Source organism: Eptatretus burgeri, chromosome 6 (genome assembly GCF_056783735.1).
Source record: "Eptatretus burgeri isolate ZD-2024b chromosome 6, Ebu_testis_v1, whole genome shotgun sequence".
In the NCBI taxonomy this organism is placed as follows: Eukaryota; Metazoa; Chordata; class Myxini; order Myxiniformes; family Myxinidae; genus Eptatretus; species Eptatretus burgeri.
The window spans coordinates 92646862-92791040 of NC_140966.1; the positions used below are offsets into that span (position 1 = coordinate 92646862).

General features: G+C 42.3%; 1 protein-coding gene across 8 annotated transcripts; it reads right to left on the reverse strand.

The window, feature by feature from the left end:
• Positions 1-10840: 10840 nt before the first annotated feature.
• LOC147025342 (sushi domain-containing protein 1-like) lies at positions 10841-116047 on the reverse strand. Of its 8 annotated transcripts, none has more exons than XR_015059465.1 (22): positions 115899-116047; positions 89378-89548; positions 80025-80183; positions 74653-74811; positions 72845-73003; positions 71068-71226; positions 67980-68138; positions 65528-65686; positions 62930-63088; positions 61957-62115; positions 60938-61096; positions 55364-55522; positions 51022-51180; positions 37979-38076; positions 37573-37768; positions 30123-30210; positions 29583-29747; positions 21527-21611; positions 19379-19418; positions 14425-14529; positions 12483-12579; positions 12076-12116 (listed from the first exon to the last, which is right to left on the reverse strand). XR_015059465.1 is itself a non-coding variant. In XM_085886228.1 (21 exons), the coding sequence occupies exons 1-21, from the start codon at positions 115948-115950 to the stop codon at positions 12059-12061; spliced, it is 2799 nt and encodes a 932-aa protein (XP_085742354.1). In that variant the 5' UTR covers positions 115951-116047; the 3' UTR covers positions 10841-12058. The 8 variants fall into 8 exon arrangements, 6 of the variants coding, with proteins under 6 accessions (XP_085742354.1, XP_085742356.1, XP_085742355.1 ...); XR_015059464.1 differs by having other exon boundaries at positions 14425-16412; XM_085886228.1 differs by lacking the exon at positions 14425-14529 and having other exon boundaries at positions 10841-12116.
• Between the last annotated feature and the right edge of the window lie 28132 nt (positions 116048-144179).

Genomic DNA, 144179 nt, shown 5'->3' on the forward strand with positions numbered 1-144179 from the left:
CAGGGATAAAGGCTTTCAAATGGTGTGTTGATTATTTAACAAACAACATATACAAACACATACGTATGTGCATAGGAGGGACCGGAATACAAGACTTGTTCCAGATCTCTCAAATACATGATATAGTTAAGTCCATTATATAGAATCCAGTGAGACGCAATATTTTTTATGTTCAAATGCTGGCGCCATTTTGTCTGGTCTTGATATTCCCAGGTGGAGCTCATCTTCAACCTTCGTGCAGCCACCAGCTTGATTGGTTGCAGAATTGTAGCATATATTTCAAACCCATATGTGTAGATTCTCTCCCGGCACAGAATGATAGAATGATGTGAAACGCAACTCTTTTGGGTATTTTGATAGATTGCTATAGTATGAAGGTTAAAAGTCAGTCTGCTTCTCACAAACTGGGGAAATATACTATCTTGAAGCAATTAGAGCTTCGTGAATACATCTGGACATTTCCTTAGACCCACATTCCAGTTGTACTGAAATCATATTCCCTATCCAGCTTGATGGTGCCTTACACCTATCATTTGATAAAATCCTTTAGCAAGTAAATATATTTAAATAATAGGCACTTCTTTGCATACTGAAGTCAAGCTTGATTGAAAGGTCAGCCTGCTTATTATCTCTATTATAATACCAAGCTTGCACACTAAAAACTCGGCTCGCCATCACACGATCCCTATGAAATTGCTGTGGCACTTAGCGGACATGCCGACAATGTTTGGGAAGTCGTGGTGTTCCAAAGTACCATTTGCATTTTGCACAATGCATATTTTTGTCATTCCCCGTGTACGGTCTGTCGTCTGCTACCAGCTATGTTGTACTGCTATCCCGTGCATGTGCACGGGTATAGCTAGTATCTTTTACTCGGCAGGTCAAAAACATCTTTCAATACAAAGGATAGATATGATTATATATTCAAAAGTAGATACATGTTCAAACACATAAAATCATACCATATTTAAGTACATTTTCTATTACAATATATTTATTTTAATATCAATCTCTAAAAAACAATATTTCATTATTGGTTTTATCACCCTCAAACCCATTATGCTAATTTCAGGGAAATTGTATCAACAGCATGAACATCCCTTCACCCAGCCTCTACCCTTTCTAAACCCCTGCTGCTCTTCTCTGATATCCATCTCCACACTCTTCCTTGTCTTCTCATCCAGAATCCTCTCCAGCGCGTTCACGACATGACTTAACAGCATAATGCCCCTGTACTTCCCGGATCTTGAACATCGCCCTTCCCCTTCCGTGTCGACACAATTAATCCTCTCTTTTCTTCATCCTCTTCAATTCTGTTTCTTTGCCTCTTCTTCGCCGCCCTTGGAAGGATGACAGGCTGAGTCAACCACCTGCTGTTAATTCAGTGGCAAACGTGGCTCAAACTCAGGACGCTCAGATCCTAAGCCACCACTCTAACCGCTAAGCAAGCACCAAGCTAGTGTTTCTGTCGAGGAGAAGGAAGATAGTGCTACTGTGGAGGATAAGGAAAACAGTGTTACTGCGGAGGAGAAGGAAGAAAGTGTTACTGCAGAGGAGAAGAAAGAAAGTGTTACTGCAGAGGAGAAGAAAGAAAGTGTTGCTGTAGAGGAGACAGAAGAACTGTGTTGCTGTAGAGGAGACAGAAGACTGTGTTGCTGTAGAGGAGACAGAATACTGTGTTGCTGTAGCGGAGACAGAAGACAGTGTTGCTGTAGAGGAGACAGAATACTGTGTTGCTGTAGCGGAGACAGAAGACAGTGTTGCTGTAGAGGAGACAGAAGACTGTGTTGCTGTAGAGGAGACAGAAGAATGTGTCGCTGTAGCGGAGACAGAAGACAGTGTTGCTGTGGAGGAGACAGAAGACAGTGTTGCTGTAGAGGAGACAGAAGACAGTGTTGCTGTAGAGGAGACAGAAGACAGTGTTGCTTAAGCGGAGACAGAAGACAGTGTTGCTGTAGAGGAGACAGAAGACTGTGTTGCTGTAGAGGAGACAGAAGACAGTGTTGCTGTAGAGGAGACAGAAGACTGTGTTGCTGTAGAGGAGACAGAAGACAGTGTTGCTGTAGCGGAGACAGAAGACAGTGTTGCTGTAGAGGAGACAGAAGACTGTGTTGCTGTAGAGGAGACAGAAGACTGTGTTGCTGTAGAGGAGACAGAAGACTGTGTTGCTGTAGCGGAGACAGAAGACAGTGTTGCTGTAGCGGAGACAGAAGACAGTGTTGCTGTAGCGGAGACAGAAGACAGTGTTGCTGTTGAGGAGACAGAAGACAGTGTTGTTGTTGAGGAGACAGAAGACAGTGTTGCTGTAGAGGAGAAGGAAGACAGTGTTACTGTGGAGGATAAGGAAGACAGTGTTACTGCGGAGGAGAAGGAAGAAAGTGTTACTGCTGAGGAGAAGAAAGAAAGTGTTGCTGTAGAGGAGACAGAATACTGTGTTGCTGTTGCGGAGACAGAAGACAGTGTTGCTGTAGAGGAGACAGAAGACTGTGTTGCTGTCGCGGAGACAGAAGACAGTGTTGCTGTTGAGGAGACAGAAGACAGTGTTGCTGTTGAGGAGACAGAAGACAGTGTTGCTGTTGAGAAGACAGAAGACAGTGTTGCTGTTGAGGAGACAGAAGACAGTGTTGCTGTTGAGGAGACAGAAGACAGTGTTGCTGTTGAGAAGACAGAAGACAGTGTTGCTGTTGAGAAGACAGAACACAGTGTTGCTGTAGCGGAGACAGAAGACAGTGTTGCTGTAGAGGAGACAGAAGACTGTGTTGCTGTCGCGGAGACAGAAGACAGTGTTGCTGTTGAGGAGACAGAAGACAGTGTTGCTGTTGAGGAGACAGAAGACAGTGTTGCTGTTGAGGAGACAGAAGACAGTGTTGCTGTTGAGGAGACAGAAGACAGTGTTGCTGTTGAGAAGACAGAAGACAGTGTTGCTGTTGAGGAGACAGAAGACAGTGTTGCTGTTCAGGAGACAGAAGACAGTGTTGCTGTTGAGGAGACAGAAGACAGTGTTGCTGTTGAGGAGACAGAAGACAGTGTGGCTGTTGAGGAGACAGAAGATAGTATTGCTGTAAAGAAAGAAGAAAGTGTTGCTGTAGGGGAGAAAGAAAAAAGTGTTGTTGTGGAGAAAGAAGAAAGTGTTGCGGAGAAAGAAGAAAGTGTTGTTGAACAGCTGCTGACAAAAAAGGATAAGCTCTTCCTCAAAAAACAAAGGAAGAAGCAAAGACAAGCAACACACAAAATTGCTGGATTTGAAAGAAACCCCACAGTGTTGGCAGGGTACATCAACAGCAACAGATGTCTCACTGTGATGAAGTGCTGCAGCAGCAACAACAGCCACAGAATGGTGTTTAGGGATTCCACCAGGAACAAAAGCCTTGCCGTGATGACTGATGGCAGCAACATCAACAACCGAAACATAAACAGCAACAGCAACATCAACAACAGAAACAGCAGCAACATCAACAACAGAAACGGCAGCATCAATAACAGATACAACAGCAACATCAACAACAGAAACACCAGCAACATCAACAACAGAAACAGTAGCAACATCAACAGAAACAACAGCAACATCAACAACAGAAACAACAGCAACATCAACAACAGAAACAGCAGCAACATTAACATCAGACACGACAGCAACATCAACAACAGAAACGGCAGCAACATCAACAACAAAAAAGCAGCAACATCAACAGAAACAGCAGCAACATCAACGACAGAAACAGCACGTTGTTCAGTGGTTCCAGGAGGAACAGAGGCCTCACTGTGAGCACGGATTGCAACAGCAGCAGCAGCAGCAGCAGCAGAAGCAGCACGACGGTGTTGAGGGGCCATACCATCTGTCGGGAATTCAACAGGTAAACACTCTTCATTACTTTGGAGAAGTTGGGGTGAACATACTGGGTACAAACACAACCAACCCCAAGATGGAGACGTCAAGTTGAAAGGCATTTTGGCACTTCAGCTTTTCTGGACATTGCTGCTCATGTGTCTTTCAATGAAAAATATCCTGAATGATGGAGATAATTCAATTCTAATTTTGATGGGAAAGGTAACTCATTGGCATAGTCATATTACCCTGGAAGATAAAAAAACAAGAACTTTTAACTCCCTTCGATTGGATTATATCACCAAATTCACCTTTTCATCAATTACCTGTTCCATTACTGCATTTCCTTCTGTATTCATTCCTGAACGAGTTATCATTTAATCTTTCATTTTTCTATTGCTTTTTTCAAAGGTCCCTCAGAAGCGGTGCGGATTCACTCCTCCACCACCTCACACGAAGCCATCACATCCATCAGAGCGTGTTTCAAAGATTCTTGCCTTACATCACAAACTATTCCTAACTTTGTTAAACTACAAGTTATTCACTTGCATCGTGTGCCTTTTTCTGTGCGTCAGAAGTGTTGAGAACAGGTGAATATTTTGCTGCACTCTGAGCCAGACAAGCACCAAACAAATCTTCCAATTGGTGGAAGTCTGGCATGACTTAAAGCATCCACACAGAAGTCATTGTGTACACCTGGATGATCATTAAAATAAATTGTTTAAAAAACCAAATGTTTACAATCCCACTTTCAATCAGCTTGGGGTGACTCGAGTTGCCTTCCAAGAAGCATTTCATCATGGATCAGGGAGAGGGGAGAAGGAGGGAGATATCGATACAGATATAAAAAGAAGTATAGCCATTCCAGGATTGTGGTGAAAGGCATGATGATGATTGAGATGATGAGGCCAGTGCTATTGAGTGTTTATGACTTCCTTTTGACGATATGTGCGCACAGAGGAAGAAGTCATCATTATAGCCACTGGAGAAGAGGATGAGATGTTTGGCAGTGAATCCCTCATCACTCCCAAGTGCTCCAGTAATGCAAGATGAAGAATGAGACTCATACAAATGGCTGATCCAAGATGTTTCAAATAAAAACCAGTCTCCAGAACTACAGGTAATGTTAACACTCCAAGGACTTTATTTAATAATTGACACACTTTTTGAGTCCAAGTTTTTCAATCTGGCACTTCCTTGCTTAAAAATATCACGACAAAAACTTAATAATACTCAGTGAAGAGACTAATAATTCAATTGATATACGTCAGGCAGGTGAGGTTGAAATAAGAGCGAGAGATGAACCTTCAGAGTTTAGGCTTTATTCCATTTGATTGGAGCCGCTTCTGTGGACACACCAGGAAATACAGGTTCAGCTAGGAGTACATAAGCAGAAACGTATACATGTGCAGTTAACCATTGCAGACTAATCCGCGTAAGCACGGAGTTCGATATAATCTCCATTCTCACCAGTCAATGAGCACCTTCAGTTAACGAGCATCAAGTGGACAGCCGATGTCAATAGCAATGCCCCGGGGACAATCACTCGTGCCGCAGAGAGACCTCCCCTTATACGCGAGACGCACAACATGTGATCCCGCGTCATGTCCCTTGATTCACGTTAATTCACCACATTCTCCTCACCTTTAAAATGTAACTAGGGGCCCATCTTACACACCATGATTGCTTTAGCACTATCGGAGTATACATTTCAAGCAACGCGGACTAATTGATCTACAGAAGCATACATGCCAAGCAGTGATTATTTTGAGTTGTAGGAGCATGGAAATGAGCATCGATATATGATATAATGGGCATATAGGAGCATGAGCAGCGAGAATGCCGATAATCCCCTTTACAGATTGAGTCGTCGAGGGGCCTTATTTGTCGCCCTCCCCGGGAGTAAACGGCAGTTTCACTTGAGGGAGACTCCCGATCCTCTTGGTGAGCCTCGACTTGTGCCGGGGATGACTCCTGGATCGCTCTCGGGGGGAACACGGCAGCCCCGTGGGCTGGCGGAGTTCCTGGGGGGGAAATGTCAGAAGGAGGAGAGCCAGGAGGTGGTGTACCGGCGGGAGGAGTACCGGCGGGAGCCAGATGGCGAACCGACACAGTGGTCTCCCTGCCATCCGGGAGCCTGACATGAGCATACTCTGGATTAGTGTCAATGAGTTCGACCCCTCCACCAGCGGTTCATACTTGCTTTGTCGTACCGGGCGTTTCATGAACACTGTACCGGGGTGGGTCAGCCAGTTGGGCACCGTTTGACTGTCAACATAACGTCGTTGGTGAGTAAACATACGTTCGTGAGGAGTGGCATTTGTGGACGTGCAGAGCAAAGAGCGTATGGAATTCATTGCGTCAGGAAGAGCAACCTCCCATCGCTCGGGGCCCAGTCCTCTCGATTTCAGCGCCAGAGTTATGGCTTTCCAAATAACTCCATTATACCTTTCCACCTGCCCGTTTCCCTGTGGGTTGTAACCCGTCGTTCGACTAGTTGCTATGCCGTGCTCTAATAGGAATTGTTTTAGCCCGGCCGACATGAAACACGGCCCTCTGTCTGAATGTATGTACGAAGGTCTCCCAAACATAGCGAAGACGTCAGACAGACATTTTACGACAGTGCCCGAGGTCATATCCGAGCACGGAAACGCGAAAGGGAACCTTGAATATTCATCAACAACGGTGAATATGTATCTGTTGTCTGTCTCGGTGGGCAGGGGCCCTTTGAAGTCGATGTTTAGTCTCTCGAAGGGGGAAGTAGCCTTGATCAGTCTGCCAGATGCCGCGCCAAAGAATCTGGGTTTTAGTTCAGCACAAACAGGGCATGAAGCATTCATTTGTTTAATATCTTCAACAGAATAGGGAAGATTTTGTCTGCGTACGAAATGTGCCATCCTGGTTACCCCTGGGTGGCAGAGAGACACATGGAGGTCTTGCAAAGCCTGACTGATTGTTGCCGAACTGTAGACCCGGGAGAAGGTATCTGCAGCAGGGTTTTCCTTCCCGGGCCGGTAAACAATGTCGTACCTGTAGCAGGCTAGGTCTATCCGCCATCTCATAATTTTTTCATTCTTAATTTTCCCGTTATTTTTCCCATCAAACATGAAAGCCACGGATCGTTGGTCCGTAACGAGCGTGAAGTGGTTTCCCAGTAAATAATGTCTCCATTTACGCAGCGCTTCGACGATGGCGTACGCCTCCTTCTCTATTGCCGAGTGTCTCTGCTCGCTTCTAGAGAGAGTTCTCGAGAAGAAAGCGACCGGCCGCCCAGACTGATTAAGTGTTGCAGCTATGGCGTGATTTGAAGCGTCGGTCTCCACCACGAAGGGCACCGAGCTGTCGATCGATAAAACCACGGACTTACTGATATCATCCTTGAGATCGTGGAAAGCTTTCACGACAGCGGCATCTGGTGGAAAGTTTTTGCAATGCACTAGGGGATGTATTTTCTCGGAGTATTGCGAAATCCATCTTGCATAGTAAGCGAACATCCCGATCACCCGGCGCATTGTCTGCAAGTCCTGAGGTGGTGGAAGCTCACGGAGCGGGCGCAATCGCTCAGGATCAGGCTTAATTGTGCCGTCAGCTATCGTGTAGCCGAGAAGGTCAATTGACCTTGCCGAGAATACGCATTTCTCGTAGTTGAGAGTCAGATTATATTTTCCAGCAATGCTCAAGAATCTGTCCAGATTCCTATCATGTTCCCTCTGATCCCTACCGCACACTGTGACATTATCCACGTAAACAAAAGTGTCTTCGAGGTTTTCATCTGAGATGATGTCGTCCATAACCCGTTGGAAGCAAGCTACTCCATTCGTGACACCGAATGGTATCCTTCTGAACTGGTAGAGGCGCCGCCCTGCCTGGAATGCAGTGTACGGTTTGTCTTCCTCTCGGATGGGAATTTGATGATAGGCGCTTCGCAAGTCGATGGTACTGAATACCTTATAATTGGCCACGCGTTCGACCATCTCATCTATGCGCGGCAGGGGGTAGGCGTCGAGTTGGGTGAAGCGATTGACCGTTTGGGAATAATCGACAACCATCCGTCTCTTATGGTTCTGACTGCTGGTTACTAACACCTGTGCGCGCCATGGCGAATCGCTCGGTTCTATAATTCCCTCCTCCAGTAATCGCTTGGTTTCTGAAGTGATGAAATTCATGTCAGCAGTGGTATATCGCCGCGATTTGATCGCTATCGGTTTGCAGACCGGCGACAAGTTAGCGAACAGCTGGGGGGACGTCACCTCCGCAGTGGTCAGCGCATTTAAAATTAGACGAGGCTTGCTTCCTCCAAAGGGTATTTCGATGCTCGTGTGCTGCTTGAGGACATTATGACCCAGAATTACGTCTGCGCACAAATCACGAAGCACCAGCACCTTTACATCCCGATGCGTGTACCCTTTTACGTCCAATTCAACATTGCAGTACCCTCGTACGCGGGATTGTAGTGAGGTGGCGGCCATGCATACCGTATTGTCAGTCGGGTGGATTACCCATTTCCTGCCCTTCACTAGCGAGCTGTTGACGAAACTTTCAGAGCTTCCGGTATCAATCAGTGCCTCAGCCATATGCCCGTTAATTCGCACGTTGATGATAGCCTTGGATAGATTCCCCGGGGAGGCTGCAGTCAATTTATTTTGCGAGTAGAGAGCCGCAGAAGTGGGTTTATTCCTCCTTAGAGTAGATTTACATACCCTGGCATAATGCCCTTTCTTGTCGCAATTCATGCATGTGGCATCTCTGGCTGGACATTTTTGACGAGGATGCCTTTTGTACCCACAAAAGAAGCATTTACCGACCGGAGCAGTTGCTGAGGAGTTTGACGAGGTCTGGGTATCCGGCTCCTCGGGTGTTTCTCCATCCCTCATGTCTGGCTGTGTCTGTGCCAGTGGGGTTCCTTGGGTTCCCATCGTAGCAGCGTTCATGAGCAGCATCGGTGTCCCAAATGACTCAGATTGCTGCTGAGCCGTATCCATCGCTCGAGCCTGATCGACTACCTTGTCAAGAGTGGGTTGCGCTTTCTCTAGTAAGCGTTGCCGTATGTGGGCTGATCTGAGTCCTTGGATGAATGCCTCCCGTGTCGCTTCCTTTCGGTGTTCCTCGGCGCTTACGGCCCGGAAGCTGCAGTCTTTTCCCAGCTGATTCAGAGCTTGCAGGAACTGATCGATTGTCTCCCCGGCTGCTTGCTTGCGTGTGTTGAGAAGATGTCGTATGTATACCTCGTTCTTGGGCTTCACGTAGAGCGCCTGCAGTACGTCAATCGCTGCTTCGTAAGTGTCACACCCCGAGAAGAGCCTGTACACGCCGGGCGAGACATGATTCACGAGAGCGGCAAATTTGTCAGCTCCCTCCGCGATGATGGTCAGATAGTGTGAGAAGGAGCAGAACCAATGTGACCATTTCATTTCTGCGTCAGTCGTGTTTGGGTCTGCGTCGAACCTCTCTGGTTTGTAGATCTTGTCCATCTTTGGTTGAGAGAGCCGAGAAAATCAAATGGAATAAATTGAAATAAGAGCGAGAGATGAACCTTCAGAGTTTAGGCTTTATTCCATTTGATTGGAGCCGCTTCTGTGGACACACCAGGAAATACAGGTTCAGCTAGGAGTACATAAGCAGAAACGTATACATGTGCAGTTAACCATTGCAGACTAATCCGCGTAAGCACGGAGTTCGATATAATCTCCATTCTCACCAGTCAATGAGCACCTTCAGTTAACGAGCATCAAGTGGACAGCCGATGTCAATAGCAATGCCCCGGGGACAATCACTCGTGCCGCAGAGAGACCTCCCCTTATACGCGAGACGCACAACATGTGATCCCGCGTCATGTCCCTTGATTCACGTTAATTCACCACAGAGGTCTCTCACTGATCTGTTCAATCAATTCCAATCATGTCTGTCACACATGAAGGGAACTGGAGCCATTGACCCTCAGTGTTCGCTGCATCTCTTATGTATGACTTCGTTATTGTACAAACACATTGACACTCCAACATTATTTTTCACTTTTTCTTCCTTCCCTTGAGCTGCTGCCATCATCTGGATCAACTTCGAATATTCTTCCAAACATATCTGACCTTCGCTCTGACCGTAATCTTCTCCACCTCATCAACTCAAAGATTTCTTCAATCATGAATCCCATTCGATTTTTCCAACATATTTCACTTCTACCAGATTCCCAAAATAACCTGCAGATTCCACCAGAAGGACTTCAATCAAGTTATACTTCAAATACTGCATGCAAGGAGCTTTACTGGTGAACTTATTTGAAATTCCTGTGCCTGAAGGCAGCAGAAACTCCCCAGCACCAAGAAGCAAAAAGAGAAGCAAATACAGCAGCAAAGATTTCAATCTGCCCCCCTATAATTGTGATCTCTCAGTCATTGTGTTGCACTTCAGTCGGTTGTCCATACAATCTCGTTCAGGAGGACACAGTTCAAGCTTATGTAACCTTTGTCGCTCCTGTGTGAAGTGGGTCCATCGCCGTAAAATACAATACACACAGGAAATGGTGCTTTGTGTTTGAGGCACGTTGGTGATGGTCATGTTCAACCCTCGACCAGTCAAAGATCCCCGGGAGGTTAAATATCACAGCAAAGTCAACTTTGGTATTCTTTGCTCCTATCTTATTAAAACGACAGGTTTTATTTGCTCTCTCCCACCTGAATCTCTGTCTTTCCTTCCCTCCCCTCATCCCCCTCCCCCTCCCTTCCCCCTCCTCCCTTCCCTCTCTCCCTCCTCCCCTATCTCTCTCACCCCCCACCCCCACTCCCTCTAGTATACCCATCAGTGAAGCGAAAGGTGATATTTGCTAGTAACCAATAAAGCATACATTCTCTTGACGCATGTACAATTCATCTTTTGAATGCAACAGCTGCCAAACTAACACAGGAGCTGACCATGGCTTTAACCTACCCTACACAGAGTCTTATTGGTTATACCATACTGTTTCCTGCTAACAAATGTAATTGTGCTGCAATAACAACAACAATAATAAGAAAGACAGAGTCATAACAAAATCGCTGACTTTAATTCATAATTAAACTCCCTTAAAAGGTGAATCGCATTATCACCTTGGTTGAGTTAGGGTGGTGTCATTATTCAAACCAATGATTTTGTTTGTTCTTCCCATTTGCTACATAGTATCAGTGCCCTGCAGGGCTGACGGGATGCCCTGGAGGGATGCACACTTTTATCTAAGCTGCTTTGCCTGGGTTTGAATCCCAACCGAGCGATAAATTGTCATCCCGGTGTGTCCCAGGCAGGGTCATTCATAAGTGTGTGTGTGTGTGTGTGTGTGTGTGTGTGTGTGTGTGTGTGTGTGTGTGTGTGTGTGTGTGTGTGTGTGTGTGTGTGTGTGTGTGTGTGTGTGTGTGTGTGTGTGTGTGTGTGTGTGTGTGTGTGTGTGTGTGTGTGTGTGTGTGTGATCCTTCAGATGGATGTTAAACAGGTGTCCTGTTCACAAGTATTTGTTGGTGGATGCTAAAGATCCCACTGTGTCCTTCGCACAGTGTATGCAAGTGTCGCTGACACCACAGCCAAATTACAAATTCCTGCCTTAACCAGCAGAGGGCACTGCATCAGCAGCACAGCCATGCCCTCAGCCAATGATGTTACTGCAGCCTTCACATAAAAAAGAAGTGCCCTGGAATACATTGATATACAGCTTCATATCTTATACACTGCAAAATGAATCATGGTGTGTACACTTAATCCTGCTATGCAATACCGCAGATCATTTCTGTTTTGTGCTCCCAACCTTCAACATCATCCAACCATATTTAATCACCCCAGAGTCATCATTATTACAATCTGCGATTTATGGACTTGCAAAGCAGGTTTTCGATGTAGCAGTGTGAAAAGGCTTTTGAAATCGAGGGCGTTAGGACATGATTCATGCCATAAAAGAGGTGCACAAGTTTTCTGTCTTGGTCGGAGGTCTAAACCTGTTGGGGTTATGTAACTGTTGGGATCATTATTCAAAGCTAACCAAAATCTAAACTTGGCCAAAAGTGGGTGGGAGGAGAGGTGGAGTGGGGGGTGGGGGGATCCGAGATCCATTGACTGTGTATATACAAGTTGTAAAATTTATTTACAAAAACAGTTCATGGTAAAATGAACGAGAACAGCAAGAAGAGGCAAATGACGTTGACAAAATGGTCCTTTTCATGGAGCCAGTTGCAAGTTCATTCACTGATAACCACTGAACAGCCTGCTAAAGATTTTTCACATAAGATAGGTCAGTTCCACTTCCTCTTCCTGTTTCTTTTGCCTTTTATACATCCTGTGCGCACACAAATACAACACGATTAGAACGTTGCCGCCACCTTTACACTCCATGTATGAATCATCTCTTGTCTTGCTATTGCTGATAAGTTACAGAAATGTAAGCAACGTTGGATGCATTAGTTTGCATGGACTTAAAAAGAAAAAGAAAAAAAGTGATGCAATAATGTCATCGTGCTATCCCTTTTGAAAAGTTGAACACCTGAATTTCAGGCCCTAATTTTCCAAATCGATCTGCGCAGGCCAAACCGAATTAGATCATTCGTGTGTACAAGCGCTTGGTTAGTGCAAATGCCGTGAGCATGCAGTTGTACCAATGCTCCGCCATGGGATTGCATGTTGTGTTGTCTCGGTTTTCTCTTACTTGATTGCCGTGTAGTAACCCAGTAGCAGACTCAGGCCCCCAACGAACAGAGCAATAGGTATACATTGCAGGATGAACAGGATTTCAAAGTTATAACCTGTAGCACAATGGCAGTCATCCAAAGGAACATGAGTAAATGAGCATCATAACTTTCATCACCAATCAACAAATTACAATCTGTATCTACAATTGATTTGAACTACTTCTGAGCTGCATGCTTATGGCATGATTGCAAGCAACCCAGGCAAAAATAGCATTCCTTTCCTGTAGTAATTCTCTGCAGACTACTGTAGTATATGATAGTACAACTCTCATATACTACAGTTCTAACTGTAGAATTTTTGCCTGGGAGACTGTGATTGTAAACTATCTTCAAATGTTCATACAACACCAAATTACAGATATGAGAATTGTCTACCATGTGTTTGATTCATATACTGGTAACTATGAGGATAATTAATAGATGGTACACAACCCGATTCTCATTCGGGTTGTGTACTATACTCGGATAACAGTCTCAATACTCTGTCTTGGAGCAACACATCCCACAAGGAGGTGGTAACAGCGTTTCAAAGATGATTGATAATAATCTACCAACAGAAAAAAAGACACCTCCAACAGGTCAAATTCATCTAGCCAATGGTGTAGGACTGTGTCCAATGGGGATTGGCCGAGTGCTCGTCACACTCTATATCTTTCTATATATATATACATAATGTCTTACATAGCAAATCCAAAGACACAGAGGGAAATTGGGGCATGCAAATGTATACACAATGATAAGAAATCAAGAGCTAAAACAAATCCACAATAGGCACCACAGAACACACTTTTACAAGCAAGATAAGAATGCAGGTGTGGACTTCGCTTTGTCCATGCATGGTGTAGATACAGGATTCAATGCAGTCTGCTTTGGAAGCCATGAGCAGGATGATGAGAGCTCGTAATGAAGTGAGTCCAAAGATAAGGACAGCCAGAGGTGAGACCAGCTCGGCATGCGGAGTAACAGTGATGAGGAGCACCCAACATGAAGAGAGCCAGTGATGAAGTGAACCGGTCTCAAAGAGCACCAGCGACGATCAGCCCCTCAACCAGCCCTCGTGACCCTTGGTGCCCTTTCCACACAAGTCCTGTTCTGCCCTCTGTCCTCTCTTCTCCAGGCCGTTCTTCTTCACCCGCTTTTGTCTTCTCTACACTCCAGGGGCTCTGATGGGTCCGTTTTCTGTGCTCTCCTCTGTCCTTCTTGCTTATCTGCATGCAGAGTATTTCCTGTCTTTCCTTCTTGCCTCCCTGTATGTGGATTTCTCCTTGCTCTGGGGTTGCTTCTCATCCTCATAGTCTTAGGTGGAGTCCTCTCCGGGCCAGCACCAATAAAAACAAATCCATTGCCACACTGCGCTGCTTTTGCTGGCACACACTGGCCAGAGAGGTCGTGATGGATTTTGCACACGTACACGTTTTTCATGATGGGAAGTCCTCACCTGGCCCCCGCCCACAAACACGAGGTGTTTACGTGTACAATATAACCCTGACTATAAGTTACATAAGCTGCTTCTTCAGCATCATGTGTGACAAAACGACTTCCTCTGACAGATCCCAGTTACATTGCAATCTAAGCGACTTAAAACACAGAACCATGTTACAGTTACTGCCATCTAGCTATGTGGATTCCTTCTCCCCTTTCATGTAACAATGTGTGTGTGTGTGTGTGTGTGTGTGTGTGTGTGTGTGTGTGTGTGTGTGTGTGTGTGTGTGTGTGTGTGTGTGTGTGTGTGTGTGTGTGTGTCTGAAAAAGCACCACCTTGGTGGTAGCCAGTATTACAAATCCTGTTCCTTTGTCGTGTGATTATGGAGTGTGATATGTTGTGGTCAATACAATTTCTTTCAAAAATGACAAAATTACAAAGTACATTTCCAAGAATGTCCGCAACACATTGCCTACCCAAGGAGGGTCGAGAAGGGTACTCCTGCCCGGAGGGCAAAGTCCATTGAACAGATGGGATACCCGTTTAACGTCCAGCTGGCCATCTCCGGAGGGTGGGAGTGCCTGCTCATTATAACATTTACAAACCAATTTCAATGCTTTCATTTATATTTGGATTTCTGGAATTTGCACTCAGAATTTTCACTTATCATTGCTCTCAAAATTTGTACATGCTTCCAAAAACACTCAATTCAAGGGTTAACAAGGACTAATGATAGCACCACAATATCCTAACAATGTAGTAAAATATAAACATTCATGTGGCTCATTCCCAGATAAAATAATCCTTTGGAGTCAAGAACAATAAAACAACAATACAGGGAATAAATCATCATCACATTGACAAAGGTAGTTTCTGTTGACTTAGTGGCTCGGGTGGCTGGCATAGGATCCGAGGGTCCTGACTTCAAGCCCCGTTGGCTGCTGAATCAACACTAGGTGGGGTTAACTCAGCCTGTCATCATTCCAAGGTTGGCAAAATGAATACCAGTGTACTGCGAAAGGAGCACAACTTCAGTGGTGCAGCTTCACTTTCATGAAATGATAGCTATCTGGCAACCAAGCTGCCACATGCAAGAACAGAAGAGACTGGTGAAGCTTGACCTGAGCTGCATATTTCAGTAAACCACAGGATGAAGGCTTCCCTAATCACGATTCATTATTTTATATGCCCTGCAATTCCAATCCATTAAATGATTCAACTTGATCACTATCTCATGTAGTCTTCCTTTGCTTCTTCCAGAACCTTATCCAGGTTGCTGGTTTGTAATTTTTGTCCATTGGTCATCTGTTTTTCAAAGTGTGGATAGCCCAGTTCCATTTCAGTTTTATGATGGTGAACAGTATTTCATCGAAATTGTGAGATTCAGACTCAGATTAATCAGACAAATTGAATCCCAGGATAAATAAATAAAAACAATAATCGTAAATACGCCTTTTTCTGCAAAGCCCATCCATATCATTAGCTTTTTACATGTGATCGCAAGAAAGGGAATTTTATCACAGACCCATTGCAGACAGGTCAGCACCTCTCCCGCCTCGACTCCGGTCCCATTGCTCTCAAATACTCTGACCCTCCGAGCAACACTTCCAGGAAACGTGAGTTTTTTCCATTAATCTCCTTCTGGTTAAAATCCCAAAATCCTGGATTTCTACTGATAAATGTGCTCTTTTGTTCCTCTTTGCTCCCGTTTGTGGAACCACTTTCTGGATACGGTTTAATTCTACCCTTCCCTCCAGGGTTTCAAGCAGGGGCAGAGGGTGCCACCAACTCATGGCATCCCCCATTCCGACCTGCAATCGCTGCTCCCCCTCCCCAACCAATTAACACTGCCTCACCTAACCCAACCTTCTTCCATGTTAGCGCGTTTCCTCCATAACTATCTCTCCTCTATTCTTGTTAGTTAATTCCCATGTTTCATGTGTTCACCTGTGGTCCAACTAACACAGTATCAGTGTGTTGCCTTTTTAACCACGTCATCCCGCTTTTTCATGAGCCTAGATCTTGTATATAAAAAAGCTTTAGATGTCACTCCCCGAAAGTCTCTTCTTTAGAGGTTTGACCTTGTGTGGCTGAATATTCAGTGATGACATGTAAGAGGAAATTGAAACCGGTGGTATCTGCCCAGAATAATATAATAGCAGTTCCACTGTCCTAATGTCTCTTGACATCGTGTAAATCTTGTTTTTTTTTTAATATCATTTGCCCACATGGAAAAATTCATCAACAAAGACAGAATGCATCATTTGTTTACTCATTTAAGCTTTTGTAAATCACAATTTAAGAGTATACATGCCAACTCCAAGCTGGCTCTTTTCTTTAACATACAACTGCCTTGGTAGCATGTACTGTAAAGATGCTGACGAGGAGCCCGGAGAAATTTCTGTCACACATGTCAGCACTCATTCCAGCAGAAGAGTCATAGACAATGTTAAAATTGGCAAACCTAAAAGGAAAGAGCAACCATCAACATTGTACACCTGGCAGCATCGTGCCAAGGTCGTGTACTTACCTTTGAAAAGTTTATCTCCGACCCGACTGTAAACTCTCGTATTGGTGCTTCAAAGGCAGGGCATCGTGTATCGTCATTCAGGTTGACGTTAAGGTGGTTGTTTGTCTGCTAGCATAAGCTGGTGGATGTTAAGGATCCCATGGTGTCTTTCACAAAAACTCAGTGCATCCTGAAAAAAATCTGAAACTCCTACCAACATTCATCGAATGTCAAGCCGAGACAGCTTACATGGCAATCAAAGACTTGGGCCAAAAAACCTTCCAAGGGAAATGTCGCAACAAGGTGGGAATCATTTCAGCCATTATGAAGTAGTAGAGGAACCATCAACAGGGAGGGACAAAAACACAAACAAATCCAAGTGAAAATCCCCTTCCATGAGACACGATTTAAAAAAAAAAAAGTTATGAACCTTCTAAAAAGCCTGGTGTTGACTTAACGGCAAGGGCAGCTGGCTTTGGATCCTAGTGTCCTGAGTTTGAGCCCCAATGGCTGCTGAATTAACACCAGCAGTGGTTGACTTGGCCCGTCATCCTTCCGACGTCGGCAAAATGAGTACCATCATACTGGTATAGGGGCACAGCATCAACGGCATAGTTGCACCCCAACAAGATTATAGCTACCCACCAGCCAAGCTGCCATACACAATAATTAGTTAAAACTGCCAATCTGCTACACAGTTAAGTCGAGAACTTCATTTTGTACCAGAATGTCACCCAGTAGATACCAACCTTTAATACCAGTCAGTGAGTCAGCGAGTGAGTTAGTGGTTAGAAAGAGTTATATATATTTGATAAAGCCTGAGTTTTAATCTCGCCCCACTACATACTGTCATCCATTGATGCGATGCAGCAATCTGTGCACAGTCTATCAGAGTGACCTCTCTGCCAGTACTGGTTGATGTTGGACATTAAGAGCAGAGTCGAGTTCTATCTGGAATGCCAAACATCACACATTGATATCCAAATCACCTTCAGTTGAACGTCAGGCAATGTTTATTATTATTATTATTATTTGCAATGACGGATGTTATTATTTCTTCTTGTTGTTTAAATACAAAGTCAAGGCTCGTGGAAGAGCAAGAAAATAGATCAGGATGCAAGAAAACAAAAGGAACAGTAGAGATAGGGAAAAGGGGAAACGCACAAACAGTGGGGTTGAGGAACAAGTCCTAAAATCCTGTTCTGCAGCTCTTGCACATCCTCTTTCTGCTCTTTTTGCCCTAACACTTACCCTTGGTAATCTTCCATCTGCTTGTAAATCGGTTAACATCATTGTATTATTACTCTGTGCCAAAACTATATGGATGAGTTGGGTGGATGACAAGAACAAGCTGATTCGATTTTGGTTCAGGTTTAGATCAAGATCCAGCCTCTTTAGTGGGGTACAAAACGTAAACTATTCAGCCTGCTAGATGTATGTGCTCTACCGAGTGCCCTTCTTCTTGTTTCTACAATAAATAGGTGATGGGGTTAAAAACACATGCCTTTCAAAAAGAGTAACTAATTGTGTGCCGGTATTGTGGCTCAATTCTAATTTAGTGTTCTTCTTATTTTTTATTATGCAGCACATAGCTGTAGGTAGCATAATTTGTTTGGGGTGCAGCTGTGTCACTGATGCAATTCCCCCTGTAGATTTGGACAGGCATTTAGAATTTGTTCAGTATGCAGGCGACAGCTGTTTGCGCCTACTCTTCGCAAAGAACACTGTTGGATCTTTAACATCCACCAACTAATGCCAGCAGACAAGATGTTGAGTTTAATCTCCATCCGAGGGACAGCACACACTATGATGAACTGCCCTGCCTGTAAAACACCTGGATGACAGTTTATTGGCGGGACAAGATTTAAACCCAGGCGAGACACCTGAGAGATGAGTGTGTATACCTTTAGGCTATCCCACCAGCCTTTCTTGTTCGACAACAGTCCATGATTGAGGACCAAGTTATCCAGGTAAACTTTTAGCTAAAATCACATTCACAACCAGTCGTAGGTTGACTGTGATGCCCCCAAAGGGTTACAGAGCAACATCAAGAAAGCAATGTCCCTCAAAGTGACAAAATCAAACATATTCAATCACACAGAGTATTAACATCCTTCTCTCTTCCATTAGGCTTCCCCTGAAAATGTAGACCTCTTTAGTGTGTTCAGCACTTCTTTAGACTTTTACATAAAATATAGGAGGTGGTATCAAATATAAATACACACATATAGATATATATACACACACAAACATACATATATATATATATATTTATATATATATATATATATATATATATATTTATAAATATATATATATATATATATATATATATATAAATATATATATATATATATATATATATATATATATATATATATATAAATACATATAAATATATATATATATATATATATATATATATATATATATATATATATATATATATATATATATATATATATGTTTGTGTGTGTATATATATCTATATGTGTGTATTTATATTTGATACCACCTCCTATATTATATATATATATATACACATTTGATATGATCATTTGTTTAAGTCGAGAGTTCAAAGAACGCCTTACCCCATGCAGTGTTTAAGTATATAATTCTAATGAAATATAACAATGACTTTAAAGGTCGGATTAACAAAAAATCCTGGAAGTTTAGCACCCACCGTTAATGCCGTCTTATAGATCACCTTGTAGTTTGTAGAACATGTCCAAATTGTGCAAGAAGGTGATTTGTATTCCACTATATCGTTAAAATTCCACTATATATATATATATATATATATATATATATATATATATATATATATATATATATATATCCCTGATAGTTTTATTCTGCTTTGGTGGGATTACATCAATATTAAATTGATATATTATGTACCTTTTATTAAATGTACTTACGTTTTAAAATGGCATTGGGGGAGCAGGAATATTTTGTGTCCTGTGAAAGAGAACATAAGTTCTTAGTGTTTCACAATATAAAAACTGTGTAAATAACAAACGCACAAATCCTTCCCTGTTAATACCAAATTGTGCAAGTGACACATTCAACACACATTATCATTGCTAATATGATTCAATGTTTTGGTTTTTAATAAAGATTAGGTGCATAAATGAGTGAATAAAGCTGCGGAAGGAAGTGGAGGAATGGAGGGGAGGGGAGGGGAGGGTTAAAGTGGTCAAAACATTTTATATGATCATGTGTTTAAGTCGAGAGTTCAAAGAACGCCTTACCCCATGCAGTGTTTCAGTATATAATTCTAATGAAATATAACAATGACTTTATAGGTCGGATTAACAAAAAATCCTGGAAGTTTAGCACCACCGTTAATGCCATCTTATAGATCACCTTGTAGTTTGTAGAACATGTCCAAATTGTGCAAGAAGGTGATTTGTATTCCACTATATCGTTAAAATGAAATAAAATAAAGATTGGGTCATATACATAATATCATATACATAATACATATGATAAAATAAAGGTCATATCCAAGATTAATTCCTGAAGTTTACCACCGTTGAAGTATTGTATTTTTACACCACCTTATCTAACACGTTACATTTGTTATTCGTGCCTGTTGTTTGTGTCCTTTGCGACATCCTTAAAAACAGCGAAATTCCTGTTTGGAATTATTTTCAAGTTTGTTTCATTGCCATACACGCAGACAGAGTAAAAAAATTATTTCACTCCTCTCTGCGCATGTGCAATCGGGACAAATTCAGAGCCAAAGTACTGATAAACAACAGATTCGTTTTCCGACTCCGATTCCGATTTGTGTTCAAAATTTAACACGCAATTCAAATTAAGCTGTTCCTCCATCATTAACTGATATTTCTGGATGGATGGACAGAAAGACAAACAAACAGAAGTGAACAAATTGCTTAACCACACTTTTCGCTTCACGTGCGTGGGGTAACAAGAAGGAGCATTTAACGTTGCATCGCCTTGTTCGGATGTATAAATTAAAGCAGATGTGAGAATGGATGATCAATACCAAATGAGATTCTGCATGTGGACACGGACACACAAACACACACACACACACACACACACACACACACACACACACACACACACACACACACACACACACACACACACACACACACACACACACACACACACACACACACTTTGAGATATGGTAGATCTCTGTTGCATCTCTTGAAACCCATCCACGAATGGAGACAACAGCCAACAACAGCAACTTGCATGGACACACACATACGCATGCATTCATTCACACTCATACATACATGTACATACGAAGGTGGATACTTTGAGACCTGGGAGTAGTGCTCCGTTCCACCTTCTGAAACCCACATGTGGACATAACCACGACACAAGCACACCAATCGTCTCTCCCATCGCTTTGTGAAAGGACAAGGATAAGGATAACAAGATTTCCGCAAGGCCTTTAAGACTGCAGCAACCCAGAAGTTTATCAGAACACACAGGGCCAACTGATCAGCAACTTTCTGAAGTGCATCCTTTTGTCTTTGTTTAATTCTTACTTCAAAAGTGTTTTTTATTTATCCAATTCAGAAAGAATGCCAATAACGTTTCCATTGTACAGTTTACTTTACAGTTTACTGCTCTTTCTCGGATTTCCTATCATATGCTGCCTCTTCTGGAGTTATTAAGCTTCGTCACAGAAATCTTTGGACAGAAAGTCAGGAGGGAGAAATTTTTGGAAATGGGCTAAAGCACCAGCAAGATGAGTGCTAGCAGATGAAATAGGCAACTGAGTGTCACCACGAAGACGATGCTCGATGACCAAAATTCCTAGCTGCTCTGTGAAGCACCAGAATAAAAGTTTTTAATTGCATCCAATTCCAATGAGACTCAAATCCAGATTAGACAACTCAAGCGAGAATCATGCAATAGCTGAAAGAATAAGTTCATGAATGAGTAAATGAATGCGTAAATGAATGAATAATGAAATTAACATAAAAGAGGCTTTTTTTGCCAAAGAGGCAAAATAATTGATTGTCAAAATATTCAGAACAAGTTTTTAGTGTTTTATTTCAGCAATGCAAGGCACTTACATTGTTCCAAATGCTGACAACACGGAGCACCACACAATGATCACCATAACGGGAAATAGCATTATAGTAACCCCCATAGGACTTCCTAAAAAAAAAAGAATGACGTATTGGAAACTGATTACCATGACAAAGGGTAAATAATTAACATATAGCACAGAGTAACTGATTGGCATGGCACAGAGCAAGACATTAGCATAGCATGATAGCACAGTGTAAAGCAATATCAAAAACTATCAGGCACAGACTTAGTAAGTTTTAACAAAGGCCACACTTTGGCTGTCATTTAAAAAAAAATGAATGATTTTGTTAAATGGTGTATAATATATGTTTTATACACTGACATGTTTTGTAAAGTTACTTGGATGTGCATGTGCAGTGTACCACCCAGTGTGGAATAAAATGTGTAGCTCCTACTTGGATGTTTGTCTTGCCTCTCACCCCTTGATCCCACCGATATGTCATATACACGATTAAACTTGTATACATATTATGATGTGCCATTAAATTAATTGCCTATTATTTCAGAGTTCATAATGTTTGATAAGGCTATCCACTAGTTGTAAATACAGAGCAAACTAAAAAGCATCTCAAAATGCACAGCCCATCCACGTCCACTTTAATCAAACTAAACTTGACAAAAAGACCAGCTAAAAAAATGTAAAACTTCTTAACTAGTGCTCTCATTATTCTCATTATAAATGTTTGTTGAAAATTTGATGACAATAGCTCCACTCTCAGGAGAGCCAGAAAACAACACCTGTCCAATCTCCAGACTGAACTTTCAAACTTGTCTCCCTCCTCCATTAAAACCTGGTGGTGTCTTGTTAAGCCTCAACCTATAGGATGGAGAAGTTTGTGGCAATGCTCGATTCTGATTCTGCCTGCAGGAAAGAGTGAGGCTTTTTACTGTTGTAAGCCAGGTTTGTTTTCAACAATTAGTGCCCCCAATATTTCATGGTACCTCAGAGTTTCTTAGTAATACTTAGGAGTACTAAACCACGTTGTTATTGTTCGTCTTTCGGCTGCTCCCGTGAGGGGTCGCCATAGCAGATCATCCGTTATGATCCGCATACTGATTTGGCATAGGTTTTACGCCGGATGCCCTTCCTGACACAACCCTGGTCACCTCTTATGACACAGGGATAAGGATTGGGTTTCGCCATGATTCCGGGCTGCCCTACACCCTCTCATAGTGCGGCCCAGCGCAGAGCTCCCGTCCTAAAGCGATCCTCCAACCCAAGCCTCCGAGTTGCCGGATTACAGGCGCATGCCACTATGCCCGGTAGCAGCACTAAACCACCATTTACGATATTTTGTTTTTTCCTCTTTTTTTTTCTACCAATGCCCGAGCTGAATGTCGGAGCTGGTTGGGACTTTCAGAATGAAATTTTACACCAAAAAATTGGAATACAAAGTATGTGGGGTTAACATAATTTTTTTAACCTTGACGGAATTTTTAAGGTCATGACTTAATTATAGACATTTTAAAATTTTTCACCAAAGCTCGATTGATGATTGTCCAATAGGAACGAAATTGCCCTCTCTAGATAGCCCAGAATAAAGCGCATTTACTCATAATTTACATTATACCCTTCAGAGTTAAAGCCCAAAGTCTTAGACCACTTGGAGTACTAAATCACCATTTTGATTTGTTTTCTTTCTTCCTTTTTTTTCTGCCAATGTCCAAGCTGTATCTTAGAGTTGGCTGGGACTTTCAGAATGAAATTTTGCAACAATAATGGGAATAAAACGTTCACAGAGTTGGCATAATTTATTTTGACCTTGACCTAATTTTAAGGACATGATAGAATAAATAGAAACGTTTACATTTTTACCAGAATGCGACTAATTTTTGTCCAATAGGAATACAAATGCCCTCACTTGATCGAGTTGAGTAAAGCACATTTAGACTTAATTTACATCATACCCCTCATGGTTAAAGGTCAAGGTCAAATTGCGATCTGAAAGAAAAAAACACGTTCTTTGTCATAGCTCAATTTTGCAAATGCAGAATTTCAAAGACTGCTTGGTCTTCCAAAATGTATCTGAATCATAATAGTGGACCTCCACTGAACTTGTGCGCCTGCTATTTGTTTTTTGTTCTTGACCGAGTTTTTTTTGGATTGTGATCTAATTAACAAAAACATATTTTCATCATAACAAAATATTTTTCCTCCATTTTCATGATGTTTAGTTTTATGGATATAATGTATGTAGATGGGAACACATTTTCTTAATTTAGACTCCATCTCAAAATGTTGAAGGTCAAGGTCATATGGCGGTCCAAAAAAATATGGCCATCATTGGATCATGGGTGGCGGGGAAGGCTTACCCTTGGTGATCGCTTTGTGATCACAGATATATAGTTAAGTCTGTCTCTGGAGCATTCTCCCCCTCTATCCCTTCCTTCACTTCAAATGGCACCACAGCTGACTCCGTTCGTGAGAGGGCTGAACACCTCAATTAGGTGTTTGTTTCCAAATCTTGTACCCTCAATCCCTCGCTCTCTGTAGTCACACCCAACTGCTCCTGAATTCTGTGTCTTTTGAATCTGAGAAGGAAGAGAAGCTTCGAGCAATGCTCGACTGATTTAAAACTCGACAGGGCAGCAGCAGCTCAGGTGTCCTAAAAACCTCTTGCACATCCGTTGTCTACCTTTTTAACCCTGTCATTTACTCTGGGTCATCTTCCATCTGCTTGGAAATCAGGCAACATCACTGCCTTACATAAAAAAGGTGCAAAAATGGACCCCCTTAACTACAGAACTATCATCATGCATACAATCATCAGCAAGGTCATGGAATCCATAATCACAGTTGACACATACTTCCCTTTCTTCATCGTGTATCATTAGTATTAAAATACTATTATTTAAATAGTATTAGAATACTTCCTTTTCTCCAACGACCTCATCTCCGATCCTCATCTCTTCCATTTGATTATGTTTGTACCATATCCTGAAACTGCGTGGACTGTGCATCCCTGCTGACAGACCTCTGGTAGCTTATGCATGTTGCTGTGTTTGAGCCTGGGGAGTAACTGCTGAAATCTATTCATCCAGATTCTTCCCAATATCTTTGTTCTTTGTTCCTTTAATACTTCTTTCTAATTTGTTCTCAATTCTCTTTATTCATTCTAATTCTTGCTATTTCTTCTCTCTCATCCCCTTTACTGTCTATTTCTCTTTTTCATTTTATATCTCTCAAAGGAGAAGTGAATTATTGCAAAAAAAAATTCTGTAAGGCTCACTTGGCTGCGCCTGGATGGGTTTGAGGGTTGTGGAGGAGCAGCTGAAACCCGAATGCTATCCAGATTCCTCCTGATGGCTCCATCTTTGCTATTTATTTCTTCGGATTCCTTCTTGGTCATCCATTTGATCATCAATTATGACTCAGACACAGTTGCTCTACCTTGGAAATGCTGCTTCTACTCTCCTAACAATGGATGGAGGCCATCAATGTCAAACATGAGATCAGAGGTGTTTCTAAGCCTGGTGTTGGCTTTATGGTTAAGGTGGCTAGCTTAAGATCTGAGGGTCTTGAGTCCAAGCCCCTGTCGTGCTTTTGAAATAACAACAAGTGGGTTAACTCTGTCAACCTTCCGAGGTCGGCAAAATGAGTATCGGGGCCATTACACCAGTGGCACAGCTGTGCCAGTAGAAAATGAAGCAGCCAAGCAGACACAGGCTACAGACGAATAAATAAAGAGCGGTCTCTCTCGATATACATATCTCGAGCTTTCATAAGGTCTAGCATCCTGCCTTGCTCTCCGAATTCTCTGCTTACAGTGTCCAAAGCCAACTCCACTCTTGGGTCCCTGACTTCCTCGACTCTCGCAGCCAATGTGTGGCTCTCAACAGAATCCTTTCATCACCTCTCCCTATCAAGGCTGGAGTGCCCCAAGTGCCCCAAGTGCCCCAATTCCTGGCCCAATCATATTCTTAACCTTCATAAGTTATCTCTCTGACTCTCTGGAAGATTCCTCTTGATATATTTGCTGATAACTTTACCCTCTGCAGATATAAAAGATGAGGGATGTCACTGCAGACCTTGATTTTCCCTCTCTTCTGAAATAGATTTTTTAAATCACAAGATGGTTAAACACTTGGAATATGTCTATCTGTCTGTCTGTCTGTCTCTGTCTCTCTCTCTCTCTCTCTCTCTCTCTCTCAAAGGGTCATCTGGCAAACACTCCCATATATTTTCTTATTAACAATCCTATTGAAGAAGTTCACTCACTCAAACTCTTGAGTCTCAATATCAGTCATGCCCTTTCCTGTATAAACCACTTTTCAAAGTTCACCTCCAAAGCCAGCTGAGGTCTGGGCATCAACCATCATGCAAGGTCGTTCATTAAGGTCGTTCCTTGGCACGTGTGAACTCCTATCCACCTCCAAGGCCTTGATCCACAGCTTAATGGAGAACTGCACTCTCCTTTTGGTTGGCACCCCTGCCTCACACCTTGCTCAGCTTAAGGTAATGGAAACCAAGGCCTTCAAGATCATTGGAATCTCCGACGATGAAGCCGAGTCTATGGGCCTATCACTTTACCATAGCAGACAGGTCAGTGGTCTCTCTGTCTTCCACCAGCTCCTTTCTGGTCTTGCACCCTCTGCTCTTTCTGTGCTTTGTTCACACCAGGTTTCTACAGGTTGCACGTGTTCCACAATCAACCCCTCTCTGCTTCATCTCGCAAAAATCCAGAATCACTGCTCACCTCAACTCATTTGTTCTTCTTTTTTCCCACCCGTCGAAACAACCTCCACATTTTTTTCATTCTTATTAATTCCTCCTGGTATTTGAGAAAGCTGTTCACCACCATCTACCCTCAATAAACCACACACCGCTACCCCCAATTTCCTGTTTTTCCTTCATGAGAGTTTGCTTCTGTACCCATCTTGACCGCCCCCTGCATTCTCCCCTGCCTCTCTAGCATCCTGAGTTTGTCCGCCTCCATTTGTTTTCTCCCTCGGCCCTGCTGTTGGCATTTCCCTCCTATATATCTGCTGTTCCCTTTGTTCTGTCGGGTCCTGATCCATTCAATGTTCTAGCTCTTCCACAAGCCTTAATTTAAAGATGTTTAACAAGGTTGTGGGCTGGACACACACACACACACACACACACACACACACACACACACACACACACACACACACACACACACACACACACACACAATTGCAAAACCTCATCTCCCGCTGTGTGGGTGGATGCATTAAAGTGATGATTTGGGATATCCAGGGAAGTAATGTAACCCTGCCAAAAATAGCAAAAACAAAAAAAGAGCATAGATTGCCAACCCTCGCCAGGACTTGTTTTGTGTCATGTTTGTGTAGTTTTTTTGTGGTGTATTTTGTGTGGTGTTTGTGAACTAGTGTGTTACATAATTAAGAAGAGATATAATTAGAACTACCAGTTTATAACAGTTGGCAGTGATGACCGGGTTCCAACACATCCTGCTTTGATACAACCCCACTTTGGTCGGACACCTGACCCTGACCCATGACGTGAAATATTATTCAATTGAATTTAGAATGGGATTAAAATAAATTAAATTCAAATAAAATGGAAGACCAAATAGGTACAGTCCTGCACTGTAGTAATCAGAAGGAACCCGAACAAGAAAAAAGCACAGATGAAGTCATCAGGAAGAACCTGGATAGGATTCACATTTCAGCTGCCACTCTACCCTCAAAACCATCCAGGCACAGCCAAGTGAGCCTTATTCAAAAAAAATAAACAATAAAAAGCCAAAGAGAACACAGATTCAAAAAAAATAAATAATTCTGGCTGCCACACCATGCATCCGATCAGGTTGAAATTTAAAACATATATTCCACATCAACACCGGATCATAATTGTGAAGCTTCACGTCGATTGATTAAGCATTTCAAGAGAAAGAAATTTTAAAGTTTTTTGCTCAATCCAATATGGCTGCCAGACCATGTGATGTCATGTTTGTGAACCTTTTGTTCCTCATGGATCGGCGTGTTTGTGAAACAAACTATGATGTCATGTTTGTGAACCTTTTGTTCCTCATGGATCGGCGATCATACCTGTAAAGTTTCACCTCGTTAAGTTCAGCCATTTCAGAGAAGAAGATTTTTGAAGGTTTAAAAAAAAAAATTAAAAAAAAACAATATGACTGCCGAATCATGTGACCAATAATGTCATCAAATATTTTTATGTGAACAATTTTATCCTTAGATGACTCTTTAAAATGTTCATGCTGATCGGATGTTGCGTTGTACATGTGCAATTATGACATCATGAAAAAAATCACACTCATTCTCCATGAGGAGTTCTTGCTATGTGCCAAGTTTCAATTTTTTTCCTTTGTGTGATTTTGGAGAGACAGAGGTCCAAAGTTTTTCCGTTCAACTCCGTTGAAGAAGAGTTCCTCAATGACAACGTTCGATGATATGATGTGCTATGTCTCCAATTTATTTGAGGAGATGAAGTTGCCATGGAACAAGCTTGCTAGTGGATGCACCGATGGAGCCCCAGCCATGCTCGGCTCTCATTCTGGCTTCATAATGCAAGTCAAGGAAAGGAATCCTCATGTGGTCGGAACACATTGCATGATCCATTGAGAGGTGCTTGAATTGACAAACACTTCCTATGACAAACACAGGGGTGAGGCGCTCATCACCAGATTGTTTTGACAGTTGTGCGCAGATTTTGACTCAGCACACCACGATTATGCCACACACAATTATGGTGTTTCTCGAATGGAAATATGCTGCTATGGGTGCTGGAGCTGTGGGATGAATTGAAGACATGTATCGAAGCCAAGGTAAAGGAGGACCTCTTGTCTGCCATGAGAAGACTGAGCTTCGAGGCATGCCTGGCTTAGCTGGCGAGGCATTAAACAGTCTTTACATCAAGCTACAGGGCAGGGAGTCCAACATAATCAGTCAAAACGACCATATCAAAGGCATTTGTTGCCAAACTTGGCCTTTGGGGAAGGAAGGTGAACGTGTGAAATGTCTCAGTATTCCACAGACTGAGTGAAATGTTGGATGATGATCAATGAAGAGTGAAAGAGGTCATTGGAGACCATCTGAAGGTCCTCAAAAACGGATTCCAGTGGTACTTCCCAGGGATTAACACAGAGTAATCATTGGCCATCACGCAAGACCCCTTCAAGTGTGACGTGGACGACGTTGCCGAAGACATCCAAGAAGAGTTTTTGGAGCTCATAAACAACTCAACATTGAAAAACAAATTTCCCAACCTGATCCTTCCTGACTTCTGGGCCAAGATGCTCCTGGTATACCCAAAGAAGAGCCACATTGTTCTTTAAGTCCTCATCCCATTTTCATCTAACTACCTTTGTGAGTCAGCATTTTCATCTCTGCTGACAATAAAAACGAAAGCATGAAACAAATTGGAAGTTGAAGCAGATTTGTGATGTGCTTTTAATGTTTTTGTGCCTCGAATGGCAGTGCTCGCTGCACAAGAACGAGTGCAAATTTCTCATTGAATTACCTGCTCCAATGTCCTATCTATCCTGTCTAATTTGATTTGTGATTGATGCTGAATTAAAATTATATTAACCTCCTTTAAGTTTTAAGGCCACTTTAGGTTGAGGCCGTGTAATGGGGAAAGAACTTCCTCTCCAGGTGGGTAAAGGAAGTGGATTGAGAACCCCTGGTCTAAAGTTATTTAGTGGGAGGGGCTTTCTCAAAAGTTATTTGGAGAGATTTAAATGACAGTAAAGGAGAGTAAGGAAAGAAAGGAGGAAGGGTAAGCCAGTAATCTTTTGCTTGGAATGGCATGTCATGCTGGTATATTGAGTGCCCTCTATTTTTCCTGTTAATAAAAATATCAAAATGATTTGGTCCACACTTTATTGATTCCTGGCTGGACATCAATCAATTGAAGAGCTTCAGTGTGACAGGCTGTGGTTTGTTGTGGTTTGCACAAGAACAGACAGGCGAGAGTTGGTTGTGGTTTGCATTCTTTGCTCTGCAGGTCACATTAATGATGACTATGGATTGTTACAAAACCACATGCAAATAAATTGGCATAAAGATAAGGAAGGAAAGATGCACCTATCTCCAATCTGAAAGGGCATCCCGTCCCATGTGTTGTTCGCCTGTAGTTCAGCAATGATGTACGTCCCTGACCCAAGTGCGCTCCAGAAGTTACCCAATGTGGGGTTTGCACAGGGGAATTCAAGGCAGCCTTCCAGTGGAGCCACAATGAACTGGTAAAAACTGCAGGTAGAACAGTTTGCACACAGTGATTGGGAGAACGTCAAATACATGAGGGATGCAAGCAAGAAACATTTTGCTCCCTCCTTTCCCTCAATCGTTATCTATCTCTCTATCTCTCTATCTCTCTATCTCTCTATCTCTCTATCTCTCTATCTCTCTATCTCTCTCTCTCTCTCTCTCTCTCTCTCTCTCTCTCTCTCTCTCTCTCTCTCTCTCTCTCTCTCTCTCTCTCTCTCTCTCTCTCTCTCTCTCTCTCTCTCTCTCTCTCTCTCTCTCTCTCTCTCTCTCTCTCTCTCTCTCTCTCTCTCTCTCTCTCTCTCTCTCAACCACCATCAAAATATTTAACATTTTAATGGATAATGAATATTAATTTACCTCACTGGTCCATTGTTGTCTGAGACAAGCCTTAAAGGAAGTGACATGCCGTCAAGGAAGCCAAATGGAACATTTGGCTTTGGAGGATCTGCACACCAGAAAACAGGACTCTGTTTAAAGGGTTTTTAGGAAAGGCAAACAAGATCGTACATCATGTACTCAAAATTTTGTTTTTACTACGTTTCCTAAACATAAAAGTACAAACATTCTGCAGACAAAACAACAATAGATCATTTATGGGGATTTTGAGCATCACTGTATTTTCATCATCACATTATAGTACCACCAGTAAGTCGACCACAAAGTGTGATGAAGAATCATATATAGACCAAACAAGATGGATGAAATGATCACTTTCCTGAAGGTCATTCGTGAGCCACCTGGGATTTGAAATATCGCAATTGCCATGTGAGTTACTGGATGGTTCAAAGGTTCCCAAGTCCACTTACCTTTGAGTTGTCTATTAAGGGTTCAATGCTGACACAACTTTAAACTGCTGTATTGATGCTTTGCAGGTTGGGATATTTTCCTCTGCCTCTTCTTCTTCTCACTGTTGCCACTGGGATGCTCTGCCCTCATGAGCCTGCCTGCCTGCCTTTCAGAGCAACGGGGCATTAAAAAGGCATGAGGTGTAGATGCTGTGGAGGGGATAAAAGGCCTCAAACACATATGCTGTTCCATCTCTCTTCCTTTGTCTTTTTGGAGGCTTCTTCCCCTCTATGCTGGGTGCCACAGCTGTGGGCTGGACCATGCTGCTTGCACGAGACTTCCTCCTCTTCGAGCTGTTTCGATCCCCACATCAAACAAGACCTTGCCTGGCTCCCATTGTAGGAGAGTGACCATGCTTGAGGTGCCACTTATTTTGTGCTAATTTTTTTGTATTTTCATATTGGTAAGTGAATCGATATATTTATTCATTTCTTCGATATTTATATGGTGTGCCATCCTGATGAAGGCAAATAAGACTGAAAATCTGGATAGGCATCTCCGTTTGGTATTTAACCAATGATGACATTAAATATCTGTCTTTTGACATGAGTGGCGAGGCTGAAGCTTCTGGGGTGGAGGCGCTGCTTTGGTCCGTGCATGTGTGGGACTCTCATCCATTGGAGATCAAGTTGAAGGGATTCATCATGCCCAGCACATTTTGACGGATATATATATATATATATATATATATATATATATATATATATATATATATATATATATATATATATATATATATATATATATATATATTTGTGCACATAAAAGAAACACCCACCCATGTCTCGCACCTGTGAATGTGGACAGAATAGCTAATCAGCTCTTACCTAATCAACGAAACCCAGGTGGTAGGATTACATAACTAAATTAACACCTCCTATGCTCCTCTCTCTCCTTGGGAGCCTCATTGGAGCAATGCTGTCTGCGCTGTCACTAATTATTCACCAAAAAGCGATGAAATTGGTCCAGCAGCTGAGGGAGTGTGTAGCATTGGGATTCTCATGTGTGCACGATTTGTGAATGTCTTTGCAGTTGTGGAGGAACTCTGGGAAGGGTTTGATACAGCATAGTGCTGACTGTGTGTAGGCATTATTGATTGCTTTACGCAGCAGTTTTGGCGAGAAGAGCATGGGAGGTGTTATATATATATATATATATATATATATATATATATATATATATATATATATATATATATATATATATATATATATATATATATATATATTTCTTCGTCTTCTTTTGGCTGCTTTTCGCTACAGCGGATCATCCGTTATAATCCGCATACTGATTTGGCATAGGTTTTATGCCGGATGCCCTTCCTGACGCAACTCTGGTCGTCTCTTACGAAACAAGGATATGGATTGGGTTTCGCCATGATTCCGGGCTGCCCTACACCCTCTCATAGTATGCCCCAGAGCGTCCGTCCTCAAGCGATCCTCCAACCCAAGCCTCCGAGTCGCCGGATTCCAGGTGCACGCCACTACACCCGGATATATATATATATATATATATATATATATATATATATATATATATATATATATATATATATATATACAGAAAGAAAGACCCACCCACATCTCTCACCTGTGAATGGAGGGAATAGCCAATCAGCTCTCACCTAATCGAACTAAACGCAGATGGCTGGGATTATATAAACAATTGACTCCTCACACACTCCTCCAGACAAATAAGCTGCATAAAGCAACCCAGGAAGACCTACACAAGGTAAGTGCGATGCTGTTTCGAGCCCTTCCCAGAGTTCCTCAACAACGATAAAGATGTTCACACATAGTACACACATGAGAATCCCAAGGTATTTCTGTGTGTGTGTGTGTGTGTGTGTGTGTGTGTGTGTGTGTGTGTGTGTGTGTGTGTGTGTGTGTGTGTGTGTGTGTGTGTGTGTGTGTGTGTGTGTGTGTGTGTGTGTGTGTGTGTATATTGTCACGAATTTGGGAATTCGATTGCATACAACATTCAGTTTCCTTTAGTTAGTTATGTCGATAAGTGCTTGTTCCCAAGATAGTTCACCTTCCATCACTTCTGCTTTCTGCCCCCATTCCTTTAGTTAGTTTAGTTAGATTAGCTGGTTGCTTGGCTAGCTATTCTTGGTTTGTGGAGCTCTTTGTTCTCCGTTTGGTTCCCAGCTTGGTGCGACTCATCGGCCTCATCTTGGAGGTGGTTCCTTGGGGAAGCGGCACATCGACGGGAAGGATCGGCACCTCGTCTCACCAGCACGTGTTGAGAAGTGCGGGAGGATTCGCTGGAGCTCGGGAAGGATCGCGGCTCACGGTGATTGGGTCCAGCTCACTCGCGCTGGAGCCCGGGTCCAAACAACTTGAAGACCACACGAGGTGGAGAGGTTCAAGATAGGTCCTGGGTTTCAGCTCACCTGTCCTCCGAGCTGGAGCCCGTTATTAAAGGCCCCAGCCACCATTTATTGGGTGTGTGTGAGTACGTGTGTCCGTGGGCCCGTATCTACTAAGTAGGAAAACTGTTAAGTGATTGTGTATAACGGTTGTAGTTCTCCTGTCATGCGTGTTGGCCTTGTATCATTGCATACGTGTTTTGCCTTGCTTAATTGCATACGTGCATGCCTGTATACGTACTTTATTACAATAAATGTCCTTGTGTGAATGCAAACCTGTTCGTTGTGTCCTTTCCCTCCATTGAACCGCTGTATTGCATTCGGAATAATAGTTGGTTTTTAAATAGCCGATAATAGAATTGGGTCCAACGGGGCCTCTCGATAATACCCTGCTCGGTTATCCCAAAACGATGTGAGCTGCTTAAGCGGCTCGTTTCAAGCGGGCCCCGTTGAGGTGCAGTCTCTCGATAGTCTGCCCGCGCGATTAATTAGGTATATCGACAATTCGGCGATTGACCCTGTAGCGTGCGGGTAGAGTGTTGACTTGGTTGTGGTGTGCTCAAAACACACCCGTAGCGGGATTCCGGCGTTTGATCCGCAAGGCTGCGACTAGATTGTCTGTTCGGTGGGCGAGAGCGGCAGCCATTGGCTAGAAGCGGTCGTCCGCACGCTGGCGGGCGGAAATCTACAACAATATATATATATATATATATATATATATATATATATATATATATATATATATATATATATATATATATATATATATATGTAAACCATGCCTTATGTTACTGACTTCATCTCTTCCCTTTTCCCTTCCCCTGTTAAAATTTGAAGTGACACATGCACATGGAGATTATTCATGATTTGCAGATAAATGCTGATACTAGGAACCAGGGAGTGCTGGGGTTGGATTTGATCATTGTAGTTGGGAGGCAGACGGGGTAGATTAGTTGTTTTTCTTGACTTGACTAAATTAAGTGTTGTAACTATTTTTCACATAAATTTTTGTATTTTTGAAATATAATTTCTGACCGAAGTAGAACTGTACTCTAATTATCAGAAACAAATACAATATTCCTTTTCGCCTAAGTCGTAACTGTTTCTGAAGATGATCTTGCAGTATGGTACTAAATCTTGTATGCATTTACAACACCAACATACACCATTCATTCGGGGTTGAAAACCCAGGTTTAGAGCTGACAGAGATTGAAAACCCAGATTTGAGTTGATCTAGATTCTCCTACAATCCAATTTTAGAGTCGATCTGTGGTCATGAAAGTGCTTCCATTCCCATGCAATGCGAGCTGTCAAAGGATGTATACAGTTCTTTCCCAGCAAGCTTTGTGGCAACACCACAGGATGGACACTGTTGCTTTGCTTCCAACAATCCTAACATTTCATTGGAGCTGTTTGTTTGTACAAATAAAGTCACAAGAGAATGCGAAACTATGGAACAGCAGAGAGGTAGCAAAGGATTAAGAAGATGAGATGTGTTATGCTACAACAGGAGGTTCACATACTTACAAAGGTTTAAAGTGGAACAGAGAGACAAAGACATCACACATGAGTGGTTGAGGGGAAGAAACGAAAGTGGCAGGAAGGGGGATCAATTAAGAGTGGAAGAAAACAGCAATGAGTACACGAGAAACCTTGAGGTGACAATGAGTAGCAAGCATTTATGAATGACTGGAGGGAAAGGCAGGAAACAGATACAGGGATTTTCACAAACAAGTAAAAAGAGGGATGAAGGAATGCAGGTGAGTGTTCAGCTTAGGGTTGTGGAAGGTAACCTGGTGTCGCATTCTGGAAGAATCAATGCAACCTCAGAGGACTGTGGTAGAATGGAGTGATTGGAGGTTATCAGGAGTGAGGCCAGAAGTGAGGTTACTGCAACAGTGAAGTTTATTTGTGTTACTTTCTTCCTGTTATAATGGTATGTGGTTGCAATATAATGAACATCATCCAGTTTTTATAATTATTTTCCTTTCTTTATTGTATAAAACCGTTTGGGGCTTGAAATTACCTTGCAGCATTTATTGTTGTAAAGTTGAAGGATGTAAAAGTGTTCCAGGATTCTTCAGTCTTCAGACTGCTTTTCCTATCCTTTGAATATATTTGTCACTTCAGAGGGTCATTCTTCAAGCACTTTTCCAGATTGGATTCAAACTAGTTAATGGTAGTACTCTTGACAACTTTATTGGGGAGACTTTTCCAAACTGCGATCGATCTCTGGCTGAAGATGTTTTTCCTTATCTCTTACTTGCAGTCGCTCTTGAAGAGTTGTGAGTTTATGGCCTCATGCAATGCTACATGGTAGTATGTTGAATAAATTCTCTGGAATGTTGTCGATTTGCCGTATAATTCTGCTGAAGACCTTCAAAATGTCAGCTCGTTTTCTCCTATACTTTGGGAATGTTTGGTGGACAAGCAGTGGCTATGATGACCATTGCCTTTTAACTTGGGTATTATTTTGTCTCATATCAATCAGACAGTCCTTCATTCCATGATGAAAAATCTAACGAGACATTCAATGACCTGGAATGTTCCTTTAAAATATGACTCACAGCAACTTCATTTTATAGAATCAGAATGAGGCAACACATTTTGCATAAAACTTGTGAAGAGTGTAAAATCTGATCCTAATGAAGAGTTCACCGAATGAAAAACTCCAAGCACTTCTTCTATTATTTTTGATAAATGGTAAAGCTCATCAAATAGCTTGACATTTAAAATTTCTCAGAAACATAAATTTGTGGCTTCACCATAAATGGAAAGATTTTGTTGGGAATTTGGCTAGATATATATATATATATATATATATATATATATATATATATATATATATATATATATATATATATATATATATATATCCCAACTAACAATACTGGTACAGTGACGGCAGGGGGTGCTGCTTATCCGTGCACTTTAGATGGAAACATCTTTAGCCGGGTGTTGTGATAGAAATTAGTTTATGGATATTAAAGGTCCCACAATATCTCTCTCAAAAGAGTAGGACATTATGTGCTTATGTTCAGCTGGCTAGGTTCCTTATCTATCGCCAAAAGGGAGTATAGCAGTACATCATTAAAAAATACATATGGAAGTGATTGTTTCAGGTTGGTATTTTTTAGCGTTCCTATCTGAGCATATAGCTCAGGATATTTGCTGAAGATGCCAAATTGAAATCCCGTACAGTGTTAATTTGTCTGTCTACTAATGTCCTTGTAATTTAACTAAAAGTGCATTGATGTCTCCTAATGCCATTGTCTTGCAAGTGATGCATGTACATACCCCTTCGACAGAACGATGTAAAAATACAGTTTTTAGGTTGATGGTAAAAACGATGTTAGAACAAGGGACAAATATGGTTTAGGGAGGTTGGTGGTAAAAAATTACAACAAGGGCCAAATGTGGTTTCGGCCTACTACTTCTGAGTACAGATAGCACCATTGTATCAACTGAAATCATTGTATTATATAAGATCACAGGTGAGTAGGACTCTGCATTGTCAGAAATAATTCCACAATGGTGGAGATTGTCAAATTACTTGGGAATCAAACGAACACTTTTTCCTGCTACTTGCATGTAATTCAGGACAAATGAAATGATTTTTCATCATTCATGTCAGTCTGACAACGTTTTTATATTAATGGATAAACTATCTTAAAAACTCCTTTCTTTTAATTGTTAGAAAATAATTCAAAGGCGAGCACGTTGGTCTTCACAAAACACAACACAGTGCTTCAAGTGATGGCGATATTAAAATAATCTTTACTATAATTCACGGACCGGTGTTTGTGCGTTTATCACGCTAGTCCTCCGACAGTTCTGGGCAAATTACATCCAGACTTAGTACATATAATCAGCATGACACCATTTAATGTATAGGGGTGTTTTTATCTTTGTGGCGGTTTGGGGGGGGGGAACGAAAATTCTCTATATAAATGTGTGCCGTGTAGCGACGCCTCCAGGTGGGGGAGGGTAAAACAAGTCTCCACCATTTACAGTGCAGTATTGCTGTCCCCACGTTTTCCAGTACAATGGGATGTTTTTAATTATAAACAGAAGGTATGTTTTTGCTTCGTGCACAAAACCCGGGTTTTTATTTTTTGCCTCCACACCACCATTAAAAGGTATGCGTGAGAAGAACATGTTCTATGCTTGGAAGGAAATCACCCATAGGGCAGGTACTCTGTTAGTCACTGTAAAACCATAAACCATGCAAACCAAGTTGGTGCACATCAAATGACCTCATGGCTACCTAATTATGAAAGGTATATGATTATATCATCTTCAGATGAGGAGAGGGGTATTCAAGGTCAAAATTTTAAGTGCCACAGAACCTATTCTTTTTAACCCAATGTGATTTAGTAAATATATGACTACATGGTTATGTATTTATGAAGGTTATATGATTACATCATCATAGCTAAGGTTAGGGCTAAGCTAGGGTGAAGCAAAGGTGAAGTGTCCCAGAACTGTCATTTTCACCCGACATATGACGACGAGTTTACTGCCATATATCCAATCACCTTCTGAACTTCATTATATTTATATACACATGATATGCACAGTTAATTTCACCTGCAATTGGTACTACCATCACGAGTCGTTTTGTGGAGTTTGAGGCAGAGGCATTGGTGACTGAGACATCAATTGTATATTCAGTGCCAGGCAAGAGTGACAGAGGTACATGCACGGTTTGGTTGGAAGACATCAGCTTAATCTCACGATTGTCCACAAAACTTGGGTCATATGGACGTTCTCCTCGTAGATTGACCTATTTGAAAATAGGATTTGGATGACAATGTAAGCAAACCAGAAAGGTAAATCTGCCATTTTTAATAAAATATAAACGAAAGTGAGAATTGGTAGAAGTGATCATTATCTATTTTTTCACATTTCACATTTTTAACAGTAAATGCAGCCTTATTGAATTTTCCAGTGACTAGCGATTATTGTCAAGATAAAAGTAATTTGCTGTTCATACCTGGAACCTGTATATGGTGTCCTGGATGCCTCCCTCCACTTCCCATGTCAACTCTGAGTTTTTATCAATGTTCAGAGCTCGAAACGACACGGGGTCAGCTGCAGAAAGACATTATAAGCTCAGTTTTGTGCATATAACGATTCTGTCTGTAGATACAAACAAACATTGTTGTCATTTACAGTGAAGTTGTAATTATTGTACATTGATATTACAATCACTTATTTTAATGATTGCCAAAAACCATTTTGGACAAACAAAGATTCCTGAAAAGTAGCATGATATTTGGCTTGAAAGCCATTACCTTGTTCATTTTCTTTAAATACCACACAGGACTGATAAAAGATAAATTAACAAAGTTTTGTCGATACCAATCATTAGCTTTTAGTCTCGACAGTTTAATGACCATTTTCCAAAAGAAGGTTATTTCCATTTCTGTGAAATCCGGGCAATCCATGTCAAAAAAAATTAATTAATTAATTAATCGGTCTGAACAGTTTACATTTTGTCACCAACTGATAGGCCAGATCTGCATCCGGACCTGAACCATAATCTAATCAGCTTGGTTTTGTCAACTCATCCATTAAGTTTTGTCAAAATTCATCCACAACTATATATCATTTTTGACGCCAATCTCTTAATGGTGAAGAATTACTTTTTAAAATATATGAAAAAATTGTAGTATCAAGATCCAGATCTTCACTAAAATTGAATGAATTCATCCTTGTTACACATCCAACCTGTCCAACCAGTTTTGTCCGAATCAGTCCATAACTATTTGAGCTATCCTGCTTATAGATAGAGACAGACAGTGTGAAAATATAACCTCCATCCCCGAAAAACCGGAACATTTCAGTGAGAGACGTGTATTCTCATCTCGTGATCAGCATTGTTTATAAAGAATTAATTGTGGCTATAGATCTCAACACTTCTCTTTATCTATCTTCTGTTCTCTAATAATTGGCATTCATTACATTATTCCATGGATCACGTGCTCTTTATAATGATCAAACATGGGGTGGGTGCCTTCCCAGAAGGGATTTTGTGGGAAAAATTTGGAAATAATTCAACACCTGCAGAAACACAAAGTTTCAATGTAGTTTAGAATATATGGCAGTTCAAATTTGACATGGTTACTTGTGTATAAAAAGTCTGTGTAATTATTGATAAATAATCTTTAATAACATTAGTCTTTATAAAAATTATAATGATGATAATAATCAATGCAATCATGGCGTAAGCTGTTAAATGCACATGATGTCTTAATGCACATGCTAAAAATCGATTTTTTTTGATAAAGTGAGTGAATACGGAGGGTGGAGCAGGAATATCTGCCCTTGATATCAATCTGCCTTGGGCTTGATATCGAGTATATTTCCGGTTTCGCAAAAAGTGCTTCCAAACACTTTGGCTGTACTGTATATACCCTGCACGATGATACCTCCCTCTGAGAACTCTCATATCTTTATAAAACCACTATATAGCCTCTTATGCAATATTGCTCCCATGCTTGGGCTGGTGCCCCACCTTGTCATCTTTCTCTCCTTCACAAGATCCAGAAGTGTGCTGTCAATCTTGTAGGGAATGAAGGCATCATCGTTGGAACCTCTTTCCATTCTCTAACTTCGTTAAATCACTTCTGCAGATGTCATCATGGAAGATGTTCTGAAGGTCCACTCATGTTCCCTCTGAGCATACCTTCAGACGTTCCACACATTTTGCGACTTCTTCACACCCTTATAGTATTTCTATCCCTTGGCCAACACCGTTTCATACTCCTCCAGATTATATCCTCATGTTGCTCTACTCTGGAACTCCTTGCCAATATCTTGCTTTTCCCCATTCTACAACCCTCGGCAATTCAAGAGGAATGTTAACAAATTTCGTCAGCGTTATTTTTCAAACTCTCCCAACACGAGTGGCCTTTGGTCTTGTGAAGGGCGAGCTCCATAAAAAAAGGGAATAACATGATATTTTGGTTTTACCTAATTATGAAATCTTCATAGTATTTACAGAAAGGGGAAGTAAGGGGAATGGAGTGGGGGAGGGGGTGGAAAGTGGAGGAGGAGGAATGATAGAGGAAAAAATTGTAAATCAGCTATTTGGCACAGGTTTGGCATGTCTGTCAAAGCAAAAGTTCAGACATGTTTATCTGGATTTTTTTTTTCATAGTCTGAAACACAATTGTATTTAGTACATGCTGCATCAAGCTTTTTGTCCATGTCAACTTCTCTTAAATACTTTTAATTTGCAATCATGATGTTGAGAACTACAATCCTAATCAGGAAAAAGAAAAACAAAACTACATTATCATGAGAACTCAAAGTCAGTCTCAGTCTCAGTCTCAGTCTCAGTCTCAGTCTCAGTCTCAGTCTCAGTCTCAGTCTCAGTCTCAGTCTCAGTCTCTCTCTCTCTCTCTCTCTCTCTCTCTCTCTCTCTCTCTCTCTCTCTCTCTCTCTCTCTCTCTCTCTCTCTCTCTCTCTCTCTCTCTCTCTCTCTCTCTCTCTCTCTCTCTCTCTCTCTCTCTCTCTACTCAAACTTGGATATTATGTCAATTCTCTTGCATGGTTGCTGGGTCAAAAACAAGGAACTTATTCCCTACCTTCTCTTTTTGCCAGCAAACTTATAGTACTTCCTGGTGAGAAAGTAAAAGGCATAATGTACTGACGTCATACTCTTTGAAAGCAATATAAGTATTACTGAATAAAAGCAGGTGGTTGTGTTGCATCAATTGAGAAAAAAGGAGACGTTCCAAGCATGGAGTCGACGTTATGAAAGTTGTCGCAAGATTTAGTGATTTGATTCAGTGTCTTGAAGTGACATGTATCCACTTCTTTCATCATCACCATTATGGAACTGTATGAACAAGGCATGCAGATTGTGCTTCCATCTTGACCACTGAACAACAGATATCTTGGGGGGAAGCAAAGAGGCTTACACAATCTGTTTTCTCAGCTGGTTTGTCTCTTTACTCATTTGAGGAGAGGGGAGCGAGCTGGCTAAAGGCATTATGCCGTGGTAGCACTCGCCACACCTGCCCCTCCCATTGACACCACCACTGTGATGAAAAACAAAGGATTTCAGATTTCAACTAGCAAAGGATAGGGGTGGGTGAAGGACTGTCCAGTTTGGGTGAAGCCTGGAAATAAAAAAAAAAGAGTTATAAAATGCCAAATGAAACTCGTTTCTTTGTATTCTCATTGCAATTAGTTGCTGCGGTGAACATGGCTCTATTTTATCTTTGACAGAGTGAACAGCTGTTTTGGTGAACACCTACTCCATTTGGGATCGTTCCTTTAAATTGGATGTGGCAGTCAGGGTCCCAAGTCAAGTTCAGGCACGAGCTGAACGAGGACCTCTTTGAATGACCTTGGTCCACACCTTGGTCCAACATTCCTGTGGTGGCTATTATCATCGCACAGCTCCACACTGCACCCGGGGTGAGATGCTGGCATGCATGTACCTGCTCCATTCCAGATCCAAAGGTCTCAGTCAACCATCTTATAGGGTGTGCTCCCTGATGCAATATGGGTGTTTATCACCTTCAATGAGACAGATTTCCTCGACTTATTTCAGGAGAATTGTGCAGGGACTTCAACAAAGACTGTGGAAAGGACAAAATGCCAGGAAGGAAATGTTCCCTTTGTGTGTTTTATCTGTTGTCTGTTGTGTTAAATTATTAAGCAGTTCACTCTACAGAGAGAATGAATAAATTAATCAAAGACTCAAAGGATTTAAATGTTGTTCTGTTTTGTAAAATAAAAGTGGTGTACGTAGGTAATAAAAGCTAATAATGTACATAACATTTGAATTAGCGAAGCAGCCATGATGGAAACATTTTTTTAATTCCTGTGTAGTTCAGAATAAATGGACTTATTTTTGAAATGTATAAAATTCCTCTTGTACAGTATATGAAACATATCCATACATTATTTGAGGGGTAGTCCATTGAAAAGAAAAAAAAACTGCTGAGAGTGACCAGGGGGAGGGTAAATCACTTGGCATCTTCCTTGTAGTCTGGCGTGGAAAAAGGTCTTGGATGTGTTTAAGGCTCAAGGAAAAGCTGGAACATAGAACTGATGAGGATGCAACAGAAGACGAGGAACACGAGAAAGAGAAGTGAAACACCAACAGCAGGGCTGAGAAGCAAAATAGAGGGAGGCTTTGACAAAAAAAGAGATGTGGGGAGGAATAAAACGAAGTGGAAATCCAAGTGTTTGAGGAATAACACATGATTGCTGAGGTCAACTAGACTTTGGGTCTAGTATAGCCCAAATGATTCAAAACACAGGACCAAGAGAGAATGAGGGGGTTGAGGAGTATTTGTGGGGAAATTAGGTTTTGAGGAGACAGGAATAAAGGTAAAATAGGAAGTGGGAATGCAGGGTCATATGAGGATTGGGGGAGGGTGGTGGTGATGGCAATGGTTAAAATCCTGCAAACATATAAATTGTCCCTGTGGTAACTAAACTTCACCGGCAAGCACCAACAGATTCACTTACCTTGGCAGTGATAGTCATGTCTCCGCATGTTGTGAACCAGAGGTCAATAGGCTGTCTGGCTCGGCCATGGGGAGTCATGGATTCACAAGGTAATATGGTGTGGCACTGTCGGAACCTATGGAGGAGGACAAAAGTCCGAGCCTATAAGTCCTTGGTGCTTCCACTCTTGCTCTACAGATGTGAGACTTGGACTCTTGACCAGGGATTTGGAATGAAGACTTAGCTCCTTCAGTACCAGATCTCTTCAGAAAATCCTTGGCTATCGCTGGTCAGACTTTGTCTCCAACAAGAAGTTGCTGAGGGAGACTCAAATGAGATTTGTTAACTGTATAGTCCGTGAGCGTCAGCTGTGACTGTATGGAAATGTGGCTCCTTTCCTGACTCTGATTCTGCTTTCCATATTCTCTCAGCAAAGGAGCCTCGTGAGTGGAGGAGGTCAACGGGCCGACTACATGCCTCATGGTTGCAACAGGTTGATTGGCATCACAAGGAGATGGGGATGGGCCAGGTATCTGCCGAGGGGATGGCTTGGCGGAGGCCCCTGGAGTACCGATGGAATGTGGATGCAGTGACGCGCTGTTCCAGCGCATGCTCCCATTCCCAAACTGAATAAAAGATGAGACAGCCAGCTTAACATGCCCTCTCAAGGGTGGCCTGCACTGTTGGCCACTGCACTCGTCTCTATTTTTGTTGGATTGACCAAGGTTAAATCTAGGACCCGACAGCTAGCAGGACCAGCCAAGATATCCGACCACCCTTTCCTCTCCTCATTATAATTTATGTTTTGCAGAAAATTGAAATATCTTCATTTGGCTATTTAAACAAAATGAATCTTTGTTTAAAAAGCGTATATTTATTTTGGTTTGCAGAATAAAATAATGAATCCATATTTTGCACAATCACTTATGAGCAGGTGATCTTTGCACCCACACATTTTAACCCAGCGCTATCAGGTGCAATGCAGGCTCAGACCACAACCATATATTAAAAAATAAAGAACTCTTAAGAGTCAGTCTTTCCGCATGTACTCCACACTTGTGATAATGTGGTTAAAAGCTTCCTTCTTCTCTGGCCATACCCATTCCTCGAAACTCTCTTCACTTCCACCTCCCCCCATCCCTTTCCTACAGCTTTTCTACTACCTAACTCACACAATACAAAAACTTTTTTCTTCTGAAAACAATTGCTATTGTAGATTCGAGACTCATCTATACATTGCATGAGCAAAAAAAGAATGATGGTTTTCCTAATTGCAATTGGAAGGAAGTCTAAGTTTACTAGATCACAGGGAAGTTTACTAGATCTGATGCATCCTTTGTGTTTGGTCATGTTAGCTTCTGATTTGCCTTGACATGCAAGTCCTGTTGTATAGTAGTTGACTTAAGCAATGATTTATCATAAGTGGCAAGCTTATCAGCATGTGCTTGGCTGCTGTTATGAAAGGGACAAGTTTGCTAAAGCCAGAGTGATGATCTAACTCACTATCAGTTGCAGTCGACTGTTTTTTCTGGAGGCCACAGGCCCTGGGAAAACAAGCAGTTCCACAGATGAGTTGACCGCAGTAACCCTGAAACCTTCTGTTCCGAAAAGAATGTCAGAAAGTTCCCTTCAATGGTGCCAAATTCATTGGAAAAGCACTGTGACTAAGATTTCACAATAACTTTATGACTTATTGCACGTTAAATGGTGTTTGGTGGCAAAGTCATAAGACAATTTATTTCAAACATCATATCAATATATAATGGTTTGGAAAGGGAGATTAAACAAGAAAGAGCAATCAGAAATTGCAGATCTAGAGATTGTTTTGTGTGATGTTTGTGTTTGTGTACCAAACAAGCAAAAAGCAAAGATGAAGTCATCACTTCGAACCTGGATATGATTACGCATTTCAGCTACTACTCCTCTACCCTCAAACGCAGCCAGGTGCAGCCAAGTGAGCCTGATTGAAAAAAAATCAAAAAGAATATGCATTCAAAAATTTAATAATTCTGGCTTGCAGACCATGCATCTGATCAGGATGAAATTTAAAACATGTCTCCCCCATCACTATTAGATTGTAACTGTCAAGTTTCACTTTGATCGATGAAGCAGTTCAAGAGAAATAATTTTAAAGATTTTTGTTCAATCCAATATGGCTTCCAAGCCATGTGACCGATGACATTATAAGGTGGGAACGGTTTGTTCTTCATGGATAAATGGTCACACCTGTAAAGATTCTCCTCAATCTGTTCAGCCATTCAGCCATTTCAGAGAAGATTTTTGAAGGTTTTTTTTTTAACATGGCTGCCGAACCACATGAGCGATGATCTCATCAATTTTTTTTCTGTGGACCAATTTATCCCAAGATTACCTCCAAAAAATTTCATACTAGTAAAATGTGTTCTATGTGTGCAATTATGACGTCATAACGAAGGCATCTATGACGTCATAAAAATTACACTTATTCCCCATGAGGAGTACTCACCATGTGCCAAGTTTCAATTTTCCTTTGTGCAGTTTCAGAGATATAGAAGTCCATTTTCCCCCCTTTTTCCAACATAGCTGCCACACAACGTGACCTATGATGTCATAATTATCAATAAAATATTCTCCATGAGTCGTCTCTCGTATGGTGAAAATTTCGGCTCAATCCGACAAGCAATTGCAGATAAAAAGCATACTCACGTTCTGTGCAGACAAACTGACAAACAAGCAGACAAACAAACTCAAATGCAACACCCTCTCCTCTGGAAAGGGTAACTGGAACGCCACTCCATCGAGTGTAAACCTCCGCCAGGCTGAACAGTTCACGTTTAGTGTCCCACTGATGGGCCGGATCTGGATCAGGACCTCAACAAAAATCGAATCGGCTTGTTCTTGTCACCTACCCAACTCATCCAATCAGTTTTGTCATAATTTGTCCACAACTTTTTTAAATACCGTGGTATTTATCGTTTTTGACTGATCTCAATCTCAATGGTGAAGAATCACTTCAAAAATTCTTGTATCTGGATCTGAATCTTCACCAAAATATAATCCATTCGTCATTGTCACACCCCCAAACTGTTCATCAAGTTTCGTCCAAATTAGTCAATAACTTTTTGAGATATCTTGCTCACAGACAAACAAACAAACAGGGGTGAAAACAGAAACTCCGACTGCTTTTGGGGGCAGAGGTAAAAAGGGCTGCATATTATCGAGGCAATTATCAAACTTCCACGATAAAAGGATCTTTCTTGATGAAAATGTATTTTTGTGGTTAAATGCAAGAAGGTAAAGGTACACTTACATTGCCAACCCTTCTAATTACTGGATTTTGCTATTTCAGCCACACCCATTGTTGACAGGTGGATAGAATTAAGCACACAGCCATGCAATTTTCATTGACAACATTGGAAGTAGAATGGGCCGTGACTTTCACGAGCTCAGTGACTTTCAACGTGGCACCATCATAAGATGTCACTTTTCCAATAAGTCACTTCATCAAATTTCTGCCCTGCTAGAGCTGCTCCGATCAACTTTAAGTGCTGTTATTGTGAAGTGGAAATGTCAAGGAGTAACAACAGCTCAGCTGCGAAGTGGTAGGCCACACAAGCTCACAGAATGGGACTGTCGAGTGCTGATGCATGTAACGTGGAAAATCGTCTGTCGTCGATTGCAACACATTACCAAGTTCCAAACTGACCCTGGAAGCAACGTCAGCACAAGCAATGGTCATCGAGAGCTTCATGAAATGGGTTTCCATGGCCAAACAGCCGCACACAAACCTAAGATCACCATGCGCAATGTCAAGCGTCGGCTGGAGTGGTGTAAAGCTCACCGCCATTGGACTCTGGAGCATTGGAAACACATTCTCTTGAGTGATGAATCACGGTTCACCATCTGGCAGTCCGAGAGAAGAATCTGGGTGCGGCGGATGCCAGAAGAATGCTACTTGCCCAGATGCAGAGTGCCAACTGTAAGGTTTGGTGGAGGAGGAAAAATGATCTGGTGCTGTTTTTCATGGTTTGGGCTTGGCCCCTTAATTCCAGTGAAGGGAAATCTTAACGCTACAGCATAGAATGACATTCTAGATCATTCTGTGCTTCTAACTTTGTGACAACAGTTTTGGGAAGGCCCTTTCCTGTTTCAGCGTGACAATGCCCTCATGCACAAAGCGAGGTCCATCCAGAAATGGTTTGTCGAGATCTGTGTGTAAGAACTTAACTGGCCTGCACAGAGCCCTGACCTCAACCCCATCAAACACCTTTGGGATGAATGGGAAAACTAACTGCGAGGCTGAATTAATTGCCCAACATCAGTACCCGACCACACGAATGCTCTTGTGGCTGAATGGAAGCAAATCCCTGCAGCAATGTTCCAAAATCTCGTGGAAAGCCTTCCCAGAAGAGTGGAGGCTGTTATCGCAGCAAAGGGGGGGGGGACCAACTCCATATTAATGCCCATGATTTTGGAATGAGATGTTAGACGAGCAAGTACTCACATACTTTTGGCCATGTAGTGTATATTTGTGCTTAAATCTTCTGTATACTAACAGTGAGATTCCAATACAACTTTCTAATTTCTAAGAATACACTTTTTCTTTTTATCTCTGACATTGCAACAGTTGAACACAGGACTTGACGGAACATTTAAAGTCTTAGAAACACAGGGAGGTTCAGCCACAAAGGGGTTGAATGGCTTCACCTGATTACTACCTGCCCGGTAGCCATTTTTAAACAACAGCTGAAAGAACAGCGCTGTTTGAGCAGATATCTACATAGTCACCTGTTCCAGAAGACACTTTCTTCCGAGTCAAGACTGCTTATCCAATGTGAAATTTTCAGAAGATTACATACGGTAATGTTATTTCACACTGCACATGACATTTTGAGAGGCATTACTTAAACAAGCTGAACTGTTTCAATCTTAGTGATACAAATCAACCAACTTGAGGCAAAGGAGATTATTGAATGTTGAATTCACAAGCAGTACATTGGCCACCTGCTCTGCTGACTGTTTGGATTCCTGATGTATCCTACAATCCAGATGAGAAGGGTTTTGACTCTGGGTGAATAACCTTGTTTCCATCAAACGGCCAACAACAGAAACCTTAAGAACTCAATTCACTTCATCAGTTGAAAGGTCCCAGGAGGTCACTGCTTCAATGAACGACACAACTGAAAGCCAAAAGGAAGGTTTTTAGGATGTAGACCTTCCTCTGACCCAATAAAATATCGAAGAACAATGACAGATCTGGGAAGATTCACGCAGGTTATCAAAGAGATGAGAAACTATGGTTTGGATGTATATTGACTGAATGACATCATATGGCAAGGCTTTGGACAGATGAACTAGATTGGAAATAGACAACTTTACATGCAGGACGAGAAGATGGTTTGCTCAAAGAAGGAAAAAGACAGTTGCAAAAAAAAGGAGTGGAAAGTCGTTGGGGGAATGAATCATAAATGTGATATTCCACTCAAGACACTCTAAATTGACAATAATCCAATGTTATGTGTCAATGAGTGATAACAGTGAAGAAGCCATGGCTAGTTTTTTTGAGAGTCTAGATAAAGCTGTGAATGAAACACCACACCATGATGTACCCTTGTAATGGGAGATTCAAAGGCAACAGCAGGAGAGGACAATACTGAGCATGAACACACCATGGGAAAACATGGAATTGGTCAACAAAATCATAATGGGAGAATGTTCGTGAAATTGTGAAAAACAAATGGACTTTGTAGAGGAGGGACACTATTTCCATACAAGGAGATTCACAAAACAACATGGGTACATCACCGGATGGAAGTATTAAGAACCAGATAGATACACACATACTCTCACATGTAGCCTTGTGGCTGCTGATTGTAGCAATGATAAAGGACGCAGATGCCACTGATGCAGTGCCCTATTTCCAGTACAATTATGCTCATGTCTCCAAACTCAGAAGGAAGACAGGCTGAATCAACCCCACCTGGTGTTAATTCAGCAGTCAAGCCAACCCCACCTGATGTTAATCCAACCCCACCTGGTGTTAATTCAACATCGGCAGGAGCTCAAACTCAAGACCCAAGGATCCCAAGCCAGCCACCCTCGCTGGTAAGCCAACACCAGGTTTACCAGATAGATCATTTCATGATAAGAGGGATGCAAATAAGATCTCAGACAGACGTGAAGGTTGAGGAGTGCTGACATCTTTAACGACCATCATTTGCTGATTGCAGCTTTAAAAATAAAAATGAAAAAGTCAAGGACACCTGCACGAGGGGGGAATATATTAAATCCAGGGACAAGAAGGACTGGATCAATACAGTGTGTAAATACAGAACACCTTTGCAGGTCGATAAGGTGTATAACAAAGCATGTGAGATAAATGAAGTGTATACTGAAACTCCAAAGCCACATTTCCAACCTGGCCTCGAAAGCCAGTCACCAACTGGGTATCTCTCATCGTGCAAAGTCCTTCCTCAGCCCACCTGAGCTCCTGACCACATACAAAGCTTTCGTTCACAGGCTGATTGAGTCCTGCTCTCCCCTCTCGACTGGTGCTCCTGCCTCTCACCTTTCTCGGCTTCACGCTGTAGAAACCAAGGCATTTAGGATCATTGGTATGTCCTGCAATGAGGCTGAGTCTTTGGGCCTCTCACTCTCTCACCGCAGGCAGGTCGGTGGTCTTTCTGTAGTCAACCGTCTCCTCTCCGGTCAGCCCCCCCCATGCTCTGTCTGCTATATGTCCCCCCCCCATATTTCTGCAGGGCGCTCAAGGTCTGCCAGCAACCCCCTTCTGGTAAAACTACCAAAATCACGAATCACTGCTCACCTTCAGTCTTTCATTCCTCTTTTTTCCCGCCTTTGGAATAAACTCCCTCACTCTATTCTTTCCCATTCTTCCCTCTAGGCCTTCAAAACAGCTGTTCACCACCACCTCTTATCATCCCCCATCCAAATCCTCGATCTTTTCTTCCTCCGATAATCCACCCAAGCCCACCTCCTTCAAATTCCCTGCTTTGCTTCCTGAAAGTCCCTGTAATGTACATCTTCTATTCCCCATGTTCCCTGTCCCATCCCTCTCCCTTCCACAGATCTTCTAATGTCTTTGTTCCCCACTGTTTTGTCCCTCCCACTACCGCTCCTCTTGTCTCATGCCCCCCTTGCTGTGCGTTGTGTGTTAGCTCTCACACGAGCCTCGACAAGGTATACAAAAAAAATTGTTTAGAATAGTCCCTTACCTTTCTGTGGGTCAGTGGGACCCAAACTGCATGGGAACGAGTAGATTAAGATTTACCCCCTATTTTTCTTTTGCACATAGAAGGTTGTGAGCAAGGCGCTGGCACCCATTTGATGTAGGAGTGTGCTGAACCCTTCCTTACATTCCTGTTATCATTAATTTCTCCCTCTCTCTTCTTTATCGTTCATTTCCTCTCCCGTTCTCTTTTCTCACACCACTTGTAAGTACACACCCTTTTATTTAATACAAACTGTAGTTTGGCACGATCTCTTCACACATGCAAGTAAGGCAATGAAGACATTAAGTAGAGTTACATAACCTCAAACTCCCCCGCTCTAAGGGAGATCTCTCATCCCACAACATGTCATCCCATCGGTGTTAAGAAGCACCCAAACCAGATTCGGTGTCTCCTTCTGGAAAGTCTGCCTGAATGCTGGGAATGACAACATCGTCTTTCAAATTTCACACGGCCATGAAATAAATCACCAAGCCTGCCATGTTCACTCGAGGTAATCCCACAAAGTTCAAAGTCCACTCACTGACAGGGATTATCGGGGAGGTCGGCTGGAACGCATTGTCAATAATTCCATATCGTTAAGAATTTTTGCACTATGTGCTGAAAGTTATCAACCGTTTGGGCAACTTGATCAGAAAGTTCTCCAAATCTTTCATCCTGCAGAGGCACACCCATTTCTCTCAGGTAATTTTCCAAGTATTTTCAGCTTCTTAAGAAGCTTTGTGAGCCATTTTAGGTGACAATCCTCACCTGGCACTTATGATATACGTTTCCTGCCCCAATTACTGCTGTTGCATGATACACATTCCCTGCCCCAATGATCTCTGTTGCTCATCGTTGCTGCACATGCGAGCTAAGCATTCAGGGGTGGATTACATCATTTTGAAAGTCAAGCATTTGAATGGATCTAAACTACAAATGTCTGCCCTCGTGTTTCAAAAACACAGAATTGCATCATAGAGTGTGACGTACTTTTAGAGAGGATGATAAACTGGCTGTAAAATCTGCTATCAGTTCATTGGAGACAAAATAAGTGCCTTATGACAAAATATGCTGGTGAGAGCTCAATGTGTGCAGTTTGTACGTGGACGAGATAAAGAGGATGCAATTGAGATATTGTATCCTCCTGGCAAGGATACTGTATGATCAAGGTAATTTGTTTTGTATATATCAGGAGGATGTATTGCTGTGAAATTAATTTTCATTGATGAAATCAAGTGAATGCAATCAGATAGCTGTAGATAGTTCACAAGTGCTCCGCTTGATCGAACATTACAAGGTATTAACTCCAAACATGTGATTCAACAATGGTGTTTGACTCTGGGTGCTTACTCACCAATGCAGATGGTCCCTTTCAATAATGGTTGATATGATTCAGAAAGACCAGTGGATAATCGATATCCAGTTTGGCAGGTGCAGCTGAATTTGCCGGGGTTGTTGAAGCAGTTTCCTCCGACACCACACCTTCTTGGATCTTCCCGACACTCATCAATATCTGCTCGTAAAATAGAGTTGATGATAATAAGAAGATGGTAACTCTAGCTGATAATACATTAAATAGGGGCACGTGGTAACACTGACAGATGATATGTTGAAACTGGATTTGGATAAGTTCTTAGAAGCAATGAGCAGAGAGGGCTGCATGGATATCGGCTGGAACCGTGAGTAAGTCCAGATTAGGCAGGTGCAATGGAGTTGTGATATCTGTAAGTTGGAGCTTGCTGATTGTTTTGCATGTTTATTTGGCATGATTTTGTGTTGTGAATAAAAAGATGGACTCAGGAAGAGTGCTGTGTCCCTAGATTGTCATGAATTTGGAAGTTACACCGGCTTGATGAGCCAAGCATCCTCTTTCTTTAGTTGTTATCTCCATTTGCGGATTATAGGAGGTGGAAGAAAGTTCCTCCGAGGACTCAAAATCTTCACTTCCTTTTTGGTAAAGGATCGTTAATCATGAACCAAACTGTGAAACTTCGTTCTCATAGCCTCGTTCCAATGGCTCATTTCAAAGTCTTCAATGAACCTCTGACAGCCTCCACCTGTTGCTCATTTGATTCCCTGGAATGATTTTTAAGTACTCAGTAAGGGTTTTCTTTGTCATTCCCATAGCTCCGACTATCAGTGGTATAATTTCAGCTTTCTTCAATTTCCAACTCCTCCAATCATTTTTCATATCCTGGCATTTGGTTATTTTCCTGATTTTTATAGCAGTTAGTCCAAAGTCATTGGGAACTAAAACCTCGATCAACAATGTCGACTTTTCCTTTTTGTGTTTGAGCACCATTTCCAGACACAATGCTTTGTTTCCAATGTTCTCACCTGATGGGATCATCTTGTCATACATGAGCAAGATATTGTTGGGGGCTGGGGGTCGGGTGAGAAGACCACGAGGTGGGGGAAGCTATCTCGGTTCCCACCAAACTCCCCGGAATGGTAGGCCATCGCACACGGATAATTCCATGACATGGCGAGTCACTTAACTGACCGTGGATGCCAATAATTCAACGGCGTGACCTAGGGTCCTCCCGTCTATGGGTTAATCGGGTTACCTAATTAATCACCTGATTTAATTACCGGGGAACAAGCCCTCGGTACGCCTTGTCCGAACCAGATCCCTCTACCGGACCGGATGCAGCCGAGCGACACTGCCAAGGACGTACCAGCTAAAAGGAACGGGTTGTTGGGAATAAAGTCCCGGCTGAGCTAGGATTCAGACCATGCTGGATCAATGGAATAAACGACAAAAACGAGCAGGGAACATTCCCAATAATAATTTATAACAAGGGGTGAGGAATGGTATGTGGTACGATCAAGATTTATTGTGGTGTGTTGTGCAGAGATAGGAGAGAGAGGTGTGGTGCAGCAAATAAACAAGCAACTTACAAAAGGGGACACAGAGCAGACTTAATATGAAAATACCAATAATAATGATAACAATCTTCTGCAGTCTTACTTAAGCAGACAGGTGCCAGGCCACACACATGCACACACACAGACACAAAAAACCCGATGAAGAGGAAGTTTTGAGCCAGGAAGGGAAAGCAGTTGAGGCTACGTTCTTGGTACCTTTGTGCTTGATAGCACGACGCGCCACCAATTTCGGGGGGGGGGGGTATGCTAGGTAGTGTGGCACCCGACAGCTGTTGTGTCCTCTCTGGATTCAGCAGAGCATGTGGAGACCGTATTCAGGAAGGAGAGGCTTGGGTGGAGAAGGGGCGGAGGGGTAGACGGGACCAGGTAGGCTGGTGGTGTTGACGTCATGTGGGCGGAGATGAGGAGATGGAGTCCAGACAGCAGGAGGCGGGTCGTGCCGAGGGACGAGGGCGAGGCCAGATCGAGCGGGCAAAAGAGAAAAGAGAGAAACAGACAGAGAGAGAGAGACAGAAAGAGAGAGAGAGAGAGAGAGAGAGAGAGAGAGAGAGAGAGAGAGAGAGACAGAAATGTGGAGGGATTGCTCTGACCTTTATAGGACTTGCAGCACAGGGGGAGGGGCCACCACTAATCGAAACGTCATCACCTGAATCGGGCACTCCGATTGGCCCTGACCCCTCACGTGGCCCGCTAACTTTTGCCGAAAACTGCCTCACTTTGTTTCCGGCAAGGCAATCTCAGACAGCGGCAATATTCCGCTCCGACCCCATGACATGACACTAATCACCCATACCAAAATTGGTACGTGAATCGTCCTGCAAAACACCCCGGGCCGTGCCCTGGTGACCGGCCGAGGGTCCCGCATACCCACTCTGGCGTCCGACCAGCGCCGATCAACGTGTGCGCCAACGCGGCCTGCACTTTACATTCCCCCAGCTCGAGTGCAGCTTCGCTGGCCGTAGAGACGAGAAGACGTTCACCATCTGTGGGGAATCCGCTGCTGCCAGTGAGGGCCGAAGGTGCATCGTTATGGATAAATCCATGCATGTTTCACGAGGGCGAACGTGTCTGCCTTCGAGCACATTCCATACAGCGCGTGTGGTTCGGCCATTACGCACATGGCCAGCACTCGTGTTTGCACGACTTCGCTGGTGTGTGCATGGGGCGAGCACCAATATGTGTCGGATATTGAGGTTGAAAAGGAACAAGTAGCTTCTACTCCGCACACTCGTATCCCGACCAACATGGCGTGGAGTCGGCTTTATCGGCCTCCGTACGCGTTTCGTGCATCGTGGGCGTCGTGCTGGCTGTATTTCCTGTGTTGTGAAAAACACCATTCCTGCAGCCTCTTAAGAGGTATTCATTCGCATTCCTTTTTAATGCAACCGGCAATCTTCCCCCAGATAATCGAAAGCTCGAGTCAATAATCCCGCACTGCGAAGTGCACTATATGACTCACTGCACACATTGGGTTTAGGGCTCGCCCGGGAACGAGGGCTCTGTGCTAAAATTTCCTCATAGCGGTGCCACATGCGCTGACCTCAATGAGGGCGCACCTCACAGCGAAGGCGCAGGTGGCTGATTTACCTCAGGAATAATCAGACAAAAAGAAGAGTAGGGATGAAATGAAGAAGAAAATCATTTAAGCAAACCTAGCAATTAGATCATCGCAATGCCCTCCCTTGTTATCCCGTTAAACAAAAGGAAAGGGACTATCTACACATATAATAATGGAATAACTGTCTTGGGACCACTATCTGTTGGATGCATGCGGTTCTGAGATCCGCAACAACATGATCAATCCAGTGCCGGATTAAGCCTCGGCTGGCCCTAAGGCACATTTTGAAATTTTAGAGAATGGCCTGAAAATTTTAAATTAGATCTCGGGCTCATGGAAATGGACCCCAGACAAAAGATGAACTGATTCAAGAACAAAATATTTAATACAAAAGAAGACAAATATTTAATGTGAAAAGAAAATAGTTTATTTAATCCCTCTATACAATTTGCTGGTGTATGAATATATGCATGACAAAACATGTACAGATTTGGCACTTTGCTTTACAGTTGACTAGACCTTAGATTGCAACCTTGCGTGCTTTTACAACTGCAAACTCTTCAATTACTGAACTGAAGTCCAGTTCTCGGAGCAAATCACTTCCAATGCACAAAAGGGCCAATGCACCAAGACGCTGTTGATGCATGGTAGAACGCTTCACATCTTTGATTATCTTTAGCTGCGAAAATGAGCGTTCTCCTGAACAATTGGTGGCCATCAGTGCAAAGTATATTCGGAGAGCCACTTCAGTGTTTGGAAAGGCTGAATTAACACCAGTGGTGTGCAGCAGCACAAACATATGCTGTGCACATCCTGTTGAGGGGGAACTTGAGGGCAGTATGTTTTGGCAGAACTTGAGGGCAGGAACTAAATATTTGTGGCCCGAATTTTTGGCTGGCCCTAAGGCACCCAATTTTCATTTCCCCAACTCCAAAGCACATGCCTTGTCTTCCTAATGGTTAATCCAGTACTGGATCAACCTCATCATTTGCTTGCATTTCCATGTTTAAAGTGAAACAACAAACATGAATAATGTTTCACCGCATTTTATTCAATAGCTTCTTCACCTGGAACTTCATAAAGGAAATGGTTCATGGTTTGATGTGTTAAAAATAAAATTTTAAGGTAAGGGTATTCAATAGCCTGTTTTGGAATATGTGAACAATTCTATTTGTTAGATATTGAAAAAAAATCGAATATTTAATAGTATCTGAATTCTGGGTGAAGTTGAAGTTGTTGGAGGACTTACCAATACATTGGATTGTGTCCTTCATGGTATGAAATGGACCAGGACCCCTGATGTTTGGCTGATAACCAGTGAGACAGGAGCATGAGAATGAACCTGGGCTGTTGATGCATTGGCCTCCATCACCACATATTTTTGGATTCTCTTGGCACTCGTCCACATCTAGTCATAAAATAGCGAAATGAATGATAAGATAATGCAATATATTGGAAGGGAATCACTTTTATGCCCTCAGAAAGCATTAACGGTTCACAGTTTATGAAACGGAGGTGATAGAGAACATTACTTTGCACACCGTTGGACATGAATGACCAACGTTAGGCTTCAAGTTGTTCATTAAAACTACCACATCTGAATGATGCTGTTTGATACACAAGTATGTTGTTTGGTTGATATTTTCCTTACAAGATGATGGTGTGGATGTGTTGCTCAGCTACAAATAATGCAATTGAGAAATTATTTTCTCCTGCAGAAGAATGTTACCTGCACAGGCAAAGCAAAAAGCAAAGTTAAATAACTGGATCATGTCCCCTCTGTCTGTTTGTCTCCAAACATCAGTTTATGATCAAGAAAATACTTCTTTAAAATTAATGTGATATTTTGTACACAAATCAGAAAAAGAACCTGATGTTTCACAAAACTTCGTGTCTAAATTCATCCTGATCTCACATGCGCCGAGAGGAGCAAGATAATATTTTTCTCTGCCTGCCTGGCAGTGAAACAAAATTAAAAATGATTCCTTATAGGAAACTTAGTGTTTTGAAGGATGTTATCCAGGGTACAAACAACATTCACTAAAAACTAATGACATGTGTTAGATTGGGTGGTTTTATAGACACTTTGGCAACGGCGGGATAACGGGGGTAAACTTCTGGAATTAATTTTGTGATCCGACTTTTGCAATCTTTATTTTATACAAGTTGAATTAAATACGTCAACACTGCAGAACACAATCGCCTTCTTGGCACTTACAAACCCTTCTATTATCAGAATTTGGACATGTTAACTAAGGTGGTGTGTCAGACAACTTCAATGGTGCTAAACTTATGGAAAATGTTTTATCGATCTTGAAGTCATTATTTTATTTCAATTGAAATGTAATCCTGAACACTGTATGGGGTAATTTGTTTTATGAACTCTCCAGTTGACATTTTTCATGGTTTTGCTAATCTCAGTTTGATTAACTGCTCTTTGATTCGTTTTCTCAAAGCAACCAAATCTATGCAACCAGATAATTACCGATAGATGACAAGCTCAGTGATACAATTAACACCAGCAAATACCACCCGTCGCTTCGCTGATGGGGATACTGAAGGGGGAGAGAGAAAAGAGGGGGGGAGAGTGAGAGAGGGGTGGGGGAGAGAGAGCAGGAGAGAGGAAGGAGGGGGAGCGAGGAGGGGTGGGGGATCAAGGAGGGTTGGGGAAATGAAAAACAGTGTGAGGTGAGAGGAAAAGAAGGCAGAAGGTGCAGTGGAGCATTAGTTACCACCTGGACTCATACGGAGACAAACACTACCCAGACGCATCCAGAGACAAACACAGCCCAGTTGCATCCAGAAAAAAAACACTGCATGGACGCATCCAGAAAAAAACACTGCCCGAACGCGTCCAGAGACAAACACCGCCCAGACCCGTCCAGAGACAAACACCACCCGGACGCGTCCAGAGACAAACACCGCACGGACGCGTCCAGAGACAAACACCGCACGGACGCGTCCAGAGACAAACACCACCCGGACGCGTCCAGAGACAAACACCGCCCGGACACGTCCAGAGACAAACACCGCCCGGACGCGTCCAGATCTAACACCGCCCGAACGCGTCCAGAGACAAACACCGCCCGGACCTGTCCAGAGACAAACATGGCCCAGACCTGTCCAGAGAAAAACACCACCTGGATGCGTCCAGAGACAAACACCGCCCAGACACGTCCAGCGACAAACACTGGCAGGACGTGTCCGGAGCCAAGCTGGCCGGAGACAAACACTGCTTGGACTCATCTGAAGACAAATTCCCGTCCGGACATAAATACCACCCGGACATGTCTGGAGAAAACCCTGCCCCGACATGACTGGAGGCAAACACCGTTTAGCCACAACCACTGACCAGATATGTCCAGAGACAGAGACAGACAGAGAGTGAGAGAGGTGTGGGAGGAGGTTGCTGCACTGTATTGGGAGTGGGAGGAGCAAGGATGGGACAAAGATAGAGAGAGAGAGTTATGCTTTGTGAACAACATACACATACACCACACACACACACACACACACACACACACACACACACACACACACACACACACACACACACACACACACACACACACACACACACACACACACACACACATACAAACACTTGGCTGATATCGGCAACAATCCAAAAACCATGAGTAGCTTTCACCGAAAAACAACGTTGCATTTATATAGATGTTTCAGGGATATGTTCACAAACATTAATCTTTAAAAAGACCTTTGTGTGACGGGTGGAAAATTAATCTTGATAAACAGCTGCGTGTGACGGGTAGAAAAGAATTTGGCTCGCTAATATAGAAAACACGTTAATATGGCAAACGGCTCTGAAATTGGACGCTATTTCACAACTCACTCAGGGTGATGGAGCACAAACCACTCACTCAGGGTGATGGAGCACAAACCACTCACTCAGGGTGATGGAGAACTAACCGTTTGCTCAGGGTGGCAGAGCACAAATCACTCACTCAGAGTGACGGAGCACAAACCACTCTCTCATAGCAATGGAGCATGAACCACTCGCTCATAGGGATGAAGCATGAACCACTCGTTCAGGGCGATGGAGCACGAACCACTCGCTCAAGGTGATGGAGAACTAACCGCTTGCTCAGGGTGGCAGAGCACAAACCACTCACTCAGAGTGATGGAGCAACAAACCACTCTCCCATAGCAATGGAGCATGAACCACTCGCTCAGGGTGACGGAGCACGAACCACTCGCTGAATGTGATGGAGCACGAACCCCTCGCTTAGGGTGATGGAGCATAAACCACTCGCTCAGGGTGATGGAGCACAAACCACTTGCTCATGGTGATGCAGGACGAAACACTCACTCAGGGTGATGGAGCACAAACCACTTTCTCAGAATGATGTAGTACAAACCACTCGCACAGAGTGTTGGAGCACAAACCACTCACTCATGGTGATGAAGCATGAACAACTCGCTCAGAGTGATGGAGCATGAACCACTCACTCAGTGAATCAGAGCATGAACTACTCGCTCAGGGTGATGGAGTACGAACCACTCGCTCAGGGTGAGAGAGCATGAACCACTTGCTCAGGGTGATGGAGTATGAACCACTCACTCACGGTGATGGAGCATGAACCACTCACTCCGAGTGATGGAGCATGAACCACTCGCTCATTGAAACAGAGCATGAACCACTCATTCAGGGTGATGGAGCAAGAACCACTCACTCAGGGTGAGAGAGCATGAACCACTTGCTCAGGGTGATGGAGCACGAACCACTCGCTCAGGGTGAGAGAGCATGAACCACTTGCTCAGGGTGATGGAGTATGAACCACTCACTTAGGGTGATGGAGCATGAACCACTCGCTCAGTGAAACAGAGCAGGGTGATGGAGTATGAACCACTCACTCAGGGTGATGGAGCATGAACCACTCACTCAGGGTGATGGAGCACGAACCACTCGCTCAGGGTGAGAGAGCATGAACCACTTGCTCAGGGTGATGGAGCACGAACCACTCGCTCAGGGTGAGAGAGCATGAACCACTTGCTCAGGGTGATGGAGTGTGAACCACTCACTGAGGGTGATGGAGCATGAACCACTCGCTCAGTGAAACAGAGCAGGAACCACTCGCTCAGTGAAACAGAGCATGAACCACTCACTCAATGTGATGGAGCATGAACCACTTGCTCGGCGTGGAACTGCATAAAACATTCACTCAGGGTGACAGAGCACAAACCACTTGCTCGGGGTGGCACTGCATGCATCACTCAGTCAGGGTGACTGATCACGAACCACTTACTCTGAATGACATGGCGTTAAAAGCGTTCGCAATGAGTGAACGGTTCATTCAGAAGGATGTAGCGCGGTACAGATATTGACTGTAAGGCATTTGACAAGTGCCTTAAGAACTCATGCAAGCACTCCAATTAAATGGTCGATAAGGAACGGTTGGCCAGACTGTCGCTGCATATCATCTCGGATCCCTTTAACTTTAAAGCCAGTCTTCACCGCGCATGCAGTAGTTAATGAAATAAAATGAATTCGTTCAAATAATGACTTTATCCACAAAAGAGCTGCAACTTAATGCAGAACAACCCTGGAGACATCACAAAATTCAATCCCCGTGAAATAAACATTGCAGAAAATCCGCCATCTTGCCTGCTTGTCTGTACACGCCTTATGTGGTGCATCGGTTCAGGGTCCACGCAAACATTATAACTTTTTTTTTAACGCCCATTTTTCCCCAGATTTGTTTTGATTACCTGTACAGAATCTCGCGAAACCTCCGAAAATATACAAACAGTTCTGTCAGACACTATGGATAGGCAGTCCCTCTGGGGGATGAGGCGTGAGGTCAAGCAGTGAATGCATTAAATCATATATGCTCAAAGAATTTGGTCAATTTTGGCACATTCCAAATCTTTTTTTTTTTCATTCAATATAATTCTCCAAACAGGAGATAAGTTTAATGCTTTGGAAATTTCATATTTTCTTGAGTATCTAAGGGGAAGGAGGGAACATAGCCTTGGTTGCTTACAGTAGTTAGGTATATCGGCTTAGTTATCAGACTCATTATTTCTTTAAATTATCAGATTTCACAACAGATTTCGACACTTCTTTCGCCTAGACGATATCCGATTCTCAAAATCGAAATAATATATCGATGATATACTTTAATTAATTTATGAGAGTATATCGTGAAAAATCATATCATATAATGTATGAAATCATTCCAAGCTCCTAATGTGAAAACTATAGTACTTATAAAAGCGAAGTATACAGCGATTCGTAGCTATGATGAACAGGCATTCGATAATTTGAGTGAGGAAAATGACAAAAAATTTTATCATTAAGAAATCGTTGCAGCCCGTTCAAAGTCAAGGCATGATCGAGCAGACAAAAAACATGGTGCCTTCAGACCCCAGACAGCGAGGTGGCCGAGGATCGCCTGATGATGTATATAGCTAAATAAGGCCATTAATGATCTTCACAAGAGGTGTTTTAATTAACACAAACATCCAATTTTCACTCTTGCAATTCCTTGGAGTTTTCTTAGTATGTGTGTAAAGCTTCAGGCTGCTCGGTTTTATCGTTTTGGAGTTATTGATTACACACACACACACACACACACACACACACACACACACACACACACACACACACACACACACACACACACACACACACACACACACACACACACACACACACACACACACACACACACACACACACACACACACACACACACACACACACACACAGACATTTATTGTTATAGATAATGTGATGATTAAATAACTCCAAACCCCTGAGACAACAAACACGATGGTGTGTTTGGTGCGACATGCTCACCATCGCAGTGGGTCGCATTCAATAAGGGATGAAATGAATCAGGTCGACCAGTGGTTGGCCGATATCCATTTTGACAGGTGCAGCTGAAGGAGCCAGGGTTATTTGAGCAATTTCCTCCAACACTGCACACTCCTGGATCCACTAGACACTCGTCCACATCTGATGGGAGAACAGATACATAAGAAACTAGAAGGCCATTCATTAGAGCACATACCCACACCACACAATGCCTGATCTACAAGAGCATATCAGACCCAATACATTTTTGAAATATCATGCGATATATCGTTTTTGGCCCCATCTCTCAATGGTGAAGAATCACTTTGAAAATTAACAGATGCGGATATGGATTCGAATCTTCACCAAAATTAAACCACTTCTTTCTTGTCACACACCCAACATGTCCACCAGGTTCTGTCCAAATCCGTCCACAACTTTTTGAGACATCATATTATATGTCGTTTTTGGCGCTATTTCTCAATGGTGAAGAAGCACTTTAAAAATTCCAGTAGACGGATCCGGATCTTCACCAAAATCTAATCTGCTCGTCATTGTCACACATCCAGCCAGCTAGCCCACCAAATTTCATCTGGATCCGTCCACAACTTCTTGAGATATCCTGCACACAAATAGATTGACATACAGACAGGGGTGAAAACATAACCTCCTTTACCTTCGGTGGCGGAAGTAACTATGTTGAAGTTGGGTGTGGAAGAGCAAGATAAATTGGTTGGAAAAAGTAGGACAATATGTGCATCTTGTTTTGTTTATCTTCTTCTGTCCTAGTTAAATTTCAGTGTTCTGAATGTATGTGACAGGATGGTGCAGAGGTAATGCAATGATATTTGAACCGTTTCAACTGAGTTTGATCCCCATCTCTCGATAATATAAATTGGTACTTTGCAGGCATAGATCAATTAATACTGATTGGTTCTTAAATTTGTTAGATATTGAAAAAAAAATCAAACATTTAAAAGTTTCTGAATTAAGGGTCAAGTTTAAATTGTTGGAAGACTTACCAATACAGTGGATTATGTCCTTCATGGCATGAAATGGACCAGGACTCCTCATATTTGGCTGATAACCAGTGAGACAGGAGCACGAGAATGAACCTGGGCTGTTGACGCAATGGCCTCTATCACCACATATTTTCGGATTCTCCTGACACTCGTCCACATCTAGTCATCGATTCGGGGAAAGAATGACAATGGAATGCAAAATAAAGTAAGAAAATCACTTTCATGCCTTAATAAGGCTTCTACGGTTCATAGTTTATGAAACGGAGGTGATACAGAACCTCACTTTGCACACTATCGGACGTGAGTGACCAACGTTCGGCTTCAAGTAGTTCATTAAGACTACAACGTTTGAATGATACATTTGCATGCACAAATATGTTGTTTTGTTGACATTTTTTCTCAGCAAGTTGGTGTGGATGCGTTTCTCAGACAAAAATAATGCAATTGAGAATTTAATTTCTCCTGCAGAAGATAGTTATTACCCCACGCGGGTGAAGTGAAAAGTGGAGTTCAGCAACTGTTTAATGTTCATCTGTCAGTCTGCCCACTAACAAATCAATTTATGACGTTAGTAACACTAACACTAACACGCCCACTAACATGTGCAGAGAGGAGCAAGATTTTTTTTTTTTTTACTCTGTCTGCCTGCTTGGCAGTTAAACAAAATTGAAACTCATTCCAAACAGCAAACTTACTGTTTTTAAGAATGCAATAAAGGGCACAAACAACATTCACAAAAAAACGAATGAAACCGGTCCTGTGAACTCTCCAGCTGACATTGTTAATTGTTTTGCTAATTTCAGTTTGATGAATTGCTCTCTGATCCATTTTCTCAAAGCAATCAAATATATGGGATCAGATAATTACAGAAAGGTGACAAGCTTAGTGATATATTTAACATAACGTGATGATGAAATTACTCCAAATCCTTGAGCCAACAAACACGGTGGTTTATTTGGTGCAGCATGCTCACCATCGCAGTGCGTCGCATTCAATAAGGGATGAAATGAATCAGGTCGACCAGTGGTTGGCTGATATCCATTTTGACAGATGCAGCTGAAGGAGCCAGGGTTATTTGAGCAGTTTCCTCCAACACCGCACACTCCTGGATCCACTAGGCACTCATCCACATCTGATTGTAGAGCAGATGCATAAAAAAAAACTATGTTAAAGTTGGGTGTGGTAGAGCAAGATAAAGTGGTTTGAAAAGGTAGGACCATATGTGCGTCCTGTTTATCTTCCTCTGTCCTGGTTAAATTTTCAATATCCTGAATGTATGTGGCATGATGGTGTAGAGGTAGTGCAATTATATTTGGACTGTTATGGCTGTTTTGATCCCCATCTTACGATAATACAGATTGGAAGTTTGCAAGCACGACGTTACATTAAAACGTGCACTTTGAGTTGTGCATCAAGTCTGGGACCTATTTGCTGGTATTTGTGCATAGACTTTTAATATAAAAATATCTTTCAACATAGGAGTTGAGGTATTGACCACACCCCAGAAAAATACGAAATATTCGCCGAAGCTGCAGGTAACAATTGGTCCAATTATTTTACAATGTTCCTTAACACCAGGCGAGACACATTGCTATCTCAGTGTCTGATTGCTGTGTGAACTGCAGCTCCTCCATGATAAAGACAATAATGTTACATGGCGAGTTTCCACATAACATGTGAAACTTGAGATCCATCAAATCAGTGGCTCTTCACTCCATCCTCAATGTTCACTCAATAGGCTCTCCGACTTGTGTTGTCGTAGTGAAATTCAAAAGAACATAAAATGTCATAGTCCCTGTTTTTCTAGTAATTTAGCTTTACCGAGTTAAAGGGCCAGCCCATATATATTACAATTAAATTGGCCACCAGTCTACCAGTAAGCCATTTTTGATCAGATTGCAAAATAAAGTTAGGTACTGTGCTTGTGTGCCATCGTGTACTGTGCTTGTGCCACGTTTGAACAAATTGGACCGTGCATGTCCACGAAATGGCTGGGGACAAATTTAAGTCACAGAATGGCCACTAGGCGGAAATCTTGGATCTGGTGTCGGAAAAAAAAATGGCGTGCTTATGTAAACCATAATTCGTTATCTGGGTGGAAACTTTGAACAACAGCGGTGAATGCATGTCCGAGAAATGGTTGAGGGCGTGTTCAACATTGGGTGTTTTTTACAACGAAAATGGCCACCAGTCCGCCATCTTGGATCTGATTTTGAAAGAAAATGGCACACATATTTATGCCATCATGTGGTGTCTTTCTGTCAAGTAAGAAGAAAATTGGTCCTGGCATGTCTGAGACGTAATTGCGGAAGCACGCATGCATGCACGCCCGCACATACGGAAACTAAAATCGAGACCAAATCCGTAAGCCCCCGTTTCGGATTAAGTCCAATGGGGGCAAAAAATGTTCAGTGTACTGAACAAAAGGACCAATAGTGGTGTATATATACAGATGAAGAAGGTGGCATCATGCCCATTATTCCCAACGTTCATTGAAAACCCACAACAGAGTATTTTAGCTTTCAAGAGAGTATATACACAGAATCAACATGAACAATGGGCTTTCAAAAGGTATACAAAGCAAGACAATTACAAAGTTCCAAGAAATACTTTTTTTGTTTAAAAGAAAAAAAAAACCTAAAAAAATATTTTCCAAGTAATATACACAGCGAAACAGAAAATTAAAATTACATTTCACTTTCTTCACAATTGAATCTCGTTCCAATAATCATGTCATGCTCCTTGTACCTAGGACCTAGCAGAGCAGGTCATAACCAATTGTTTCCAGAAGGCGCATTGCCCCTCAAGCTTAAAGGTATCTCGACCGAGATGTCAAGAGATTTGTGTCAAATCTAGCATTTTACGCCTCTCAGTCAACAATTGCCTGCTTCTTGTGTGAAATATTGGATATTATCTGATCAAGACTCAGTGGCATAATGATGAGAGCATTCACTCTGAATTTGGAGGTCGGTTGGTTCATACCTGGGCTGAGCCATACCAAAGAATAAAATGGTGAGTGCTGCTTCATTGTGAGATGCTCAACATTTAAAATGATTGAGTATGGACAAATAACCTTGGGAAGGCAATGACAAACCACCCAGAATGACCCTTTCCAATAAATTACTTTGGCAGCAACAATTGCTCTGTGGAGAGTATAGAACATCAAAATAAAAATGTATATTTTCTCCACCTATCTTCCATCTAATTGATTCCCAGTTCCTTTCTTAACAAGCAGCAGAGCTTAGAGGTCATGGGATCTCTGCAATGTGTTTGATCCCCATTGGGAAAACATTTGAATTACAAACGTCTGCCCTCCTGATTTATAATTACAGCATTGCATCACAGAGTAGGTCTTCCAGGCAAGGATCCTTTTTGATCTAGATAATTTATTTTGTACATTTCAGGAAAATGTATTGCTCTGAAATTCATTTTCATTGATTAAATCAAAATTATGCAATCAGATAGCTATAGATAGTTCTCAAGGTAAGTGCTCCACATTAGACAACATTACAATGTAAAAACTCCAAACATGTGATTCAACAAAGGTGTTAGACTCTGGGTGCTTGCTCACCAATGCAGATGGTCCCGTTCAGGAATGGGTGAAATGATTCAGAAAGATCAGTGGTTAATCGATATCCACTTTGGCATGTGCAGCTGAAGGAGCCAGGGTTGTTGAAGCAGTTTCCTCCAACACCGCACATTTTTGGATCCTCCCGACACTCATCAATATCTGCTCGTAAAATATAGTTGATGAAAATAAAATGATCGTAAATCTCACAAATAAAAATCGAATGATGGGCTGTGGTAGCAACACTGACAGTTGATAGGTTTAGACTGAATTTGGATAAGTTTTTAGAAGCAATTAGCAGAGAGCGATACATGTATATCGGCTTGAATGGTAAATAACAAGATTAGCAGGTGTTATGGAGTTGTGATATCTGGAAGTTGGAGCTTCCTGGTTGTTTTGCCTGTTTTTTACCCTCTCCGAAGGAGAGAGAGTATTGCATTTGGGTCCATTTGTTTGTTCGTCTCTTTGTTTGTCTGCACAGAACTTTAGTGTTTTACTCCGAAACTGCTTATCGGATGAAGACAAAATTTTCACCATAGCAGCGACGATTCATGTGGAATGTTTTTAATGATGATTTTAACGTCATGTCACATGGTGTGGCAGCCGTGTTGGAAAAACCGAAAAAAATTGGACCTATGTCTCTCCGAAACCACACAAAAGAAAAAATTGAAACTTGGCACATAGTAAATAATCCTCATGGGGAATGGGAGATTTTCTAAAATAATCCTCATGGGGAATGAGAGATTTTTTATGACATCATAATTATATATGAAGAACACTACATCTGATCAGTAAGAAAATTTTTGAGGGTTATCAAAGGATAAAATGATCCACCAAAAAAATTTCATGATGTCATCAGGCTCATGATTCGGCAGACAAATTGTTTGTTGCTTTTAAACCTTCCAAAATCAAGGTGAGCCCAGTGTTGGCTTAGCGGTTAGAGTTGTGGATTGGGATCCTAGGGTCCTGAGTTCAAGCCCCGCTGGCCCATGAATTAACACCAGTGGGTTGATTCAGCCTGTCATCCTTCCGAGGTTGGTGAAATGAGTTCCAGTGTAGCAGCCAAAAGGCTACACATGAAGGGAAGGGGTATTCATGGATTTATTTAAAATCTGGTATTGGTGTGGCACAGGCATGATGGGCCGAATGGCCTTCTCATGCGAATAATTTCCTTGTTAAAAAACAATCTCTAAAATGTCTGAACAGATTGAGATGAAACTTTGCAAGTATGACCGCCTATCCATGTGAAACAAAAGGTTTACACATATGACATCATAGGTCACATGGTTTGGCAGCCATATTGGATTTACCCTAAAATTAATTTAGAAAAATCTTCTTCTCCAGAATGGCTGGACAGATCGAGGGGAAACCTCAAAAAAATGTTCCCCCAGGCATGGGTGTACAACTTTGTTCAGGAATAATTGATTGGTCACACGGTTTGGCAGCCATATTGGGTTTAAGAAAAATATTAAATAATATTTTCTTTAGAACCACTTAATCAACCGACGTGAAGCTTAAGAATTATGCTCTAGTCGTGATGGGGAATACATGTTTTAAATTTCAACTTGATCGAACACATGGTCTGGTAAACAGAATTATTTGATTTTTTTGATCTGGGTTTTTTGTCTTTTTCTATTTTTTTAATAATACGGCTCACTTGGCTGCACCTGGATGGGTTTGAGGGTAGAGGAGTAGCAGCTGTAATGCAAATCTTATCCAGGTTCCTCCTGGTGACTCCATCTTTGCTTTTTGCTTATTCCATTTCCTTCTGATTACTCCAATGCAGGACCTTACCTATTTGGTCTTCCATTTGATTTGAATTGAATTTATTTTAATTCCATTCTAAATTCAATTAAATAATAATAATAAAAATACATCATGGGTCAGGTGTCCGATCAACGCGGGGCTGCATCAAAGTGAGATGTCTTAGTATCTGGTCATCACTGCCAGCAGTTATAAAGTGAAAGTTCCAATTATGTCTCTTATTAATGAGGTAACACACAAATGCCACACAAAATACACCACACAAAACAAGTCCTGACAAGGGTCTGCAATATCTGATTGCTCTTTTTCTTGTTTGGTATGATTTTGTGTAATTAACAAAAAAAAGCGGACTCAGGTAGAGAGGTACGTCCCAGAATTGTCATGAATGTGGAAGTTACACTAGCTTGATGAGGCAAGCATCCCCATCCTTTGTCTGCATTTCTATGTATAAAGTGAAACACAACAAACATGAATAATGTTTCACCGTATTTTATTCAATACCTGCTTCACCTGGAATTTCAGAAAGGAAATGATTCATGGTTTTATGTGTTGAAAATAACATTATCAGGAAAGCGTATTCAATTGCGTGTGCAGGAATATGTGAAATATTCTATTTGTTAGATGTTGAAAAAAATCGAACATTTAAAAGTATCTGAATTATGGGTGAAGTTGAAATTGTTGGAGGACTTACCAATACATGGGATTGTGTCCTTCATGGTATAAAATGGACCAGTACCCCTGATGTTTGGCTGATAACCAGTGAGACAGGAGCATGAGAATGAACCAGGGCTGTTGATGCATTGGCCTCCATCACCACATATTTTTGGATTCTCCTGACACTCGTCCACATCTTGTCATAAAATAGAGGAATGAATGACAATGGAATACAATATAAAGGAAGAAAATCACTCTCTTGCCCTGAGAAGGCTTTTATGGTTCAGACTTGTTTTTTTAAATGGATGTTATACAGAACATCACTTTGCACACCATTGGAAATGAGTGACCAACGTTCGGCTTCCAGTAGTTCATTAAGACTATCATGTCATTATTTCATATTTTTACTTTTGAATGATGCATTTGGATGCACAAATATGTTGTTTTCTTGACGTTTTCCTCAGAAAGTTGATGGTGTGCATGTGTTGCTCAGATAAAAATAATGCAATAGAGAATTTAATTTCTCCTACAGAAGATCATTACCTGTGCAAGAAAAGCAAAATATGGAGTTCAGCAATTGGTTCAGGTCCTTCTGTCTGTCTGTCCACAAACGTTGGTTTATGATCGAGGAGTAGCTTATTTAAATTGAATGTTATATTTTGAACGCATATCAGAAAATGAATCAGAAAATAAACCTGTAGTTTAGCAGTACAGGTATACTCTATTTTAAGAAGGGGTTACGTGCCTATATACCCCTTCGTTATGTGAACCTTCATTACTCTGGAGCTCGTTTTCCAGATTTCCTATGGGAAAATTGCACTTAATTTCCTTAGCCTAATTATTCCGTGCAAAAGCAAAGCCATATACTTAGTATGATGATGGTTCTAGTTTCAAGTGACAATATAATATGATTATTTACCTAATAATAGAGAAAGGAACACAAAAATAAAGTAAATTTAGTTATAACATTTACCAAAACAATCTTGAGTCCAAGTTTCCATTCAAGAAGGTGGTTACAGTAGTCGGTAGTGGTGGAGATGGTTATTTTTTAACCTTTTCATTTCAGAAAAGTTAATTATTTGCAAGTCTTCTGAAAAGTTAATCCCCATTGAAAAGTTAATCGATGGAAAAACATATCACACTTATCATCGCCATGGAAGTGACATTGCCTAATCACCAGACACAGACACTGTCAAGGCTCCTTTGTTGTAGTGAATGTAGACCTTTGTTAAGTGATGAGTAGCCCCAAATGAAACCTTTCATTGTGAAGAATCTTTGCAATCCAAACCTCTGTTAAGCAGGGGATACCTGTAATTTGTCTTTGAATTTGTCCTGATAGCACAGGTGCAGAGACGGAGGAGTGATAATATTTTAGTCTGTCTGCCTGACAGTCAAAAAAAATTGAAAATCATTCCAAACAGGAAACATAGTTTTTAAGAACATTGCAAAGGACACAAACAACAGGCACGAATAAATAAGTAAAAAAGACATAAAATGCCATTGCCCCTCTTGTTTTCGTAATTTTGCTGTTTGGAATGAAAGGGCTAGCCTATATTTATGTCCAACAAAAATGGCCGCCATTCTATCAGTCAGCTGGATTTGATTAGATCACAAAATAAAGCGAGGGGCATGTTTCTGCCACAATGTACTGCGCTTATGCCAAGTTTAAACAAAATTGGCCAATGCATGTCTGAGAAATGGTTGGGCACACATTTAACTAATAAAATGACCACCTGTCGGCCATCTTGGATCGGTTCTAAAAATACAAAGGACGTGCTTATGTGAGCTATTATTCTTTATCTCAGTGCCAAGTTTGAACAACATCAGTAAATGCATGTCCGAGAAATGGTTGAGGACGTGTTCGATATCGGGGATTTTTTTTTCAACTGAAATGGCCGCCAGTCTACCAGTTGACCATCTCTGATCAGATTGGAAAATAAAGTCATCTGCAAGTGTATACGATTGAGTACTGTGCATGTGCCAAGTTTGAACAAAATCGGACCATGCATGTCGGAGAAATGGTTGGGGACACGTTTAAGTAACAAAATGGCTGCCAATCAGCCATCTTGGATCTGAACTTTAAAAAGTCAACATGCATATGTAAGCCATCATTCCTTATCTGTTTGCTAAGTTTCAACAAGATCGGAAAATGAATGTCAGAGAAATGTTTGAGGACGTGTTCGACACCGGTTCTTTAGAACTAAAATGGCTGCCCGTCAGCCATCTTGGATCTGATCTCAAAAAAAAAAGAATTACTTTTGTAAGCCTTCACTCGTCATCTGTATGCCAAGTTTGAACAAGATCGCTAAATACATGTCCGAGAAATGGTTAAGGACGTGTCGACACCGGGGTTTTTTGCATCAAAAATGGCCACCATTCAACCATCTTGAACCTGATGTCGAAAAAAAATGACGGGCATATGTATACCATGATGTGTTGCTTTTCTGTCAAGGATGAATAAAATTTGTCTGTATATGTCTGAGATTATGGTTGCGGATGCATGTACGCACATACAGACACGAAAATCGAGACCAAATCCATAAGCCCCCATTTCAGACTCAGTCCAACGGGGGCTAATAATGCAATGTGTCACATAGGGTAATGCAATAGACACTGCGTCTATGGCGGTAAAACGGTGGAACACTTCTGGAATGAATTTATTTGTATAACTTTGACAACATTTTTCTTTTATTTAAAATGAATTATATACTTCAAAATTGTAGAACACCAATCACCTTTTTGGCACGTTCAAAACCCTTCCATTCATCAGTACTTTGACACATTAACTAAGGTGGTGTATATGACTGCTTCAATCGCGCTAAACCATTGGAAAAAAATTTTAGAAATCTTTAAAATCATTATTTTATTTCAATTGAAGTATATACCTGAACATTGTGTGGGGTAACATATTCTGGGAACTCCTGAGCTGATATTGTTAATTGCTTTATTAATTTCAGTTTGATTAATTGCTCTTTTTTCATTTTCTCAAAGCAACCAAATATATGCAATCAGATAATTACAGATATGTGACAAGCTTAGTGATACATTTCATTAAAAAAAATGATGATTAAATAACGCCAAACCCCTGAGACAACAAACACGGCAGTTTGGAGTCACATCCTCACCATCACAGTGGGTTGCATTCAATATGGGATTAAATGAATCAGGTCGGCCAGTGGTCGGCCAATATCCATTTTGACAGATGCAGCTGAAAGAGCCAGGATTATTTGAGCAGTTTCCTCCAACACCGCACACTCCTGAATCCACTAGGCACTCGTCCACATCTGATTATAGAGCAGTTACATCAGAAACTATGTTAAAGTTGGGTGTGGTAGAGCAAGATAAACTGGTTCACAAAGGTAGGACCATATATGTGTCCTGTTTATCTTCCTCTGTCCTGGTTAAATTTTCCATAACCTGAACGTATGTGGCAGGATGGTGCAGAGGTAGTGAAATGATACTTGAACTGTTTCGTCTGTTTTGATACCCATCTTACAATAATACAAAATGGTACTTTGCAGGCATGGCATTACATCAAAATGTGCACCTTCTTTGAGTTGTACGTTAAGTCTGGGGCCCATTTGCTGACACTTGTGCGAAGACTTTTAATATTCAAAGGTGTTTTTTGACATAGGAGTTGAGCTACTGCCCACACCCCAGAACAAGCTCGAATGAGCTAAGATCCTCGTCCTCTTAATGATGACGTCATAAAAACGAATATGACGCCATTGTGATGTATCAGGTTTGCGATAAATTATCTGTGCTAATGCCCGGCTTGATTCCCGCAAACAAAATTCAAACAGCTTGCCCAGTTTCGGAGATAATGGTATAGGCGATTTCCATTAGCGGCGCTATTATGACGTTAACTTTTTTTTCTAGGAAGAATTTCCAAAATCGAAGATCGTTACTGTCTGCGCAGGATATTTTTACATATATACGCCAAGTTTCAGGAAGTTTCGATGAAAACTGTAGGCTGTGAAACAAAAAAGTCCACAAGAACAACAACATGAGTAAGACTTAGAGATCCACCATGAGGATCTAAAAATGATAAATGTTTGACTAAGCTGAAGGCAGAAATTGTTCCAACTATTTTACAATGTTCCTTGACACCAGGTTACATGCCTTGCTATCTCAGTGTGTGATTGTTGTGTGAACCAAAGCTCCTCTATGATAAACACACGAACACTACGTGGTGCGTTTCCACATAACATGTGAAACTGAGAGCCATTAAAGCAGTGGCTCTTCCCTTCCTCCTCAATTTACACGTAATAGGCTCTCCGACTTGTGTTATAGGAGTGAAATTTAAATGAAGAATGGTAAATCTCGCGAATAAAAATCAAATGGTGGCAGGTGGGAGCAACACTGACAGTTGATCGGTTTAAACTGAATTTGGATAAATTTTTAGAAACAATGAGTGGAGGGGGCTACATGGATACAGGCTTGAATAGTGAGTAACTTAAGATTCGTCAGTGCAATGTAGTTCAGATGACTGTAAGTTGACACTTGGTGATTGCTTTGCCTGTTTATTTGGTGTGATTTTGTGAAGTTAATAAAAAGGTGGACACAGGCAGAGAGGTACGTCCCAGGATTGTCATGAACGTGGAAATTACACGAGCTTGATGAGGCAAGCATCCCCTTTCTTTGTCTGCATTTCCATATTTAAAGTGAAACACAACAATCATAAATAAAGTTTCACCATATAATAGTGAATAACTGCTTCACTGCTAAATTCATAAAGGAAATGATTCATGGTTTTATGTGTTGAAAATAAAATTATCAGAAAATGGTATTCAATCACCTGTGTAGGAATATGTGAACTATTCTATTTGTTAAATGTGGAAAAAATCGAACATTTAAAAGTATCTGAATTATGGATGAAGTTGAAATTGTTGGAGGACTTACCAATACATGGGATTGTGTCCTCCATGGTAGGAAATGTACCAGGACCCGTGATGTTTGACTGATAACCAGTGAGACAGGAGCACGAGAATGAACCTGGGCTGTTGATGCATTGGCCTCCACCGCCACATATTTTTGGATTCATCTGACATTCGTCCACATCTAGTCATAAAATAGAGGAATGAATGACAATGGAATGCAATAAAAAGAAAGAAAATCACTTTCATGCTCTTAGAATACCTTTATGCTTCATTGTGTTTTTTAAGAGGGAGGTGATACAGAACATTACTTTTCACACAATCGGACATGAATGACCAACATTCGGCTTCGAGTAGTGCATGAAGACGACCATCTCTGAATGATGCTGTTGGATACACAAATATGTTGTTTTGTTGCCATTTTTCTCAGCATGTTGATGGTGTGGATGTGTTGTTCAGAAAAAAAGAATGAAATTGAGAATTTAATTCGTCCTACAGAAGATCATTACCTACGCAGGCAAAGCAAAAAGTGGAATGAAGCAATTGGTTCATGTACATCGGTCTGTCCCCAAACGACAGTTAATGATCGAGGAGTAACTTATTTTAATTGAATGTTAGATTTTGAACACGAATCAGAACATGAATCAGAAAACAAACATGTCGTTCAGCAGTACAGGTATCACGCACTTAACAAAGGGGTTACGTTCCTTTATACCCCTTCAGTATGTGAACCTTCATTATGCGGGAGCTTGTTTTCCATTGTTTATTTTGGGAAAATTACACTTTATTTCCTAAACCTAATTTTTCGGTCTAAACCTAATAATAGCAAAGCTATATGCTTGGTATAACGATGGTTTTAGTTGCAAGTAACATTATAATATTATTATTTACCAAAGAATAGAGACAGTAACACAATAAAAATACGACCACTGGACCTGGAGCTTATCTGAGCTCTGGCCTAAGGCCAAAAAAAAAAAAAATGTTGCATTGGCGTAACCCGCCCGACCCTAAAAATTCCGCCGACCCTACGTTTTTTTTTTGTTTTTTTGCTATCGAAAAATTTTGCCGACCCTATTTTATTGCTATTTTTGTTGTTTTGCTATCGTTTTCAAGTATCTTGTTGATTGCGATCGCGATCGCAAAAACCCGGAAGTGTTTCGGACAGAACCCGCCGACAAAAAGGGTGGTACTCGAGCCGGGGGAGATTTTGGGAGGGATTTATTAGGAAAAAATAAAAATAAAAAATAAAAAAGATCCCGACCGACCTACCCTTTTTTCAGTGACCCGTTACGCCAATGCAACATTTTTTTTTTGGCCTAATGTTGTAAACCAAATTTGGTGGCATTCTGACCGATGGGTCTGGAGAAGAAGATTTTTGAAAAAATTTACTAACTCGCCCATTTTGACCTACTTAAATCATGTGACCCAAACGAGCTTCTTAATCCCCGTTACCTGTAAAAAGTGGAACGTTGCTGCCAAATTTCAGCCAGATCAGCCCAGCAGTTTGGCCGGTGAAGCCAAAATAGGAGATAGACAGTGTGTGATGACAATACCTTATCTGGAATTTCAATTCCAGATAAGCTGAAAACACAACATTGCATCACAGAGTATTCCACTCCTGGCAAAGATTCTTTTTGCCCTCGGTAATTTGTTTTGTATATATCAGGAGGATGTATTGCTCTGTTATTCATTTTCATTGATGAAATCAGGTTTATGCAATCAGATAGTTATAGATAGTTCACACATTGAGTGCTCCACTTGATACAACATGACAATGTAATAACTCCAAACATGTGATTCAACAAAGGTGTTGGATTCTGGGAGCTTGCTCACCAATGCAGAAGATCCCATTCAGCAATGGGTTAAATGATTCAGAAAGACCAGTGGTTAATCGATATCCAGATTGGCATGTGCAGATGAAGGAGCCGGGGTTGTTTATGCAGTTTCCTCCAACACCACAGATTCTTGGATCCTCCCGACATTCATCAATATCTGCTCGTAAAACAGAGTTTATGAAAATAAAATGATGATAAATGTCTAATCTATCTGTTTATATATCTATCTATATAATCTCTGCCAGTCGATCGGTCTGTCTGCTCAGGGAGGGGCTTCCCAGTTCACTGAAGGTCTTCAAAATCTCATCACCAGCATTTTGTTTGCTCCTTGTAGCCTCTTTTGTAAGGCTTGTAATTTCTTATGCCCTCACAGCTCTATCTTAACCTTTTGTCAATATCTGATTTCATTTTTCATGGTAACTAAGATGGTTTAAGAATCTATTGCAAATAAACAGAAAAACAAGAAAAAGAGCAATCAGAGAATGCACACCCTTGCCACGACTTGCTTTGTGTGGTGTTTGTGTAGTTTTGTGTGGTATATTTTGTGTGATGTTTGTGTACTGGTCTGTTACAGAATTAATAACAGACATAACTATAACTGCCATTTTATAACAGCTGCGAGTGATGACCGGGTACCAAGACGTCCCGCTTTGATGCAACCCTGCTTTAATCAGACACCTGACCCTGATGCACGACATTTTCAATTATTATTCAATTGAATTTACAATGGAATTAAAATAAATTCAATTCAAATCAAAGGGAAGACCAAATAGGTACAGTACTGCAATGGACTAATTAGAAGGAGGAATGACAAGTAAAAAGCAAAGATGAAGTCATCAGGAGGAACATGGATAGGATTCACATTTCAGCTGCTACTCAGTTACCCTACACCCATCCAGGCACAGTCAAGTGAGCCATGTTCAAAAAATTAAAGAAAAACAAGGAAGAACAACGAACCCAGATCAAAAAATTAAATAATTCTTTCTACCAGACCATGTATTTCATCAAGTTGAAATTTAGAACATGTAGTTTCCATCAATACTAGATCACAATTTTGAAGTTTCACTTCGGTTGATTAAGCAGTTCCAGAGAAGTCATTATTTAATGTTTCTCCTAAATCCAATATGCCTGCCAAACCATGTGACCTATCAATTGTTCCTTCACAAACTTGTACACAAATACCTTGGTGAACATTTCTATGAAGTTTCTCTTCGATCTGTCCAGCCATTCTGGAGAAGATTTTATAGGTTTTATGGTAAATCCAATATGGCTGCCAAACCATGTGACCTATGATGTCATATGTGTGAACCTTTTGTTCCTCATCGATATGTGGTCATACTTTTAAGGTTTCACTTCGATCTGTTCAGACATTTCAGAGAAGATCTTTGAACGTTTTTTATGTTTTTGTTTTAAACAATATGGCTGCTGAATCACGTGACTGATGACGTCATCATTTTGTTTTTTTGTGGACCATTTTATCCCGAGATGACCCTCAAAAATTTTCATACTGATCGGATATCATGTTCTCCAACGAAGGCCCCTATGATATCATAAGAAATCACACTCATTCCCCATGAGGAGTAGTTGCTATGTGTTTCAGTGACAGAGGTCCAAAGTTTTTTCGGTTTTTCCAACATGGCTGTCACACCATGTGACCTATGACATCATAATTGTCATTAAAAGATTTTGCATGAGTAGTCACTCACCTTTGGTGAAAATTTAGTCTCAATCCGATAAGCGGTTGCGGAGAAAAACACGAAAGTTCTGTGTGAACAGACAAACAAGCAAACAAATGGACCCAAATACAATACTCTCTCCATCGTCGAGGGTAAAAATTGGACGAAAATTAGCGTTTTTAGACAAAAATGCATTTTAAGTGTAATTAAGGCCTGTAATATAGAGTTCATTCTGACTTTCTCACAGCCTTATCTTAACTATAATTCTCCATCTGATTTCATGTTTTGTCGTTGTTAAGATGGTTTACATTTTAGTTGCAGCAAAAGGTGAGGAAATCAGCCAAATATTGTTGTTTTCAGAGAAAAATTCATTCTAATAGCCGCTTTGAATGTATCTGGTCAGTCATGATGTGGGGAGGGGGATATATATATATATATATATATATATATATATATATATATATATATATATATATATATATATATATATATATATATATATATATATATATATATATATATATATATATCTCTCTCTCTCTCTCTCTCTCTCTCTCTCTCTCTCTCTCTCTCTCTCTCTCTCTCTCTCTCTCTCTCTCTCTCTCTCTCTCTCTCTCTCTCTCTCTCTCTCTCTCTCTCTCTCTCTCTCTCTCTCTCTCTCTCTCTCTCTCTCTCTCTCTCTCTCTCTCTCTCTCTCTCTCTCTCTCTCTCTCTCTCTCTCTCTCTCTCTCTCTCTCTCTCTCTCTCTCTCTCTCTCTCTCTCTCTCTCTCTCTCTCTCTCTCTCTCTCTCTCTCTCTCTCTCTCTCTCTCTCTCTCTCTCTCTCCTTTTCACTCTGTCATTTGCCCTAGGACCTTGTTCATCTTCCATCTGCTTAGAAAGCAGTCAACATCATGGTATTACATTAAAAAGGTAACAAAACGATCCTCTTAACCACAGATCTATCAGCTTACTTCCAATCATCAGCAAGGTCATGGAATCCCTCATCACAGTTGATATGAAATCCTCCCTTTTGTTCAACAACCTCATCTCAAATTCAGACCAGGTTACATTCCCTTGGACATGTTGCCCTTATTCAACAAAAATGGATGGAGCCCTCAATGCCAGTCATGAGATCAGGGCAGTCTCTCCAGACATATCCCAATCTGTTGATAGTCTAGCATCCCACCTTGCTCTCAAAACTCTCTGCCTATGGCATCCAAGGCCAACTCCACACATGGATTACTGACTTTCTCTCCTCTCATAGCGAACTTGTGGCTCTCAACAGAATCCTTTTATCTTCTTTTCCTTTCAAGGCTGGAGTACCCAAAGGCAGTGTTCTGGTCCCAGTCCTTTTCCTAATCTTCATCAACGACTTCTTTGACTCTACGAAAAATCCCTTTATCTATTTGCTGATGACTCCACCTTCTGCCATGACATCCCTCATCCTTCACACAGTTAGGCTTCAAATTCTTCACTCTTCAGTCCTTGACAAAATCACAAGCTGGTCAAATTGTATCTAGCATGATCTCCCAAAAAGTTGTGGATGGATTATGACAAAATTTGGTGGGTGAGTTGAGTAGGTAACAAAAACAAGCCAATTATGCAGATCCTGCCTATCAGTGGGATACTGGGCCTGGTGGTGGTTTAACGGTTAAGGTGGTTGGCTTAAGATCTGAGGGTTTTGAGTTTGAGCCCCTGTCGGCTATTGAATGTACACTCGGTGGGTTGATTCAGCGTGTCATCCTTTAGAGGTCGGCAAAATGAGTAACAGCACACTGGTAATGGGGCAGCAGCCGCGCATGCAGAAATGGTGCAACCATGAGCCACAGGCTGCATACAAAACAACAACAGTGGTATTGAAAACGTAAACTGTTCAGCTTGGTGGAGATATGCGCTCTATTGAGTCCCACTCTAGTTCAGCTTGTGTGCAGCTTATTCACCCCCCTTGTGTCCTTCTCCCTCTCCCCTTGATCTCACTCTCACTTCTTTTCTGATGTTGGTATTTCCCCCTCTTGGCATTTTTTCTCCCTTCCATTTTGCTCTAGCTCTTCCACAAGCCTCGTTCATGTAAAAACAAGCATGAAGAACTCATGTTACATGTTAGATTGGGTGGGATTATCCACAGTGTGTTGATGGCAGAATAACGTCGGTAAACTTAAGGATTGATTTTTCGATATGACTGTTACAATCTTTATTTTATTTAAATTGAATTACATACTTCAACCCTGCAGAACACAAATCGCCTTCTTGGCGCTTTAAAAACCCTTCCATTGTCAGGATTTGGACACGTTAAATTAGGTGGTGGATATGACTGCTTAAATTTCACTAAACTTCTGGAAAATGTTTTAGCGATCTTTAAATCATTTTTTTAAATTTCAATTGAAGTGTCGACCTCAACACTGCAAGGGGTAACATGTTTGATGAACTCTCTAGTTACCTCCGTCACTGAAGGTGAAGATATGTATGCTTTCACCCCTCTCTGATTGTTTGTCTGTTTGTCTGTTTGTCTGTCTGTCTGTCTGTCTGTTTGTCTGTTTGTCTGTCTGTCTGTTTGTCTGCTTGTCTGTTTGGCTGTTTGTGTGCAGGATATCTCAGAAAGTTGTGGACGGATCTGGATGAAATTTGGTGGAGAAGTTGGGAGTGTGACCACGACGAATTGATTTCGATTTTGGTGAAGATCCAAATCCGGATCTGCATACGAGATTTTTAAATTTTTCTAAGTGATTCTTCACCGTTGAGAGACAGTGCTAAACCATGAGTCACATTCGCTCTACGGCTAGGATACAGCAGCTGTACCCCCCCCCCCTTTGAATTGACAGAAACATGCGGCGGCCGCAGAGTTTCTAAGGTGGCCTCAGGGTGGCCCTATGCCATATGGCTATCTTTTACAGGCCGTAGGGGTCTCCGTGGAATTAAAGTGCAGAGTTATAACTTTTTTCATTTCTAGGTTGGCCGCAGCAATTCAACAAGCCATAGCCATGACGTAGATGTGTTCCACGTCGACCGTACATAGGGCGTATGGTGGGCTGGCGTTATTCGTGTGTTTTCCGTAGGCTCTTATCAATAAAAAATGAATTTTGCCAACTCCCAAAAAATTACAGCGGCCACACTATTTCCACGTTCGCCTTAGGGCCCCCCTGCGGTCGCCTTGCGGGCACCTTGAGGCTACCTTGCGTCTGCCTTGAAAATTCTATGGCCACCGCAGGGACGCCCTAAGGTCAGCGTGCGACATCAAATCAAAGACCGTATGGCACCCCCACGTTTTGCGTCTCCACAATTTCTAAATACCCCGTGCGGCTACCCGAAAAATAAAAACATATGTGACTGCTACATTGTGTGACCCTATAATTGCTAGTGGCCGTAGATTTTTTTAGACCCTACGGCCGCTGAGCCTAATGTGACTGAAGCATGAAAACGAAGTATAGCATGATATTTCAAAAATGTATTGGGCCCGATATTTTCTTGTGCATCAGCATTACATAGTGGAGGTATGTGCTCTACCGAGTGCCCTTCCAGTTGACATTGTTAATGGTTTTGATAATTTAAGTTTGATTGCTATTTGATTCCTTTTCTTCAAGCAACCAAATCTATGCAATCAGATAATTACAGATAAATGACAAGCTTAGTGATACATTTAATATAACGTGATGATTAAATAATTCCAAACCCCTGAGACAACAAACACAGTGGTTTGTTTGGTGCAGCATGCTCACCATCACAGTGGGTCCCATTCAATAAAGGATGAAATGAATCAGGTCGACCAGTGGTCGGCCGATATCCATTTTGGCAGATGCAGCTGAAGGATCCGGGGTTATTTGAGCAGTTTGCTCCAACACCGCACACTCCTGGATCCACTCGGCACTCGTCCACATCTAATGAGAGAGCAAATGGGTAAGAAACAAGAAAAAGAGCAATAAGATATTACAATCCCTCACCAGGACTTCTTTTGAGTGGTGTATTTTTATAAGGTAAATCAGGTATTCAGGTAAATCCAATATGGCTGCCAAACCATGTGACCTATGATGTCATATATGTGACTTTTGTTCCTCATTGATAGGTGGTCATATGTGTAAAGTTTCACCTGAATCTTTTCAGCCATTTCAGAGAAGAAGATTTTTGAAGGTTTAAAGTAAAACAAAAAAACAATATGGCTGCCGAATCACGTGAACGATGACGTCATCCAAAAATTTTGTGGACCATTTTATACCTAGATGACCCTCAAAATTTTTTATACTGATTACATGCAGCATTCTACATCTGCAATTATGATGTCATAATGAAGGCAAGCACCTATGACATCATAAAATACCACACTCATTCCCCATGAGGAGTGCTTGCTGTGTGCCACTTGTACACCCATGGCTTGGGGAACACTTGCGTGAAGTTTCCCCTCGATTTGTCCAGCTGTTCTGGAGAATATTTTTATAGGTTTCAGGGTAAATCCAATATGGCTGCCAAACCATGTGACCAATGACATCATATGTGTAAAGTTTTGCCTTGGTCTGTAAAGCCACTTCAGAGAAGAATATTTTTTGAAGGTTTTTCTTTTAAAAACATTATGGTTGCTGAATCACGTGACCAATGACATTATTAATTTTTTTTTCTGTGGACCATTTCTCCCGAGATGACCCTCAGAAAATTTCATACTGATCAGATGTGGTGTTCTACATAACCAATTATGATGTCATAACGAGGACACCTATGATGTCATAAAAAATCACACTCATTTCCCATGAGGACTTGCTGTGCACCAACAACAAGGAAACAACAAGGAAATCCAACACAGGTGGGGGCCATTCAGCCCATCATGCCTGCACGAACACCACACCAACCCAAGATCCAAGAAAGAAAATGCAAAAAAAAAAAATGTTTTTAATTCATGTAAGAAAAAAAAAAAGTTTTTTTTTTTTTCTTTCTTTTCTGCCCCTCGGAGTGGAGGCATGGCCTTGGTTAAAAACACACATCAACCACACAACCCCCTTAACAAGACCTCCATTAACAGCACTCCCTACACAATCACCCATCAATACTCAAACTACCTAAAAGTCTTATCAACATCCCCATAGCGCCTCTATCTTCTTAACTTCCCGGTACCTATCTAATTCTAATTTAAACTTGTCTACTTTTTTTCTGCTGCCACTAACTTTCCATGGAGACCATTCCATGCATTAACTACTCTCTGAGTGAAAGTCCCCTGCCTTACTACCATCTTAACTCTCCTCTTCTTTACTCTCAGGATATGGCCCCTGGTTCTGTCACTGTCTGCTCTGTTGAATCATTCATCTGCACTTATTTTATCTGTACCTTTCATTATCTTGAACATCTCTATCATATCCCCTCGCAACCGCCTCCGCTCCAGTAAATAAAGCCCTGTCTCCTTCAACCGCTCCTCATAGCTGAGTCTAGCTTGGCCCGGAACCAAGCGAGTAGCACGACGCTGAACCTTCTCTATGGCATCTATGTCCTTCCGGAACTGTGGTGACCAAGCTCTTAGTTTCAAGTTTCCCCTTGTGCGGTTTCAGAGATACAGAGGTCCAAAGTTTCTCCATTTTTCCAATATGGCTGCCACACCACGTGATGCATAACATCATAATTATCACGGAAAACTTCTGCATGAGTATTTGCACCAATGGTGAAAATTTCTTCTCAATCCGACAAGCAGTTGCGGAGAAAAATACTAACGTTCTGTGTAGACAAACAAACAGTCAAGCACACAAACAAACAAACAAATGAAAAATCACTCACAGAGTGACAACTTGGCAAAACAGCACAAAGTAGAATGGCACTCGGCAGAGCGCATACCTCTGCCAGGTGGAACAGTTCACGTTTTGTAACCCACTGAATGGCTGGATCCGAACCAACATCCAATCCGCTTGTTCTTTTCACCAATCCAACTCATCCACCTTATTTTGGCATAACTCGTCCACAACTTTTTGAGATATCGTGATATATTTAGTTTTTGGCCCGATCTATCAATTTTAGAAATTAGGTCTGTGTTTACCTTTTGACCTTAAAATTAATTGTGATTCAATTTCAGCGACCTGACATGAAAATGCTCTTCAAATTTCAAGTCAATCGGATGAAAATTGACAATTTTAGAAAATTCGGTCCAATTTTGCCCAAATTGGGCTTTTGGCCAATGTTTATCTCAAAAATAATAGGTGGTTGAATTAATCGACCTGATATGCAAATAGTCTTCAAAGTTCAAGTCAATCAGATGAAAATTGACAATTTTAGAAAAAAAATAAAACAAATAGGCTAATTTTGGGTTGACCTTTTGGCCTATGTCGACTTTTGACCTAAGATAACCTCCAAAGTAGTATGTGCTTGAATTGACTGACCTGATCTGCAAATCCTGTTCAAATTTCAAGTCAATCGGAAGAAATTTGAGGATTTCATTTTTTTTTTTAGCTCAAATTGGCCTATTGGCCTTTGTCGACCTCTTCAGTCGACCGAATTTTAGGAAATTTCAATGCGGGACTGTCGCAGGGTCGGTGGCAATAATCTCTGAAAAATTCAGGTCGATCGGTTGAGTGGCTTGGGCTGGAGGCGAGCAGACAGACAAACACACAAACACACACATACACACACACACACACACTAACAAAGACAAACAAACAAAGACAAACAAACAAACTGAGGCGATCAACATACTTGTCAAAAAAAGTTCTTTTTTTTGCCAAGTAACAAACAAATGGACACCAATGCAATACCCTCTCCGAATCGTTCGGTGAGGGTGACGATGTTGAAGTTGGATGTGGTAGAGCAAGGATAAACTGGTTGGAAAAGGGAAGACCATATGTGCCTCCTGTTTATCTTCCTCTGTCCTGGTTAAATTTTCAATATCCTGAATGTATGTGGCATGATGATACAGATGTAGCACAATGATATTTGAACTGTTTCACCTCCGTTTGATCTCCATCTTACGACAATACAGATTGATACTTTGCAGGCACGGCGTTACATCAAATTGTGTACCTTCCTTGAGTTGTACGTTAAGTCTGAGACCCATATGCTGGCATTTGTGCGAAGACTTTTAATATACAAAAGTGTCTTTCGACATAGGAGTTGAGGTACTGCCCAGGCCCCAGAAAAATGTTAAATATTGACTAAGCTGTAGGCAACAATTGGTCCAACTATTTTACAATGTTCCTTGACAGCAGTTTACATGCCTTAATCACCGAGTGTGTGATTGCTGGATGAACCGCAGCTCCTCCATGATATATATACCAACGATATGTGGTGTGTTTCCATGTAACATGTGAAACTGATGAGGCTTTCTGAGTCAACAATTGCCTGCTTTTTGTTTGAGATATTGGATCTTTTGTAAACATAGAGTCCATATAATTAATTCCGATTTCATAATTTAACCACCTGAGAGCTTTCCAGAATCACTGCTCACCTCCACTAATTTGTTCCTCATCTGTTCCTCTTTTTTCCCCACCTGTGGAACTAACTTCCACATTCTCTTTAATATCATTCTTCCCTCCAGTTCTTCAAGACAACTATTCACCACCATCTCAGATCATCCCCCACACAAAACCATGATGTTTTCTCCACCCATTAAACCACCCAACCCCCACCCACTAAATTTTGCTTCTGTATCTATCTTGTCCACCCCTTGCATTTTTCTCTACCCCTCATGGTTGCGTGCATTCCTTGTTTGCTCGCCTCCGTCTATTTTCTCCCTCGCCCCTACTGTTCACATTTCCCCCCTCTCTTTCTGCTATTCCTTTTGTCATGTTGCGTTCTGATCCGTTCTGTGTTCTCACTCTTCCATGTGCCTGTACTCTGTGTACAAAAAACAACAAACAAGCAGTAGAGCTCAGAGGTAATGAGTTATCTCCAATCAATATCTGTTCATAAAAATAGTTAATGAAAATCAAGTTATGCATCTCATTGAGAAAGGGATGCAGGGAAATCAAGCCCAATGTCGGATGTAGTGATGAATTGTTTGTATGCTTGAAGGTTGCATTTGTATGTCCATTATGGCTGACAGCAGCTTGATATAAGCAATGCCATTCTTCTAAGTTTTATTGTCAATCCCCTTGCCTATTTTGTCTTCAAATGAAGTATCATGGTTGTTTTTCCAATCTCAGGAGAACAAAGATCATAATGTTTCAAATCTTATGAAATGTGTTCATTTTTACTGGTCTAAAAATGGTCGAGGACGCTTGGCAAACATCCCATATGTTGTGTGTTAAAATCCAGCTGGAAGCAACAGTTTAAACGGCTTGGTTTGCTATCTCCTGGAAAGTAGAAGGTCATCTCAGTGGAATTACCGTGTCACTGTTTGGCTGTCATTGAATACCCAGATGGCTGATTAATACATTCAGGAAGAGGGCAATGTGCTTGCCCCACCTGCTCTCCTCTATATGTAATGCCAGTCCACACATTGCAGTTGATTCTTAATTGCCTTCACCGTTCTGACCTCTAGAATGCTAATAATGAAAAGGCAGCGCTGATCAAAACCTTGCTTACGGCGAAGGAAATCCATTTTTGTAAAAATCACTCTGATAACTTGTGTCATTGTCCTGCATATGTTGCATGTAGAATCTCCTCCATAAGCCTTAGTCAGTGAAGACAAAAAGAATGAAATACACGTCACAAAGAGATCACTTCAACTGAACTCATTTTGGTATTTATTGAAAATACCAGTTTATGTGCAAACAAGGCGCATTACCCCACACACGAAGCGCAATGTGGGGAAAAGCAATTGCTTCACTTTGTCTGTCTGTCTACAGACGTCGGTCTATGATCGAGGAACAACTTAATTTAATTTGAGTGTTATATTTTGAACATGAATCAGGACACGAACCTGTAGTTTATCAGTGATTTCGCTCTGAATTTGTCAATTTTTACAGAATCTTGTCCTGAGTGGCCATGCACACAGAGGAGTCAAGTAATTTTAAAAGTCTGTCTGCCTTTCCTCGAAAAATGTTTGAAAAAAACTCAAGACGCAATGGCATATGTTCGAAATTATGGCAGGCCTGACCTCTTGATTACGTTCACTTGCAATCCATCTGATCCACAGGACTATCCTATCCTGATAGCACTGTGACAAAACAAATGATCCATAGGTCCTGTGGAACACTTGACCTACAATCTGCCTGCATAAAAGATGGAAAATTGTCAAAAAAATTCCCAAGAAAGCTTCGACAAGAGACAGACAGATCAAGATGGATATCCACTCTACTGAAGAAGGAGACCAGATGGTGGCTTCACCACCAAAAAGAAGCAATGTTGCAATGGTGAGGAAATAGTAATTGATAACCAGTGGGTTGTTCTATATTCTCCTCCACAATGCAATATCTTCGAGGCACACATTAATGTTGAATTCTGCAGCTCCATCAAGTCCATCAAGTATGTCTGCTCGCACATCAACAATGGTCATGACATGGTAGTCTTTGCCTTGCACAATGAGGCCAGAAAAAAAGTTTAACAGTATCAAACTGCAAGGTACATTTCCAGCAGTGAGGTAGTTTGGAGAATCTTGAGTTTTCCAATTCATGAGCACTATCCCACAGTGGTACAGCTTGCAGTCCATCTCGAGAATGGACAGAGGGTTTCCTTTACAGATGAAAACATCCACCAGCAAGTACAAGAACCACCAACAACCACACTCACTGCTTTCTTTAAGCTTTGCCAACAAGATGATTTTGCAAGAACCCTGTTGTGCCAAAATATTACACCTGGAAAGCCACCAAAAAGATCTGGAAGAGATGTGTGTGCAAGGTTCACCTGTTGATAGCCATCCTAGAGTCAAATCTGGTGATGCATTTGGCATGGTATATACAGTCCATTCAAACTTCCATGAATGCTTTTTCTCTGCCTACTTCTGCATACAGTCAGAGGACCAACATCACTTGCTGACCTCCGTTCCTTTACTGGCCAAGTCTGTGCTCCAGTCCCATGAAGTGTGCCATCTTTATGGCCTTTTGGAGGACTAGTGCATGCCCGTATGTGTGTTCCCGTATGTGCGTGGCCGTACGTGTGTGGCTGTACGTGCGTGGCCATACGTGCATGGCCGAACATGCAAAAAAAAAAAAAACTTTCAAACCACATGCCAGAAACAACAACCACACTTGCTGACTTGCTGAGTTCCTTCGCTCTCGCGTGCCCGTACGTGCGTGGCCATATGTGCGTGGCCATACGTGCAAAAAAAAAAACTTTCAAACAACTACACAGGCCGTTCCTTCGCTCTCGTAAACGCCGACTGGATTGGGGCATTGTATTTATCTATAAATGCGCATAAGAAATTGAGAAATTATTATAATAGAGTAAGTCATCACTTTCCGGAAGTCCGTACGTTGTAACCCATAATGGGGAATGCGGCTGAGGATCTCTTCCCCAACGGCCACGCCTACGCAGCAATGTGTCCTGTCATTGGTTTGGTAAATAAATGGCCATAACTTGGGAACCACTTGTCTGATTAGTATCAAACCTTGAAAAGGCACATCCACAGGGCCCCAGCAATATACCTGGCAAGTTTCAATTAGATCGGACCAGTGGTTGTTGAGAACAACCATTATTCAAAGAAAGATATAGGGATGGTGTCACATGATCATTTCTTGTGACCATCCCTTAACCTTGTTTGCATACTTTTTTGAGGAAAATCCAGACATCCTTATTACTTTTTGACATTTTTGCTGGATTATGATTTGGATGTAATTGTTTTTCAATTATATTTGCCCTCATTTCAAATTTGTTGATGTTCTTTTTCACCTGGACAATGCCAGGTACCCCCAGCTAGTACTGTATAAAGGTAAGCTTTTCAAAAGAAAAAAAAACGTACAAGTTTCCACGATTTTCTAACTTACTTGTAGTTCTCGCAAGCATTTATAATTTTTGCTACCGTGTTGTTTTATCACCACGACATCACAGAAGCCTCCATTATACAAACAAATGGATTACATTAGTTTTTTGTCGGAAAAAAAAAGGCATCTACACGTACTATTGCAACTACAAAGCCTTGTTTCATTCTAACCAACTTTCATAATCAAATCGAATCAACCAGAAAATAACAAGAAGTTGTGATATCAAAGGATCTTTGTACACCCACGAACTAACCACCAACTTCTTGTGAATTTTTTTTTAGATCCTCCTGGAGGATCTTTAAGTCTTACTCACGTTGTTGTTCTTAATCTTCTTGTTGTGGACTTTTTTTGTTTCACAGCCTACAGTTTTCATCGAAACTTCCTGAAACTTGGCATATATATGTAAAAATATCCTACGCAGACAGAAACCATCTCCGATTTTGAAAATTCCTCCTCGAAAAAAAGTTATGACATCAAAATATCTCCGCTAATGGAAATCGCCTAAAAAATTATCGCAAACTAGGCAAGCTTTTTGAATTCTGTTTGCGGGAATCGAACGGGGCATTGGCAGAGATGAATTACCGCACATATCATACATCACTATGACGTCATATCAATTCTTATGACGTCATTCCTATTTTTTGACATTTTTTGTTTCACAACCCAGAGTTTTCATCGGATCTTCGTGAAACTTGCCATGTATATGCAGAAAGCCCACGCGCAGGTAGTAGCCATTTCCGATTTTGGAAATTCTTCCTAGAAAAAAAGTTGACGTCATAATATCGCCGCTAATGGAAATCGCCGATACCATTATCTCCGAAACTAGACCAGCTGTTTGAATTTTGTTTGCGGAAATCAAGCCGGGCATTAGCACCGGTGTTTCACAGGAGTGATTCAACAATGTTTTCGCCGTCCATCGAATGTACGTTAAGCCGGGTGTCCTGTCTGCTGTCATTAGTTGGTGGACGTTGAAATGTCCTTCGCCAAGAGTAAACGAGTTATCGCTGGCACCCTGAACAAACGATAAATTCCTACCCAAACTAACTACAGCAAAAGCAATGGCAACCCACCTAGTATCATCCTTGCCAAGCAACTGAAGACCTGCTTTCAGGCAGAGCACATAATCAAACAATCTATCAATCTTTTCAAGCTCTTTCCCTTTTATCACTCACAATTGTTATCTTTTCTAAATCACTCCATTTCTCAGTTTCACTTTCCTTCTTCCACTTCTTTCAAATTTCTGCATTCTGTCACAACCTATGTGTTTCTTCTACTCAATATGTTTTAAGGTTAAATCAATCCTATCCGATTGTGTATGCTTCTTCTAACACGTTAGAAGAACGAAGAAATCAGCATTAAGTACGAGAACGGCACTCAGGGAGAGCGCACACCTTCGCCAGGGTGAACACTTTACGTTTTGTTGCCGACTGATCGGCCGGATCTTGATCGATACCTGAAATAAAATCGAACCGGCTTGTTCTTGTCACCAACCCAACTCTTTCACCAAGTTTTGTAATAACCCGTCCATAACTTTTTGAAATATCTTGCTATACACGATATAATTTTTAGCCCTGTCTCTCACTTTTGAAGAATCACTTGGAAAATGAAAAAAAAAATTTAATTCTCATCCGGATGATGATTTTCACCAAAATTTCATCAAATCTTCCTTATCACACTCAGAAGCTCTCCACCAAATTCCGTTTGTTTTTTTTGAAAAATGAACCATCCAACACTTTTTAAAATATCATGCAAGATATAGTTGTTGGCCCTATTTCTCAATTGTGGAAAATTAAATATATATATATATATATATATATATATATATCTTCTTCTTCTTCTTTAGGCTGCTCCCGTTAGGGGTCGCCACAGCGGATCATCCGTATGATCCGCATAGTGATTTGGCACATGTTTTACGCCGGATGCCCTTCCTGACGCAACCCTGGTCGCCTCTTACGACACAGGGAAGATATATATATATATATATATATATATATATATATATATATATATATATATATATATATATATATATATATATAAATATATATATATATATATATATATATATATATATATATATATATATATATATATATTATCATGATTGATGGAATATATATTTAACTCCTGTCCTTATGTTTGGAACATAGTTAAGTATTCTTGAAAAATAAATACAGATTAATCTAGTCGTATTTTAGCAAAAGCTGGAGAATCAATCATGCATGCTAATTGCTAACTCTCAGACTTACCATCACATTTTATGTGTCCAGTACCCACAAATCCTTCCTTGCATGTGCACGTTTTCTCTGATGAACACACAGCATCTGGATGACACGTCTGACAGATGTCATCTGGATCATCAGTGCTGAGTTCCTCATAATCGTCCGCATTGTACTCAAAACTGGCCTGACCATTCATGCCTGAAACAAAAAAGCAAAAGTGAAGCATGAGACAATGAAAGATAAATTTTTGGAGAAACGAGGATCTTCTTCTTCTTTCATTAATGGCCACAATTATTTCCACATTCTTGTGGGGTTGGCTGGGGTTGGAAGTTTTTTTGGCCAAAGTCCTTCACAAAGCAACAAGCCAGGCCTGGCACTGAAAGAAGTAGTTCGGAAAGGAATTTGGAATTAGGCCATGGTGTCAGTGATAGCTTGCCTATTCCTCACAAAGAACACTGTGGGATATTCAACATCCACCAACTAATGCCAACAGACGGGATCTCCGTTTAACATCCATCCAAGGGACAGCACACACACTGATGGATCACCCTGTCTGTGAAACACCGGAATGACAGTTTATAGCTGGGTCAGGATTCAAACCCAGGGTAGATAGCTTAGAGGAGAGTGTGCATACCTCTCGGCAATCCTGCCAACCATTAGGACAACTGAGGATGGGGATGCAAAAATGCTTTCAATGATGTGAGGTCACAAAGGGAAATAAAATATATATTTTCAAAGAATATAATGTCACTTGACTTGTTTACAAAATACAGTACAACTTTGGTAACCCACTGGGTTACACTGTGTTCTATTTCTGTGTTCTATCTGCCAAATTATCAAGTGAGGAAGCAGCAGATGCCATTTGAAAAGTTTTTGGGATGACTGAGCGAAGATAAGACTCAAACTACCAACCTATCAGACTCTGGGGAAGAAAGTCTATCCATAATGCTAATGATAAGTCTTTTTCAAGTTACAAAGAGAGAAGTAAAAATAATTTATAAAATAGATATACATATGGTGGACAAAATGGAAACACCAGGGTACATGGGCCATACAACATAATGTTGCAGGAATTGCTTCTTGGGGTTAATATTGTATAGTTTAGAAATAGTTATTCCATTAGTACATGTATTTACATAAGAGTGAGGAAATTTAATTGTGATGAAGGATTATGCTTTGATATTTGTATAGAAAGCTGTATCCTCCCTCCCGAATGTTTGTGTCTAAAACTGCTTCTCCCTTTTAATGTTCTATCCTTTGTAATTTGTCTTATTTGTGCTTTGTAGAGGAGTCTGGCCAAGCAATGGTAGGGACTTGCTCATTTTGGTGCCAAAGCCCGAGCCTCGAACGTTCGGGAGGAGTTGAGAGGTTAAATGGAGGGACTTCCCAATAATTTAGGGCCAAACCACGAATTGGTGTAGGGCAAACAGGGTGGTGACATCACGAGGCAGGGTACAATGTACTGGGTGCCCATATAAGGCCAACAATGCATGTGATACTCGCCCAGAGGCGAAGTTAGGGGCAAGCATCCCGTGTAATTGCACAGGGCCACGAGATTACAACTTGTGACTTGTGATAAACACAGCACAAAGGGAATGCTCCATCGCAACGAAAGAAACCACTGTGACGTAATGTAATGAATCAATTAAAAAGGTTTTCCCTGATGTTTAACGAGACAGGACAATTACAAAATTAGGGGTGAGGTCAGGTTCGTTAAGAAAGCGAGTGGAATAATAACTACTTTTAATGTATACAAATACAACAATAATCACAATAAAATTTGTTTAATTCCTAATGTTAAAATATATATATATATATATATATATATATATATATATATATATATATATATCGATATTATTTTATATCGACGGAACTATGCCAGCAGCGCTAAAAAGAGAGAAAAGCTCAACAATAGTGTGGGGGTAGGGTAGAAAATCACCCAAAATTAACTTTTTCATTACACAAATGTCAAAACCAGAAAAGGGTCCAAGGCCGAGCACATGTGCTGGGGTGTGTTCCATGACCAAGCAGCCAGCTAGGTCTCGCCAAGTGGGTGAAGCACTCAAGCAAACACTCGAACAAAACAGATGATAAGGAACAGCTGGCTCGGCGAGCGATAGCAAGCTTATTGGTAATGGAACATACCCCATGGACCAGCTTTTTGCATGAGTTTATGTTTATGGCTGGTGTTGAGATAAGGAGGTTACCATTATTCGAATGACATAAAATAATTTGAAATTTATCTAAGGGAGCAGCTGGCGGGGGATCACGTTATTCTTTTTATTACTGCCAATTATTGTATGATTATTATTATTGTTCATGTTATAATTAATATTATTATTTTGCAACACTGTAATGTTGAATATTATTATTAACATGCTATATTATCATTATTCTGAGATATCCTTGGAAAAATGGCACGATAAGGTGGAACGACGCTCAAGCTCCCGTATATACACCTTTCCAATGCAGAATAGGCAATAAAATTAGGCCATGAGCCAGAGCCAGTAACTTTTGGCCACCGGTACCATCCGATGGGAATAATGCTCATCATAATTTTTGGCAGGGAATAGATCTCTCCAGTCAGAAACTTTGTTATAGCATTGCATTGGTGGTAGCCCTTTGTGTGTTATTCGCCGTTTAGTAACCCCATCCCAAAATAAACTTTTCTGAAACCGGCGCAAGATAAAAGAAGACATTCTATTTAAAACTAATGGTTCTCTCTTATTATAGGCTATATCTTCTTGAAAATTGTTAGGCATGAGCTCATGGCATTTGCTTTTCAAAACAGTTGTTAAAACTAGCCAAGAGTTTAGTGTTTGCAATTACAGGCACTGATAATCCAGTGCTGATACATTGCAGAACATTTCCATCTTTGAGTCAGACGATGGAGAAAGTTTAGATGAGCACATTGAAGAACTGGATAATGATTATGATATTTAAGTTCATCTTGAACATTTTATATCACTTACAATCAGTGTATATGATCAGAGATGTCTTCGAAACTATAAAGGACCCATCTTTGGTTCATAAGACAATATGTTTATCAGCAACACATTGGACTGAGGTAATGGCCTCGTTAGTGTGGAATACCACATTTGTGTTTCTGTTCTGTAATTTTATACCCTACAACAGCAGATTGTGTTTCATTTTCACCTTTGACTTATTCATCAGATTGCACATGATGAACCATCTTCCTACCATCTTATTGGTTTATATTGTGTAATACGGGTGTTTGATACCTTCATATGTGCATTATTGAGTATCGAAATCCCTGAAATTCTGTATTTTTTGAGAAATTACAGGGACAAAACATTAATCTTGTTCATGAACATGCTATCATTTACCTTTGTTTGATTCTTGGAAAGTATCCTTCAATAACAACAGGGAAAATATCATGACATTGACCAAACAACATAAATCCGTTCAAATTAGGTATTTTTTTTTCATTTGGGGAGGTGGAGTAACATTGTCTGCTATACTGATCTTAATATACAACATACAAAAAAGAAATTTAGATTTTTGGATTTCTTCATAAATTTGCAAAACACCCATGTAATTATATTGTTCCAGAACTTGTATTTACTTTCCACAGTAAATGATCGACAAATACCTTTCTAAAGGCAGAATGATTTATCACACAGGAAATAGACTGATATATAAATGTCACCAACAACATACCTTTCATCCAAGGTATGTTTCGCACTTTTGGTTGAGAAGCAAATTATCCCAGCAAAAGGTGAGACAAATTTCATTGTTGATGTTTCACTGATAAAACAAGATCGAATGAGCCAAGATCCTCGTCCTCTTAATGATGACGTCATAAAAACGAATATGACGTCATTGTGATGTATCAGGTTTGCGATAAATTATCTGTGCTAATGCCCGGCTTGATTCCCACAAACAAAATTCAAACAGCTTGCCTAGTTTCGGAGATAATGGTATAGGCGATTTCCATTAGCGACGATATTATGACGTCAATTATTTTTTCTAGGAAGAATTTCCAAAATCGGAGATGGTTACTGCCTGCGCGTGGGTTTCTGCATATACATGGCAAGTTTCACGAAGATTCGATGAAAACTCTGGGTTGTGAAACAAAAAATAGGAATGATGTCATAAAAATTGACATGACGTCATAATGATGTATCATATGTGCGGTAATTCATCTCTGCTAATGCCCTGTTCGATTCCCGCAAACAGAAATCAAAAAGCTTGCCTAGTTTGAGATAATTTTTTAGGCGATTTCCATTAGTGGAGATATTTTGACGTCATAAGTTTTTTTCTCCGAGGAATTTTCAAAATCGGAGATCGTTACTGTCTGCGCAGGGTATTTTTACATATATACGCCGTTTCAGGAAATTTCGATGAAAACTGTAGGCTGTGAAACAAACAAGGACAAATGTGTCCAAGAGCCACATCATTCCATCAGTCAATCTCCATCAGTCTAGCTTCCAGGGCATCGAGTGCCTCCAGGGCATCAGGTACCCCCAGGGCATCAGGTGGCCCCAGGGAATCAGGTGCCCTCAGGGCATCCTGTGCCTCCAGGGCATCGAGTGTCTCTCGGGTATCAAGTGTCTCCAGGGTATCAAGTGCCTCCAGGGCATCAGGTGTCTCCAGGGCATCAGGTGTCTCCAGGGCATCAGGTGTCTTTAGGGCGTCAAGTGCGTTTCGGGCATCAGATGCCTCAGGGCATCAGGTACCCTCCATGTAGCCTCCCTGCCTGCTTCACTCCCTATTCTCACCCCCAGAAAGGTTTTGGCTTCACCAGAAGAAGAAGAAGAAGATGAACAAGAAGAAGAAGAACAATGTGGAGCTCTCTTTGAGCCAGCGTTCGCTACGCAACGCGGCTAAAAAGTCCACAAGAACAACAACGTGAGTAAGACTTACAGATCCTCCCTGAGGATCTAAAAAAATGTTGTTAAGTTGAAGTCGGATGTCTTACCTTGTACTGGCCATTTTGCACAAAAGCATATTTAAGGGTAGGCATATAAACAGGGTAACAACACACAAAGAGCTACCACCGATGCCATGCTATCACATACTTTATAACTCTAGGGTTGTATACCTTGGCAAAAATCACTCTCAGAATTATTCTCACTAGATGGTACCGACCAACCCTACTGGCTCGTGGACTAAAATGGGAGTTCCTCTGGATTTTTTTGCAATTGAGCCTAAAGCAACATGGGTTAAACAAGTATGAAAACATAACGGAGTCCTCTTACTCGTGAGATATGATACAATTGAGGGTTCTGAAACGTCATTCATAATACCCTCTCCCACCACCACCGGGAGCGGCAATACACGGAACACATTTGTGTCACACCCCTTTGGAATTCCTGGTGAGGAGGACAAATGAAGTCTCTACAACCTTTGCCTTATGACCCGTCATCCTCTTTGCAAATTTAATTGGTTGAGATTGCATAAGTAACGATCAAATACATTGATGTCAGACAAACGGACGTCAAAATGTGTATACGAGTGTAATGACAAATTGATAGGTTGATAGGGGCTCCACTGGGCCCCAAATGAGTAACGCCACCTTCATACCAGAGGCTAACTACCAAAGTGAAAACAGTTATCTGCACGTCAGTCTGACAAGAAACATGTATGTGCCTGGCAGGTGAAGAGATGGAAGAGTACTTTGCAGCATATTTTAACCAGAAGGACAAATTATATGCTGCTCCAAGGAACTTCTACAAATCAGCACTTGACAACATACTGTTGAAGTTTTCATGGAAAATATAGTTCCTCACACACAAATTTCATCTTGATATTACACAGTAAAGTCAGGCATGAAGTGAAGGTATCTCATACTTTCTTCAATGGTTTCAACGATCATGAGGTTGTCACCAAAAAGAGCTGAACAATATGGAGGAAGAATTTGAAGAATACCAAATTAATCAGATCCCTGAGCCTGTATTCATGTTAAGCACACACACCAATGTTCTGTGGAGTTTGATTAGTGCAATAAAGTATCAACTTAAGATCAAGTGCAAGTTCACAAATCTCTCAGGTTAGAAACTGATTCTTATCACACAGAAACGCATTGATGGAAACCCAAACGTGCAACCTCTATGAGATCATATCAGCGAAGGCTTCTGCCAAAACAATGTAATCGAATGAGCAAAGCAAAGCAAGAGTTTTCATAATTTTCAGAATGCCTAAACTGTCATCATTGTATTTAACAAGTGGATATAATAACAAAACCTAAGTTGTTCAATTTGAAAACATTTTGTGATTCGTGTTTTACAAACTTGATGCCTTGAAGTTTCAGCATTTAACAGTTCCATCCCAAACAGTTATTCTCAAGATCAAGTATTATTATTTCATACAGACAGTGCACGGAGTCATGTAAGTCATGTTATAGGATTAACAACAGTTGCTCTTCTGTAATACCTAGTGTGTACAATGTTCCTAATTGAGCATTTTCAAGGTCTTTAGTTGGCAAATTTTCAAGTGGTTCTCCACCATCGAGTGATAAGTGAAAAACAATATATAGCACGATATCTCAAAAAAATTACAGACGGATTCAAACGAAACTTGGTGGACAGGTTGGGTGCATGACAAAGATGAATTTATGAGATTTTGGTGAAGATCAGAGATCTGGATACAGAGACTCGAATTTTTAACTGGTTCTTCACGATTGAGAGATAGGGCCAAAAACGATACATAGCATGATATCTCAAAAAGTTATTGATGGATTTGGCTGAAAGTTGGTGGATGAGTCAGGTTGGTGACAAAAACAAGCCGATGAGATTTTGGTTAAGGTACGGATGCACATCCGGCCTATCAGTGGGCTATAATATGGAACATGTTCAGACTGGCAGAGGAATGCAAATTCTAGTTATTAAAAGTATTAACATTGTACGCTGAAAGCTTGTGTTACATGGACATTAAGATTATGCTTTCGAGTTTTGTTGTCATTTTGTCTGTCAATGCAATTTTTGATCACCCTCCTTCGGCTTTAAAAATCATACAAATTCAGGAGTGGCTGGGGGCTTCACCCACTGTGCCCCCAACAAAAGTACTAACCCTGGAGCCTGGCCATCCATGCAGGGCTTTTCTGTATTTCGGAAACTCTGACACTATGCTCATCGATCAGTACTGCTTGTCATTGTAAATTTATTTGCCATGGATCCTTTAAGAGTTGCGTTAATATTTACAACATTTCATACCCACAATCTTACGTGGAGAAACATGTATCAACAGTTGAACAAATTCATAAAGAATAGCTGGAAACTGAAAAGACATACCGCTCGCTTGTGCATGTTTACTGAATACAAAATGTTTCTTCATCTCGATGGTGTTTAAATTCTGAAACCATTGCCATTGAACTCAACTTAATAGCACAATTGACTGAGGTAGAAAGAGAATCTTTATCATACTATCAAATTATTTCCAGGGCGATCAGTCTGCTTGAGAAAGTGAAGTGTATCTGCCAACTGGTGAATCTTTCCAGTTTTTCACAAAAAAATTAAAAGTACTTACTATTGGTGGAACAGTATCCCAGGATTAAACTTGCATTGATAAAATAACAGTAAATAGGGTCATGAAAGGAGCAGTCTGTTATCATTTTTTTGCAACCTCTAGCTTTATCTCTGGACCACACTGACCGGCTTGTTTCCCTCCCATGCTACAAATGGGTATGACTGAGTTTAAGCGAAATGAATGATACATGTTGGTGATACATTTATTCCCTTTTATCGTTTGTTAACACTTCGAATTCAAGGAATGCTGTGAGCTTAGTCTTGCCTTCAAAGGAATGCAGATTTGAGCTTAAACTGTTTTTAAGGAGCCTGCTACATGGAGATTGGCCCCAATAAAATCGGAGCAACACGAATGTTCTTGAGGTGCCAAGTGTGCTACATTCTGGAACCTTGTCTTTATCATCATATCAAAGACTAGCTTTCATTGTGCAAATGGCTGTATTTGTATTTAACCCTTTCCTTCACATTGTAACACGAGAAGAGTACTCGACAGAGTGCATACCTCTACTGCCAGACTGATTAGTTTACGTTTTGTATCCCACTGATAGGCCGGATCTGGATTCTCACTTGAAGTAAAATTTAATTGGCTTGTTTCTGTCACCTAACCAACTCATCCACCAAGTTTCATCCAAATCCATCCATAACTTTTTGAGAATCAATTAAAAGAATCACTTTTCTCGGATCTGGATCCACATTTGGATCTTCACCAAAATCGAATCAATTCTTCCTTGCTACATACCCAACTTGCCCACCAAGTTTTGTCCGAATCCGTCAACAACCTTACGAGATATCACGATATATAGCGTTTTAGCCATGTCTCTCACAGGTGAAAAATCACTTTAAAAATGATAATTTTGCGATCTGGATCCAGATCTTTACCAAAATTTAATCAATTTATCCTTGTCACACACCCTACCTATCCACCAAATCTTGATCGAATCCTTCCACAACATTTTGGGATATCCTGCTCACGGACAAACAGGCAGACATGAAAAATCACTCACAGAGCGACACTTGGAAAACAGGACAAAGTAGAACGACTCTTGGTAGAGCTCATACCTCTGTCAGGCTGAATAGTTTATGTTTTGTATCTTAGTGATGGCCAGGAAGTGAACCAAAATCTAATCGGCTTGTTCTTGTCACCTAACCAACTCATCCACCTAGTTTTGTCATAACTCGAGCACAACTTTTTGAGATATCATGATACATAAATATTGTTTTTGGCCCTTTTCTCAAATTTAGAAATTAGGCCTGTGTTGACATTTTGTCCTTAAAAATAAATGCTGGTTGAATTCATTGACCTGATTTGCAAATCCTGTTCAAATCACAAGTCAATCGGATTAAAATTGAGGACTTTAGAAATTCCATCCAAGTTGTTGACTGATGACCTATGTTGACCTTTTAGCCAATGTTCACCTCAAAAATAATTGGTGGTTGCATTCTGTGAGCCTATATGAAAATGTTGCTCAAATTGCAAGTCAATCGGATGAAAATTGACAATTTTACAAATGCTGGCCTATTTTGATGTTTTGGCCTATGTTGACCTCAAAAATAATAGGAGGTTGAATTCAGTGAACTGATAATGCAAATGCTCTTCAAATTTCAAGTTGATCAGATTAATCTTGAGAATTTTAGAAATTTGGCCAATGTTGACCTTTTGGCCTGTGTTGACCAAAAAACATAATAGGTGGTTGAATTCAGCTTAATATATGGGGTACCAGTTGAAATCAGTGAGCTGGTATGCAAATACTGTTTAAATATAAAGTAAATCGAATGAAAATTGACAATTTTAGAAATGTGAAAAAGTTGTTGACCTTTCACCATTTTGACTTTTTGACCTCAAAAATAAATAGGATTCTATCGTACCACCAACTCCACCATTTGGTGGAGTTTCATGAAGATAGTTTTAAAATTGTGACCTGTTGGCAATTAAAGGTGACCAGACAGCCAAACAAACAGAAGCGATGGTGTTGTATGGCAGCTTAGCTGCCGGAGTAGCTATCATTTCTTGAAGTACGACTGTGTCGCTGATGCAGTGCCCCTCTACCAGTACACACACTGGAAATGGTACTCATTTTGCCGACCTCGGAAGGATGACAGGATGAGTAGTCAACCCCTGGTGTAATTAATTCAGCGGCCAACAGGGCTTGAACTCAGGACCCTGGGATCCCAAGCCACCACCCTAACCACGGAGCCAACACCAGGCTTTAACAGAAGCGATCAATATACTTGTCAAAAACCCCCAAAATTGCGAAGTAACAAATAGACAGACAGACAGACAAACAAGGATGAAAAAACCTCCATCCACCTTCAGTGGGGGAGGTAATAATGAAAACTTGTCTTTCTCATTTCTCAATATACTATTACAGGCTGGGGGGTCGGCCGCCAACCGACCGCTCTGAACGGAGCCGGCCCGACCGATCGCCCGGAATATAGATCGTCGCCCGGATAACTCAGAGTGACGGGTCCTTGTACAAGAACCGAAATATGCCAATCGGCAGATCACGTGGGGTAGGGTCGATTGCCAATCTTCAATGTACCAAAATACCCACGTGATCCAACTACCGGGGTATTCCACCCTCGACGGATCTCGTACGGAACAAACCGCCGAGGCGAGCTTGTCCGTGCGCGATTCTGAGCGCTGTAATCGCCGAAAACCGTCGGTCCAAATGTCTCCCTAAAACGACAAACAAACGGCTTTCGAACTGCCAACACAAGAAATGTTCAGTCAATGAGGGAATGGACGCAACGAGCAGATTTACATTCACACAAGGACATTTATTATAATGAAACACGTATGCAATTAAATAAGGCAAAACGCGTATGCAATTATACAAGCAACAAAAGCATGACAAAAGAACTACAACAGTCTACTTATTATGTACAGTCATTTACACTTAACAGCAGTTCCTACTTATTAGACGGACCCACGAACACACGTGCACGTACACACACACACACACACACACACACACACACACACACACACACACACACACACACACATACACACACACACGAAACGGTGGCTGAGGCCTTTAATCACGAACTCCAGCTTGGAGGACAGGTGAGCTGGAACTCAGAGATTGACTCGAACCTTTCCACCTCGTGTGGTCTTCAACTTGTCCGGACCCGGGCTCCAGCGAGAGTGAGCTGGATCCAATCGCCGCGATCCTTCCCGAGCTCCCGCGAATCCTCCCGCGCTTCTCAACACGTGCCGGTGAGATGAAGCGCCGATCGTTCCTGTCGATCGTCGCTTCCCCGAGGATCCAACTCCAAGAAGAGGCTGACGCGTCGCACCAAGCCGGGACCCAAAATGGAGAACGAAAAGCTCCACGAACCAAGAAGAAGAGGAAGAAGAAGAAGACGCCTCCACTCGCAGCTCGAGCTGAACAACTGGCTCAAGTTCCTTCCAAAACAAAGCAGCAGCCGAAGCTCACTGAGCCAGCCGAAGCAAAAAGCTTCCGAAGACCTCAAGCCAAGCAAGCCAAGCAGGACCCGACGGCTGCTGAACGACTGCTCTCTCCGAAGCAAAAAGCTTACTCCTCCCACGGGACTCAGCACACGAACTCTGCACACGGGACTCAGAACGGGACTCTTCAAGAACTCTGCCATGGGACTCCCACGAACTCAGCCCTACCACGGGACTCCCACGAACTCTTTCGGGACTCTTTTAGAACTTTTTTTTTGAACAAAGAAAAGATGTCCTCTTTATCCTTTGCACCCCCTCCCCCACACCCAGCGTGACTCATGCCCTAGTGATCCACCCCTCCGCTCAACCACGGGTGGGAGGGAGTTGTTGACATCACCGCAGGGTTCTTCTTCCTCTTCACAGAAGAGGGGGAGGGATGTCTCCATTGTTTCGTTCCCTAACTATTAAATCGATCCGCAGCGCATCTAATCGATTTCAAAACATTTAAACAATGGAAGGTGAGCTATCTAGGGAACATGCACTTATCGACATAGCTGACCTGTATGTTGTGTGCGATTGAATTCCAAATTCGTAACAATACCTTTAATTGTGAAAACGTTTCCTTCTGTATGTTAATGAGAAAGATGTTACAGTTATTTGGCAGAAAAGTATACAAGTCATTTGCAGATGGTAAAAGGACTCTCTGGTATCTGGGCTACTGCCTTCTTAACACTGAAAGGAAGTTTTGAGGCAGTTCCAGAATATCCCATCCAGGATGTCCTCAGTGTTTGTGGGTTTGTGGGTTTGTCGTGCTACTCCTACAGTTCTGGGCCAATTACATCCAGACTTGCTATGAAGGATCAGCATGACACCAATTAATGTTTAGGGTTGTTTTTATCTTTGCTGGTGGTCTTGAAGAGGGGAGGGGGAGGAACGTAAATTCTCTTTGTAAATGTGTATCGTGTAGCGCCACCTCCAGATGAGGGAGGGTATTACAAGTCTTCACCATTTACTGTGCTTTATTGCTGTCCCCACGTTTTCCAGTGCAGTGAGGTGTTTTTGATTATAAACAGTGGGTATGTTTTTGCTTCATGCATGTAAACCCAGGGGTTTTTTGTGTATACAGAGCTGTCAGTTGCCTATACACCGCCAAAGTAAAAGTATGCATCAGAAGAACATGTTTACATGCTTGGAAAAAGATCGCCCATATGGCGGGTACTCTGCTAGTGCAGTTAATTGAGCAGATAAAAGGTTATCCAACCCATCTTGGATGTACTAAATTCCTCTCCCAGCACTCTTGAAACTCCAGTAGTGCTCTCAAACATGTGTGCCAGATGGTAGTGGTGGACTGAGTAGAAGGAAGGATAAGAGCAGTATGGAGGATGGGGTGGGAAATGGAAAAGGGAAGGGGAAAGGGAATAGCTTGCGAGAGGAGGGGATGGCGAGGATGCATGTAAAAGGCAAGACATCATCTTTCTTATCATATGGAGCACAAGGTGTTCTTTTATCGTGGGGAAGGGCAGACAGGTTAGTGTTGAATTAACACAGCCAAGAGTTAAAGCTCAAAAAGAACCCACATGTTTATGTCATCAAAAACCTGTCAGTCTTTACTCTAAGATGCCTCACTGTGAGATCACGCCACCAGAAGAACATAAGAAGACACAACTTTCCCTGAACAAGTGTGCTTCCTTTTATGATGAAGAAGCAAAAAAAACAAAAACATCTGAATGCTTGGAAGTGCATGAAGGTTAATCAAGGCCCAGCTGGCTCTCACTCAAAAGTTAACTTGGCTGACTTGACAAGTGTTTGCAAATTTTCCTCTGATGTTTAAGAAATGGACAAAATCACATGAGGTCAGCATTGGTAAATCTTTGTGCATCTATAAGTGTGTGTGTGTGTGTGTGTGTGTGTGTGTGTGTGTGTGTGTGTGTGTGTGTGTGTGTGTGTGTGTGTGTGTGTGTGTGTCAGTGTGTCTCCTCCATAACTCCAAAACCATGAAACATAACAGCTTGAAATCTTTGCATGCACACCAAGAAAACTCCAAGGGAGTGCATGGATGCAAACTGGGTGTTTGGATTAATTAAAACACCCCTTTAGAAGATAATTAAAGGGGTGCTCATCACAAAAAACCCCCCAAAATAAGCCTTACCAAAATGGTGGCATGCTATCTTGCTCAGCCCTCTGTCACATTGCTCGATTCTTAAGCCGCCATTTTGTTTGGCCTACTCAAAGATGCCTTACCTTGGAACCACGATGATTTCTCTTATTGTAAATGTAACCGGTTCATCGTGCCTTTTCCTCCATTGATTTAGTATAGTATGCACCTCGTGTTAACCGGGAATTTTGTACCCCAATTGAATTCATACATGGCAAGTTGAAGGCGACAAAAAATGGGTTCGTATGAGTTGAAAGCGGGTTTATTTTCTTAACCTTTTGCATACTGCAGTTGTAGATTTGTGACGAGATTAAAAAAACTTTAACCAATTTTTTTTTGTTTTTATTTTGGTTATTCGTCTAACTTGATACCCAAGTTGTGTTTTTTTTTGCAAATACCACTTGAAATTCACAGCCGTATGAAAAAAATTAAATTAAGCAACGGAACCATACAGCCATAAACAATGCAGCACGCAAAGGGTTAATTAAACATGGTAAAAACGTGATCTAATATGTTGACTAATCAGTCATGATAAGGATGTTCCAAGCAAAACAGCATACATACATATATACATACATACATACATACATACATTACATTTCTCAAACAAAGAACATTTCTTAAAGTTTCATTTACATTTTCCATTTCCAATTGTTTCCTGTGATGCGTGACGTCCCATTTACTGCAAATAGAGTCCCCCCAATAAAGAGCAGTGTTGCCCGGTTTATGAAGACCAAGTGATGATAAATGGTGATGAACACTTTGTGATGATCTTGATAAATCTTAACAATAAAACTTTGAAAAATGTTCGTTCATTCACAAGCAACAAACCGCATCATTGTATCCCATTTCACAGGTTTTTGTACACCACTCCTTCCCAATTCCATATTAAGGGGATGCATGACGTCATCGCCTGGCACCGAAGGAAGGGAGTACTCAGTTTTTACTCTGTTTGTTGGTTCGTGGGCACCAGCAGTGACCACTATTTTCGTTGTGTCTGTGTGTCTGTGTGTCCGTCTGTCTGTCTGTCTGTCTGTTTGGGACTCTCTCCAGAGCATAGCTCCGTGACGTTTGATGCGATATTGATGAAACTTGGACACAAGCTAGATATCATGGTCTAGTTGTGTCTTTTTGTATGAGGGGCATCCCATGCCCCTTGTGGGCGGAGCCAGGCCCACTTGAACTTTTTATTTATCTCGATTTTTTTCTCGCAATTCCATTTCCTTGAAGCTGTGCGTAATGTCCATAAGTACAACATATAACAAAAATCCGATTTGCTTTGGTCAATTTTGATGGAAGAGATATGTTTTTTTACGGTAGGGCTTCCTCAAAAGCTTCCACTAACTCAATTGTACCTATCGTGGCATTGTTCAATAATGCCCGCGAACCATCGTCACCTCCCGGCAGGTTTTTCTTGCTTTTTTGTTTGTGCGGGCGATATCTCAGCCATCCTTTGAGCTAGGAAGCTGAAATTTGAGGACAAAAGTGAAGATGTGCTTTGACAAATACAGTATGTCATTTTTTAGTTTTTTGATAAATCAGTTCATTGATTAATTACTTAATTATTATCGATTTATTTTTTTTTTCCTTATTTATTTTGTTTCTCATGTGGGCAGCACCTCAGGCACCTTTTGAATTTCCCGAACCGAAATTGATACTTGGAAATGACAGCGAACATGTGATTTGGCTATAAAGAGTATTTTTGATTTATTGATTAATCTATTCATCGATTACTTTTTTATTTTTCGATGAATTGCTTAATTTTCAAAAAGTTACAGATTCGGATGAAACAGTGGTGGTTTAGGTATGCTATTAAGCAATTGATTGAGGAATTATTTATTTTAATTATGCAATTAATCAATTAATCAATCAGTTATTGCAGACCGCTCACTCTAAATTGTCTCGATATGCTGCATGACGAGTAAGTATCATTTGTACATATTTGCCTCAGAAGTACATTTGTACACATAAACGAAGTATCATGTGTACATAATTAAATCAGAAGTGCACTGCTCCCTCCAAATTCCGTCTCCATGTGCTGCATGGCGATGTGCACTGGAGGATTTGTTCTTTATTTATTTGGCATGGGGGCGGTGTACTTTGAATGTACCTCAACTTGTTTTATAGCAGTTTGAATTTGGAACGGTAATTTGTGGACACCCTGGATACGAATTAAAACAATCCGAATTGAATCCTACCATTCAAAATACTCGAAAGTACCGATAAATATCATGGCAAGAAGTCGAAGAACGAATTGGAAATCATATAGGCCGACCGATTGATTCGGGGTGATGACAAATGGTAGACAAGAGGAATTGACGATGCGTACAGATGAGGATTGAAGGAATTGGTCGGTTGTGTGAAGCTAATGACGTCACCCAGCCAATCAAGTCAGACTAGAGCGGTACCTTTCATATCGGAAAGGATCGCTCCAGATATTTTACTCTGTGTGAATCCATGTGAGTGGAATGAAAGCTAAACATTGAATTTTTGAAATTGTTCATACTTTCCATCCAATACGCGTTTTAATGACACGAAAATGGGTCCGCAGGTTTAAAGAAAGAAAACGGGTCAAACTTGCAAAATGCGGGTCACTTGTCATGTAAGTAAGTTACTATTGTTAGCCAGCCTACACTCACTGTGTCGCTCGACAGTAATCTGAGTGTGCGCTGAGGGCTCGACACTCCACTTGGTGCAGTCGTTAAAAGGTAATGTAACATGCAAAGTGTTGATAACCATGCCAGAATTGGCACTACTAATCAGCATTCACAGTTGATGAGCAACCCGTCACGCTGCGGATTATCCATGGCTGGTGGCCTCGGGACCGGGTGTTTGTGAGGAAGTTGAGTGCTTCTCCTCATGATGAACCTCAAACTCTGGCTCGTAACAATACACTCCAAATTTTCGATACATCCTATAGTCTTAAACAAGTGATTTTGATCCATATTCCTATATAGTTGTTTCGGGAGATGATATATAGATTTGAGAGTGCTTTCCGACTTCCGATTGTCTAACAACAAAGCATGTTTTTGAATACGTCATTTAATGAAGCCGTGGTGACTTTAGGACAATTGTCCTTGTTTTGCTGTTTGTTTGTTTGTGACCTTACTGCTTTGCGCTCCAAATGTTAATCACAATGAAACGTTATAGGATCAGATTTTTAACCACAATGCACCTCAATCGGGGTTTTAAGCAGTCATGAGGAGGTCATTTGGCCCATTATCACTCATTTACACCCTGTAAACCCCATTATGCTGCCGAGACCCCTTAAACCTTTTACACCCTTTAGACCCCTGCACACCCATTTAGACCCTTTTGTGACATATACACCTTCTTTGACGCTCTCAACACTTTTCAGACCTATAGACTTTTTAAGACCCTTTGGACAATATAAGACCATTTTAACACTTCAAGACCCTTTGGACACTTTACACCCCTTTTGCTCTTTTGCCATAAGAGCCCTTTAGACCTTCAGACCCATTTAGATCCCTTAAGCCCTTTTAAGACCCTTATACCCATTTCAACCCTTTAGACCCTTATAAAACCCTTTATACCACTGAAGACCCAAAAAGAACTTGAGACACCTGAGACCCTTTATGCTGCTGAGATCCTTTCGACCCATCAGACCTTTAGATACTTTTAAGACCCTTAAGCCACTTTAGATCCTTAGAACATTGAAAAAAAATTGCCCTGAAAATTGTTTTTGACGACCTTTTCCATGTACCATTTGTGTCACATCACAAGTTGCAATGACGAAACGAAACTGATGTTGAAAAGTGAAACTGAAACTACTGATCTCTGGATCATTGGATGGGAAACCAAAATGAAATGCTGTGAGAAATACCAAATGGAAATTGCTGAAAGCAAATATATGGGGAGTATGTGGAGAGGGGCAGGTTGGGGACTGAAGAAGCGATGTGTGGAGGGATAGGTGCCTGTAGGTGCTTGGTTGAAATGGAAATAACTTTGGTGATCTTCCATCAGGTGGTAGGCCCAAAACGTGCCTCATCCACTGCGATATGTGCACACTGAATATTTACAATGAATGCCGGGTTCTACAAATACACACTCATGAGGTTCATTTGAGGTGAGACGTCTACAAACCTATCAGTGTTTGGTACGCTGCTCGTACTGTATAGATACAAAAGCGAATGAGACTGTTTGCTTGTGATGCTACTCCTCTGAGCTCCCAAGGTTAAGAATCGCAATGAATCTTTATTGGGATCACATTGTTTTACCATGATGCACCTCACAAGGGGGTTTTAAACAGTCATTTTTGACAATTCATAATGAGCCACTACCTGTCACGGGGAAAGGATAGGAGTCCAGAATGAGGGGGTGGGGTAGGAGGAGGCAGAAGAAGGGGTGGGAGGAGGGCAGGGAGTGGGGAGTGATGAGGGAAGGGAAAGGGTGTGGTGGGACTCTAGAAGGAGGGATGGGAGAAGGAAGAGGAAGGGAAGGGGTGGGGTGGGAGTCTTGAGCGAGGGGAGTGGGGTGGGAGGAGGGAAAGGGAAGGGGTGGGGTGGGAATCCAGAGGGACATGGTGGGTAGGAGAGAGGGGAAGGGGTGAGGTGGATGTTTGTAGGGAGGGGGTGGGGTTGGAGGAGGCAGAAGAAAAATTTACGTGGTGACGTATTTACTGAAGAATGCCCGGGCACCACCAAGGGACGTCAATGGGGGTGGAGGGGCTTTGGGAGGAGGTAAGCATGAGGGAAGGGGAAGGGAAGGGAAGGGAAGGAAGGGCATTTTCTTCCAGTTGTCGAAAAAGCTGCACCAGTGTTCATGTCCTTATTTAATTTCAACACATGATTAGCTCCAGAATCTCTTAACCTGAGATGAATTGCAGAATTGATCGAAGCAGCAGTTCCAACTGCTAAAAAAAATTTAAGCATTCATTTGTCCAATTTGCACATTCTTTGTCACCCCTTCTCCTTGACCTCCAGAGAGTTGTATAGTGGTGGAGGGGGTTTGGGAGGGGGGGTACCATGAGGGGAGGTGAAGGGAAGGCAGCATGAGGGGAAGGGAAGGCAGCATGTAGGAATGGGAAGGCAGCATTAGGGGAAGGGGAGGCAGTCTGAGGGGAAGGGAAGGTGGTCTGAAGGGAAGGAAAGGCAGCATGAGGGGAAGGGAAGGCAGTGCATCAGAGCATTATTAGGGTGATAGAATGCACCCAAACAGTGACGTTTTCTTTTTATCTGCCATGTTCTATATAAAACCAGGCGGACGCTATCTACATGGTAAAGGCCTGCCTGCATGCATGCCCCCCACCCCACCCATATGCATTCCTCCAATCTCCTCACAGTCTATGTTAACCTTGCACATGCATGTGCAAGGTTAACATACTCATCCCTTCACTCGCACACATGCATGGAATTCCCCACACCCACACTGTACGGTCGCACGTCCAATGTGCGATTTGCAAGACGGCCATGTCACCACGTAAATTTTTCTTCTGCCTCCTCCAACCCCACCCCCTCCCTACAAACATCCACCTCACCCCTTCCCCTCTCTCCTACCCACCATGTCCCTCTGGATTCCCACCCCACCCCTTCCCTTTCCCTCCTCCCACCCCACTCCCCTCGCTCAAGACTCCCACCCCACCCTGCAGCGCCACACCCCATGGGCCAGGGTGCAAGTTCAGACCACATTCCCACGAAACCCGTACACCACACACATGTAACCAAGCATGCAGGCATACACAGACCCCACAGAGAGTCATTTGTACCCATTTGTACCATGTCTGTGTGTGCTGCCTCCATAGCTCTTCATTTTCAGCAACTGCGGACTATTAATATATTGAAGCAACCATTAGTAAACTGTATTTATATTAATATTTTGTCATGAAAGCAGATCACACAAAACGGTGTAAAGCAATAAAAAACCCCTCTTCACTTGCAGCAACAAAAAAGTACCTCTTCACTTGCAGAAACTGCCAACTTAATATATTGCAGCATATGAATATATTCATATTAATATTTTGTAATAAAAGCAGATGGCACAAAACAGAAAAAAAGCAAACTGCATACGTAATTGCCGGAAAAAAAGAGGACCCTGTGGACTGTATCACCCTGGCTTTCAAAAAAAAGGTTATAGAGCACGGCGTTGCACTCAATGAAGTTTCACTTTCTGCACATTCCTTATTCTTTTCTTCACAAAATATAATCATCCGAATAGTAGAAAAAAAACAATTCAGCTTAATGCTTTGCTTAAATAAATACAATTAGTGATAAAAATTGCAAGTTTGTTAAAATTTTCAGTTTTCACTCCAGATTTCGACCTTTATTTAGCCCACGAGATCCAATTCTCAAATCCCATATAATATTTCAATTATATACTTTAATTAGTCCGCTAGAGTAGATCACGATTCCAAATCAAGGCTTATGTTTGAATAGGCCAAACCAAAAACCAAATTAAGACCCCAGCAAGCTGACAGAGGGCTGACCAAAGATGATGCCTTGATTAAGGATATAATTAAGTAAGGTCATTAATTATCTTCAAAGGGCATGTTTAAATTGGACTTCTGGTTCCGGTTTTGGAGCGGCGAGAGGTCTCCTTCGGGGCTCCCTGCTGACGTTCTCAAAGTTAAGTTTCCGGTTGTTATTTGTCCCGTTTTAACTGTTTAATTTTCTCACCTACATGTTACTGTGTGTTCCTCGTTCGGTTTTGTTTCAAAAATCGTGCTATTTTGTGAGTATTTTTGTCGACGTTCTCACCTGGTGTTTGAGGCCTAGGCTTCGGCTTGAGGCCTACCGGTTCCACTCGGTGTTCGATCGTTTGTTTTTTGTTTTTTTTTTGTTTGTTTTTTCTCCCCATTACCTTCAATTTCTATCCTCCCCATTACCTTCAATTTTCATACTCCCCACTTTCCAAACATCCCCCATTCTCCCAACTAATCTCCTTCTTATCTCAAAAAAAATAAAAATAAAAATAAAAAATATATATACCCAACAACAACAACAACAACACGCTCACCTTCTCCCGATTCTGCTTCTTCTTCTTCTTACACTTAACTTCCTCCTCGTCTTTTCCTCGATTTTTTTTCTACACTTCCATGACCCAATCTGTTGAACTCTCTCATACATTAATATTAACAACAAAAACGATCTTATAATGCTTCATCTTCCTCTCTCACACATGTGGTACTCTTTACTGTTTCACAATGCACTACTCTTCTGCTATTTTAACAGACTTCTCATTTCGATCTCTCCTTCATTCCTTGCCTAAAAAATCCAACTATTACAGCACTTCTTCTCTCCATTCTCTGAATTCGCCTTCATTGCATCCATCAAGAATTGTGTTAAATCGCATCTCTGACCTAAAACTTTTAAAAACCACAGTTTGCCATGGATGTTCGCTTTCCATCAACCATTCTTTTTTTCCAACTTCAGTGCCAACTCACCCCCCTCACCCCTCACTCTCACTCTCAAAGCAACCATCCCACTCTTCTCCCTCCAAGCCTCCCTCTCACCTCTCTCACAAATCACCCCCTCACCTTTCTCCCACCTTCCATCCCCCTCACTCTTCCTTCTCTAAGTTGCCCCCCTCTCATCCACCAACCTGCCTCCCGCCACTGCCCTCTCGCCTCCATCTCTTCACTACACCTCCTCAAATCCTCAACTGCCTTCTTCCTTGTCTCTTGTCCCCCCTCTCCCCCAGCACCACAGAGCCTTTTCTCCTCCTCATTCGGCCCCCTCCCCTCGCTATTCTGCAATACCCCACACTCTTTCAGCAACCCTCCTTACCTCCCCCCCCTCGTCCCTTGTCCTACCCTCCCCCTCCCCCTCCCCCTCCACCTCCTGCACCCAAATCCTCCTCCCCTACCTCTTCATTAAAAGTGTGGACCTCAAATATCCGGGGCCTTCGCTCAAACCTTTCAGATCTTTCCATACAGGTTGCCCCTGACAAACCAGAAATTATCTGCCTAACAGAAACTTTCCTCTCCCAAGACGTGTCTGACTCCCAAGTATCTCTCCCTGGTTAATCCCTCTTACGGTATGACAGACCTGAACCTCGTCCTGGTGGAGGTGTTGCTCTCTTCATCAAAGACTCTATTCCTCACTCTCCATGCACTGCTCTCACTCCCCCACACCCCCAGGAATACCTCTGGCTTCGGCTTCCCCTCCACTCCCACCTCATGTTTATACGTGTACTGTACCGTCCACCGAACAGTGATGACTCCATCTACACCTCACTATCCGAAAACATGGACCATCTTCTATCTTCTCATCCAAACTCTCTCTTCCTCTTATGTGGTGACTTCAGTTGTCATCACGCCAGTTGGCTAGGTGTGGGTACCTCTCTCACCTGCCATGGCACCTCAGCAAAAGCTTTCTGCGACTCATTGGGACTGACTCAATAGGTCAACTTCCCGACCCGGATCTCAACCAATGGTACTCCATCTCTTCTGGATCTGATTTTGACAAATTTCCCTGACAATATCAGCTGCTCTTCCTTCGCTCGAATTGGTTCTTCTGACCACGTCCTTGTGAAAGTGGACATCTCTCTGGCTGTTATCAGAGAACCAGCTCATCGCCGTCGAGTCTGGCATTTCACTCAAGCCGACTGGCAGGATCTCCAAGCATCCATCAAACTTACAGACTGGTCTCCTATCACTACTTTCTCAAACATCAACTCATCCTGGGAATTCTTTCAAAGAAACTTGCTCTCCCTCATGCACAGATTTATCCACTCTTGTGTTCAGTTGTCCTACCCTTCCTCCCGCCCTTGGTTTACTGAAGCTTGTGGCGAGGCAGTTGTCCTGAAACAACTTGCCTTTGCCTCATGGAAAGCAAACCCAACTGAGGGCAATCTCAGTTCTTTCCACAAAGCTCGGAACAAGTGTGTATCTACCCTCAGGAGAGCCAGAAAACAACATCTTTCTCATCTCAAGTCTGAACTCTCAAACCTCTCTCCCTCCTCAAAATCCTGTGGCGTTTAATGAAATCTGTTTCTGGTGTATGTTCCCCCTCCATCCCCTCCCTTACCTCAAATGGCCGCACTGCTGATTCCACACGTGATAAAGCTGAATGTCTAAACTCGGTGTTTGCAGCTAAATCTTGTGTCCTAAACCCATCACTATCTCTACCCACTTTACCCAGTCGCACCCAACTGTCACTGGACTATGTATCCTTTTCTCCTGACAAAGTGGAGAGCTTGCTTTCAAACCTCGAGTCAGATTCTGCAACCGGTCCAGACGGCATCAGCCCACGTGTCCTCAAAACCTGCTCTTCTGCTCTTGCTCACCCTCTCTCTGTTCTATTCACCCTCTCATTTGCCCAAGGTCATCTGCCATCTGCTTGGAAATCTGCTAACATCACTGCCCTGCATAAAAAAGGTGCAAAAACAGATCCCTGTAACTACAGACCAATCAGCCTTCTCCCAATCATCTGCAAGGTTATGGAATCCATCATCGCTTCAGACATGAAATCTTTCCTCTTCTCCAATGGCTTGATTTCCAATCATCAATTTGGTTTCAGACCAGGTCACTCTACCCTGGATATGCTGCTTCTGCTCTCCCATCAATGGATGGAGGTCCTCAATGCCAGACAGGAAATCCGAGCCGTATCCCTGGACATATCACGTGCTTTTGACACAGTCTGGCACCCTGCACTACTCACCAAACTCTCTTCCCATGGTATTCAAGGCCATCTCCACTCATGGCTCGCAGACTTCCTCTCCTGTCGCAGTCAACGTGTGGCCCTAAATGGAGTTCTTTCATCCCCTCTTCCTGTGCAGGCTGGAGTTCCTCAAGGTAGCGTTCTGGGCCCTGTTCTTTTTCTGGTTTTCATCAATGATCTCTCGGACTCTCTGGAAAATCCTCTATTTCTCTTTGCCGACGACTCGACCCTCTGCCGTACCATCTGTCATCCATCAGACTGGCAAGCAGCAGCTTCTTCGCTCACTGCAGATGTGGATAAAATCACAAACTGGTCCAACACGTGGAACATGTCTTTCAATCCAGACAAATCTCACACTCTCACTATGTCTCTTCGAAAGGACCGTTTAGAAAACCCCCCCATCCACTTTCTCAACAATCCTCTGGAAGAAGTCTTTTCTTTCAAGCTTCTGGGTCTCACTATCTGCCATGACCTTTCCTGGGAAAGTCACATTTCCAACCTCGCCTCAAAAGCCAGTCGCCGACTGGGAATCCTCCGTCGTGCAAAGTCCTTCCTCGGCCCTCCTGAGCTCCTGACCACTTACAAAGCTTTTGTCCGTAGCCTGATGGAGTACTGCTCTCCCCTCTGGGCTGGTGCTCCTGCCTCCCACCTTTCTCGGCTTCACGCTGTCGAAACCAGGGCATTTAGGATCATCGGCATCTCCTGCAATGAAGCTGAGTCTTTGGGCCTCTCACTCAATCACCGCAGGTTGGTCGGTGATCTTTCTCTCTTCTACCGACTCCTCTCCAGCCTTGCCCCCCTGCTCTCTCTGTGATTTGTCCCCACCACATTTCCACAGGGCGCTCAAGGTCCGCCAACAACCCCCTTCTGCTAAAACTACCAAAATCACGAATCGCTGCTCATCTTCACTCTTTCATTCCTCTTTTTTCCCGCCTTTGGAATAAACTTCCTCACTCTATTCTTTCCCATTCTTCCCTCCAGGCTTTCAAAACAGCTGTTCACCACCACCTCTTATCTTCCCCCATCCAAATCCTCGATCTTTTCTACCCCCGATAATCCACCCAAGCCCACTTCCTTCAATTCCCCTGCTTTCCTTCCTGAAAGTCCCTGTAATGTCCATCTTCTCTTCGCCATGTTCCCCGTCCCATCCCCATCCCTCTCCCTTCCACAGTTCACCCAATGTGTCTTTTCCCCACTGTTTTGTCCCTTCCACTCCCGCCCCTCTTGTCTCATGCCTCCTTGCTGTGAGTTGTGTGTTAGCTCTCATACGAGCCTCGACCAAGGTATACAAAAAAAAAAAAAAAAAAACTCCAACACCCAATTTTAACTCATGCACTTCCTTAGAGCGCCCTTAATATGCAGGCAAAGTTTCAGACTACTAAGTTTCATAGTTTTGGTGTTATGGCCATGAGAAGACACACACACACATTGACTGACACTGACATTTCTTCTTCTTCTTCATCTTTCGGCTTGCTCCCGTTAGGGGTCGCCACAGCGGACCAACTGTCTCCATTTTGCTCTATAAATGACACTGACATTTATAAGTACAGAATATAGATGGACAGTTTGGAGGACAGCTCAGTTGGCAGTAAGTAAGAGAGGGCAGATGGCAGGAAATTATATATATATATATATGACGAATTAGTTAAGTTCATTAGAATTTCTGACTGTTAAAAATAATGGTGATGCCTCCTGGTTGTCATTGTTGGGATAGAAGACAATATCTCCATGTGGCAGATGGCACTTGTTGGTTTCAATAACTGTACGTTTAAATAACGTACAGCAATAACTGTTGGGAAAAATTTTCTCTTCGTGTCTCTTATGCTCATCGAGGAACTTGTGCATTTATTACATTCAGAACAATGACACAAGTAGACAATGGGCAAATCAACAGAGTAATATAAGATATTATTTTCCTGGGGTGATGGTATCATAATGGAAGTGCTCAGATGGAAACTCCAAACAGGCCAACCAAAATGTTGATTTACACTAAACAACAATTATTCCTTCAATAAGATCGTGTGCGGCGCAACTACTTTGACAGCATAAATAAAGAATGGGACAAGTTGGCGCTATATTTTTCCCATTCATCCTGTTAACTTTGAATTCAACATAAAGCCTTTGTTTGTGCAGTTCATGAACCAAGTTCATAAATTATCATAATGAATTTCATGAAAGTGAAAATTTTCTCCAAAGCAACATCCTCTGTTAAAAGAAAGATTGCAACATCAAAGATCAGTATTGTAAGCATCAATGATGGGCACATGTTTTAGCGATCAGGAATCAAGACTGTTTTTTTACAGACAACCTATTATACACTTAATAATGCCACAATACTATGTGAGTTACCAGGAAGCAATGCGAGGCATGATGAATCATTTGGATTAATCACACATCATCAGTGACACCATCGTTAACCTTAACATGGATTTACCAATCCTAAGGTACAGCTTGTGCACATTTTTTTATTATTATTATTGAAAGGCAGGCTCAGTGTGAAGCATTATTGTGGTCAGTGGGATAGATTGAAATGAAAATAGCAATAGGAAAGGAGATTTAGAGATAGAAGTCAAGCAGATAGACTTTATATCTCCAATTTGGTCTCCGTCATGACTTTTCCAGCACAATCTGAAACTTGGCCATCGTAAAAGTTTAGATGAGGCACGAGAGCTTTGGCGATCTCAAATGAAAGTATCTATTCTTCAAAGAACATGTGCACCTGAACTCCTTCTTATACCTCAACACCATTCTTACACAGCATAACATAACATTCTTAGAACCCAACACCATTACAAACCACACAGTTTGGACAAGTCTGCTGCTCGTAGACAAGAGGCTGCTACAGCAAGATATGGTATACTCTCTTGCAAAAAAAGTGATCTATTGAACCAGAATTTACGATGTGTATGCTAATCTCAATCTCTCTTATGAATCTGTATTTGGTCTGCTGCTTTGCATCATTACTGAAGTAGAGCTCTGCATTTGATACAGTGCTCATGGGGAGTAGGAGACGACTATGGAACTTAGTTATTTCCAAGACTACTTGAACAGCCCCCAATTAATCACACCTTCTTGTTGGATTTTGGAGGGGGAAGTTTCACCAGCCTTTTATGAACCGGCTGGTTCGGCCTAACATGTGACAGAAACTGATTTGGGCAAGAATTTTGAAATGTGTTCAGAGTGCTGAGGATAACTGGAGCCTACACTTCACGAAAGATACCGTGGTATCTTTAAAGCTCACCGTCTCTTGCTCGCAGACGCAACACCCAGCTTAACTTAAAAGTCTGAAATAAGAAAGAAATTGTGGAGAACTATTTTATCATAAAAACACAATCGGATGGAAGAATAAAGGTGCCGGTTGCGATTAGGACACCGGGGAGACAAATAGACCATCCGAAAAATATGAAATGCATGCAAATCAATTTGGCAAGTAATGCGTTGCCAATAAACTCACATCTCAATGCATTTTGTAAGATGTTTGAACCACTCAATTCACGATATAAAATATTCTTTGATAATATTGGGCATCATACATTTGAAGCAGCAATAATACGTTCATCGTTTGAGCGTATGCCACATTTAAAAAGACATATCGGAGTATCGCATTGGAGGACAGAAGCAACAAAAATCCATCCTAACTTGTACGAAAAAGACCTACAAATCAAACTCAACTTCAATAGGTAAATCTAAAAACAGTGCATGGAACAAAGTAAGTAAAAGCAGCAAAAAATATTATTACTTTTTCACAAATAATTTACACATTTGCTTTCAATTACTGTAATTATTGTGTCATAGTTGTTGCCTGTGTACAGTAATTGAGAATGCATGCAATTGCATTGGTCACGTGTTGGCATATTCCTATACATAATCTCACCTGGTAATAAAAGTGCCAGTAAAGCGACGGACAGGGTCACAGACGTAAACATAATCTTATCAGCACTCTGTGTCTAGTAGTCATGTATCATAGTTCATACTAATCTCACTCTTATTTTTTTCCTTCCCCGTTATGCCTCTCCACCATAGCCCCACCTTGTCATTTCCTCATTCCACCAAGGCCCCACCCACTTCGTTTCTGGTCCTGTTGCATAAGCCATGAGAACAGATGACTATCTTGCTACCTTTTTGAATCAGGTACGCAAACGTAATGCACGAGGTAGATGTGTACTACAGCAAGAGGATCATGACAATTTGCCAAGTAATGGATAATCGGGACTTTAATAACAAGTTGTGGAGTTTATGTGCACCAAGCGGCATGACAAAAGGGCCATCCAAGTTTGGTATTTGTTCTTTGTTGTAGTTTCCCAGCACAACATATGACAATGTGAGGAAGTTGCAATAGTCGAATGGCTCAACATCATCCTGTGACGTATTTGCAATGATTGTTGCTAAATCTGCATACAGTATGCAGAAGAGTCGAAGTAAGATCACCAGGCCTGTTTTGACGTTCATACGGCATTAATTAATTAATTATATAACAATGTGTTCCATTCATATCTCATTTTCTGCCCAATGTATGCCTCACATTAAGCTCCATTTGCTCGACACTTCCACTTGTGCTCCAGCTGCAGGCTTGTAGAAGCAGATGTCACAACATTTGGTTTCACTCTAACATCATATTGTTGAGGAGGGGTTTGCATTTTCTGATCTGAGGATACACCTGTGATACACCTGCGATCCCTACGGCTGCTATGTCTTTGTATATTTTGCTCAGTTATGCAGGTATTCATCTGACAGGACGTTTTTTTAGTATTGAAGTTCGCAGTCGGATTCAATTATACAGTACCTGGCTCCTGGTCGGATCATTTCTAAAGATTGGGTTGAATATTTTTTATAATCTGAAAACACAAGCTCGCAGACAAGACATACCCAATGATGTAACAACTGGCCGGCAAATCAACAGGATGGCAGTTTATAGTCGGGAAGGGAATCCAATCCCCATTAGAGAACTGAAATACAAATATAAGCTCGAATGGCACTCGGTAGAGAACATACCTCCACCAGGCTGAACAGGTTACGTTATGTATCACACTGATAGGCCAGATCTGGAACCAGAACTGAACCAAAATCGAATCAGCTTGTTCTTGTCACTGAACCAGCTCATCCACCAAGTTTGGTCCGAATCCATCCACAACTTTGTGAAATATCGTTTTTGGCCCCATCTCTTCCCCATGGTGAATAATCACATAAAAAAAAATTATAATTCTCGGATCTCGATAAGGATTCGGATCTTCAACAAAATTTTATCAATTCTTCCTCGTCACACACCCAACCTGTCCTTCAAGTTTCGTCCAAATCCGATCTACCATACCTTCGTGAGATATCGCGTTATAGGCGAATTAACTTCAAATGTTGTTGTTCGTCTTTCAGCTGCTCCTGTTAGGGGTCGCCACAGCGGATCATCCGTTATGATCCGCATACTGATTTGGCACAGGTTTTACGGCAGATGCCCTTCCTGACGCAACCCTGCTCGCCTCTTATGACCCAGGGATAAGGATTGGGTTTCACCATAATTTCAGGCTGCTCTACACCCTATCATAGCGCGGCCCGGTGCAGAGCTCCCGTCCACAAGCGATCCTCCAATCCAAGCCTCCGAGTAGCCGGATTACAGGCGCACACCACTACGCCCGGTAGGCGAATTAACTTCAAATAATCGGGAATAACTTCCATGTTTTAAACACACGCCATGTTAAGGTGTACAGGATTCTAATTACAAAACGAGAAAGGCACTCGGTGGAGTGCTTACTTCCGCCGCGCAATACCAAATCCAACAGAAAATATCACGCCCAATAAATATATCATCTTTAGCCCCATCTCTCAATGGTGAAGAATCACTTTAAAATCCTAGTAGTCAGATCCAGATTCGGAACTTCATCAAAATTGGAACAATTCGTTATGATAACACACCTAACCTGTCCACCAAGTTTCATCCGAATCTGTCCACATTTTTTGAGATATCCTGCAAACAGGTCAGGTCAGGTATGGGAGCATGTGCCAGAACAGCGCGTCGCTGCGTCCACTTTCCGCCGGTACTCCAGGGGCCTCCGTCTGGCCATCCCCCAGGCAGATGCCAGGCCCATCCCCATCTCCTTGAGATGATAGTCAACCTGTTGCAACCATGAGGCACGCGGTCGACCCACTGGCCTCCTCCACTCATGAGACTCCCTCGCTGAGAGAATCTGGTGAGCAGGATCAGAGTCAGGAAAACGAGCCACATGTCCATACAGCCGCAACTGACGCTCACGGACTATGCAGGTAACAAATCTCATCCGAGTCTCTCTCAGCAACCGCTCGTTGGACACAAAATCCGACCAGCGATAGCCAAGGATTCTCCGAAGAGACCTGGTACCAAAGGAATTAAGTCTCCGTCTCAGATCCTTGGTCAGAGTCCAAGTCTCGCACCCATAGAGCAAGACTAGAAGTACCAAGGACCTGAAGACTCGGACTTTCATCCTCCCGCACAGGTACCCGCAGCGCCACACCCCATGATCCAGTGAATCCATGACTCCCCAGGCCCGACCCAGACGTCTATTGACCTCTGACTCACAGCCAGCAGAGACATGAATATCACTGCCAAGGTAAGTGAATCTCTCCACGACCTCAACATCCTCACCACAAACAGACACAAACAGGACAGCAGCATCCAATATGTCACCGAAAGCCTGGATCTTAGTTTTGACCCAAGAAACCCGTAATCCCAACGGCTCCGACTCCTCATTCAGCACCTCGAGGGCCCCCAAGAGGATGTCTAAAGTCTCCGCAAAGATGACTGCATCATCTGCAAAGTCAAGGTCCGAGATCTTGACATTCCCAAATGACGCACCGCAACTTGATCTCTCCGACATCCTCCCTAGAATCCAGTCCATACAAGTGCTGAAAAGTGTGGGGGCAAGTACACATCCCTGACGAACTCCAGTAACAACTGGAAATAAGTCAGAGATGGTACCACCACACTTCACAGCACTCTCAGTACCAGAGTAGAGTTCAGACATCAGATCGATCAGTTTTGGTGGCACCCCACGAAGACCAAGAATCCTCCAGAGGACATCCCGATTCACTGAATCGAATGCTTTACAGAGATCAACATAGGCTGCAAGCAGCCCCTGCCGAAACTCTCGTCTGCGTTCGTTGAGGACACGAAGTGCAAGGATACGGTCAATCGTTGACCTCTTTGGTGTAAAGCCTGACTGCTCTGGACACTGGTGCTCAAGCAGATGGTGGCGAACCCTATCGAGAATTATCCGAGCAAAGACCTTGCCCGGCACTGAGAGCAGCGTCACCCCTCTGTAGTTGTTGCAGTCTTGGAGATCAGCCTTCCCTTTCCAGAGAGGGACAACAAGGCCCCTCTTCCAGTCAGTTGGGATGATGCCTGTGTTCCAGGCAGAGCACAAAACTGCATGCAACGACACGAGTGCAGCATTTCCACCAGCCTTGAGAAGTTCCGCATGGATGCCACAGATCCCTGGAGCTTTGCCCCGTTTCAACTGGTTCACCGCAGCCCGTGTTTCAACAAGCGTAGGTGGACCACAGTTGATTCGAGGGTCAGCAACAGGGATTGTAACACCCTTGACGTCCAACTCGACAGTTGGGGGATCAGCCTGGAACAACCGCTCAAAGTAACCTGCCCAGCGGGCCTTCACTTCAGACTCCTCTGTCAAGAGCCTACCACTCTCTGCTCGAACTGTAGTGCTCCGAGGGATGGGCTTGGATGAACGTAGTGCGCGAATTCCCCTGTAAGCGGGACGAGAATCACCTGTCCACAGGTGATGCTCTACCCCCTCACAGATTCCTCGCACATAGGCCTCCTTGTCCACCCTCAGTGCACGTACAGTTTTACGCCTCAGCTCCCTGAACAGCTCAGCTCTGCCATTCAGCCTGGCCCTGCGACTCTGGTCAATGGTATCCAGTGTCCCTTGAGAGACAAAATTCTTCTTTGCCCTGCGGTGAGCTCCAAGACATCCACCGGCAACATCAAGGACGGTGGTCTTGAAGGCGCTCCACAACTCTTCAGGACCCCCCAAAGTTCCCAGACCCCCCAAGTGTCCACTCAGCCTGTTCGCAAACTCCTCAGCTACTCTCTCATCCCTGAGCTTGGCAACATCCAGCCTCGGCTGGGATGGTACCATTCTCCAGGATTTAAGGTGCAGCTTTAGAGTTGCTACAACAAGCCTGTAGTCAGTATTGAGGAACTGAGCACTCCGGTAGACCCTGCAGTTCTGGATCATCCTCCAACGACCGTCAATGAGGACATGGTCAGTCTCCTTTGCCACACCGCCAGCGTTGGAATACCAAGTCCAGCGATGAGCTTGTGGGCGCTGAAACCATGAACCAGCCACCCTAAGTCCATGACTTCTTGCAAAGTCAAGGAACTTAGTGCCATTCTGGTTCATAGTTCCTGACCCATGGGGACCAACACACACCTCATAACCATCCCTATCAGTTCCAGTCGATGCATTGAAATCCCCCAAGACTAGAAGTGTATCTCGTCTGGGGCACTGATCAACCACAGACTCGAGTGTGGCGTAGAATGCATCCTTCACGGTGAGATCACTCGCCTCAGTCGGAGCATAAACAGAGACCAGGGAAATGACACCTAAGGAGTGACGAATCCTTAATCTCATAATACGCTCGTTGACCGGTGTTACCTCAATTATCATTGGGGTCAGCTTATTGGACACAGCTACAGCAACTCCTTGGGTATGGTAACCATCAGAGCGACCAGACCAATAGTAGGTGTAACCACCCACCATTATCTCGCCGCAATCCGGTCTCCGAACCTCAGAGAGAGCTGCAATCCCGATGTCCAAACGCTTGAGCTCAGATGACAACAGAGACAGGTGATCTTCCTCTCTTAGGGATAGGACATTCCAGGCACCCACCCGAAGGGACCGCCTCAGGTTAACCCAAGGAGACCGCCGTCTGGTGGACGACACCTCAGCACCACTCCGACACACTCTCCCGCAATCTGACCCAGGGATGTTACCCCGTGGTTTCCCTCCTATCAAAGATTGGGGGTCCCGAAGGCTTTGCCCCAATCCCGTCATCCGGTGAGCTGCCCTGCGAAGGGGAGCTGCACAGGAGGTACTCCCACGGAGTGGGTTTTCAGATTTTTTTGCGTTTTTGCATTTTGCGGAATGAAGGGTTTTACGGTTGCCGGAGTGCAAATCCTGCCACCAACCTCCTAATAAGAAGTGACCCAACTGCAGGAGGACGTCCGCAGACACAGTTGGGCACGAGATATGGATGGCCGTTGGCTCACAAGGAGCTCCTCCACCCTTTGACAAACAAAGGGAAACTGCAAACAGACAAACAAACAAACAAAAAATTGCTCTTTGAGCAAAGGAATTGCTGGAATAACTTTGACATATCTCCATGATCTCTGAAAAACAAAAACCTGGAAATCAATTTGGTTCTTATAAGTCGATAGTGCTCCTGTTTAATGAGTTATAGCACTTAGTTTGGTCATGATCATAACTTGAAAGTCAATCGGACTTGAAATGGCGTTTTTTATCGCAATTTGAAAGTTTTGACCCGACCACCCCCCCCCCCCCCGACATTCGACCCGCGACCGCTAAGTAGGGTGTTTGTGTGACACTCCAATGAGACATATGGTTGGATGCAGAATTTGAAGATGCACATTTTGGATTTGGTTTGAAGTTGATACGACCATTTTAGCGGACGTTATTGCGAAAATAAGAATTTCGATTTTTCGGTGACCTTGACCTTTGACCTAGATTCACCAAAAACGACAAGTGTCTAAGTTGTACCATGGACGACGTCTGTACCCAGTTTGGTCATGATCGCTGAAATGCTGTGGCTGCCACAGGGTAAACAAACACACAAACAAACAGACAGACAGAAACGCAGAATGACACACACACACACAACCGACCAACATAATTGCCGAAATCCGAAGGATTCCGGCAATTAACAAACAAACAAACATGGGTGAACACGTCACCCCCCTCCACCTTCAATGGTGGAGTTAATAAATAACAAAAACAATGAGAGCATTGTAACAAAACATATTGTTACGGCTGTGGAAATTCTTATTTCACCATTCAGGGCCCGTAGGTGAGATATCTCTAAGTACATGTGTAGTTAGCCCCAAATCCGTTGTCCAGCGGGATTTTATGTGATTCATTCGGGCTGCGACGCTTTGAGATAGCCGTTTTTCTGTTCTATCTTAATTTTGAACCAACCACGTCTCAACCGCCATTACACAACTACCACCACGCCAGCCATCGTCACCAACTACAACCATGCTCCAACCCTCAGACAACAACAACAACAACACCAACAGCCATGACCTTTACCTTCACAACTCGCTCCCGCAAACATCGCATCACCGCCATTCCCAAACGGCACCATAACCATCAAACCACCACCGAAAACCCTCCACCACCCTCACCTCTCTCCTTCTACGGCCATTCCCGCACCACCTGTGAACACTGAGCGTCAGGCTGTCTTGGGCTCGTTCAGCGATACGCACCGAGCCGCGAGCGCAAATAGCGGCCTTTCCGAGGGAGAATTCGGATCAAGAACGCTACACGCCCACTTCCCCTCCATCCAATTAGCAAGCACGGAGCAGCTTGGCCCCGCCTCCAGGCGCGTCTGTGTGAAATCGATATATGCAAATTCTAGGATCAGGGGAGGTTCACGCCCACTTTTCTTCCGTCCAATTGGCGAGCGTGGCTCCGCCCCCGAGGTCATCCTGATCCGGATATTTGCATATTGTTTTCTCCTGCCGGCCTATAAAACGGCAAGCGCAAGGCGAATCGGGGCAGAGCGAGTCGGGTGGCGAAGTGATCGGTGTGGCAGAGAATCGAGTCGGGTGGCGAAGTCATCGGTGTGGCAAAGAGTTGGGTCCGGAGTCGGCTGAGAAGAGTTGCAGGAAGAGGCAAAGGAGCTCGGGTCTGAGGCGAGAAGGACGGCAGTCGGCGACGAGGCCGCGGTGTGGGATCGCTCGTCGTGGGACCCAAGCCAGCCAGCCATCTCCCTCCCCCAGGGCATCAACAATTCCCCCTTTCCCCCAAGCTGAGATAGTACAAAAAGGGGGCCCCATTCCTACCCCACTCCAAACGTCGTGCCAACGAAACCCGCCAAGGAGCACGGAGTCTGGGCACAGCCACGTGGCCACATCTGCGGCTCATCCGCCAACGTGTCACGAAGACGCGGGTAGGACCCCCCGGTCTCGCGGGCCTGGCCGCTCCTTCAGGCCACGCACGCATATTGGCCTACAGGCCCGTCTGCTCCTTGTCTATGAGGGTGGCTTCTTTCCTTTGCTTTTGAGTAAATGTGTGTTGGCGCCGTCTGTAAAGTCGAACTGTATAAGTGTTGCCGTGTGTGCGTAGTCGGTAGTAACTCTGCGTCGTTGTTGCTTTTGTTTTGATTGCTATATGTGCATTTTGACTGTTTGGCTGTATATGTGTGCTTTCCGTGTCTCGCGTAATAAATGTGCTTTGTGTGAACCGTTTTCCCATTTCGCTTCGTCTTTTCTTTATTGACCCTCCATCCTGCTTCACGTAAAGGGTTCGTAGTGGGCTTAATACGCCCGGTAATTAATCGGAACCGTCGATGCCGACGATAACACCGCTCGGTTATCACTGTAGCATGGAACAGACCACTTGAGCGATTCGTGTCCGGAGTCGACCTGCGTCGAGGTACGATCGCCCGGTTTACAAGTTTGGCGAGCAGCCCTATCCTACGCGGATGGCCGATTGGCACGATTGTGGTGAGGTCGAAAGGCCCACCGGTGACTGGCTCCGGGCGATAGTTCCCCGAGGATCACGACTGAATTGTCCATCCGGTGGGCGACAGGGTCGCGATTCGAGTGACGTGGCCGTCCGCACGCCGGCGGGCGCGAATTCGCAACAATATCTTATATTCACCATAATATTGTAACATAATATTAAAACATATCTTACCAAAAAAATACCAATAATATTAACAACAATAATAATAGTAGGATCAGTGGACAAGAATAATAACGAACGTATAATCCCCACCCTGGTCCAATCACATCTGGGCTTGGTGAAAGGCAAGCTAATGCTCAAGCAGTACAGCAGGCGGGTATGCAACAAGTCTGTGAAGACCAATGAAAATTTGGTCCAAGAGACCAAGGGGACCACGAGTCACTTAATAAAAATATCGGGATCCGGAACTTCACCAAAACTAGTGGGCCTGTTGGTCCGATGGACCAAATTTTCATTGGTCTTCACAGCCTTGTTGCATCCATGCCTGCTGTACTGCTTGAGCATCAGCTTGCCTTTCACCAAGCCCAGATGTGCTTGGGGACAGTGTGGGGATTAAATGTTCCTTATTATTATTATTGCCATCTGATGCCACCATTCTTATTACCGGACGAACTGATTACAGTTTGGTGAAGTTCCGGATCCGACTACTAAGATTTTTTTTTAGCGATTGTTCACCATTGAGAGATCAGGCCAAAAACTATATATAGCACAATATCTCAAAATGTTGTGGACGGATTCGGCTAAAACTAGGAAATGTTGTGCGTGTAGCAAGGACGAAATGATTCGATTTTGGTGAAGATCCGAATCTGGATCTGGATATGAGGATTATTTAACTTTTTTAAGTGATTCTTCAGCTTTGAGTGATAGGGTCAAACACCATATGGTAGTGTACAGCTTGATATTTAAAAAATGTATTGGGCCCGATATGTTCTCGTGGATCAGGCATTATGTGGCGGGGGAATGCGCTCTACAGTGTGCCCTTCCAGTTGTTGTTGTAAATATTATTTGTTTTAATTAATTTATGTTTTGTAACAATTTTTTTCATTGTTTTTGTTATTTATTTTGCAAATAGAATGCCATGCGTGGCACAACACTTATTATGCTGCTTTATGTACCTTAATATGCACGAGTTTAAATCAGTAGAGCTCTAATGGATTTTTTTTGTCGTTAATTAGCTGAATCAACTCAAGAGGCATGATGATGATTTTGGTGTATCACATTCCATATCAGAATGCGATAGCCTGGTGTTGGCGCAGTGGTTAGGGCAGTGGCTTGGGACCCAAGAAGTCCTGAGTTCAAGCCCCGTTGGGACACTGAATTTATATATATATATATATATATATATATATATATATATATATATATATATATATATATATATATATATATATATATATATATATATATATATATATATCCAAGTCGAAAACACCAGGGGGTTGACTCAGCCTGCCATCCTTCCGAGGTCGCCGAAATGAGTACCAGTTGTACTGGGCCCGGTGTATGCCCCGGTTAGAATAGGTGTACCATATCCCTGTGTGTCGTAAGAGGCGACCAGGGTTGCGTCAGGAAGGGCATCCGACGTAAAAACCTATGCCAAATCATTATGCGGACAACAAAACGAATTTCCATACCAGATCGGTCGAGGCCCGGGTTACCAACGACCGCCACCGGTACCCGTGGTCAGCAGGGTACCAGTGGAAATTGTGCTACTGCTGGGCGAAGGAGGAGAAGGAGACGGGGAAGGCGAGTCCAGAGGCAGTGGGAGAGGGGGAAGGGTAGAAGTGTGGAGGTGAGAGTTGGAACTCTGAATGTTGGGACGATGACTGGCAAAGGGCGAGAGTTGGCTGATATGATGGAGAGAAGAAAGGTGGACATACTGTGTGTACAAGAGACCAAGTGGATGGGGAGTCAGGCTAGGAGCATTGGAGGTGGTTTCAAACTGTTCTACCATGGTGTGGATGGGAGGATAAATGGTGTCGGGATAATCCTGAAGGAAGATCATGTCAAGAGGGTATTGGAGGTGAGGAGGGTGTCTGACCGAGTGATGAGTGTGAAGTTGGAAATTGAAGGGGTGATGATGAATGTCATCAGTGCATATGCCCCACATATGGGGTGTGAGATGGAGTATAAAGAAGATTTCTGGAGTGAGTTAGATGAAGTTGTGGAGAGTGTATCCAAGGATGAAAGAGTGGTGATTGGAGCAGATTTCAATGGACATGTTGGGGAAGGGAATAAAGAGGATGAGGAGGTGATGGGGAGGTACGGTCTCAACAAGAGAAATGTGGAAGGGCAAATGGTCGTAGAGTTTGCAAAAAGAATGGAAATGGCAGTGGTAAATATGTATTTCAAGAAGAAGGAGGAACACAGGGTGACATACAAGAGTGGAGGAAAGTGCACACAGGTGGATTACATCTTAAGTAGGAGATGCAACCTGAAAGAGATTAGTGACTGTAAGGTTGTGGCAGGGGAGAGTGTAGCTCGACAGCATCGATTGGTGGTCTGTAGGATGACTTTAGAGGTGAGGTTGAGGAAGAGAGTGAGGGCTGAACCAAGGACCAGATGGTGGAAGCTGAAGGAGGAAGACTGTTGCATGAAATTTAGGGAGGAGGTGAGACAGGCGTTGGATGGTGGTAAAGATGGGTGGGATGATTGGGCAACGACAGCAGAAGTTGTGAGGGAGATAGCTAGGAAGGTACTTGGTGTGACATCTGGACAGAGGAAGGAAGATAAGGAGACTTGGTGGTGGAATGAGGAAGTACAGGAAAGTATAAGGAAGAAGGGGTTGGCGAAAAAGAAGTGGGATAGTCAGAGAGATGAAGAAAGTAGGCAGGAGTACAAGGAGTGGCAGCGAAAAGCAAAAAGAGAGGTGGCAAAGGCCAAGGAAAAGGCATATGACGAGCTGTATGAGAAGTTGGATACAAAAGAAGGGGAAAAGGATTTATACCGATTGGCAAGACAGAGGGACCGAGCTGGAAAGGATGTGCTGCAGGTTAGGGTGATAAAGGACGCAAATGGGAATGTGCTGACGAGCGAGGAGAGTGTGTTGAGAAGGTGGATGGAGTACTTTGAGAAGCTGATGAATGAAGAAAATGAGAGAGAGAGAAGGTTGGAAGAGGTGGAGATAGTGAATCTGGAAGTGGGGTGGATCAGTAAGGATGAAGTGAGGAATGCTATGAAGAAGATGAAAAGTGGAAAGGCGGTTGGCCCAGATGGTATACCAGTGGAGGCATGGAAGTGCTTTGGAGAGATGGCAGTGGGGTTGTTAACCAGATTGTTTAATAAAGTCTTGGAAAGTGAGAGGATGCCGGAGGAGTGGTGATTAAGTGTACTGGTTCCGATTTTCAAGAATAAGGGTGATGTGCAGAGCTGTGGAAATTACAGAGGGATAAAGTTGTTAAGCCACACCATGAAGTTGTGGGAAAGAGTAGTGGAAGCTCGGTTGAGAGGAGAGGTGACGATCTGTGAGCAGCAATATGGGTTTATGCCAGGAAAGAGCACCACTGATGCGATGTTTGCTTTGAGAATGTTGATGGAGAAGTATAGGGAAGGCCAGAAGGAGTTACATTGTGTGTTTGTGGATTTAGAGAAAGCTTATGATCGGGTGCCAAGAGAGGAGTTGTGGCATTTTATGAGGAAGTCGGGAGTGGTGGAGAAGTATGTGAGGATCGTGCAGGATATGTATGAGGACAGTGTGACAGCGGTGAGGTGTGCGGTAGGAATGACGGACCGGTTTAAGGTAAAAGTGGGATTGCACCAAGGATCGACTCTGAGCCCTTTCCTGTTTGCAATGGTGATGGACAGGTTGACGGACGAGATCAGACTGGAGTCTCCATGGACTATGATGTTCGCGGATGACATCATGATCTGTAGGGAGAGTAGGGAGCAGGCTGAAGCGAGCCTTGAGAGGTGGAGGTACGCACTGGAGAGAAGGGGAATGATAGTCAGTAGGAGTAAGATGGAGTACATGTGCGTAAATGAGAGGGAGGGTGGTGGTATGGTGCAGTTGCAAGGAGTTGAGGTGGGGAAGGTGGATTGGTTTAAATAATTGGGATCAACTGTCCAAAGTAACGGAGAGTGTGGGAGAGAAGTGAAAAAGAGAGTGCAGGCAGGATGGAGTGGGTGGAGAAGAGTTGCAGGAGTGATTTGTGACAGAAGGGTAGCTGCAAGAGTGAAGGGGAAAGTATATAAGACGGTAGTGAGACCAGCTATGTTGTATGGTTTGGAGTCAGTGGCGCTAACAAAAAGACAGGAAGCGGCGCTGCAGGTGGCAGAGTTAAAGATGCTGCGATTCTCGTTGGGAGTGACGAGGATGGATAGGATTAGAAATGAGTATATTAGAGGGACAGCGCAGGTAGGACGGTTTGGAGACAAAGTAAGAGAGGCGAGATTGAGATGGTTTGGACATGTGCACAGGAGGGAAACGGAGTATATCGGGAGAAGGATGTTGAAGATGGAGCCGCCAGGCAGGAGGAGAAGAGGAAGGCCAAAGAAGAGGTTCATGGATGTGGTGAGGGCGGACATGCGGGTGGTTGGAGTGTCAATGGAAGATGTGGAGGATTGAGCGAAATGGAGACGGTTGGTCCGCTGTGGCGACCCCTAACGGGAGCAAGCCGAAAGAGGAAGAAGAAGAAGACATTCCATATCAGAATGCTCTCGTAGAACCCCACAGCAAAATGTCCCCCCATCCTCCCCCCCCACACACACACACCTCATCCATTTATAATGGAGTCTTAAAGAGTCTGCAGGGTCTTTGGGTCTTTTGGGTGTTCTCAGTCTTCAGGGTCTTCTGGATGTTTTGGGTCTTTTGTGTCCTCTGGGTCTTTTTGGTCTTCGAGATCTTTTGAGTCCTCTGGGACTTTTGGGTAATCTGAATCTTTTGTGTCTTTTGGGTCCTCATGGTTTTTGGGATCATCTGTGTCTTCGGGGTCTTTTGGGTCTTAAGGGTCTTCGAAGGTCAAAGGGGTCTCAGCAGTTTAAAGGATCAAAAGGTACATTCCAATAGAGTGTGATTAATGATTCGACATAAAAAAGTATGACACACACACACACACACCTCATCAATTGAAAGTAAATTGAATCAATTCGTCCTTGTCACACACACACAACCTATCCATAAAATTCCGTCCAAATCCGTCCACAGCTTTTTTAGATATCCTGTTCACAGACAAACAGACAGACAGGGTTGAAAACATAACCCCCACCTTCGATGGTGAAGGTAATAAAATGCTGTCTATTTACTATATAAGAAAATGTGGTGGCATTTAACCCTGTCCCCCTCTTTCTGCTCCATTAATGTTCCCTTCCTTTCTTGATTCCAACTTCCTCCAAAACTTATTTCACTTCCACCACACTCATCAACCCTCCTCCTTCTATCTGTCATCTTTCTACCTCTTCCTTTTTTCAGTTTTGATAAAAAATATATCATTGAAGTTGTTCTTGCATGAGCCTTGATTTGTCAAAGAAAAACAGAAACAGCAGTGTGCAGTATCTGGAAAAAAAATTGGCAACTTTCACGATTAGCAAAGTATTTTCGTTTATCGAGGGTTATTTATTTATTCGTGCACAGGCTGTGTTTGCCTGACTGCATCATGATCTGGGGACACAGGTGGGCCACTGAGGCAGTGCCCCTGTCACCAGTAAGCTGGTACTCATTTGCTAACCTCAGAAGGATGACAAGCTGAGTCAATCCACCTGGTGCTAATTCAACATAACAACAGGGGCTTGAACTCAAGATCCTAAGATCTTAAGCCAGCCACTTTAACCATTAAGCCAACACTATGAAGGCTTTGAATTATAGAGGGTTATTGCAATACACTCAATGTTAATCTAGAACGATTAACAATATATTCTCACCAGTCTGGACAATCAAAGTAATTTCAACACTGAAGCTCTCGCACTTCTCCGCTTTCTTCATGCCATACGAGGGATAAACTAACACTGCTGAAGTTTAAATTGTACCGTCACAAGAAGCTTACAAACCACAACATTAACACATGAAGAGGAAAATCTGCGGCCGCAATGTCTACGTGACCACTCAGTTCGATTCTGGACCAGCAGTTCATTGTGTTGGTGTTGCAGTGGATGGACGTCTTTGCCATAAACAAAATTGAGGCACAACAGATCTGCTCAAATCGATAGGATCTGCAAAGGTAATGTGGTTACATTCATGGCATTCCTCTATATCTTAACCTGCTGATCTTCTCAATCAAAAAACAAGAAGACATCATGCAGAGCACGATACTTGCAAAATCGCATAAAACAAATTTGACCTCAAAAATATTTGGTGGTTGAATTCAGTGACCTGAAATATAAATCCTCTTCAAATTTCAAGTCAATCTGATGAAAATTGAGGATTCTATAAATCTCACCAAATATGTTGACCTTTTGACCTTTTGACCTCAAAAATAATAGGCTTCTTCCTTATGACAAACTCTACCATGTGGTGAAGTTTCGTGAAGGTCAGTTTAAAATTTTGACCTGTCGGTGACAAATAGACAGACAGACAGAATAACAAAATCGACTAACCAATATACTTGAAAAATCTTCGATTTTGCAAGCAATCATTTCGGTGCAAATAAGAGCCGTTTGTCCCATAACTAACGCCTGGCCCTTAATCAAATCCATAACTGAGGATGCTCTGAAGACTGGAGTTCATAGAACACCTTACCCCTAGACTAGAGTTCATAGTTCAGAGACAAAGTCTTGCTGAACAGCAGGTTCGTGTTGGAAGTTGTAGTCTACAGTGCTCAAAATATAACATTCATTTGAAATTACGGATTTCCTCGATCATAGACTGATGTCTGCAGACAACCAGACAGACAGACAAAATGAACGAATTGCTTAACCCTACTTTTTGCTTCGCGTGAGCGGGTTAATGAGCACGAGCGAGTCATACCTTGTCAACTGATATCTTCACCACAAATGGAGGGCTCAGTTTTTTTATGAACGATTCCCCACTCCCTCCATTTCAAATTCATTCTGTAAAAGTTAACACTAAAACACATTTGAAACAATGTTTGAAAACAAGCCTAGTGATTGCAGAAAATCTGGATTTTTTTTTCCTTGTGCCTAACAATGCGTTAAAGCATGGTGCACTCTCTTCTGGGAGATGTGTGGCATAAAGTGTTCAACTGTCAGCTTGTGTTTCCAATGTCGTCCTCTTTGTAGCGGCCAAAGAATCCTGGTTTGTGACCATTGAACTGAGAGTACATTTGCTGTTGAAAGAACCGTCTAAAAGATTCAGACCACTGAGACACATTTTGGTAAACAGCTACACCATTGATCTGCTTGTATAATTTACTGGCAAACAAAGAGCAGTTGAGATTGAGGATTACCTCGTTAAGGTCGAGTAGAGATTTTGTGCTGGGTTACTTGATAGTACAGCAATTTAAAAAGTGTTCCAGTGCCCGAAAACCCTCATGGCAGCATATGGGGATTTTCATGTCCACAGTGGATAAATAGGTTACTGTCAAATGTAAGCTTTAAGTTTTCAAAAATTGTGAGTGCGTGACTTGTATCCATGGTGAAGGAGGGCAGACATTGAATGAGAGGAGACATATTCTTATCGATATAGCTGAATATTAGTTCAGTAGGGAAACCTACAAGTGGAAATGAAACGGCAGCCTGAGATATTGGCCTTTGTATTTTTATATTTACAAGGTCAAGGCTCGTGGAAGAGCAAGAACACTGAATGGATCAGGATGCAATCAAAGAAAATGAACAGTAGGAAGAGAGGGGAAACACCAACAGCAGAGTTGAAGGATAAAATAAATGGAAAGTTGGACAAATAAGGGATGTGGAGAGGAAAGAGGGGGTAGGGGAAGATGGATACAGAAGTAAACTCTCAGTCTCAGGAGGGATAAGCTGGAAACTTGTAAGGAGGTGGACTTGGGGTTTAACGGAGGTAGAAAAGATCATGGTTTTCATGTTGGATGACCTGAGATTGTGTTGAACAGCTTGTGTTGAAGACTTGGAGGGATGAAAGAGATTGAAGAGAATGTGGAAGCTTTTATTCCATGGTGGGGGGAAAAGAGGAATGAATGAATGGAGGTGAGCAGTGGTCCTGGATTTAGGTAGTTTCACCAGAAGGGGGTTAATGGTGCATCAAGCACACCATGCAGAAACCTTTGGAGAGGGGGGTGGGGTGAGGGGGATTATGGAAATAGCAGAGGGTGCAAGACCAGAAAGAAGGCGGTGGAAGACAGAGCCACCACTGACCTGTCTGCGATGGGAAAATGGTAATGACAAGGTTATAAGCCTGGTGGTGAGAGTTCCTATTTTGAAGATAACTATTTTAATGTCTCTTTGACATTGTCTTGGCTCAATAGGGTAAGATCTTTTTTGGCCTTTGAGTGGAAACCAGTGTCAGCAAGTTGCTGAAAGGCTTCCTATTGGTAAAGGTCACACTACTTGAAAAGGCCTCATCTTCGGCTGTTTATGCACTTTTTCGATCATCGTACTATGAAGGAACCAATAATATAATTTATACTCCAGCCCCCCAAACTGGTCCTTACTCTGTTTTGACTCCATAAAGCTATAGGGTTACACCCAAGCAACTAAAAACACAAGGTGACATGTGTGCATTTGGCTGGAGACTATAACAACTCATGACGTTATGGCCAATAAAAAGTATACGACGACAATACAATGAGAATTAGATTTTTTTGAGAGAACAATAACAAGTCTTATCCATATCCTCGTTTAAAAAATAATGGGTTTTTTTTGTGAACCGAACAAGTGTGGTTGTAGTTGTGGCCACACTATCAACTGGTGGACAGGGCACTAAGTTCAGATTAATTTTCAGATAAATTTTTAGACTTGCATTCATGGAAAAAAAAGGGAGCTCGTGTGTGGCATAATGAGTAATAAGTATTTGTGTAATAACTTCTTTGGTAGAAAGCCAACATTTCCACTGATCAGCAACACGTTTGTGTTGATCAAGCATTAACATAATGTGGTAGGTCATTCCAGGAGGAATGTTGAAATGTGATTTGGATGGTTAACAACAGGGCTGAGAAAGAAGGAACATTTTTTTTTAATGGTGGTCGGAGTTGAAATACACTTAAATACGGACCTCCGTGTTCGACTAATAAGGAATCCCGAAGAAGTCAACGGTCTCTCTGTGTGTACTTCAGCTGTTGTGCATAAATGACACTCGGCATGCTTAAATGGCACCCATGACTATAACAGCTCCATCTCACCCAGACAAACTTGCTTCGTGTTGGGCACAAGGGCGTGTTTACATGCACAGGACAAACCCATAAGTAATGACCTGTCCTGGTTAGCAAAGAAAGCATGGGAGACCCATGCTTTCTTTGCTAACTTATGCTTCACAGCCCTTTCAGGCTGCATAATATGTGGTACTTATTTCCCTCCTTCTGAAGTTGTCTCATTACTTTCATGCTCTCTTCCACCTGGTGAATCATGTCTCTCCTCTCGATACCTGGTCTTCCTTGCCGACCTTGGAAATAGCTGCCCATTCCTATCAAGCATCCAACCACATGATTTTTAACCTCCAATACTTGCTATTCCAATTGCTCAAAGCAGAAAGTGGGGTTAAGCAATTGGTTCAGTTTGTCTGTCTGTCTGTCTGTCTGTCTGTCTGTCTGTCTGTCTGCAGACGTCAGTCTGTAATCGAGGAACAACTATATTTCAATTGAATGTTATATTTTGAACACTGTAAATCATGAATCGGAACACGAACCTGCAGTTTCGCAGTACTTTGGCTCTGAATTTGGTAAACTGTACGGAATTTAGCCCCGTACGCGCATGCACAGATCAGTAAGTTACTTTTTTTTATTCCTCCTTTCTGTCTGACAGTCAAACAAAACTTATAAATTGCCATAAATGGGCTGACGGTCATCTCTTGAGGTTGTAGTTCATACCTCTGCTGAATCCAAAATCTGGGAAATGTCATGGACGTCAGACTGGAGTCAATTTGGGGGAATCCCATGGGAGCCCCCCTGAACCAAAATTGAAAAATCTACGATGGAGCGATCCTGTGGACCATGGAGTAAAAGGGCTGTATCAGGCTTCAGAGCAATCAATTGGTAAAAAAAGGGCTGAGTAGGGATCCGAAGTTTCAGGGGGTAACCCCACTGCTCCCCCCCCCCCCCACCCTGGGATCCCCATGATCTGAAATCGAAAAATCGAAGGCTGAGCAATTGTTCAGGCTACTGTCTTGCATTCACGTGTCAAGTTTCAAAACAATCAGTTGGGTGATGAGGGAGGAGTAGCAAAAAGAGCAAAACGTTAACAGATGACCAGAAGGACGGACAGAAGGATGGATAGAATCCAGACATCACGAACCATTTTATAAGGTCATCTCTTCGAGATCGAGATGTGATTGACTTAAAAATCATTCCAAAGGGGACCTTTCTGTTCTTAGGGACATCATAAAGCACACAAACTACAGGCATGAATAACGAATGTAACATGTTAAAGGTGGTGTATAAGACACTGCATCAGCGGTAGTAAACTTCAGAAAAAAGTTATTCTTCCAAAACCTTTATTTTGCTTCAATGCAATTATATACTTGAACTCTGTAGAGCACAAATCGCCTTTTTGGCACTTACAAAAACCTTCGGTTTAGCAGTAGTTGGACAAAATTTTATGCCATCTCGACCAATCAAATGTGCCGTTCGAACTCTCAGCATTGTGGAATAGTGAGATTCAGGCAAAATGGCGGCTCATTGGAAACATAGATTGAGCTCGGAAGCACAAAGCAAGAGTTTAAAAGAGCCTTCCCACGTCCTTTTCTCAAGACTGTGTTAGGTAAGGTACGTTCCATGAACTCTCCTGTAATCAAAATGTTTCACTTTTGAGCTTGAACTTAACGAAAGGAGGACTGGGACATACTGATTGAAGCATTTCATTTACTTTTCTGGGAATACATATCATATCAGACACTGAGATATCAGACGCTCATTTAATGAGAAAGAGCCCCCCCCCCCCTCTTAGCATTACTCAGATGATTTTTTGATATTCCTGAAATATTATAAGATTGGGCCATATTGGTATTTGCATGTTTTTTTAAAAGAGACTTTGTGCAATAAGATTCTGAGAATCTAGCATAGTTTTGCTTGTTGTGTGTGGTCGTGTTTGGGGGGAATATGTGTCTAGCCCCCCCTTCCCCAATCACCACAATACTGCTGACTTTACAGCCAAGGTGATCCGTCCACCTCTATCGTTTTCAAGAGCATACATCGTGCTTCATGGCTTGTGTGCTCAGTTCTAAAGGCATTCAAACTCCCACAAACTTCGCCAGCTCCTTTTCCCTTGGCTGGACTTATTATCTTTTCCTCTTTCACACTGAAAATTTCATTTTTGTAGCAGTATACACTTTTAGAAAGAAGCTCACAACCTGAATCCATTCTCTTGCTTTCCCTTGTTTCTCGTTTTTCAGGAATGTGTACTGTCAAACTATTTCTTATGCATGCTCCAGCAAAACATTTATTTGAAGATTCCTGAACTGCAAATGTTATTTCATTCAATCTTGGCCAATGAATGATGCCATGCCTTGGGGCTGATAGTTTGATATCTGCATCAGGATCATCATTTGATTATTCTCATATTTTGGTCAGTTGGAATTTGAAAGTCTCATTGCTCTACTTTGACTGTACTTTAAGCAAGCAGGGCAATGTTCCCTCAATCACACATACACAAGAAAATGTGAAATTTCCAAAGCATTAAACTTGCCTTTTTCTGCTGTTTGGAGAATTATATTGAGTAAACAAAAAATTTAGGAACGTAACAAAATTAACCAGCTTCATTGAGCTGCATGATTTAACGCATTCACTGCAAGACCTCACGCCCTGTCCTCCAGAGGGACTGCCTATCCATAGTGTCTGCCAGATCTGTGGATATATTTTCAGCGATTTTGCAAGGAGCTATACAGGGAATCAAAGCAAATCTGGAATAAAAAAACGGACGTTTAAAAAAAAAGTTTTAACGTTTGTGCGGACATCGAACTGATGTACCACATGACACGTGCACAGACGAGCAGGCAAAATGGTGCATTTTCTGCAAGTTTTATTTCACAGGTGATTGAACTTTGCGATGTCTCCAGGGTTGTTCTGCTTTAAGCAGCAACTCTTTTGTGAATAAAATCATATTATTTCATGAACTGCTGCGTGCGCATGGTGAAGATGGGCTTTAAAGTTAAAGGTATCCTTCATGGTATGCAGCAACAGCCTGGTCAACAATTCTTTGTCAACCATTTAATTGTAGTGCTTAAGCCACTTGCCGAGCACCCATTGTTGATCAAAGTGCCGCACCACATCATTCAGAGTGAGTGGTTCATGCTCCATTACCGTGAGCAATCAACGTGTTTTCTAAATTACCGAACCATATTTTTTTCCACCCGTCCACATGCAGCTGTTTATATACAATAATGTTTGGAACATATCCCTGAAACATCTAATAAAATGCAGCATTGTTTTTTGGTGAAAGCTACTCAAGGTTTCTGGGTTTATACAGTCAGTACCGTCGTTGATAATCACACTGACTCCAACCTGCCGATTCCCAAAAAATTGCTAATATCGGCCAAACATGGGTGTGTGTGTGTGTGTGTGTGTGTGTGTGTGTGTGTGTGTGTGTGTGTGTGTGTGTGTGTGTGTGTGTGTGTGTGTGTGTGTGTGTGTGTGTGTGTGTGTGTGTGTGTGTGTGTGTGCACGTGCGCGCGTGTGTTTGCCTCCACAAGCCTCTTCTATGTATGAAAAAAAATGTTGAGACTCAAGCATGAAAACACCAGAAATGCCTTTTCAATAGAACTGGACAATTGACTGAATGCAGTGGAGACCATTAAGAAATACTGGGAAAATTTTAGATACTGTGCCTTCTACTGCTCTTGATATTGTTACGGGTTTGGTGGCCGGGTCACGATTGGCTTCTCAGACCCACATCCTGAACTGTGACCCTGAAGCCGACGAGCCACAGATAACTCTGTGGCACAGCGGGTTGTTAATCAACCACAGATGCCGTCTGAGATTATTAACATTAAGATGTTCTTTACATTCAATTCCCACGTTACCTTCCCGGCAAGCGAATCTCCCTAGATAGGAAACTGTGCTCTCGCCACCTCACTCCTATTTATCAATTAAGTACTGCTGATCAGAACACTAAATGAGACATTAGCTTGCCTGAACATAGCGAATCAGTGGGGAAAACTCTCATCCACTATTTACATACTAGTGTGTCAGCAATTGAGAAAGAGACTCTTGGGCAAGTTCGAAACGAATAAAGCATATATGCAGTGTCACACAAAGAATCTTACCCCTACACATGCAGGCCTCTTAGACAATCCTTAACATAAATATACAGACGTATGTGCCTCATTAATTCCGGGAAGTTAGACAAGCAAGGTTGATAGATAGAGAAATGCAGAAGATGGGCTTGTTGGTGACCCCTGGCCCACCCGACGTAAGTCTGTGGGCTTATGTGGTCCCAATGTGAAAATGGGAGGGGGAAATGAAAGAAGAGAGGGTGATGATGTAATCTGCCATGTGGGGAAAAAATGCAGTAAATGCTTCGTAATGCGTGTCAGTACCCTTGCTCTGAGCGAGTCGAAAGGAAATCATTGATACCTCTTTGTGCACTCTAAGTAAACGATTAGAAGTTGGGAAAGCAAGAGAAATATCATGTAAACCAGTGTGTAGTTGCCAGAACGTCCAGGGAAAGAGCTCTGTGGCTGCTTTGATCATTCACGCTGTGGCTGGTTCGCTCACTCACTCCAGAGTCCGTTTGCACCGTGGCTCTTGCTCACTCTGCTGGTTGTTGAAGGACTCCTTCAGCTTGCGCGCGCTATCTCTCTCTCTCTCTCTCTCTCTCTCTCTCTCTCTCTCTCTCTCTCTCTCTCTCTCTCTCTCTCTCTCTCTCTCTCTCTCTCTCTCTCTCTCTCTCTCTCTCTCTCTCTCTCTCTCTCTCTCTCTCTCTCTCTCTACCACCATCAAAATATTTAACATTTTAATGGATAATGAATATTAATTTATCTCTCTCTCTCTCTCTCTCTCTCTCTCTCTCTCTCTCTCTCTCTCTCTCTCTCTCTCTCTCTCTCTCTCTCTCTCTCTCTCTCTCTCTCTCTCTCTCTCTCTCTCTCTCTCTCTCTCTCTCTCTCTCTCTCTCTCTCTTCTCCCTTCTTTCTCCCTTTTTCCTTTCTCTGCTCCCTCTTTCTCACAACCTTTCTTGCCAAAGAGTCTGTTTTATGGTGAACTCAAGAATGGTAAGCAGTCACATGGTGGTCAGAAAAATGCCGCAATGACACCATGAAGGCATCGATAAAGTGCTTCAATGTCCATCTCAACTCTTGAGAGGGTCTTGTCGAAGATTTTAAACCATGGCAAGGTGTATTCCATAAAGGTGCAGTTTCCAAGTGCAAATCTGAGGCAAAGAGAAAATGTGAAGAAAGAAAAGAATTGCTACCTCTGCCACAAACCAGCTGTCATCATTAGTTTGTCATGTCTGAAACTCAACATTCTGGGCCCAAATTGGACTGATCAGTCACCTACATACTCACCAAACCCAAACTAACATTCCTGAATGATGTTAAATGTGGTCATCATTGCTCGTAAAGGATGAACACACATCCCAACTGTGAGGACTCCCATATGAATGATGGTTGAAAGTCATAAATCCTCACTCGCTGTCCTCCAGGAACTGAAGGGGTTATTTATTTATTCGTCTGCAACCTGTGGCTGCTTGGCTGCATCATTTTCTGGGGTGCAGCTATGCCGCTGATGCAATGCCGCCCTTGTTACGAGCACGCTGGTACTCATTTCGCCAACCTGCGCTGAGTCAACCTGCCTGGTGTTAATTCAACGGTAGCAGGGGCTTGAAATCAAGATCCTAACATCTTAAGCCAGCCACCCTAACCATTATGCCAACACGAGGCTACTGAAGGGGGTGATATGATCAGAATGTACAAGCTACTCTATGGGAAACTACAAGTATAAACAAACCTCTTTTATTCAGAGCTCCAAAATTCACCACTATGTGAGGATACCTTCTAAAATTGTACAAAAGACAATCAGACTTGATGCCAGGAATGCGTTTTCTAACCAAAGCGTGATCCATGAATGCCACAACCTCCTTTCAAATGTTGTGAAAGCAACAACAGAAAAAGCTATTAAGACAAAACTCAATTGGCACTGGTGGAACCAAAGGTTCCAAGTCACTTGTCTCGACAGCATGTGCTGTAATGTTCAGGTTGTACTCGATCTACAGTACATTGTGAAGACCAGGAAATCAACAGGAATACCTATTATTCCATCCACCGATGTGATGTGATGTATATGCACACTCAAACATGTAAACTAAAGAAACAAACAATCAGCCATACTGCTCCAAATTGTACAGTATATTGTTGAATGTGTCACCTTTGTTGTCCTTCATATACTTACCTCCAGTGATCATGCGAGCACATTTTGGGGTTGGGGGTGACGAGTTGAGGACTTGGAGTTGGGGGTGGTGGAGGAGTTGAGGACTTTGTGTGAGGGGTAGGGGGGCAAGACTGACAAAAGAAATATTTCCCTTTTCTGAACTTCATTACTTACTCTGGGCTGGCAGTATGGTGAAGAGGTACACACACATCCAGCCTGTCTAGCCTGGGTTAGAATCTCAGCCCAGCTATAAGCTGTCATCCCAGTGTTTCACAGGCAGTGTCATTTATCAATATGTGTGCCATCCCTTGGATGGACGTTAAACTAAGCATCCCATCTGCCGGTATTATTTAATGCACGTTAAAGATCCCACGGTGTCCTTCGCAAAGACAAAGCGAGCTATCGCCGGTGCACGAGCCAAGTTCCAAATTCCTGCCCTAACCTATGGAGGACACCTTATCAGCAGCACAGCTATGCCCTCAGGCAATTATGATACCCCTCAGCCTTGTGCTTCGTACAAAAGATCACTTACTCTGAAAATTCTGAATGACTGACTACCTTTCACAATGATGAATGGGCACTCAAGCTTGGCGTTGCATTTGCAGTAAAAAGTCGACATTATTGACATCACTGAAGAAAATCCCAAATGGCTTGTGGAATGCAAAGATAAGGATTGAGTTTCTGACAACGTAGATTTATCTGTTGGACAAAGTTGCAGGGAACTGAGATGTCTTTGTATTTCGACATCCAGCTGGTGATGTATTGTGGTTTATGGTTGCCACATTTGGGTGGAAGTTGTGGACATACAGCACATTTACATGCGCAAAACAATTGCAAATCCATTTTTCCTCTGTTGTCTCATTCGAAAATGCAACTCATTCTGGAAGAGGCGCCCGCAGTTTAACAGTAAGACTCCAACAAATGCAAGAGCTCTTTTAGTGTTGTGTCACTTGAATAGCAACCATTGTTGTCACTTTAATAGCAACCATTGTAAAGTTTTGGAAAGTTGCAATTTCTCCTTGGCACAGTTGTTTCTGGGGTGGTTGCAATCATAAAAGAAATGAAGAATTAAGTTCTACCACAGAGGTGGAAGATGGTGCAATGCTCATTTTCTGCTGGAGATCAATTGAAGGTTTGGTTAATCTCAAAATGGCATTTACTCTCTTCCTCTTCACTGTGCGAAAGTGACACATCCATTGTCAGCACTTTCGTAACTGTGGAAAGGAATGTTTATTCGGCTGAAGCAATCCGTTCAGTTCCCATCACCCTCATCAAAACAACAAGAAGAGGTTAGAATGTAAAGTAGTGACATTTATTTTAACCGAAGTGCTTGGGTTCATCAATGAGTGAAATGAAAATGGATATTACTCAAATTTAGGGTGAAAATTATTGTAAATGTAGTATGTATAAAAATATACAGTATAGCCATTAGTCTCTTTTTATATCAGGTTGGAATGGTTGGGCTGATGTAGCTGGAAACCGCTCATACCTGTCCATGGCCCTTTCTCTATCTTTCCTAATGAAAGGGTGTGTGTGTGTGTGTGTGTGTGTGTGTGTGTGTGTGTGTGTGTGTGTGTGTGTGTGTGTCCTCCATAACTCTAAAACTATAAAACCTAGCAGCCTGAAGCTTTGCATGGATACCAAGAAAACTCCAAGGAAGGGAAAGAGTGAAAATTGGGTGTTTGGGTTAATTAAAACACCCCTTTTTAGGATAATTAACGGCATTATTTAATTATATCCTTCATCAAGTAATCCTTGGCCACCTCACTCTCTGGTAGTGGGGCAACTTAGCTAAATATAGCATAACAATTGTGCACTTTGTGAGGAAAGCACCAAATTTGGCATACCAGTAGACTATCATATTATGAACAGATTTGGATATCGGGCCATCTCAAATTCAGCCGCTGATGGCTGTGGCAGCCATTTTCCACTGCCATCAAAAATTTTGAGATGTCCCAATATCCAAATCTGTTCATAATATGAAAGGCTACTAGTGTGCCAAATTTGGTGCTTTCCTCACAAAATGCACAATTGTTATGCTAAGTTGCCCCACTATGGGTCTTAAGGCGTTTCCTGGGTAATCTCGCTGGGGTCTGAAGCCGCCATGTTTTTTGGCCTGCTCAACCATGCCTTGACTTGGAAAAGGAAGCAACTATTTCTTAACGATAAAGTTTTTTTTTTCACTTTCCTCACTCTTATCAAATACATCTTCATCATAGCTACGAATCGCTGTATACATTGCTTTTGTAAGAGCTATAGTTTTCAAATTATGACCTTGGAGCGATTTCATGCATTATATGAGACGATTTTCCACGATCTACTCTCACGGGCTAATTAAAATATGTCATCTGAATATGATTTCGATTTTGAGGATCGGATATCGTCTGGACTAAATAATTGTCAAAATCTGTTGTGAAATCTGATAATTTAAAGAAATAACTAAGCTGAAATACCTATTTACTTTAAGCAAGCAAGGCTATGTTCACTCCTCCATACAAACACAAGAAAGTGTGAAATTTCCAAAGCATTAAACTTATCTTTTTCTACTGTTGAGAGAATTATATTGAGTGAACAAAAAAAAGTTAGGAACGTAACAAAATTCACCAGCTTCCTTGAGCGATATGATTTAATGCATTTACTGCTAGACCTGCCGCCCTGTCCACCGGAGGGAATGCCTATCCATAGTGGCTGCCAGATCTCTCTCTATATTTTCAGCGGTTTTGCGAGATGCTCCACAGGGAATCAAAACAAATCTGGTAAAAAAAACGGACGTTTTTTTGTTTTTTTTTAAGTAAAAACCTTTGCGTAGACCTCAAACCAATGTACCACATGACACGTGCACAGTCGAGCAGGCAAAATGTTGCATTTTCTGCAAAGCATATTTCACAGGTGATTGAACTTTGTGATGTGTCCAGTGTTGTTTTGCATAAAGCAGAAACTCTTTTGTGGATGAAGTCATTTTATTTCATTAACTGCTGCATGAGCGGTGAAGACCTGCTTGAAAGCTAAAGGGATCCTTTATGGTATGCAGCGACAGCCTGGCCAACCGTTCCTTATCAACCATTTAATCGGAGTGCTTGCATGAATGATTAAGCCACTTGCCGAGTGCCCATTGTCGATAACCGTACCGCACTACATCATTCTGAGTGAATCGTCCACTCTGCAGACGCTTTTGGCAAGCCACGTCATTGAGAGCGAGTGGCTCGTGCTCCGTCACCCTGAGTGAGTCGTTCGTGCTCCGTCACCCTGAGTGAGTGGCTCGTGCTCCATCACCCTGAGCGAGTGGTTCGTGCTCCATCACCCTGAGTTAGTGGCTCGTGCTCCTCACCCTGAGTGAGTCGTTCGTGCTCCACCACCCTGAGTGAGCTATTGTGAAATAACACCTGATTTTCAAGCAGTTTGCCATATTAATATTTTCTAAATTACCGAGCCAATTTTTTTTTTCCACTCGTCAAACGCAACTGTTTGAAAAGAATAATGTTTGTGAACATATCCCTGAAATGTCTACAGAAATGCACTGTTGTTTTTCGTTGAAAGCTACTCAAGGTTTCTGGGTTATGTACAGTATGTACTGCAGTCGATTATCACACTGACTCCAACCTGCCGAATCCCGAAAAATTGCCAAGCACCAAGTGTGTGTGTGTGTGTGTGTGTGTGTGTGTGTGTGTGTGTGTGTGTGTGTGTGTGTGTTTCATAAAGCATAACATATTCTTTCTGCTAAGTCCTCTCTCTCTCTCTCTCTCTCTCTCTCTCTCTCTCTCTCTCTCTCTCTCTCTCTCTCTCTCTCTCTCTCTCTCTCTCTCTCTCTCTCTCTCTCTCTCTCTCTCTCTCTCTCTCTCTCTCTCTCTCTCTCTCTCTCTCTCTCTCTCTCTCTGTCTCTGTCTCTGTCTCTGTCTCTGTCTCTGTCTCTGTCTCTGTCTCTGTCTCTGTCTCTGTCTCTGTCTCTCTCTGTGTCTCTCTGTGTCTCTCTCTCTCTCTCTGTGTCTCTCTGTGTCTCTCTGTGTGTCTCTCTCTCTCTCTCTCTCTCTGTCTCTCTCTCTCTGTCTCTCTCTCTCTCTCTCTGTCTCTCTCTCTCTCTCTCTCTCTCTCTCTCTCTCTCTCTCTCTCTCTGTCTCTGTCTCTGTCTCTCTCTCTCTCTCTCTCTCTCTCTCTCTCTCTCTCTCTCTCTCCCTCTCTCTCTCTCTCTCCCTCTCTCTCTCTCTCTCTCTCTCTCTCTCTCTCTCTCTCTCTCTGTCTCTGTCTCTGTCTCTGTCTCTGTCTCTGTCTCTGTCTCTCTGTCTCTCTGTGTCTCTCTCTCTCTCTCTCTGTGTCTCTCTGTGTCTCTCTGTGTGTCTCTCTGTGTGTCTCTCTCTCTCTCTCTCTCTCTCTCTCTCTCTCTCTCTCTCTCTCTCTCTCTCTCTCTCTCTCTCTCTCTCTCTCTCTCTCTCTCTCTCTCTCTCTCTCTCTCTCTCTCTCTCTCTCTCTCTCCCCTCCCCCTCCCCCCTGCCAAAACACGGTGTTTGGGTCTCAAGACGTGTCCGGGCGGTGTTTGTCTCCGGACACATCTGGGCAGTCTTTGCTTGACCACACCCCATGATCCAGTGAATCCATGACTCCACAGGCCTGACCCAGACGTCTGTTGACCTCTGGCTCACATCCAGCAGAGACATTAATATCACTGCCAAGGTAAGTGAATCTCTCAGTGACCTCAACATCTTCACCGCAAACAAGTACAGACAGGAAAGCAGCGCTCCAAGATGTCATTAAAACTCTGCATCTTCGTTTTGACCCAGGAAACTCGTAATCCCAGCGGCTCAGACTCCTTATTCAGCACCTCGAGGGCCCCCAAAAGGATGTATAGTGTCTCCACAAAGATGACTGCATCATCTGCAAAATCAAGGTCGGAGATCTTGACATTCCCAAACGATGCACCACAGCTTGATCTCTCCGACATCCTCCCGAGAATCCAGTCCGTGCAAGTGCTGAAAAGTGTGGGGGCCAGTACACACCCCTGACGAACTCCAGTAACAACTGGAAATAAGTCAG

Excerpts from the sequence above, each read along its gene's own strand:
- LOC147025342 (XM_085886228.1), bottom strand. The coding sequence starts at position 115,950 with ATGTTTACGTCTGTGACCCTGTCCGTCGCTTTACTGGCACTTTTATTA. Across the intron at positions 55,523-60,937 it reads GAATGCGACCCACTGCGATG|ATGTGGACGAGTGCCAAGAG; the intron begins GTGAGCATGTCG and ends TTTTATGACTAG. Across the intron at positions 19,419-21,526 it reads TTGTCAGCATTTGGAACAAT|GACACAAAATATTCCTGCTC; the intron begins GTAAGTGCCTTG and ends TCTCTTTCACAG.